Source organism: Balaenoptera acutorostrata, chromosome 7 (assembly GCF_949987535.1).
Source record: "Balaenoptera acutorostrata chromosome 7, mBalAcu1.1, whole genome shotgun sequence".
Taxonomy (NCBI): Eukaryota; Metazoa; Chordata; class Mammalia; order Artiodactyla; family Balaenopteridae; genus Balaenoptera; species Balaenoptera acutorostrata.
Genome location: NC_080070.1, coordinates 27,804,425 through 27,948,603, shown reverse-complemented (window position 1 = coordinate 27,948,603; position 144,179 = coordinate 27,804,425). Strand labels below are relative to the sequence as shown.

Genomic DNA, 144,179 nt, shown 5'->3' with positions numbered 1-144,179 from the left:
CTGTCCCCAGTCTTACTCCCATTACTGTTTCTCTGGCATGGATGGAGTGGGAGTGGGGGCGTATTCCACTCTGGCCCAAATGATATTAATATAAAATGCATTTGCTCCTTATATCATCATGGAATGACAGATGAGACCAGCCTGGGTATTTGGAACAGAATTTTCAGCTTTCTCAGATTGGGTTGAATTTGGAACCAGCTCTACCTGAACATGTCTGGAAAGTTAGGATATTCAGTCTATAGGAAGCCTAATTTGCATGAGGATCAAGGTTGCAGGTGATGACTAAATTAGGGTGTTCCAGGAATAGCTTTTTATTTTGGGATGAGTCACTCTTTAAGCAAAATGCATGTGCTACACACCGGTGAGGTGTTGCTAAATGATAGCTGAGGAGGTATGTGTAGCTTGAATGTTTCATATTTCAGCACTGCCTAATTTGTACTGGAGCTCTAGCCATACATACTATTTAGTTTTACTCTTTATACTACAGCCCTATATACTAATTACTTATCCTTTCTGCCTATACATAATTAATTCTTTGCTTATACTTTTTATCTATGCTTTTTACCTATAATATTCCAACTTTCCCACCTCATTCACCTCCCCCTAATATTTCCACTGCTCATCCTTCAAGAAACAGGTCAAGTATCACCTCCCCCAGCAAACTTTTACAACCTCGTTAGTCTGGACAAGACTCTCTATAGCACTCTGCAAACCTCTTTCATGTTCTTTGCTAAGTTGTTTGATGATGGTTTCTATACGCCACTAACTCTGAACTCCTTGAGAGCAAGAACCACGTTTTTACATCTGTGTACTCAGTGTCTAATTCAGCTTTCTGAATAAATAAATGACTGAGTGCTACACCTAAAGAAAACTGGAAGGGCATCTTCAGAGTGGGCAAAGTTAGAGGTAATTCAACGTGTCTGTATTAAGTTCCTATTGCTGTTATAACAAGTTACCACAAATTTAGTGGCTTAAAACAACACAAATTTATTACCTTATAGTTCTGGAGGTTAGAAGTCCTAAAATCAAGTGTTGGCAAGGGTGCATTTCTTATAGAAGCTCAAGGAAAGAATCTTTTTCCTTGCCTCTTCCAGATTCTTAGAGGCTGCCTGCCTTCCTTGGCTTGTGGCCCCTTCTTCCATCTTCAAAGTCAGCAGTGTAGCATCGTCAAATCTCTCTGATTCTGAACTCCTTCTGCCACATATAAGGACCTTTGTGACTATATTGGAGCCACCTAGATAATCCAAGATAATCTTCCCATTTCAAAATCCTTAATCCCATCTGCAAACTCCCTTTTGTCATCTAAAGAAACATATCCACAGGTTTTGGGGATTAGCACATGGACATCTTTTGGGGGTTATTATTTTGCCTAGTGAAGTGTCTATTCGGGATGCCCATTAGCAAATGTGGTCTAGTGAAAAGTGCCCTGCTTAAGACTGGAAGGGGGAGGCTCAAGACCTGACAAGACAAAGGTGCATCTTGCACCTCTACCTTTAGATGTTTGCCTTCTTCGTTTTATATGGGGGAAAACATAGTAATTTATAGATATATTGGAAGAATTTATAACATAATGATCCCTGCCCTCACATTGAGGAAGCTTTCTTCTAATGTACTAAGTATGATTTTCTAGCCAAATGATAAGAGTAACAACAATATACATTGTTACTTCTCTCCTTGAAAGTAAGAATCATTGCTTCACCAATAATCTTATATATCCGAGAACAGTGGCTCTCAACTGCACATGTGTATCACCAGGTATGCTTTCTAAAAATACCAGTACCTTGGGTTACTCCCCCCTCCAAAGATTCTGATTTAACTGGTCTGGAGTGGAGTCCTGATATTACTCTTTTAAAATCTTTCCAGGTGATTTTAATATTCCAGCCGATTTCATTGGCATGCACAAATCATAAATGATGCATTATAAGTTATTAAGCTGGTAGTTATTCTGGTGTCAATTGAAAGGACTAAGAACTGTACAAACTGTGCAAATTCAGCAGGACAAAACCATATTAAATTCTTCTAGACATTTTTCTCATATTTCAAAAAGTAGCCATAGTTAGAAATTTGAGATGATATGCATTTACCTGTAAATTAATAATCTCATTTCACTTGTGATATAGACACCAGAGATATATTTCAGGAGGAATGATTTAAATGTACTGAGGATATGGTGGGGCCTGAGGCACATAAAGCAGGAAGAAATTTGCACTGATCTTAGTTTGTTCTGAAAATGGATAAGAGGGGGGAAAAGCATCATTAATTGCTTCACAATGATTTTGTTCAAAAAGCAATGTAAGGGGGCTTCCCTGGTGGCGCAGTGGTTGAGAATCTGCCTGCTAATGCAGGGGACACGGGTTCGAGCCCTGGTCTGGGAAGATCCCTCATGCCGTGGAGCAACTAGGCCCGTGAGCCACAACTACTGAGCGTCTGGAGCCTGTGCTCCGCAACAAGAGAGGCCACGATAGTGAGAGGCCCGCGCACCGCGATGAAGAGTGGCCCCCGCTTGCCGCAACTAGAGAAAGCCCTAGCACAGAAACGAAGACCCAACATAGCAATCAATCAATCAATCAATCAATCTTTAAAAAAAAAAAAAAGCAATGTAAGTATACTTATATCCCCATATCCCCTCCCTCTTGCATCTCCCTTCCACCCTCCCTATCCCACCCCTCTAGGTGGTCACAAAGCACTGAGCTGATCTCCCTGTGCGATGCAGCTGCTTCCCACTAGCTATCTGTTTTACATTTGGTAGTGTATATATGCCCATGCCACTCTCTCACTTTGTCCCAGCTTACCCTTTCCCTTCCCCGTGTCCTTAAGTCTATTCTCTATGTCTGCATATAGCTGATTCATTTTGTTATACAGCAGAAACTAACACAACAATGTAATTATGCTCCAATAAAGATGTTAAAAAAATAAATAAATAAAAAGGTAATTTAAAAAAAAAGATGTAGCACATATATACAACGGAATATTACTCAGCCGTAAAAAGAAACAAAATTGAGTTATTTGTAGTGAGGTGGATGGACCTAGAGTCTGTCATACAAAGTGAAGTAAGTCAGAAAGAGAAAAACAAATACCGTATGCTAACACATATATATGGAATCTAAAAAAAATGGTTCTGATGAACCTAGGGGCAGGACAAGAATAAAGACACAGATGTAGAGAATGGACTTGAGAACACGGGGAGGAGGAAGGGTAAGCTGGGACAAAGTGAGAGAGTAGCACTGACACATATACACCACCAAAGGTAAAACAGATAGCTAGTGGGAAGCTGCTGCATCGCACAGGGAGATCAGCTCGGTGCTTTGTGACCACCTAGAGGGGTGGGATAGGGAGGATGGGAGGGAGACACAAGAGGGAGGGGATATGGGGATATATGTATATGTATAGCTGACTCACTTTGTTATATAGCAGAAACTAACACAACATTGTAAAGCAATTATACTCCAATAAAGGTGTTAAAATCACTATTTGCCAAAAATGACACATTTACCTCCACATTTCAAATGGCATTACTCTCCTTTTTTCTCCTCTGTATAATTGCATTAGCTATTATCTCTAGTGCAGTAATAAGAGTAAACACTGAAAAAAAAAAAAAGCAATGTAAGGCAACAAGGACTGTTGGGCTTTGGATGCATTTGAGCAAACCAACATGATTATAAATAAGAAGAAAGGCTCAGACTGTTGTATGTAAGGAAAATGACAAGCTTTCCCAATGCATCACTGCTTTGGCAACGTGGATATAGTTATACTGTTCTTTAAAAGTGCACTACCAGCCGCATTGCCTGTCAGAATGGTGGCCACTTCTTAAATCACAATCTCTGGCAATCTTATTATGCAGGGAGATACCATCTTCTAAACTAGTAGTCATAAGATCAATATATAAGTTGCAAGATATGTTTTATCCTCATCCTATGCACCTAAATCACTAGATTCTAAATAGAACACCTACAGATTTGATTATACATCAGCATGACTTAACTTTTTAATTTTGGTGATGATGTTTTACATTCTTAATCCATGATTAGACAGACATCAGAGAGAGAAATCAAGAAATATTCTAGCTCTTAGTACTGACATTCCTGCTGAATGTGACTGTTTTATGAGCTTGGATTTCTTTTTTGTCTGGGCGTTAACAATTCAGGTAGTAACTCTTGGGACCCTTTTAAAAAATGGCAGGGAACTTCCCAGAAACTCATAGTACTGTGACATAGTCATTTTTTGCATGCTGTAATTTTTAATACACTTCAACCTATCCCTCTGAACTTTTCACTTAGGTGCCTGCTACAGGGCCCACGGCTCAAGAATAGAAGAAGACCCACAGCTATAATTTGAGACAACAGAACCTTAACAGATACTGTGTCCTTGATTCATTAGAAATGGCATGTTCTATGTGCTAGAAGAACCATCTTTTTGAAGTTCAACACTTTAAAGAAAAAACATCTGATCAGGTTCTTGCCTGTTTGGGTAAGTCCCTTGGCTTAAGGGCCATACAAGCATCTTTGCTAACATGGATTTTGACATTTAATATAAACAGTACCTCTGTGGGTTTTTCTATAAATGAATGAACTGATATCAGACAAGTGCTATTTTCCACGTTTAGTTCTGCATTGACATTCAACAACTTTTTTTTTTCTTAAGAATCTGATGTATTTCAAATGATTCTCCACTTGATGTATTTCAAATGATTCTCCACTTGTTTTTCACTCTCTCTGTATTCAAAAACATTTTTTTTTCTCGCATTTCTCTCCAGGCAACAAAGCAGAAGTAGAGCATAATTATTACCCTACATGTAGTTAAGTGAAAAATATAACTTGTGTCAGACACGAAAGCCCCACGCTACAGATGAGGTCTGTCATGTACATTCTCCCTCTTTTTCCAGTTCATCAGACTTTGGTCTACAGTAAAATGGAAGAAATGCTTTTATTTTCCCGCGATATCCACAATAGAGCTGAAAACAAAAAAGGAATTTGTCTTGAAGCTGCTTTTATCCCCTTGCTTAATTTTAAGCCATAGAAAAGGTGAAAGCACATGTCGGGGCGGGGGCATGGGGTGGCGAGGGACCCTTTCCATTTCTCTAATGCACTACAATTTCGAGACGCTAACATTTGCCACTGCAGTCTCAGTGGTTTTATTGGGAAGACGAGAAAAAGCGCTCTAATGGTGTCTCCTGGGCTTGACAGTAAAGCTGGTTGAAAAGACAATGCCCTGTCTTCCAAATGAGGAATGAGCCTTTTTATTCTGTTTATGAAGGGTATTTATGCTTCGTTATGAATACATGGTTATTTATGTGTGCCCTTTTACTGTAAAAGGTTTAAAGCTTTTCCACCAATAGCAAACGCAATTAAAGGCAAAAGGACACCACCTTGAACAAAAACAGGCAGGCGAACAGAAAAATAGGACTTCCCTAAATTGAGGGAAAAATGAAATGGGTGGAGGCAATTTCTGGAGCACTCCCCACCCACCATATCACTGTAGGATTTACATCGTCTTCAATCTTAAGAATTTCTTACGGTTTTAAATTTTCTGCCTTAATTTTTTCCCCTGGGATCCTTGTCACATATTCTGGTGTTGGAAATTTAATGAATGAGGGTATTCTTCTTAAACGGAGCTGCTATACTTCTGTGTCTACTGAGACAAATCCAACTATGTACTTAAATACTAAGTTCTGATGCTTATGTGTTTACAGAACAGTGTTATTTTAGAATTGCAACAGACTTTTTGGAGATTGTTTTAGTCCATTGTTTTATACCTAAAAAATAAAAAATGGAGACCCTCTAGTGAGAATTTTTTAGTTATGCTTTTAACTTCTGAGTGTGTTTTTGGCAACATAAACTGAGCTAGGTGATGGCCTTAAGTGGCTCCCAGGGATTCTTTTGGCAGGACAGGCCTACTCTATAAGCAGAAGTGCACGTGTGTACTAAAAAAGCCTTGGTCTAAAGCACAATGCTCGGAACATGCATTTGTTGATTGAATTAATAAAATAAAATGTGACGCCTGATGGACTGCCTGAAACAGCTACCAAAGGAGAGATTCTATTGTGAGTTAAGACTTTATATTTCCAAGCACTCCTCTGTAAGAGGTTAACACATAAAATTAACAGATAATGTGGGAGAGCATTATTCTGAGCTTGCTACTATCTGAATCCACATGGCTTAGAGTGGTGCTTCCCTAAAACTATCTAAAGAGTGGTGTCAATTCACATCAGAGTTTTTTTATCAGTCCAGGGATAAATGAAGATTTAGTAAAATAGAAATAAATGATTTTAAAATATTTTAAATTCTCTCAGTTTAAAATATAGTCCTTTTTTTCTGAGATGAATTCCTTTCTCTTTTCCTTATATTAAAATATCTAATTTTAGGAAATAATCATGCTACCGTATGGTAGGTTTTTTTCCTTCTGTCATCTTTATTTGGAAAAAAAAATTGACAACACTGTATTTAATTGGTCCCACAAAGCCAAAAATTTGCTAATTCTTGACTTCTGTACACTGGGTGTCTTTTGACATGTTAAGGGCAGGAGCTGGTGGTAATTAGGAAGAGCCCTGTAGTCTGGCTGCTGGGGCTGAGAACGAGGTGCTTTCACTGCAGGGAAAAATAGTTGACCACTGTGAACTGCCACCCATCAGCTGTCCAGAGCACACACAATTCCCAGATAGTTCCTCTTCTGCTGTATCTTATGAAACATCCTTTATCTTGCATTCTTTTGGTTCCGTTCTGGTGGTGTAGGTAAATGTCCAAGGGGTGACCCAATAGGTGATTTTATGCTGCTTGCCTGACTGAGATATCCTATGTCTGAATTTCTAATTTCAACTTCACTACTCAGTACCAGTTGTGAAATTGAATATAACTTCCTTAGCTTCTTTAAATCCCTGTTGCCTCTAATGTAAGTAGAAATAATATTAATAATCACTTTATAGGATTATGGAGATGATTGAATAACATTATGTATGTGTTAATGCCTGGCACATAGTAACCCCTTAACAAATGGTAACTTTCTCTCTATATAAATGTATATATATGACACTATATATGTGGTATATATATCATATATATAATGTCATGTACATATATATAAAAGACACCATAAATAAGTGTCATATATATGAGTATATATGTCATATATATAAAAGTCATATATACACACTATATACATACTATATATACTACTTACTATGTATAATACATATGATGTGTATATATGTACACATACTACATGTATATATATATATCTCCTCTATGTGTATATATATATGTATGTATATATACATACACATAAGTGCATATGTGTGTATATGTAGTGTGTATACACATATATGACATATTAAATGATTATACAATAAAATTAAATGGTAAGTTTTACAAGTTTAAAGAAAGGAGAGCTAATGGCCACACAAGTATATAGGTTTTTAGAAAAAGCTTCATGAAAAGGTTCTTGCTAAGCCTTGAAGGGTGGAAATCGGGAGAGAGGAGTGAAGCAGATATTCAGAGACAGATGGGATATTGTAGAATGACGATGGGATCTGAAGTTGGAGGGCTTAATAAAATAAATGGTTGGCATTTTTTCTTATTCTGAAAAATTGGCCCAACCTGAATAATGAAGCACCTTTTCAAAACTAAGCTCTTCTCAATTATATTAGTAAAAAGTTTAAAAGGATAAACTGCCTTTATGCCATAGAGATTTTTTTCTGTCCCAAACATTAAAGTCCATAGACATTAGAATGAATCCAAAAGGCATGCTTTAAGCCTGTTTGATTAAAAGAACGAAAGTCGTATTCTTTGAAGACTCGTGGTAGTTAGTAATATACAAATGCATCTGTTTTGCATTTCATTAACGGCATCAAAGGCACTTTTTCAGGATTTTCTGATTTTTGCCTTCAGCTTTTGAGATATGAAAAAGCATTTGGAAATGAGCCTTTATTTTTAGAATGCTTTAGGCTGGTAAAGTGGTAGGATATATTTAAGGTGAAGAATTGGAGATGGATTAGATTTTGCTTGGGTGTTGCTTAGTCAAGCCCTTTTGTAGAGTCATTAAACTTGATTTTAACTCCATTGTACAGTGGGATCTTCTTAAATGTTTTCTTACTAACTGCATTTCCATGAGTTGTGTGGGTTATATTTCTAAAGAGATAAAAATTAGGAAAGGCATTCCTACCCAACCCTGGACACTCATGTGTCTGCTTTAAATACTTGTCACTTTTAGAGTATATTTCTTTGCACAGGACTACCAACTAATGGTAGTTTGAGGACAGGAACCAACCACGGGGTTAGTTTACAGAAGTTGATGTTTTAATTGTTTTATTTCAAAATAAACAGCAGCTGTCTTAGCTCTCATTCACTTATATGGAGTTAGTTATAGCTTCTCACCCATCCACTCAAAGTTCCTAAATGTGAATCTCCAGATATGACATAGTATGTCAACCCTCAATTGTATTTCTTACTACTGTCTTCTGGGCTTCTCTACTCATTATTCTATAATTATTCCAATGTTCATTTGTCTAAAATTGAATTTTTACATTCCCCTACAAACAACATCAACAGCAACCAAAAAACCCAACTCTGACTCTTCATCTTAATTATTCACTTTGTCAATAGAAACATCTTTTTCACAGGCTAGAAGACTCGAATTCCTCTTTGCTATCCAAGTCAAACCGTCCTACTCCCTTCCTCTGTACATGCCATCCTCAGCTTTCTCTCAGTGTACTGATTCACACTGCTGACAGTCTGGAAATAGCCTCTTTTCCCCTTCTGCTATACAAACATCATGACTGTGTTTGAGGCCAGTTCAAATATCTCGTCAGTTCGTTGTCTTTGATGCAACTTCCGCAACTGCTGAAGTTCATCTCGATTTCTTCCTCCTTTAAAACTGGTTTGCAAGTAAAGACAGAAACTCACAAACTATTACTTAGTCATTCTCTGATCGTTTCATGTATATTGAGTTCTGAGACCTATTTCCTAACAGGGAAAAATAAGTACTTGTTTTTGCATACAGTAAGTACTGATTTTGGGGGGCAACTGATGGAGTGTGGTTCTCTTTCAGGACTTAAATATCGTTTTTAGGTTCTTGGAAACCATAGTCTCACTCACTCTAAAATAATTTGTATAAAAAATGGTTCTTTAAAAAAATTTTAAGACTAAGTCAATCCTTTGAGAAAAAGAGGTGGCTTTCAGCCTGGGTCTAAAAATCATCACATTCTTTAGAAAGTTATCCATGAGAAATTCTGAAGAGAGTGCTTTAAAGCATATATAATAAAAATCTACATTTATGCTTTCATCTTTATCCAAACACATCAGTGCTGAAGAGACAAGACCTTAAATAGAAAAAGGCGTTGAAGGCAGCAATGTGAGCAAAGAGCAAAGTGAAAACAATGTAAGAAAGGGATTGTGGACCACATGCCAATCATTTGAATCATCTTTTCAGTTACAGGAGAGCAATTCATGCCACAAATACTTAACGAACACTTATATGAAGAGAACTCAGTGTCCAGGTACTATGAATTGCAGAAAATAAAGGATTAAGATAGAATGCATCAATAGAGACCCGTGTGTGTGTGTGTGTGTGTGTGTGTACAGTACTTGCAATCAGACTCAATTTATTGAAATTATTCAATCAATTAATACAATAGTTACTATTTCCTAGGGACCCGCTATGTACCATGCGCTGTGCTAGGTGCTTTAATATACCATATCATTTAATGGTCACAGAAATCCTAAGAAGTAGATACATTTTTCCTATTTAAGAGACGGTAAGAAAATTTCATTTTCTTACCCCAAATTACACAATGGTGAAAATCTGATTGAAGTCAAGTCCTGACTGACTTCAAACACCATCATATGTTGCCTCCTGAAGTAGCAGTGAAGAAGCAGTTGCTGACTCTGGGAAACAAGGAAGCCTTGTCAGGGAAGGGGGGCCTTACCATGTGTTTAGAAGGAACGGTGGCCTTTTGGCTGGTGGAAGCAGGTGTAGGGGAAGCATTGGAGCAGTTTTAGGCATGGGTATCCACATGAGAGATAAGGCAAAAAGGCAGGAATCAATAGAATATGTTAGGGTAACTGTGGATTGTTCAAGTCAGCAGGTAGATTTGAGAAGCAAGGATGTAGGTTGGTGGAAGCCATACCACAAAACAACATTGCCCAGAGTGTGGACTTTATCCTGTAGATAACAGTGCCTCACTGCAGGTGCTAAGCAGGGAAACATAATCAGATTTACATTTCAGGAAGGCCACTGCATTGGCAGTCTGGAGGATGGTTATGAGGAGACCAATTAGAAGGATGTCGATCTATTAATAATGAGAGATAATGGGATCCTGAACTGAAGTTGCACAAGGGCACATGGAGAGGATGTGACAAACCCGGGAAATATTTTTTGTGGTAGGATTTAGAGGGCAGACTATTCAGTCTGATATGGTGAGAGTTAGAAAAGGTAGAGCCAAAGATGCCCTAAGATGGTACCCCCCTTAGACCCAAGCAGTGGGGATTCCTGCTCTAACCTTGAGCTTTACAAAGCCCTGCTCTGACCCTCGTCTGTCCTCCCAACCCCCAGAGGTGGAATCTGCAGCGCTAAAGGCATATTCATATGGAGCTCACCCTTCTAAACTATGCTGAGTACCTGGGATCACAGATTCCTTGCCCAGACTACTCCAGTGCTACTGCCTGAGCAGGCTCTTGCCAGGATCCATTCTCACAAGGGTGTATCAGACCACTGTATATCCCCAGGTCTGAGACATGGACAAGGGTCTGCTGTTGTGAGGGTGGGTGAACAGAGACAGAACGTGAGGGGTGGGGCATTGAGGCACGTGTGCACAAGACCCATTATAATTAGGGGGAAGGGAGTGGGAAGAGTGAGGAGTAAGCCTCAGGCCTGGAGCTTCCTTTCGTAATTTTATCCTGGGCCCCACAAACATCAGGAGTGAGTCTTCTCTCCGGTTACTGGTTTAGGCAATGGGTACACCATTAAATCACACTGTGAATAGAGAAGGAGAAGCCCGTCTAAGGGAAAAGAACAGAATAACTTGGTTTGACATATCTGTGATCTATCCAGTGAATGAGACCTCTTAGGCAGCTGGAAAAAAGACATCATGTTGCTGCTTTTGTCTATTTTTGTTTGTATGTGCAATAAAGAATCTGGCTCCATTTTGGATGTTTGACTGCTGATGGCTTTTAAGCCCCACCACTCCCCATTCCCCTTCTGCCCCCACAACTGGGCAAGTTGATAAGAAAGCCTGGTGGTCCCTCCTTTGACACCAAAAGGAAATTCAAACCTCCCAAACCCCTAGCCCAGTCTCCCCTCCAAGCATGATAAAACTTCAAGACAGTTGCCCCTCCCTGCTCTCTCTCAAATCTTTTTATGTTTGCTTTGGATACTGCACTGGTATCCCAACACAGCTTCATTATGTGAATCAGAAACCTTTTCATGCCCTTCTGGTGCCTAAGTGATGTCATTAAACCAAATTTTGGGAGGAAAGTCCATGCTGGCTCCACTGTAATTAAAGTGTTCTTGAAGTATGGTAGAAAAGTATTCTACCATTTCAATAATTGAGGTTCCACTGATCTCCTAGAAAAATCCCTACCTTTCTAAGAGTGCGTTTATGCTCAGTGCATTTTTCTGTCTTCAGTATATTTTCTGTTGGTAGGGAAGACCATTTCGGAAAGATTGCAACCATAAGTTACTCTAAGGGCCTTTGATGTTCTGCACAACTGTTCTCCTGAATGTTGTGCCCAATTAAGATTTGAAGACTGAAATTAAGATCTTGAAAATCAATTTCAGATAAAGTGGTGATGAAACAAGTTGATATCACCAAAGTTAGTTTCCTAAATGCACAAGAGTTAAAAAATATATCTTGGTATTTGACATTTGATAAATTGCTCCACACCTCCCTGTGAAATATTTAGTTGAAGTATCATCTCAATTCCTTCCCTGAACGTAGTCTTCTGATGAGCGTTCTTTCACAAGTATCCTTGTCCCTGGTTTTGTTTTTTCCCTGATGTGGCGGCAATCTCTTGCATTAAAGGCCTTTAATATGACTTTTAATCTGATGTTAATCTCTTGGTGTGAGCTTTGTCAATGCAGAAGTATTGGAATTTAGTTCCTGCTTTCAAGAACCAGTAAACTGAGTAAGAAATGAGGGGGGGGGGGGAAATGGGGAGGTGTTGGTGAAAGGGTACAAATTTTCAGTTATCAGGACAAATAAGTTCTAGAGACCTAATATACAGCATGATGATTATAGTCAACAATACTGTATTGTGTACTTGAAATTTGCTAAGAGGGTAGGTCTTAAATGTTTTCACCATTAAAAAAGAAAGAAAATGGTAGCTGTATGAGTTGATGGATATGTTAATTAGCTTGATTTTGGTGATCATTTCGAGTGTTTTCCAATAATATGATGTGTCTTCCCATTTGTTCAGATCTTCTTTTTGTGTTCTTATGTAGCATTTTAAAGTTTTATTCATATTGGTCTTATACATTTTTACTATGTTTAGTCCTAGGTAATTCATCTTTTTTGGTGCTATTGTAATGGCATCTTTTCTTCTAATATATTTCTAATTTTTTGTTGTTTCCACATATGAAGGGTATTGATTTTTGCATATTAATTTTTAACCTAGCCACCCCACTGAATTCTCTCATCATTTCTAATAGCTTTTCAGTTGACTCCTTTGAGTTTTCCAGGAGGACAATTTTACTTTCTTCTTTTCAATTTCTATATCTCTAAATCCTTTATCTTATCTAATTGTGCTATTACTTCCAAGAAAACACTAAATAACAGTGGAGATAATGATCATGGTTTCCGTTTTCTGTTTTTTAGTAGGTTTGTTTCAAGTGTTTGACCATTAAGCATGATACCAGCTTTGAAGTAGAGTTAGACTTATTTTTATTATAATAAAAATATTTCTCATTTCTAGTGCCTGCTGGCTGCTAAAGTGCGTGGTTTGTGGGTGGGAAAGAGAAGAGTCATCTGGGACATTGCATAGCTTCTTCTCAGAACACACACATGAGAACAGTTATTTCTTTTGTGGGGTAGATAACTTTTTCTGCAGTTTTTGGCATTCAAGAGTTGTAGCTTACACCACAACTCTTTATAGTCACCATATCTCCTGTCACTTCTTCACTGTGCTTCTTACTCAACAGGCCCTTCATCTGGGGACTGGGTTATAGACAATAGGAATAACATGTGGACATGAGTTTTGCTTCAGTCTCACCTTCCGTGATGTTCTGTGCTATCACACTGGACTCTTCAGTGACATTTCTTGCTACACTTATGCTGGTTCATGGCTCTCCATCCCAGCATTGTACTTAATGGAGAGCTAGGGGTTCATATTCTGAACTTTCTTAAAGTCTAAGTTGCACACGTTGGTTTTCAGATTTTGGGTTTACCTTCTTAGCTAGATATGCTTTTTTGCATGAGTTTTGGGGGTAGTAGCAAATGACATATGAACCTTATCTGTAGTATTTTTTCTTCATTTTCTTATACTCTGTGAGTTTTCCCTGGGTATAGGTTGAGAAGAATAGATTAGTCTACGTTTATTCTCTTCTTCTTTTTTTTTTATTCTCTTCTTTTGATTTAGAAATCTCCTGGGTTAATTTTCTTTCCTTCTTTCTTTTTAATATTCATTTATTTATTTATTTAGGTTGCACTGGGTCTTAGTTGTGGCAGGCATGCTCCTTTGTTGCGGCTCGCTGCCTCCTTAGTTGCAGCACGTGGGCTCCTTAGTTGTGGCATGCAAACTCTTAGTTGCAGCATGCATGTGGGATCTAGTTCCCTGACCAGGGATTGAACCCGGGCCCCCTGCATTAGGAGCACGGAGTCTTAACCACTGCGCCACCAGAGAAGTTCCTTGGGTTAATTTTCAAATGAGCAATGTACATATTGCTTTTAAAAATCGATACTTTGAGAAAATATGCTAATACTAATAACGTTGATATTTTGCAAAGGCTTTTAGAAAAAATCTCTCCTTGGAAGCAAGTTCAAGATTAACTTTTGTGATGTATAAAATTCACCTAATTACTTCCTAAGTCACATTGCATTTTTAAATGTAAAATGATCCCACTTAAACACCCACCTCACTCTTCAGTCACTGAATAATTCTGGATCATATTTGAAAATTAAATTAATCACCAAACACTGAAAACTTAACACTATTAAAGATTTCCAAATAAATGTCCCAAGTAGATTCCTTCTTTGCTTTTCTCATACACAGATTTAAAGTTATATATTTTTTAAATTGTCCCAAAGGGTACAGCTGTTTCCCTCAGAATTAACATTAGGCATAATTATCCATTCCATTTTTATGAGCTCTTCCACTTTATGAATATTTTATGAATTAGAAAGTTGTCACTCACCTTTAAAAATCTTTTAATATTTTCAGTTTTTCAGAAGTGTATTTTAGCTGATACATGAAAAAGGGCCCTAATGGTAAATAACTTTGTGAACTATGGATAAACAAAGTTAAACACATTTCTTTGTTTCAGTACTTCTGAGAGTCTTTTATATGCTAATGTGCGAATGCATAGCATTTCCTACATTGGGCTAGCTATGTAGATTCTCTCCTTCCTTTTTTTTTTTATCATTTATATTCCGTCCTTCACAAAGTGTGTAAAATTCCAGTAACGGCATTAATATATAATGTAGTAAAGATATCTTTTGTCTCTCTTCTTTATTCTTTTCCTTCTCTTGTATTAAATCATCATCTGGTATATCAGTGCAAGTCAGTGCAGAGATGGAGAGACACAGATACTAAAGCACACTGAAAATTCACATTGGTCTCACTGATTTTTTTGAAAATCATTGCTTTATAATGCAAATTTGCTCCTATTTCTCTTCTGCTTAAAACTCCTCAGTAGCAATTCATTGCTAAAGAAAAACAAATTCTATGTCTACCTCTTACCTTTTTGGACTCATCTACCACAATAACTTTCATGTCCTGAATGCTTCAGCAGCGCCAGACAGCTGGCAAATCACCTAATAGGCCGAACATGCAAGGCTGTGCTGGGAAGACAGTGTAAGGAGCTTTGTAGACTTGCTGCCCTATGAAACTAGTACAAATTTTTAAAAAATAAACCATTTTAAAGCTTCTAAAAATGATCCTAAGGGCAAACAGCAAATGAAGAAACATTTATTCATGAAATTTCAGTAAGAAAAGCATGAATCTGTGGAATTTGAGCCAAGATGGCTCCCTTCTCCCTCCTTCCGCTCAGTGAGGCAGACACTCCATTCTAGACTTATGCAGCCAAGAACAAAGGGCTGTCTTTCACTCCATCCCCCAGAAAAGGGATTTCTTCTTGAGAGGAACAGGACATCATCGTTTCTCATCCTGCTTCCAGCTATCTATTGCTGAGATTAAGTTTCAGGTGAATCTGGTTGTGAGGTGGGGCTTCCCTTCTGCCAAACCACTACTCATGGATTGAAGGCTCTACTTAGGGCAGAGAACTGCTGACAGTACTGGGGTCTTTACCACTCCTTCCTGGCTCATGAGGATGGCAAGCTGAGAAGTCCTCAAGCTACTTCTCCCCTCCACCAAGTGCTCAGCTCCTAAAGTTGGGATGTCATTCAGAGAGAGAGAAAGGGGTAGAAAAATTATTCTAAGAAAAAATGGCTGATAACTCCACCAATTTTTTTGAAAAACACTAAGTTAGCATCCAAGAAGCTCAACAAACTCCAAGTAGGATAAATAAACTCCAGGTAGGATCTATAAAAAGACACATTACAGTAAAAATACTGAAAGTCAAGGACAGAGAAAATCTTGAAAGCAGCAAAAGAAAAATGACTCATCACTTACAAGGGAAGCCAATAAGATTAACAGCAAATTTTCCAGCATAAATAATGGATGTCTGAAGGCAGTGGAATAACCTATTCAAAGTAATCCAAAAAACCCCACCCAAACTGTTAACCAAGAGTTCTATATCCAGCAAGGCTATCTTTTAAAAATGAAAGCTAAACAAAGACATTCTCAGATAAACAAAACAGAATTTTTTGCTGGCAGACCTGCCTTATAAGGAATACCAAAGGAAGTCCTTTAGGATAAAAGTAGGTGACTTCAGATGGTAATTTGAATCCACTGACAAAAACCCAAAGAATAGAGTAAAGGTAACTATAATTATAAAAGACAGTATAAATGGATATTTTTTTCCTTTCTTCTCTCAACTGATTTTAAAAGCAATTATATAAAATAATATGTATATAATATATTGTTGAGTCTATACCATATAGAAATGTAATATATTTGCCAATAATAGCACAAGGAGGTGAGTAGGAGCAAAGCTGCAATTGCCTAGGAAAATGACTACAGATGATAAAGTAATACAGTGGACTCTTGGAAAAACGGGTTTGAACTGTGCAGATCCACTTATATGCAGTTTTTCTTTTTTTTTTTTTTTTTTTTTACTAAATATGTACTACAGTACTACACTATCCAAGTTCAGTTGAATTCACAGATGCGGAACCATGGATATGAAGGGCCAACTGTGAAGTTTTATGTGAATTTTTGACTGCACAGATGGTCAGTTCAAGGGTCAACTGTAATTAGAACAATGTATTACTGGGCTTATAACATTAATTGATGTAATATGTATAACAATAATACCACAAAAAAGGGGAAAAGGGAATAGAAATATATAGGAAAAATGTTTCTCTGTGTCACTGCAATTACACTAGTATAAATCTGAAGCTTAGTGTAAGTTAAGATGTACGTGGCAAACCCTATAGCAATCACTTAAAAAAAAAAACAGGAAAAAAATAGAAATTAAAACTTCAAAAATACATAGTAAAAATATCATTTAAAAATTTAAATAATACATTAGAAAATATTTACTTAATGTGAAGAAGGTGATAAATGAAGAATAGTGGCACACCAAAAAGTGAGACACATGGAAAACAAAAAGTAAAATGACAGATATAAATCCAAGTATATCAATAATAATGTTAAATGCAAATGAATTAAATAACCCATTAAAAGGCAGAAATTGTAAGACTAGACAAATATGCTAGCCTGTTTCACACCTCTATGTATATAAAACTCTCTCTCAAATGTCTTTCCCAGCTTGTTCACCTCCCTCACACCATTCAAAATATAATAATAACAGGAAAGCCTAACCTTAGCATTTGTAGGGCCCAGGGAAAAGTTGAAATGGAGGCCTAAATGTCATATCAAATAGTTATTAAATATTTTTTATATTTTTAAAAGATAAATAATGTTAAATATTTAAAAGTTAGAAAACAAGTTGACAAACTGTCAAATAAAATATGGTTTGTCTTCCAAACTTCCTAACAACCTAGGTTTGAATCTTAAATTTTGGATTCTTTATAGATTTCCATTCCAGAATGGTAGTTCCCTGGTCCTTGGTTCCTAGATTCTCAGTCCATGGCTCAGCCTACCTTCTCTTTCCATCCCTGGCTCCATCCACATTACAAGGGGCCTTGCAAGCATGCACATAACCAAAGCCCAATGATCAAGTCCCATTTACCTCCCTCCTGCAAACAGTTGGCTCTCCTTGGGCCATACGTTAGTCACAATCACTCTCTGGAAGGTGGGACCATAGAAGATAATCACCCAGGCTCTGGAACTGGGTGTAATGACATTTGTGGACAGGTGTTACAGGGTTCAGTGTACTTGGAGCTTGGGAATTATGGCTTTGTGTGGCCCATTATCTTAGCCCTACAGCCTTCTTGCCCTATGAGGTTGGATGTGGCCAGAAGAAGCAAGAGTAGGGACATCTTAATGCACAGGACTAAGGAAAGAGGTAACACTTACCCTGGTGTAAAGATACTGATAATATGTTACTTGAATCAGTCTTGGGATCCTACACGTTTCAGCCTAGGTGATATGAAAGAATATATAGTGCACCTGATGAAAGCAATTTATAATTCTTATCTTTTGATCTTCTTTGGTGCTTCTTTCAGAACATTATAGAAGGTCCAATTGATAACACACATCTCTTAACATCCCTTTCATTGTTCCAACTGCTAATCAAGTCTCTTACGTACCGCAGCTGTGCGCAGACCTTTCTCTTGTCATTCCTCACTTTCAACTCCCAATCAAAAACTCCTTCTTTTATTTCCACTCTCACTCTTTCCTCATGCTTCTGTTTTCCTCTCTCCTCAGTGACATTCTCCCTTTTTTGGTTCTCTCTCTAAAGAGTACTGAAATGAACACAACAAGGTCTAAGAGATATGAAGGAGAGGGAAAAATCTGAGCAAGCATTCTAGAAATTTCCTTGGGATGCAGATTGAAGATGCAGTAACCTGGTTATTAAAACTGATTTAGGAATCATCTTTGGCCTTCATTTCCTCTTTCCTTCAATATCCAGTGAAGTACAGCATCTTGATGATTTGGCATTCTAACTGTTGAAACATATATTAGAGAGTCTCAGGAAGAAATACTGTCATATAAAACACAGTTAACCTTAGCAAGAGCAATTTCAGTGGAGTGGTATAACTGGCAGACATAGTGCAGGGTATTGAGTAGTGTATGGAAGGGTGAGAAAGTGAAGAAGAGTAGGTGAATGTAGACAACATTTTTGAAAAGTTGTGTAAGCAGTGGAGAAGAACTAATGAAAGTATAAATGAATGAATGAATGTACTAACTGTGGTGCCCCTTCTTACAGTTATAGAATGTTTTACTTCCAAAGGCAGTGGTTTTACCAATTACATTAAGCTTATCTAATTCTTATTGAGGATGTATGTACTAAAATTGTGGATTTCCAGGGATGATATCCTCAGTCCAAGTTGTGAACTTATTTTTTAAGCCTCCAGTTTGGTATCACACTTTTTCAAGAACAGACTAGCAATGTGATAAAGAGCTTATAGAGAGGTTAAGGCATCAGGTGTATATTTTAAGTAATGATAACCTTTATGATCTTTTCCAATTCTGAGATTGTATTATTTTAAGGCTTAAACAGTCATTCAGGCATAGAATCAATTTTGTTCCCTAAATTTATTGTCGTTCTAATCACATTCCCAAGCTGTAAAGTGGTAGTATTGTTGCCTGATTTATAGACTGTCTAGTTTTATTTTACCTGATTGAGTATATTTTATAAAGTGGAACTCAAAAGTTCTAGGTTAGAAACTTTAGATTTGGATACTTGAAAGAAAATTCCAGGCTGTCTAAAAGTATTTAATTGTTCCTGGTCTTTAAAAAGCTTATATTAAGTTCAGTGATGGTAAGACATAATACATGAAATATTTGTCAGTAATTTTAAAACTTTAAAAGATATTACCCTCCCCCCCCAATTAAACATTATATCATATCCTAATATATTTAGAAGGAAAAGAGGAACTGTTCTGGCTAAGGCAGGGGAAATGGGCCCAGAGTCCTGCCCACTTAGCTTCATCATTTAAACTTTCCTCCTAAACACACAACCACATTACATACACAAACACACACATATATACACGCCCTTATACACACACACCCTTTAGGGCTCTGCAGAACACCATTTGAAAGTGGCCAATTAACACTAAGTATACAATGCAAAATAATTTGTGATGAAGTTCCAAAATGATGGTATCATTCAGCAATGAAGGAGATTAATATCCACTAGGAACATTTTATGGAGTGTATATAAATTACCTATTGCTGTGTAACAAATTACCCCAAGACTTAGAGGCTTAAAACAACACTTATTGTCTTACAGTTTCTGTGGGTCAGGAATCTAAGCATAATTTAGTTGGGTCCTTCAACTCAAGGTCAAGGTCTCTTACAAAGCTCCAAGGTATAGGCTAGGACCACAGTCATCTCAAGGTTCTACTGGTGCAGGATCTGCTTACAAATTCTCCCAGTGGTTTTTGATAGAATTCAGTTCACTGCAGGCTCTTTGACTGAGAAGTTTACTTCTTCCCTGGCTGTGGGCTGGAAGACACAGTCTCAATGAATATAAAAAGATCTATACATTTATACTCAATATAATTTAAGCCCTTAAACTTGAGAAATATTTTGCTAGTTATACTAAATCAGATGTTTTATGCTCTGTACAATTTTTTTGGAACTTTTCTTAATCTTACTTTTCCTCCAGAAACTTAATGAGCATTAGCATTTATTTTTCAAATGTTGCATTCTCTATATCTAAGTTTTATGGAATGTTTCATGACCTCAAGTGTGTGTTTTGGGGAGGAGACACAGGGAGTTAATTGGTGATGTGAGATGTCTCCAGACAAAACTTAACATCTTGATGTGTTGCCAAAGAATCACGTTTCTCAGTTTGAGGTGGAGTTGCATGATGCCTTTACTCCTGCCACAATATTGAGCCCCACGATCACAGGCTGATGAAGAGCCAGGACTTCTGTCAGAGGTACTTGTCACTTCAGAACAAATTATCCTTAAAGAGCAAAACCAGAAAGCAAGTTGCTACACAAGTTGCTACGCATTCCATGTTGATATGGCATTTAGATAATGTGGAATGAACAGCTGTGGGTAATAGCATAACTCATACCAAGTGAGAATCATTACAAACAAGGCACATTTTTGAAAAGTGAGCTTTCTCCTGCATACCTCTTACTGAATTCCACCCAAAGGAATTCCACATGCAAGACGATCAAGTTCTTCCAGCAGCACTTCAGTAATCGTGCCTCATTTTCTCAAGGAGAGACAGAGAGCAACAAAGACAGAAAGCTGTTTTTTCCTAAAATTAAGAAAAGAAAGCCGTGGGTAAATGAAGGATTTGCTGCTTCTTATCTAATACTGCTCTAGAAACATCTGGAATCACAAAGCTGGAAAGTAGTGCCAGGCTTTAACAAGGGCTCTTTGCATGTTGTATGGGACCAGTCTGTACATTTACCAACATTCTCCCACTCCTACTTTTGTCTGAGTTTACAGCATGTTTTCCTCAGTTTGGGTTCTTACAATTCCGTCAATCACCCCAGATCCCTACTGGCTGCTACTGATTCTGCAATAATGCTGCTGCTACCTTAATGGATGGAGCTCCATGCTCCCTCTAGCTGGAGACCACATTATTGCTTCTCCTTTCTTACACCTCACCCAGTGGCCTCCTACCACCCACATCTTGTCAAGGGCTCTCATTGGTTTTCTGCTGCATTCTCAAGAGACCATTGCCTCTCCTCATATCTGTTCCATGATGCAAATTGTTTGCCCAGCAATAAGAAGTATTGCCCTGTCAGCCTGCTCTGGCAAGGACTTAATGAAGCCCCTTAAAAACTCTTCTCCATTTTTACCCACCTTTGGGCAACTGACACCAAACTGTCATACTCACCCTACTAATTTTGACAGTGATGTTTTCTCCCAGCTCTCTAAAATCTCCTTGCTTCAGAAGGCAAAGCCTTTTAATGTTACAGCTGTTTTGTCCTTCCCTCTTTGTACAAGATTTAAGACCCTGTTTAGGGGTGGGCCTGGGAAATGATTTTAACTTTGTGTGCCATCACATGCTGAGACACTGTGCTCCAGTTGTTGGGATAAGGGACATACCAGTACCCCCATCAGTGTCGGGATTCCTCATACCTTACGCTATAATTATCTAAGTTTGCTAGGAGAGAAATCTAGGTTTGAGTTTCTATAATCATGCTTCCTACTGTTCTCGTAGCCCAGCAGTGACACCACTTGTATGATTAATTCCTAGAGGATTAAGTCACTCAGGCATACTCTCTAAGCCTCCTTAATGCCTCTCTTTCATCTTAAAGAATAAACCTATAAGGTTAAACACTATATTGAGTGGTTCAGATGGAAGACAATGGGGGATAAAGTGCTAATGTGGAAAAGAAGTGTAAGAAGGGAGAGTTCAGCTATAGCCAATAGGAAAATGTCATGGTTAAGGTGAGGCTTGAGATGTGCTTCAAAGGAAGAGAAGTTGAATGAAAATAGCATAAGAACAGGCAGGAGGGATGAATAGCCATATATATCCAGGTGATTTGGGTACCAATAGTAGCTAAAAATACTGATCCCCTTTGTAATAAAAAGATAATTTGGCATTGTTACTGTCCTTAGAAAATTAACAGCTGTACAGTTATTCAGTTTGTTTAGACCGAGTTGAACACTTCATAGTAAGAGAAGATGAACGAGTTAATTCATGAGTTAAGATACTAATTTAAAGGGGAATTCCATCTCTTTGTATAGGGCTTATTCTTGTGGCTTTTGAAAATCCCATCCAAAGAATTAAAAAGAAAAAAACGTTTAGAAAGGAAAACACTTGATGTTTTTACGCGTTCTTTTCACTTGTAGGTACAAATAATTTATGACATCCTACTACTCAGGGTTTTCCAGAAAAGCAGAACCAATAGAAGATATCTATATATAGATATCGATATACAGATATAGGTATATCTAAGAGAGAGGGAAAGAGAAAGAGACAGAGAGAGAGAGAGAGGGAGAAAGATTGATTCATTTTAAGGAATTAGCTCATGACTATAGAGAATGACAAGTCGAAAATCTGCAAGATGCACCAGCAGGCTGTAGACCCAGGGATGGGCTGATGTTGCAGTTCAAGTCCAAAGGCACAACTCTTGCAGAATTCTCTCTTCCTTGGGGAGGTCAGTTATTTTGTTCTACTCAAGCCTTCAGCTGACTGGATGAGGTCCATTCACACTATGGAGGGCAATCTATTTTATGTTTTACTCATGGTTCACTAGTTTAAATGCTAATCTCATCTAAATACACCCTTACAGGAACATTCAAAAGAATGTTTGACCACATATCCGGGTAAGGTGGCTCAGCCAAGTTGACATATAAAATTAATCATCTCTGGTACTCAGGGTTTTTTCCTTGTAATCCTCATGACAGTGAATAAGTCACTCACTCATTCTTTCCAGCCTTCAGTATTTCTTTCGTAAAATGAGGAGAGATGATTTCTAAATTCCCTCTATTTCAACCTCAGAATATCCCTTTCCCTAATGTAGTGTCTTTCTCATTTTTCTAGCCTTCTTTCCCACAAATATACTTTTATAGATGTATAGAAGCAGAAGCAATTGATGATTAATTTATCCAATTATAAGAGGCTGTGACACCAAAAAGTGCCTATTTTTTTTCCTACATGAATATAGTATTCCCGTACATTATTAGAAGAAAGGACTGAGTTGCTTTTTTACTCTAGTGCATATAGGTTTGAGCTCTGTCATCTTCATTTTCTCATCTGGTTTACCTTGAGGCTAAAGGTACACATGGTAAGAAAACTCACTATTATTTCAGTGTAGACTGTGCCTTTAGGACAAAGGTAACTGGCTTCCGGGGGATTTAATGACCTTATTTGCATTAGAAATGTGTTCTCTAATTAACTGAACCAACTAGGCTAATGATCTGAGGGTTTTGTGTACATAGCTAACACACTAGGATTCATGAGAAAATGTCTTGTTAGTTAAAATACCAAACTCAAATAGCAAAGTGATGTTAAACAAACTGTATGGAGAGTTCTAATTTAAGGCATGATTACTATGAGCAAAGTCTCTGGAAGTGCTTGGCTTACCTAAATTAAGATTGGAAAAGTAGGGTGTTAAGAAGTATAGGCTTATTAAAAGTTCACCTTTATGATACATAGTTCTACCTTTCTAATGTGTACAAGTAAGTTTTCACAGTCACAGAAATGGTCATAATCAGAATTTTAAGAAATAGTATGAAACCTTCTTCCCAGAGTGCAATGGCATTCCAGAAGGCTTAGCCAGTGCTGCACAAGCTCTTGGCTCTGGAGATTTCCCTAAGACTCAGCCCTATGTGAACATCCTTGGACTGACTGTCTTCAGAAATAGCTTAATTGCCCCAGACAAGGTGTATATAACGTAACTGGAATGAGATCATTTCTAAAAACAGATTATCAAGAGAGGCCAATAAACCAGATATTATAGAGAAGACTGATATGGCCACACCCACAATATTTCCTTAAAAACATTGTGATATGGGCAGTGTCCAATAGAAAACAAATTTTAAATAGATATGTGTTAATTTCATCAATAAGGAAATCTAGGTTTCAGTAATTGTAGAATTATTTTAACTAACTTTAACCAAGTGGTCAAAATGATATTTTTGAAAGACTCTGAAGAGTCTTTCTTATGTTGAGGCCATTTATTTATCACAGTGCATTAGAACATTCCAAAAGTGTACCTATAATGGACTTATCAAGACTCAGGAGGCTTAACTAAAATTGATTCCTAAAGAATAAATGGATGTGTTAACACTACATGTGCTTTCTGCCCTTAGGGAATAAACCTTCACAACGTAACTGTGGTCTTTGAAATGTACTCATTTCTGTTCAAATTTTACAAATTATACATATATATATATACACACACACACATACATACATGTTGTATATAAAGTGTGTGCCCCAAACACACTCTTTAATAAAAGCAGCAATATCAAATATATTCAAAGCAAGAATTGTGTTTGAGCTATCAAAACTCCCCCTATTTAGCCTCATATTGTTGCTTTTGAGTCTGAAAATTTTCTTAATATGTCATATTGGTAATAGGCATTTTTCAGTATTCAGGCAAACTGAGTATTCTGTTAGCTGGTGTGTAATATGTGTCAGTTATAAAACTGATCTCGTTAAATAAATACTGAAATATACGTGTATCTAAATTTTGATTTGTTTCCCTGGAAAGTTATGTCTCTAAGATCACAAAATATTGTCTTTAAATCCAATCCAATTGAGCATATTTCAATTGTTTTCTCCATTAACAATAAACAAATAAGTGCATAAATTGACTACAGCACTATTGACTGCTCTCTTTAGGATATCACTGTTGTCTTGAATTTCCGCCTCCACATTGGGGTCCAGTGACACCCTCGTTTCTGCGATTGCGTTTGTACCTCTCTCCTTCCTGGTTTCTTCTTTCTGCCATGAACAGCAGGAGGTGTCTTTTCCCCTAGGTTAGGTGGCCTCTGCATTCCCTCCCTTGGGAACCTCATCTCCTACGTGGATTTGGTCATACAGAAACGACTCCTGTATCTAGACCTATCACCTTGAAGAGCTGCAGTCTCTCTTGTGCCATATATTTTGCACATATATGACTTTGTGATTATATGCTCTGCTATGATTGAAAAAGCCATGTTGACAATATGTAATAAGAGTCCAATGAAAGAAAACCCAAACTTATAATCAAGAATTGGTTAATACTTCTTATAAATTCTTTTTTTTTTTTTTTAATTATTTATTTATTTATTTATGGCTGTGTTGGGTCTTCGTTTCTGTGCGAGGGCTTTCTCCAGTTGCGGCGAGCGGGGGCCACTCTTCATCGCGGTGCGCGGGCCTCTCACTATCGCGGCCTCTCTTGTTGCGGAGCACAGGCTCCAGACGCGCAGGCTCAGTAGTTGTGGCTCACGGGCCCAGCCGCTCCGCGGCATGTGGGATCTTCCTAGACCAGGGCTCGAACCCGCATCCCCTGCACTGGCAGGCAGATTCTCAACCACTGCGCCACCAGGGAAGCCCCAATACTTCTTATATTTCAAAAATCTGCTACAGGATCCTTTAACTATGGAATTTCCATGGCAACTTAAGTTTTCATTTCTATTGTTTCATAGATAAATTGCCTGACACCTTAATTAGGAAGTTACTTATCACCAACTTTCTATATAGAATCATAGATATAAGGTTCTAAGAACTTGTAAAAATTAAAGATAAGTAATAATAATTCAATAATTTGCTAATTAAGAAGTACTCTCCTCCATCACAATAACACTCAATTTTCTCTGTGCAATGCACAAAATGAGGATAATAAACAAGGTGAAGTTGGCTTTTTTTTTTTTTTTTTTTTTAAAGGATTTTCTTATTTATTTATTTATTTATTTATTTATTTTTGGCTGTGTTGGGTCTTCGGTTCGTGCGAGGGCTTTCTCCAGTTGCGGCAAGCGGGGGCCACTCTTCATCGCGGTGCGGGGACCGCTCTTCATCGCGGTGCGCGGGCCTTTCTCTATCGCGGCCCCTCCCGTCGCGGGGCACAGGCTCCAGACGCGCAGGCTCAGCAATTGTGGCTCACGGGCCCAGCTGCTCCGTGGCATGTGGGATCTTCCCAGACCAGGGCTCGAACCCGTGTCCCCTGCATTAGCAGGCAGATTCTCAACCACTGCGCCACCAGGGAAGCCCGGCTTTTTTTTTTTTTAATAAATTTATTTATTTATTTTTGGCTGTGTTGTCTCTTCGTTTCTGTGTGAGGGCTTTCTCTAGTTGTGGCAAGCGGGGGCCACTCTTCATCGCGGTGCGCGGGTCTCTCACTGTCGCGGCCTCTCTTGTTGCGGAGCACAGGCTCCTGACACGCAGGCTCAGTAGTTGTGGCTCACGGGCCTAGTTGCTCCGGGGCATGTGGGATCTTCCCAGACCAGGGCTCGAACCCGTGTCCCCTGCATTGGCAGGCAGATTCTCAACCGCTGCGCCACCAGGGAAGCCCGAAGTTGGTTTTTTTAATGTAAGACGGTAACTCATGTCTTACAGTTAGTATAGGGAATTGATAGAAAGGGCTTATGATAAAGGCTGATTCATCATAGTGAAGGCTGAGAAATCATGGGCTGATTCCTGTGAATGTAATAAAAGATCATTTAATGGAAAGGGAAGAGCAGTATTTTATCTCCCCTACTTCATCTTGTGCCACTCTTGCTCTTAATCCCTCTGCCCCAGCAGCCCCTTCTCACGGTTCCGCAGGTGGTCCAAGCTCTTTCTTGTCTCAGGGTGTTTGCACATTCTATTCCTTCTGACTGAAACACCCTTCCTCCCACTCTTTGCCTGGATAAGTCTTACTCACACTTCAGAAAGTCCTTTACTCACCATTCCAATCTAAGTGAAGTCCTTCTTATTATTCTCTTTAATTGCATGTTTTCTTTTCCACTTTAACTTCTTAAAAAATTTATCATATATTTCCTCGTGTGTTTATCTTCCTCTAAACTGCAGATTCCATGAAGCCAGGGAAAATGTCTCACCCTTATAACTGTAGTGCCTAATACACTATAATTGCTCATAAGTATTTATTGAATAACTGAAAAAGTTAATTATCATGGAAATTTCAACTCTCTAGTTCTTGTTAAGTGGTTAAGGTGGATCACAGGATAAAATTGGGACTCATTTTCCTGACACCTTCATTCCTTAAGGAGTAGATGAAACAGCGTAGATATCTGCCTTCCTTAATTTAGGTGTGATGAGTAAGTACTTTTTACTGATAAGGACCTTGGAGAATACAGTAGTAGAAAAAGAAGAGATTATCAAACATTGGTATGAAAGTGTGATCACAGACTCCTTTGCAGAATGGGAACAAGACCTGTCCTGCTTATGTTCTGGAGTTTTGTTGAAGGGCAAATAAGCTAAAGATATATCAGAAAACTTGGGAAATTGTAAAGCCTTATACAACTACAAGATAGTAGTAGTAGTGTGCCAGTTTGGGGAGAGGATATTTCACATATTAAAATAAGTAGTAGATAGAAACCAAATAAGGAAAAGGGCTTCTAAAAAAATATAAATGAACCAAGTTGAAGCACTTTATTCTAGTTCTGAAATAATAAATGTTAATTATAGAAAATGTATACAATTAAGATTAAAAAAGAAGATGAAATTCCCCTTAATTTTATCCCTTGTAAATAATAATTTTTAACATTTTGTAGATATTTTGACATTTAATTCTTCTTTTATTAACAAAAATGGTGTAACTTTCTAAAGCTGCTTTGTAATCTTTTCACTTAATAATAGACTTCTTAGCGGATGAATAGCATTTCCCTGTGTTGAGCTACTCATTCATTCTTACATCTGTTCACTGATTCAGTAATTATCTTTTGAGTACCTGTTCTATGCAAAGTACCATATTTGGTGCTGGGAAGACCGTGGGGGTCAAGACAGAAAATAACACAAAATTATTCCATTACACATTTGGTTGTAATACTGATAAATGCTAGGAGGAGAGGTACATGCTACATTTAATGGGGTGTTTGACCTAGTTGGGGACTGGGAAGTCAGGGAAGGCATATTTTGTGGCGGGTTTTGAAAGATGAGGAGAAATTAACTAAGCAAGCCACCAAAAAGCTGACATATTGCAGAGACCTTACTGTAGGAAGGTACATGCAAATGTGATTTTTGTATGGGAACAGAGATTGGAGCATCATTAAAAAGTGAAATTCTGATCATATTCTTGAAACAATTCCAGTAAAGAAAAACAAAAAACAAGAGAGGCATTTAAAGAAACTAAAGAACAGGAAGGTTTTTCACACTCATATTTTAGAAGAATATCTAAAAATTATGAAAGAAGGGGCATAGAATTAAAAAGTCTTATTATTCAAGGATCAATTCAAATGTCCCACAATTTGGAGCACCTTCTCTGATTTCCTTAAATAATTGAGTTGGGATATCAAATTAAGCTTGATATAGCATAGTCATTCCCTACCTGTTAGAAGTAGACCCTGATGGAGTAATTGTATAGACCCTGTGAACCCCAAAACATGTACTACACAGTGTCCTCATGGATGTGTCTCTCTGAATTATTTTTCACATGTAGGTAGATGGATGTCACGCTTAATAATATACAAGTAGGGAGTTCCCTGGTGTCCTAGTGGTTAGGATGGGCGCTTTCATTGCGGAGGCCCGGGTTTGATCCCTGGTCAGGAAACCATGCTGCATGCTGCGTGGCGCAGCCAAAATGCAAAAATAATAATAATAATAATGGTAATAATAATAATATACAAGTACTTTTAGAAGCTTTACTTCTCCCTAACAACTATACCACCCACTGCTCTGAGTTATGTCACAGATCTCTTGTGATCTTTCTCTTGCACCTCATTCCAGGTTCACTGGCATGCTTTCCAATTTTTTTTTAAATTAATTAATTAATTAATTAATTAATTAATTTTTGGCTGTGTTGTGTCTTCGTTTCTGTGCGAGGGCTTTCTGTAGTTGCGGCGAGCGGGGGCCACTCTTCATCGCGGTGCGCGGGCCTCTCACTATCGCAGCCTCTCTTGTTGTGGAGCACAGGCTCCAGACGCGCAGGCTCAGTAATTGTGGCTCACGGGCCCAGTTGCTCCGCGGCATGTGGGATCTTCCCAGGCTAGGGCTCAAACCCGTGTCCCCTGCATTGGCAGGCGGATTCTCAACCACTGCACCACCAGGGAAGCCGTCCAATTTTATCTGTCATAATTCTTAATGAAATTCAATGTCGACTTAGAGAGTCCTTTAACATCCTGACCTCTTGGTTGCTTGACCTACTTTTCCCCAGTGATCATATCCTTCATCCTAACACTGCTGTTCATTCTTTATCTTTACCAATAACCAAATCTCAATAATTTCAACCTCTCAGATCCTTCCATGTTGGAAAGATGTCCATATTCTCTTTTGGAATATTTCTAAGAATTAAGAAATATGTATGATTAAATTTACATAGTGATTTGTGACTTACAAAGCATCCTCTCCTGCATTACCCCTTAGATCTGTCACTAGACATTGCATCTAGTCCCTTTTGCAATCCTGATAATTGATGAAGTTGAGGTTTTAGTTCATATTCCTGGATTATAGTGATATTAGATGGACTATGAAATCATTAGTACCTTACTCATATATCAAAATTTAAGAAAGATTTTCTATGTATTCTATTTGAGCCACAAAAACCAACTTTTTGCAAGAAAATCATGCAGAAATTAGACTTCTGCATATTTAAGCATTGAGGTGAACCAAAGGAAATACAGGAGAGAAGAGGGGTTTCAAAAGGTGAGAAGACTGTTGATATTTTGTTGCTAAACTTGTTACGCTATTTTGTAAGCATTAAGACATCACTGAAAGCACTCAACTTCCGTTCTTCATCCTCACGGGCTTAGAGCCAGAAAACCTTTAATTCACAGAGTTAAGCATTTAATAGAGTCTCCATAAGTGTTGATTAGTTGGCTGATCTTTTCAGGATCCAACTTTTTCAATAGTGACTGTTGGAATAGGACACTACATAAATTAGTTCCTGAATAAGGAATAAAGTTTAATTTCTAATGGCAGAGAGATGTCCTGAAACTCAAGAAAACATTGAAGTGAGTGTGTGTGTGTAAGTTTTCTTATTAAGGCACAGATTGATTTTTTTTAAGTGTCATTCTGTTAGCAATTCACTCACTCACTCACTCATTCATGTACCCAATATTTATTGGAACCCCCCTTTTTGCCAGGCAGTGAGCTAAGTTTGTAGGATATAAAGATGGAAGGAGACTTTCTTGGCTTTCAGTCTAGGGCGGGTAGGAGGCAGACAGTTCAAACAGGAATGGCAGCACAGAGCTCTTACTATTATATTAGAAGCATTAGAAGAGAAAAAGCAGGAACAACAGCTAGTCTAATATAAAGAAATTCAAGGAGAAACTTCATCGAGAAAAGGTATATAACCTGAGATCCAAAGGATGGGCATCCGATAGTAAATCCAAGATGGGCCTTGGGAGTGGGGTGAGGAGAGTGGGTAAAGCATAGCTTAAGGTGGTGTCAGCCTGGAGAACAAGGTACATTTGACCACAAAGCTAACTTGACTCCAGCACAATGTTTATGGAACAGCAAGAGGTGAGATAGGAGAGGCAGAAGGATATTGGAGAGTCTTACAAGGTATTAAGGAGGGCTCACGGGAGATAGTCATGGGGTTTCAAGCAGAAATTTGGCAAGATCATCAAGACTTGAAAACGTCTTCCTGGCTTAATTGTTTTTCTTATATGTTTATCTGTCACTATATTGATCATCAGGCCTGGTTCAGCTAGTCTTACTAACTCCAGATACCTCCCTCCTACTCTGTGCTGCATAGTGCATTTATCATAGGTTTTTAAAAGTACTTTGTAGGTATTTCTTAATGAATTCTCTTAGGAATTTTGTATTTATAATTTAAATATTAATGCCGGAGCAAGACAATAAACTTCAAAGTAAAATGACGCCAGGGGAGGAGGCCAAGGAAGAAAGGTACCAGCTAATTTTGCCTAATTATATTGGCCCAAGGAGGCTGATTAGTGTAATATGTGAAACCACCTAGGCAAGAAAACACGATGATTCCCTAAGGCCTCAGAAATTTCAATCAAGCATGTTTTAGAATTTATATAATACAGACTTTGAGTAAAAGTCTGTTAACTGATTTTTAAAACGATAATACAAACTCAGGAGATTTGCTTCTGTGTTCTGTGGTGGAACTTGGGGTTTCTTGTCCCAGGAGACTCTTAATTTTGCAATACACCACAGAGTCTGGTTTCAGAACAGTACAGGACCCTTAACTCAGGTCATACAAGAAACAGCCGTTCCGATACAGTACAACACACACCCAAGTGAGCACTGCATCCTGGAGAGTGCCTTGTTTTCCTTCAAGAAAAATTCCACTTCTCAATCGGTTCAATCATAGGAAGAGTAAGTTTCCTGGGATGTTCTGTGCCTTCTTCTAAAATAGAGGATTTCCCATCATGCTATCTTGCTCCCAAATTTCTGTCTCTATCAATGGTATATTCTTTTTTTTTTCTCACTCACAACTGAAGCTTGGTTTGCTCTGAGGTTGTCTTTAACCTCCTTCACCTCCACATCCAAGAAGGAAACACAAATTGTTCATTCTTTATGACGGCTCATGTCCATTGTACTGGGAGTCATCCCAGTGCACAGCTTTGTTAACTCACCCCTGAACTATGGCAGCGGCGTCCAGCCTGAGGGAAATCATAATAGTGATATTTAAATATCTGCGGAGCTGTGGTGTAGGAGCAGATGTCGCTTCAGATGGCAGTGAGAGGACTGAGTGTGCACGCTACTCAGTAGAGCACTGAGTTCAAAATCAGACAGTCTTCCGAAAGAGTGAGTCCCTGTTTCCTCCTTCCAAGCAGAGTCCAGATGATTTTGTCGGGGAAATGGTAGAAGAGATTTCTGCACTGAAAGTGTAGTTGGATTTGAATATGATATTCTATGATTATCTGACTAAAGAGTTAAAGACATATCTATTGCTACCATTTATCAAATTTCTCAACAGATTGGTAGGAAATTCAAAGTAGAATTAAATATATAAAGGGAAAATATGTAAACATGTTCAATGATATTCTAAGGTAACATTTTGGCTCTAAGCATCTTATGAGGTACTAGCTTTAGAACAATTAAAATTAAGCACATATGTTCATCCATCTGCTTTATAATAGTCTGGTAATAATACTCGGTGTTTATATCAATTTTGTTTTAGTTAATCCCCATGTTCCCATTTTACAGAGGAAAGCAGAACGATGGCATAAGAACGATGACACTTATTCTATAACATTTTGCAGACACATTTTTGTTGAGACTTCACAAAAATCAGTAGAAGCCTTGACTATCAAGATTATCTAAGAATTCTTACATTATGCGGAATCGATCTGCAGCTGTAAATGTCAGGTGAGATGTTACGGACGGGGATGCCAAGGTAGATGAAGAAGACGGTCGCAGTTAGTAATTTAATATTACTCTGCATAGGGGTTGTATAAAAGGAACAAAAATAAACAGACTAGAGTTTCTGACTCCCTCTTTACCAAAGAATAACTCTTACCACCTTTTAGAGTTTTAAATTGTTTAAATTATATAGATGCAGTGCATGTATCTTTGTTGTTGGGGAACTTCATGTTCCAGTTTACTTATTTGACTAAAAAGTACTTATAGAATGCCTACCATATACCAGGATATACAAAGCAGATGTGGAATTTATTATTTTTTATGTGAATTCTTGCAAAAACCTTCTGGACTCTTTCCCTGCCGCCAGCAAATGCTCCTTCCGGTCCGCCCTCCACACCTCTGCCAGAGTTATTCTTCCAGAACACAAGTCACATTGCATCACCGCCCTAGCTAAACTTTTCCATGACTCCCATTGGCAACTGAATGAAACCTAAGCACCTTTTCCATCATCTGCTCGCTTTTCCAGGCTGTGTCCTGACACCGTTTTGTGTTCTGTTCCAGCCGTCATGAATTACCTCTTAGAGATTTCAGCACAATTATTCTTCCATGCCTTCACACGTGCTATTTCCTTGATCCTGAAAGCACTTTCCTCCTTTTTCTTCTTTGCTCTAGGCAGCAGGATACGTAGCAAAGACAATTCCCATTGATTTAATTTTTATGTCTCCTAGAAGTATCTTTTTTAAGAATAAATAATTTGCTCTGTAGTATCTTGGTTTTGATAACCCAGTTTATGTTCATGCTACCAATACCCTTCACTATTTATGGATGCTCTGATGAGGGTAGATGAGGTAAAAAGAGGTGATCAATGGGTATGAGAAGTAGAAGGGAGTCTTTATGAAGACGATTCAACCAAGGAGGCTGACAGAACATCTGGGAAGCCCTAAAGGAGGCTTCCGACTCTCACTGCCAATACTGACTGATTCCACCACTCAAGAGGTTAGACAGATCACTCCCCTTTAGGTTGAGACCTTATACACATTTCTACCTCTTTTAATCTTCTTCAGCATCTTTCTACCATAGGGAGACATGAATAATTGTCATCTAGTATTATAATCAGTGTCTTATGTTTCTGTCTTCCCCACCAGCCTGGTGTTTCTTGAGAATAACTAGCTTATGGCAGGCTTTTGACAGGCTTCATAGAATGAATAGCAGACATTGCTTCCCCCAAAACTGATGAAAGAAAATAGTAATGGCTTCCTCTGTGCCAGACATTGCAATAGAATTGGGCTGTAAAGGAAAACAAGGCAGTTAATATCCTCTCCCTCATGGAGCTTAGAGTCAAGTGTATGTGTGTTGGAGGTCTGGCAGACAATTTTAAAAATAGAGGACCATAGACAAGTTTTACTTTTAATTAAAGTATAATACGATGACTGCAGTTATGACGTTATATACAATTGCTATGCGTATGATTATCCTTTGGGAGTAACTAGGTGTATAAAAAGAGATGAAGGCAATATAATTTATGGGAAAATATATATAAAGGCATGGAGATGAAAATGTACATATGTCTTCAGACCACGATACAAATTCACTGTGTCTACAGTGAGGTCAGCATGGGAGACATGGTATTTATTTAATGATGTTTCTGATCCAGCATCATGGTGTTAGGTATAGATATCCCCAGACACAGTAGACTTTGCAAACCTGATGAAGAACTGCGAGACTGTAAGCTCCGTGACAGCAGGGACTGTGTCATTGACTTTGGTGCCCACATGTCTCACGGCACGCTTAGGCACCCTGTACTTGACTTACATTTCCGTTCTCTCTTACCAGGCCTGTGGAGAGCCCTTCTGTGATGAGCAAGGACACTCCACAGGTACTGTTCTGTAATTAACCATGTCCTGTGTGTCTGAGAACACTCTTAATGTGTATTTACTATTGGGAGATTTGGAGGGAGGATGGACATTTTGTCTTTTTCCTTCATCTGGCATTGATTACTCTAGACATTATGAATAAAATGAGTCAAAGATGGATTCTCAAATATTAGAAATGCTTGTTTTCCAGGAAGCTGGATGTTGGATAATGCCAAGAGTTCAGTGCTAGGGAGATCATTTTTCCTACAACATATATAAATTTCAAACAACAGACTTTTTTGTGTGTGGCAGAGAAAAATGCCTTATTTAAGTAAAGCAACTTGATCTGTTCAAGAAATTGAAAGTATCTCTTTTTTATTGTCTTTGATTTTGCAATATAATACTTGGAAAGTACTTCCCGGTATAAATATAGGCTGTACTCAAGTCAACTTGAGTACCTATATTCAGTTTTAATACTGGTTTAAACAGAGTCACAAATGTACTTTTTAGAATTCTGGCATTTTGCAAACAAGCATTATGATTTTCTTCTCCCAGATACTCATGTTAGTTAAGAGAAAATATTTCTTTAAAAGTATAATAGAACATCAAGCCATCATGCAAACAATTGATATGAAAATAGTAATGAAAAATTAGTAATGAAAAAATCATAAAACCTAAAGTATTTGAGGGAAACAACTACAGTCGTGGGGTACCAGGTTCTTATTTATCTTTTTATCAGCCCTGTTACCAGCCTGTGCTCTTAGGTCCTCAAGACTTAAATAATCTTTGTTTTTCTCCTAAAGTATGAGACAATTTGTATTTCAAGTTGTCATTAATTCCCTATAGAAAAACATTTTTCCATTCAATCCATATGTTTTGAGCCTGGATTGCTGTATGCACCTTATTTAGAGCCAAGGTAAATGCTGAATATCCTGAGGGAGGCTTTATGAAACTTCTTAGACATTACGTGCTCACTCCAAAGACAAGGGTACCTTCCTAGGGTTAAAACAACTTTTCAATACAAATGGGCATGACTGGGACAAGTGATCAGTGTCTTGTTAACATTAAAAGGACATGGCATTGCCCTTCCAAAATGAGCCCTACTAAAGTCATTTTTTAAAACAAGGCCCACTTATAATGAGCTGAAAAGAAGTGAGCAAGTTTTTATGCGGGTTTTGTTGCACAGATTTGGGCATAATCAGAAATTCTAATCATAAAAGACCGGGAGAGCATTATAATCACAGAAGAGGAAGAGCCACCAAATGTCGACCACTCAGGAAGGAAATGGAGATTTATCGCTTCAGTGGTGAGGCAGGTGAAAGACAGGCAGGGTGGTTTAGTGTCACTCTAGGGAATTTAGTGAGGAAGTGAATGAAGGACAGCCCTCGGGGGGTGTTTCAAGAAAGAGCTGGGATTTATGAACTGAAATATGTGTTATAACAGAATGGATTTCAGGATCTTTACTCTTGCTTCCGTCACAGCCGCAGCATTATGGATGAGTCCCAGACAGTATTTTAGTGAAACCTTTCAGACCAACTCTATGTGCATTATCACGAGGGACCTCCACAGAGAGAGCGTCTGTGGGCATCCCAAATCTCAGCCTGTGCGTTCCAGGAAGGTGAAGATCTAATTACACATTAAGCTTTTCTTTCTGCCTAATAGAGATATTTGCTAAATAACAGGTTAACAAAGTTAAACGTGTTGTCTTCTTCCTCCTGAGCTCCTGTACCTCTATTTATACTTAATTATGCGCTATGAATGTTTAGAGGCAGTCTAAGTGCCTCTAACAGGGGGAGAGAAAAAAAGCCCCAAGGGCAAGGCTGACAAAAAGGAGCCTCTTGGTTTTGCTGTCTCCTTTCCTCATCCTGGGTGTTTTAAAACCACAGGTTTGTAAGGTGAGCAGATTGCATTAGCAACAGATGAACTTCAGGATCTTTCTTGCTCCAGTATTCCGTGAAATAGGTGGGGAACTGTGACTCTGTTTCATGCTGAAACTAGACTGACTCCAGGTATCTTTAGTGAAAAATAAAACCAAATATGTAAAATAACAGCCTAATACCACATCATGAAACCATCAAAAACATTAGCATGTAATATATACAAAATAACAAGTAATTTACAGATTTTTGTTATATGTATGTGTCATTATGCAAATATATATTTTGAGATAAAAATCACACTCTCTACCTACATGAAAAATGTTTGATTATTCACCCAATAGGATGCTTAGCATCAATAAAGTAGAAAATAACAAATGTTGGTGAGGGTGTTGAAGAAACTGGAACCCTTGTGTACTGTTGGTGGGAATGTAAAATGGTGCAGCCATTGTAGAAAATGCTATGGCTATTCCTCAAAAAGTGAAACATAGGATTACCATATGATCTAGCAATTCCATGTTTGAATATACACGCCCCCCCCCCGCAAATGTAAGCTGGGATTAAACAGGTATTTGTATACCCATGTTCATAACAGCATTATTCACAATAACCAAAAGGTGGGCAAAACTCAAGGGTCCATTGACAGATGAACAAAATGTGGTGCATGCATACAGTGGAATACTATTCAACCTTAAAAAGGAAGGGAATTTAACACATGCTACAACATGGATGAAACTTGAAAACATTATGCTAAATGAAATAAGCCAGTCACAAAAAGACAAATATTGTATGATTCCACTTATATGAGATAGCCCAGAGTAATCAAATTTGTAGCGACAGAAAGCAGAATGGTGGTTCCTGGCGGGTGGGGGGGGGGGGGAATGGGGAGTTACTGATTTAACAGGAACAGAGTTTCAGTTGGGGAAGATGAAAAAAGTCTGGAGATGATTGGTAGTAACGGTTGCAAAACAATGTGAATGCACTTAATGCCACAAAACTGTACACTTAAAAATGGTTAAAATACATTTTAAGTTACATATATTTTACCACAAATAAAAATATTCTATTAACATAAAAGTAACTAATATAGAGGCTCTGATTCTTCTTTGGAAACTGAGTTTTAAGCCAGTTTTAATTGGCTTCCTGTTCTGACCAGACTTTAGGGTAATTTAAATTTACGTTTTAATTTTTTCATTATAAGGGAAGCTATTACTAGAAAATGAGGGAAATAGATGCCGAGTAGGCAAATGTAGCAAATGCTGTCTGTACCATGACTCCAAAGCAAGATGCAGGGAAAGGCTAAAAAGACAAGTCAGGAAGTAAGTGTTCAGTCAACCATAGGCAGAGGCGCCGTGGAGTTTAGAGGAGGATCAGGAGGGTATTTGTAAATAATGAGTTTTAGTTTTGGAATCTTTCTCCAACCATAAAATGGCTGACTCTCAGACATTTCTCACTTGTGAATCAATTTCTGTCATCATTCCTTTTCCTTTGATTAATTAGTTTCACACATTTTTGCTTCTCCCACTGGATTGTTAGATCCATAAGAATACAATTGATGCTATAATTATTCCTGATGTCCTCATAATACGTAATAGATACTTTGTTAGTAATGAATGAATGAATGAAGGTGAGCTAAGTAACATATAGTGCCCGTCCTGTCAGAATTTATAGTGCAATAGAATATTGATTTATTAACCAAACAATAGGAACATAGCTTAATTGATTAATTGAACCACCACTCAATTCAGGAAAACATGTCCAAAAGATTTTGTTGTTATGCTGGCTACACACAGGGTGAGACACAGTGAGGCCTGGCAGAGATCACCTGCCTGCAGCAGGGTTGAGAGGTAAATATTGATGTCAGAGGTCATGCATGTCAGAGAGATATGAGTTCCAAGCCAGCTGGGGTGTAGAGACCACACCAGGCATGTTGTACTTTCAATTAAAATCCCAGAAACGCTACTCTCTGAGTAAGGGCCAAGCTCTGGAATAAGGGACATGCCATAGGACTAAGTCCAAAATAGACTTGCCCTAACAAAGAATAAAACTGAGCCTAACAAAATGAAAATGATCCACCAGCTATTCAACTCTCTGCTTGGACAAAACTCACAATGCTCTTAGAGGAAGATGACACAATTGAGATTGCCTACAATAAGCAGCATACAATCAGATTTTTTGACATATGAGAAAATAGGAAAAAAAATTTTTAAAGATTTTGTTCATCTGCAAGTGCAGAATAAAATATAAGTTCTGGTAAACTGCAGCTGCCACAAAATAACAGAATGCATAGAGAATGATAAGATAATAAAAATAATAAGTTAACATTTATTGAGGTTTTACTAAATTCCAGACGCTATATTAAACACTTTTCGTGGATTCTCTTATATAATCTTTGCAAAAAAATTGGAGGTATTTATTTTTATTTTACAGATAGAATAATCCAAAGGTATAAGGTGAAATAAGTTGTCCAAGACTACACACACACCCAAAAGCATTAGATTAATTTTTTAAACCCAGAGAATCGAATACACATTCTACAGGGTTTTAAGACAATTGTGTTTCCTGCCTGGTGATGTGATGAACAGCAGACCGGGGGCACTTAGCACAAGATCAGGCCACCTAGCATGTATGACTCCCTAACTCAAAGTTTTCTGCCACCTATACAGTGACAACTGGGGAGATCCTGAGATTCTTATTAGTGTCACAGATCATTACAGAGCTTTTTTTCTTTTTTTAAAGGAATGAACAATTTTAGTTGTTTTCGGTAGTGAAATAATTTTAGCTTTGTTAGGGAGCATCTGCAAGCCTGAGGCTTTTCGTGAAGTGTAATGTGAACAGATACCTATTTAAAATAAAAGTGACAGGCCTATTCGTGTAAAAGAGGAGCTAAAATATTTTTTTAAGGGAAAGATCAGGTTTTTAAAAGAGAGTTAAAAGTAACTCTTTTCTAATAAAACAAAAATGGTTTAACTATTTAAAATGTATTATTTAGTTATTAATGCCAAAGAATGAAGTATGCATGAGTTCCCAGTTTGAGTGCTCATTTGAAAATATCTCTTCTTGTAAAGCCTCTCTCTATGGTGTGTGTCTGTGAAGTAAGTCCAGCATTATACGTGGCTTTTTAATGTGCTAGACATATATACATGATGTGTGTAATACTGCTGATTGGATGTACACTCACTGGTAATTATTAGCCAGTCTGTTTTATTCTTTGGTCTTAGTGTACCATTAAGACCTAGCCTATAGTTTCATTTCTCCAAAGGCCACTTAGTTCTACACAAAGAATATATAGGTGCATACAGCCATTATCTGCACCTTTAACCCTATCTAACTCTCGTCCAAATGTGTCATGTTATGTTGGGCAAGAGAGTTTCTATTGTGGAAACAAAAGAAAACTAAATAGAATAAAAGTGACCACCACCCCACTCTCACCAGGCAACTCAAAATACATCCCCTGATTTATCAGTAATATTTTTATTTTTGCATCTGGATAAAACTATCAATTTAATCATTATATTCCATTTTAAAAATTGTTTTAATGAAGAATAACAAATATGTAGAAAAAAGAATATACACTGATTATATATCTCAATAACTTATTATGAAAGGAACATTCCCATTTAATCACTCCCAAGGTGAGCATGATCCTAATTTCTAAGTCCATAGTCTGATTTTTTTCCCCAGTGCTTGGCTGTTATGAATACATGTATACTTACATTTTTGTTGGTATAAAGAAAGGAATAGAAATTGCTGCATCAAAGGGTAGGCTTATGTTTAAGTTTAAAACATAACACCAAATCATTTTGCAAAATTGATTGTTTTACTTTACACTCCTACTAGCAGTGTAGGAGAGTTCCCATTACCTACATCCTTGCCAGCCTTCTTATAAGCTACATGGAGTTGAGTTTTATTGCATTAGTCTGGGAAACGTTTTCTTCTCATTGGATTATCTCATACGTTTACATTGAATATAGTTACTGTATTTCATTATATAAATCTATAATCTCACTATTTGCCTAATATGTTTTCCACTCAGCTTTTCCTCTAGTTTATGACTGTCAAATGCTGATCTCTGCTTCCTTGCCTTTCAGTCTTCTTCTAGCTTCATCAGGCCCACTGGGGGAAAAAAAAGCAGCCCCAAGGATAATTTTTATAAGTATTTGACTATACATATTTATATATTTAGTGCCTTTTATGTGTTAGGCATTTTGTATACCTTATCTTATTTTCCCTTCATTTTCTCATATAAAAAATTTTATATGAGAGAGAGAGAAAGAGAGAAGAGGACAGGACGGGAGGGGAGGGGAAAGATGTTAAGTAACGTAGCCAAGGTCTGACCCACAGATTTAGGAGCTGGAGAGGGCATAGGTTCAGTTTTGTTTACTCCCAAAGTCTATACCATTTTCAGAGAATCACAGTGCCTTTTCTTGGTATCAGACTGCTGGCATCCACTTTTTAAATATAAAAGGTAATCATGTAGCTAATAGATTTTATACTTCTCCTTAACAAATAGCTATTTCTTTCTCTAAGAATATTTAACTATAATTTTACAAATTCTTTCAGTCAGGAAACCTGTGTGTCTGTACCCATAAGCACACACACATATGTGTGTATACCTACTATACATACATATATACATATAATTTGCAATGTATTCTTCCGTCTTTCATTATATATGTATACGTAATATACATATAAAATTTAGCATATATTTTCTTACACTTTCTTTTTAAAAAAATTATAATCAAACAAGTCATAAATACCTATCTTAAATTTGTCCTTAGATAAAATATTTCTAATATAAAACTAAGGATTTTTAATATAAAACTAAGATGATTTCAGGAAATCCAAAATATTTTTAATACATAATATTGGCCTTATTTCTTAAAATATTTGTTTCTTTCACCACGTTAACAAAAATTAAATGATTTACATGATTGGGGATGTATGGTGCTACTAAAGTCCAGTATCTGAAAATTGTCAACATTAACCAGAGTAATGTGAGTCGTTTTAAACTTCCAAATAGCCAGTTAATATTGCTACTTCCATTTTTATGTTAGCATTACACTTTTGCATATCCTCCATTTTCTTAGTGTTTAAAATAATCATAAAACAATCAATTCTAATATTACTATTTGCTTCCCATGTTGAAAACCTTAGTATTGCCCAAATTTAAAATTACGCTTGACAGTGAAATAGTTGACTATGACTATGAACTTGATGTGAAATATGTCAGATTTTTTTCTTGTTGAGTGTAGGCAACCATAGAGTATTAGAAGTCACCAGGATATTCTTAGAGAATCATATCTGTCTAAGGTCTAGGAAGGTAAATGCAGGACTAAGACATGTATCAACATCAGCATCAGAAAAGCATGGAGAAGTGTGTGTTGTCCCTCGGTCGCTTCAGAGCCGGAATTCTTGGAGGGCTGCACTGAGAGACTCTTTTTCCTTCCTTCCTCTTCCCCTGTGCACCTCCTGGCTGTGCTCTCAAATTCCTGCCCTCAGGTTCTTTCCCTCAGGTTCCTTTTGCCAGAATTGTTACTGGTGTTTGTGATAAACATCCAGAAGAGTTGGGCTGTGCTTCACCGCTTTAAAGGATTTTCAGGTCAATGCCTTTCCTGTGATTTTTTTAAAAAATGCAATTTTAATTTTACTCTGGTGTTTAATGAACCTGTAATAAATATTTAAATAATTCTATGTTTGAACTTAAGATAGGACCTGGATTATCATATTAAAGGATGACTGAGACGTTAATTCAGCCTTTCCATGGAAAGGAAGTTATGTACAGTTGAAAACACGTAAAAGAAGGAAAAATAGTTATTGTGTGCCTATTACATGCTAGCTACTATACATACATTACCCTATTTAACACTTACAAAAACTCTCAAAGTACTTACTCTCACCTCTGTGTTACAGACGAGTAAGTGGGTATTAAAGAAAGCAAGTATTGGGGCTTCCCAGGTGGCGCAGTGGTTGAGAATCTGCCTGCTAATGCAGGGGACACGGGTTCGAGCCCTGGCCTGGGAGGATCCCACATGCCGCGGAGCGGCTGGGCCCGTGAGCCACAACTGCTGAGCCTGCGCGTCTGGAGCCTGTGCTCCGCAACGAGAGAGGCCGCGACGGTGAGAGGCCCGCGCATCGCGATGAAGAGTGGCCCCCGCTTGCCACAACTGGAGAAAGCCCTCGCACAGAAATGAAGACCTAACACAGCCAAAATCAATCAATCAATCAAACATACGCATCTGATTCAAGATCCTCATTAAAAAAAAAAAAAAAAAAAAAAAAAAGAAAGCAAGTATCATGACTTACAGCAAATGGCTAGAGCTGAGGATTCAGGATCAAACCCAGGTGAGCCTGCTTCCAAAGCCCCTGTCCTTTTCACAAAAACAGTCGCCTTGCCAGACTTGTAACTAATGTTGATGTCTATTAATATTCAGATGAAAAAAGAATAAATCTATGTAAGCAATTTTTTTCTAACCTGTTTGTCTCCATGCACGGGAAACAGGATGGCATAATGGTGGGTAAGAGCACAATTTTTGTCGTCAAGTGAGCATAGATTCCAATCTTGACTCTAATACCTATTAATTACTTTACCTCAATACCTATTACAGAATTCAACTAAATTAGCCTCTGCGAGACACTGTTTTCTCATGCGTAAAATGGGAGTAACAGCAGCAGCTTAAGGTTGTTTCAGTTATAAATGAGATAATAAAAATTAAGTGCTTGACATAGCTTATAGTAAGAGAGCAAAAACATTAGCTATAATTATTAGTGTCTATTGAGAACTTTAACACATTAAAAAACTGGCTAAAACAATCTGCCTATTAGTAGGGGAAAAAAGTAAGCCAGGATTTACCACCATGCTGTATCTAAAAAGCATAATTTTGATGTGCTGACAATCACTAAGAAAGGCATTTATCACCACTTAAAAAATAAGTGATCCTTAATTTGGGAATAAAAGTGTCAATACAAGCTTAATTGCATTTGCTTATCATTAATGAACTTTGACAAAGAAACTAAAGAGTTAAAATGTCCATTTGCTTAAATCTCTGCTTTAACATTCCTCTGCATCTAATAAGGGTTACAAACCATGAACGTCAATTGTGAACTCATCCTTAATGAAATCCAGGCGCTTACATAAGACTTTGAACCACTTATGATCATTTGGCCTGGAGTCTTCCGCAAACCAGTGATGTAGGAGTACCCCTACAACATAACAGCTACAGCAATGAATTATCAGTAAGTAACTGTAGATCTGAGGAACAAAGGGACTCATCAAGTTTAGCACTTTATTTCAGCTCAGCTGCTATACAATTTCAAACTGGTGTCACTGACTAAGATCGAATTTATCGGTTGTCATCACCACAATTCCAAGCACTCAGAGTTGTTTTCAGCCCACTTGTGCTAACACAGCAGGGGTAACTTTCTTATCGTTAATTTCAGTTTCTTTCTCTCTCTTTCTTTCTCTCTGGCCTACTTTGCATAGGGATCTACAGAATGTGTCACCTTCTCAACCTTATCTAGGTCATAAACTAGAACAGGGAGAGACAGCACATTATGTTTAGTCTGTAGAAAAGTGAGATTTCCAAATCTTTGGAAGGGATGGGAAGCCTGGTAGATCCAATGTGGTTCCACAATAAAAATCTGTCATTTTACCTTCGAGATTGACCATTTAAGGAAAATACACGTGAATGCTTACTCCCCTACCTCCACCATGTGAATACAAGTCTTCTGGAAATATTTTTTTTCCAGTGTAACCAAGTATTTTGGATTTTATCAGAGATGTGTTACATAATGATTTTATGCCTAGTTTACACTTGTCATTTATCCACAAGTGAACCCTGTGACTTAGGGAAGCTATTACCATGTCCTACGTTGTTCCCATGAAGGATAATGCTTTACAAATGAGTGGACCTGTGTTCCAATAAAAATTTATTTATGGGCACTGAAATTTGCATATCATATAATTTTCACAGGTCGTGAAATATTCTTTTATTTTTTTTCCAGCATTTAAAACTGAAAAAAATTCTTAATTCATCTATCACAACAAACAGTGGAGGGCTGGGTTTAGCTCCTGGGTTGTCTGTAACGTGCTGACTTCTGCACCAGATGATCAAATTGAAAGAATAGACACACTGTGCTTTGATTTATAGAAACAAAGTGCACATCTGTGAATATTTCTCTTACTTGTGCAAAGATATCCTGGTCATTCCTTGAAAAGAGCATTCCCAAACTCCACTAAAACTAATAGTGTGATATGATAACACCTGCTTGAAAAAGTAATTCCTTGACAAAATATAGTTAAACCTTTTTGTTTTAAGTTACATAGATGTAATCTGATTAGGAGGTATCTATAGTTATGGTCTATATACTCTATAAAGTTACTAATGAATAATTTATTTTGATTTACAAAGACAAATTCATATTGTCATTAATAATATCGAGTAATTCATTTACTAGTCTAAATCATCCTAGTATGCCCATTTATCAAATAACTATAAGAATAGATTTGCCTAACAGCAGAAAATTAATATGTTGCAGGATGTTTGTATGTTTGTTAAAGGAAGTAAATACCTCTTTTAGGTGTCAAGGAAGCTTACTTTTGAGAATAACCAGGTGACAATGTTTTATAAAGTCAATAATAGTGGCAATAAAGTACGATGAGAACCCTAACTTCATTTCTTAATCTCTTTGAGCCTCAGTATCTTCAATAATTAAAAAACAAAAATGCCTTTTCATGGCTTTATGCAAGTTCTTTGTAAAAGGTGACTTGCTAGAAACATATAAAGAATTATTACTTAAATAGGGTACCTATTTCAAAGTTCAAAAATTGTGAGTGCATGTATATATGTATTTATATATGTACACTTCTAAAGTGAAACATACATAGGTGGTTATTAAATTTATTAAAAATTTGAAATTAGGTATTGGAAATAGGAATTTCTTTGAATGTGTGTGTGTTTGAGTATATGACATTAGATAGGCGTATATATTTGGTAAAAGTTTATTTACACTTTGAATGTATAATTTCAATGAATTTGCCTAAAAGTTTTAAAATCTAACTCCTTTCATAGGAAAGGATATATAAACTTGTGCTGGGGAATATGACCCAGTTTTTCAAATTAGCATTCATGAAGTTTGGTGGTTGAGTCTTAGCAGAACATATTGAAAATGTAGCTCTAATTGTTTACAACGCTTTCTACTCCTATGTTTTGTAATATCAGCTTTTAGAAAACCCCTAAGGATGCATTTATCTGAATTAAGAGGACCTACCATCACAAGGTTAGGTGACTGCCTTTTCTTTGCTCTGAATATTTATAGTCACAAAAACAAGTTTATATTTTGTTGCTGATTTAAATTATAAAATTAATGCATGTTCATTTTTTAAAAAGTAGTAACACTGAAAGATATAAAGAAGACAAAAATTCACACATTGTCCCATTCATCTAAATAAAATCACAGTTAACATTTTGGTGAATTTTGGATCCATTTACATCAAAATGGCTGAAATTTACATAAATTTTGCATACTGTTGCTTTTAATTTAATGTTATGCCATAATCCTTTTTTCAGTATTATCATACAGGATGTAAAACATCATTGTAGCAGAGCTTGATCAGAGGATAAAATAGGAAGGCATTTATTATAAGGTTATGATCTTATGCAATTGAGAAAAGTTAAACAGCCTATGTGAAGTTATTCTGTCTGGTGCAAGAACCTGAGAACACCTGGGCAAGCAACCTAGAAGGAAGGATAGCGATGAAGTAAAGGAGGAGCAAAGTAAGCTATGAGGATGAGCTGAAACTGACAGGGCTGGACTGGAATAATGTTGCAATGAACGTGGGAGCGCAGATATCTCTTTGAGAAACTGATTTTATTTCCTTTGGGTGAATACCTAGAAGTGGGATTACAGGAGATCTAATTTAGGGCATGGTAGCTATAGTTAATAATACTGTATTGTATACTTGGAATTTGTTAAGAGAGTGGATCTTAAGTGTTCTCACCACACACACACACACACACACACACACACATGACCATAACTATGTGAAATGATGGATATGGTAATTAGCTTGATTGTGGTAATCATTTCACAATGTATATGGACATCAAAACATCACGCCATATACCTTAAATATATACAATATTTATTTGTTAAGTATACTTCAATAAAGCTGGAAAAGTTAAAAAGTGTTATCATTAGGCTTTAATTATAATTTTTCTTTCATTAACAAGCAAACAGAGGTGAATCTCAAAGAAAGTTAGAGTACTCAAATAGTACTGGTAAAATTTTGATACATCAATTAAAAACAAATGCATAAAAATGATTAATCACTTCCCTTTCTCATTGGATAATTTTATATTTGGTGGGCTCTAAGGTTTAAGATAAATAGCTACGATTCCAAGTGTTCTTTTCTTTTAGATTTGCTTCTGCAGTTGAACTTCACTGTGTTCTCCATCTATGATGGTTAGATTCCAAGATCACTTATCTCTGTTAAATCTACTACCTGGAGACGGCAGCTGGGAGATAGTTCGCACCAGAGATGGCAAGGTGAGCCACAGCGGAGAGTATAGGTTGTGCCTGGATTCACCTACCTGGAGGCATTAGAGCTCACTCTTCCTCAGATTTTGGATCTTTGTTTCTAAGGAACAATTCTCAGTGAATGTGTTGGCCATTAACCTTGAATAAACAGCTCAGTTTACCCCACTATTGAATAATACACTGAGATTTTTATTTTTGTTTTTTAATTAATTTTTATTGGAGTATAGTTGATTTATTTATTTTTTATTTTTTTATTTTTTTAAATTTATTTTTGGCTGTGTTGGGTCTTCGTTTCTGTGCGAGAGCTTTCTCTAGTTGTGGCAAGCGGGGGCCACTCTTCATCGCGGTGCGCGGGCCTCTCACTATCGTGGCCTCTCGTTGCGGAGCACAGGCTCCAGACGCGCAGGCTCAGTAATTGTGGCTCACGGGCCCAGTTGCTCCGCGGCATGTGGGATCTTCCCAGACCAGGGCTCGAACCCGTGTCCCCTGCATTGGCAGGCAGACTCTCAACCACTGCGCCACCAGGGAAGCCCCAGTATAGTTGATTTATAATGTTGGGTTAGTTTCTGCTGTATAGTATTCATACATACTGTATTGTTTTGCTGATTGGAATTAAGTGAAAAGTAATGTATGAGAAATATTGCCACTTGCATTATAGAGCTTTGGAATATTATCTTTGTCACTTTTCTATTCTGCAACATATTTGTGCAAGATGGCAGAATAGGAAGATGTGCTTAAGTTTATTTAGAAGGGTTTTTCCTTTAGGAGAAGAAAGATTGTAATTCAATAGACTAGACTAATTTCATTCTTCCTGTGTGGTTTCACAGTTCTTTCTCTTAGACGGAGGGGGAACTCCACACTTAGATTCGTTTCATTTTGTCATATGGAACACCTTTCAGTTGTCTGATACATCAGAGGAGTAACATTCAGTTCTCAAAAGCTAAAGACTGATTTGCAGTGGGCAAAAGGCCAGGAGGAATGAGTCATGACAGCTGATGATTGTTGCTGTTTCAGAGTCAAGCACTTTCATCTCCAGATCCGTATCTTATTTCTTTTTTTATCCCCAACATATAGAGCAATGCCAAGAACATAGAAGACAATCAGTAACTTTGCAAACAAAAGAAAGGGCAATAGAGCCTGGTGGAAAAATAGGCATTACATTAGAAAGAAGCCTACCACTGATATTTCTGGGAATATGGGTAGTTCGGTATCTTATTCTTGAATGTTGTTGCTTTATATGGGTTGGGAGACAGGAGATAGAGCAAGATGCCATGGACCACACACGCTGCATCACCCCACCTGCCAGGCAAAAGTTGGAAACAGCAGGTTGCTATGAACTCCTTGGTCCTTCCTGATGTGTGTAAATGGTGCTACAGCTCTTCTTCTTCCCCTTACAGGGAGCATAGCTACATTCCCTTAAAGTTCCATCAAGCCTCCTTCAACTTCAGGGGTCTGGCTTAGAGTTAATGGTGCAAGAACAGAGCCCCATACCACTTTTCCTTTAAAATGCTGATTATCTGTACACTATAAACTGGAAGCAAGGAGATACCATGGTCCACTTGTGGAGACAGAAAGGAAATGGAGAACTGGACGTGAATCCACACATGTAATAGAACCACTAGGCCCTGGCTCTTCTTCTCTGTTAGTTCACAGGAGAGCAGGGGATAATGATGGGGGCTCCCATCTATACATCTGATAAATTAAAACTAATGCAAATGATATTATTCTTAATCGCAAAACCTCTTTCCAAAGACACATTGGATATAGTGCTTTGTTTAGATTCTGAATCATTCCAAAAAGGAGTTTGATTTGGATTGCATATGTAAGTGTAATACAACCAGTTATACATAATGAGTGGTAAACTAAGAGAAAATTGGCAATAAAATTTGAAAAATAAGGTGTAAGAGTAAGGATAGTCTACAAGCAAATGATAGGGCCTCACAATGAGATTTTCTATGGAATTGTTAGAATTGGTCAATAAATTAATCTCTTGTCTTTCTAGTGGTCAGGACCTACAGCTCCATAAAATGAATGCGTATGGATTACCAAGGAGGCAGACATATTACTGTTTCTGGTATTGAAACTTGTAAGACATTTTCCCTATGGCTTCTTATAAAGAGAGACAGTGTAATGCATGTAACATTTCCATGATAAGTGTAATAGTGAATTTCAAATAACTGTTCCTCAGTGATGGCTAGTGTCACAATACCAAAGCATAGTTTAGTGAAGGCAGTTCCATGAGAAGCCAAAGAAAATTGGCCCCCAAACACCATTTTCCATATCTAGATTGATCCAAGAATAAATTTAGTCTATAATACAATGGCTCTTAACACTTAGTATCATATTCCATAAGGGTAGACAAATAGCAATGGAATAATTAAAGAGTTCAAAAATAGGCTTACACTTATATAGACCATTGATTTCTAACAAAAGCGCTAATGAGGAATAAAAGTTTTTTCAGCAAGTAGATAGCCACATGGGAAAAAATGGACCTTAACCGCTACCTCAGCACCACATACAAAAATTAATTTGTGATGGTCATAGACCTAAACTTAAAAGCTAAAAGAGTAAGGCTTCTAGAAGAAAGTCTGGGAAACTATCTTCACAATCTGGGAATAAATCTGGGTTTTTTTTAGTCATTTAAAGTAATTACTGCTAGAGAAGGACTTACTATTGCTATTTTGATAATTGTTTTCTGTCTGTCTTATGGCTTTTTTGTCCCTCTCTGCCTTTGTGATTCATTGATTTTTTTTTGGTACTGACATGCTTTGATTTTATTCACATTTTCTTTTTTGTATCTTCTATAGGTGTTTTCTTTGCATTTACCATGGGGCTATGTAAAACATCTTATAATAAACTGTTAACAACCTTAAATGCGCATAAAAACTCTACACTTTTCCTCTTCCCACACTAACTTATTGACGTCACATATTACATCTTTTTGTATTGTGTATCCATTAACATATTGTTATTGCTATATTTTTCAAGGACTGAATTTTTCTAGAGCAGTTTTAGGTTCACAGCAAAATTGAGGAGAAGTTACAGAGAGTTCCCATGTACTCCCCTATCCCATACATGCACTGTACTCCCCTATCCCATACATGCTTTGCCTCTCTCACTATCAACATCCCCCACAAGAGTGGTTCATTTGTTACCACAACTGATGAACCCACGTTGACACATCATAATCACCCAAAGACCATAGTTTCCATTAGGGTCCACTCCAGGTCTTACACATTCTATGGGTTTGGACAAATGTATAATGACATGTTCCCATCATTATAGGATCATACAGATATTTTCACTGCCTGAAAAATTCTCTGTGCTCCACCTATGCGCGGCTTCATCTACTCCCTGCAGCCCCCAGTTCCTGGAAATCACTGATCTTTTCACTGTCTCTATAGTTTTGCCTTTTTAAGAATGTCATAGAGTTGGAATCGTACAGTATGCAGCCTTTTCAGATGGGTTTCATTCACTTACTGTTATGCCTTTAAGCTTCCTCCATGTCTTTTTGAGGCTTGGTAGCCCGTTTCTCTTTAGTGGTGAATAATATTCCATTTTCTAAATGTACTATAATATATTTATCCATTCACCTACTGAAGGGCACCTTGGTTGCTTCCAAGTTTTGGCAGTTATGATTACAGCTGCTATAAACATACTTGTCTAGGTTTTTGTGTAGACATAAAATTTCAGTTCCTTTGGATAAGTACCAAGGAGCATGATTGCTGGATCATATGATAAGAGTATGTTTAGCTTTATAAGAAACCACCAAACTCTCTTCAAAGTGACTGCACCATTTTACGCTCTCATTGGCAATGAATGAGAGTTCTTACTGCTTCACATCCTCATCAGCATTGGGTGTTGTCAATTCCATATTTTGGCCCTTATGATAGGTGTGTAGTGGTATCTCATTGCTGTTTTAATTTTCATTTCCCTGAGATTCTAAGGGCTTCTCAAACCTTTTCTGTGGATGTATCATCTCTGAACTAATTGCGTCCGAATTCAAAATTAGAGGTATTTGCTGGTTTCTTTTTTCAAGAGATTTTTAACCTCTTGTTCCCTCTGGTGTCTCTCTGCAATACTGCAGGTTCTCTGGAGCTGCTGCAAGCCATCCAGCTCTCTTTTATTTTCAGTGCCCCCAGGTTTCTAGAGTAAGTTGGGCTCCTCAGTGGTCTGAGTTGGGTGAGACAGAAACCAGTCCTTAGAGTGTGCCCTGAAAAGTCTGAACCTTGGCTGTATAGTCAAGACTTCTCTTTCCCTCCCCAGGGAGAAGCTGGGAGCTGGAAGTTTTCTACTGGTGGTGTGCTGCTGAGCTGGGGCAAGAGACTAACGTGAGTGAATGCTATGCTAATTTTCCTATTGGCTTTGGTAAGGCTGGTGTCATGTTCACCTGGGTTTCTGGATTTCTCACAAAGAGCATTGGCCCATGTACCACTGTTGAGTCAGTGTCTCTGTGAGGGAAAGGATGATCCTCTTCTTGTTGGAAGAATTGCGTGCTCCCTGGGCACCCAACATTGTAGCCCTGTGGAAGAGGATGGGCTGGCTTTCTGGCTATTATCACTGTGAAAAATTCGTAGATCCAGTTCCATCACTATGTACTCATTTTATCCAGATCCTTACTCACATCTGTGAATGAGATTAGAGAACCTGGAAAAGCTAAAAGTATTGATTAACCGTTATGGCTTCATCTCAAAGTAGAGGGATAGGTTTTGGAAGGGAGGACCAGTATATCTCTTTTGGGAAATCAACTCCTATTTTTTGTACTCACTAGATGTGATTAGTCCCTAATGAGGCCAAAGTGAATAGCTTTCCTTTGTACTTTCTTTATTCTACTTTTTATAGTACCTTAAGAGGTCATGTAAGGTTGTATGTTTTTGTAAGAAAATAATGGATCTATATAGGCTAAATTAAAGGGACAATATGTACTCTAAACTCTAACCTTTAAAAAGTAAAACTTGTTAATAAATGTCTGCTTCTCTCTTTTCAGTCCTTAGATCTATTAAATCTCAATGAGTTAAATGATTTTGTGACAAGCAAATATTGGGGAAATACCATTTCCAGTGAGACCCTGAAGGACACAGCAGATTGGCAAATGAATATACAGGTCAGAGTAATATTTGCTTGTTTTCTGGAAAAATTTATATTTAATATATCTGCATTAGTAACATGCAAGTTTCAGCAAGATTTGCAACACATCAGGGAAAAAAATTAGAAAGCCAAAAATAATTTGAAAGTCTTTAGTCATTTAAGAAAAACATATCTACACATTTGAAAGTTAAGCTCAGAAAAATGCTTTGCCAATTTGCTAAAAAAAAAAAAAAGGAATTTATTTAGAATTCACCTACTAACTTACTTACAAACATTTCTCCAATACTGTGTTTTTATACAACTTCTTTTGAGATTGTGAAAGCAATTTGATGAATAAGTCTATGATTCATATACAAATAACTATAATAAAATTCCTTATGGAATTAGTACCATGGCAAAGATATATTACAGAAATTCAGAGGATGGAGTAACCATTCCCCTGGAGTGAACAGGCTGTTAGCTCCTGTGGGAAGGAACCATGTTTATGTTACATTGTATCACTAGTGCATATCAGAGGAGTCCAGGAATAGCTGAATGCATGAAGAAGGTACTTCTTCCATAAAGTAGTTCAATTTAAGATGTGTCATGACTTTCAGAGAAAAAAAGGGGAGGCACTTTAGGCAGAGTCAGTCGTACACTGTGAGCCACATTAGAGGAAACCATATAACACATTCTGAAAACAATTAATTCAGTTTAAGTGCAAATTATATGTGATTAGGCTGGTAAGGTAGATGAGAGCCATTTTGTAGAGGTTCTTTACCTATTGCTCACTAGGAAATTGGGAACCAGGGAAATTTTTTAACAGGACTAAATATCCTTTGGAAAAATTAATCTGATAGAAATTTATAGGATAGACTGGAGGTAAGAGAAAGTCGTTAGATAATTGCACTGGTTGCCGTAAGAGTTAAACAGGACCTAAACTTAAGTGGTGGTAATGAGAAGGGAAATGAAGATATATATGAAAATATGTAATGGCGGTGGAATTGTTAAGACTTAGTAACCAACAGGATGTAGAATAGTGAGGTAAAAGAGGAGAGAATTTAATTTTTCAGACATGATTAAGGGAGGGCATTTTGCCCTTATCAGAAAGACTGAAGTCAGAAAGATGGACTAGTTTGAAGGAAGAAGGAAAGATGTCACAGTGACAATGCCAACAGGACATTAAAGTGAAGAAGTACCCAATGTAGTTGGAAGAACAAATATAATAAGAGTAGGAAGGTGTTAGCGACATGGATTTGTCAAGAAGTGATAGTCAAATCTTCAGAAGTTAATGAAATATTGAGAGGCGATCTGGAGAAAAGGGAGCAAATAAATACTTCGGAAAATGTTTTTGTTTAGGGAGCTCGAGGAGAAAATACAGCCAGCTCTACACAGAGGGGTCAGATTCAGAGATGAGACAGGGCTTAGATTGTTTGCGTCACAAAACCCGGTGAGAAGATGGTTTTAAGATGATTGTTAAAGACAGAATCTACATTGTAAAGGGCAAAAGTGTGACTTGATGGTGAATGGAGAGAGTGAGAAAATTATCAGTGAAAGGAATGAGAACCTAAATATGTAATAGTACTACAAAAGTTTACAAGGGGAATATTTTAAGACAGAGTAGACATATCATATCATTGTGTCAATAAAAATTAGTAGAGAAAGAGGCACTGAATATTCCAAAAAAAAGTAAAATGCTATATCGAGATCTAAAAAGAGGATATAGGAATAAAAAGGAGGGAAGGGGTCAAGGTATTATCCCTGAAAGAAGGAGTTACTTCTGATACAAGATGAAAAAGGATGATGAGTGAAGATATAAAACAATAGATGGTGAAGAGAGAAGTGGATTGAGTTCAATGTGCAGGCTCTGATTTTCACAGTAAAGAGAAAGCTGCATGGCATACAGTGATCTTCAAAGGCTGAGGCAATGGAAAGGGTGCTGTGTAGCCACTCCAGGACTGTCATGAGAGCTCCAGGTGATCTGAGTGAAATAAGTGATACAGGGAAGTTGCATGGTAAGGAGAGTAGACCAGATCCATATAATGTCACAGGAGTATTTGACGCACTTGACTGACAAAGAGACAAATTCCATTAACTTTAAATTAAGCAAATTATGCAGGAAAATAGTGAATCCACCTTGACTAAAGAATGTGATAACTTCAATTATTAAACAGCTCAGTGGTTTGCAATGACCGTACACTTTGTTTTTGTTCTTTGCTCTATATATTTCTTTTGAAGAGTTCATTATAAACTATTACCTTGCTAAAGAATGAGGGAAATTAATAACATTAACTCTAAGAAGTCTTTATAGTAAACAAGGCTGTGCAACATTGCTCAATCCAATGTTTTTCAGATTTTTTTTTACCCACACAGAGAGACATTGTCTTGGGCTGTAGCACTTGAGTGCTAACATATGATTAGAAATCTACGGATTTTTTTTTAAAGTGTATTTGTATTGGGGTTCATAAATATAATGCATTTTTAATGTAGATAACAGTATGTATGTAAATTCATTTAACTGATTTTTTTTGTTAGATCATTTTTGTCTTTTTTAAATTGAAGTACAGTTGACTTGCAACATTATATTGGGTTGGCTAAAAATTTCGTTCGGGTGTTTCCACAAGATGGTACGGAAAAACCTGAATGAACTTTTTGGCCAACCCAATATTAGTTTCAGGTGTACAACATAGTGATTCAATATTTTTGTAGATTATGTACCATACAAAATTATTATAGTATAATAATACTATAATGTTCCCTGTGCTGTACATTACACCCTGTGACTTATTTAGATCATTTTTGTTTTCTGGTCAGAACATTGAACATGAGCTCTACCCTCACCAAATTTTCAAGTGTACAATACATTATTGTTGACTGGAGGTGCAATGTTGTACAGCATTTCTCTAGAGTTTATTCATCTTGCTCTACTGAAACTTTATGCCCTTTGATTAGTAACTCCCCATTTTCCCTTCCCCCCAGACCCTGGAAAACACCATTCAAACTCTTTGATTCTATTAATTTAACTATTTTAGATACCTCATATAAGTGAAATCACGCCATATTTGTCTTTCTGTGACTGGCTTATTTCATCTAGTATAACTGGCTTATTTTGTTTAGCATAATGTCCTTAAGGTTCATATATGTTGTCACATATTGTGTTATTTCTATCTTTTTGTAAGGCTGAGTAGTATTCCATTTTATGTATATACCACATTTTCTTTATCCATTCATCTGTCAACGGACATTTAGGTTTTACAGAAATTTAAAAAAAAATTCTAAAATTCTTATGGAACCACAAAAGACCATGCATAGCCAAATCAATCCTGAGCAAGAAGAACAAACCTGGAGGCATTACACTTCCTGATTGCAAAAAATATTACAAAGCTACAGTAATCAAACCATATGGTCCTGGCATGAAGACAGATAGATATCCAATGGAACAGAATGGGGAATGCAGAAGAAAATTCACACATATACAGTTAGTTGACTGATCTTCGACAGTAGTTCCAACAAATGCACAGTGTGGAAAGGATAGTCTCTTCAAGAAACAGCACTGGGAAAACTGGATATCAACATGCAAAAGAATGAAATTGGATCCTTATCTTACACCATACAGAAAAACCAACTCAGAATGGATTAAGGACTAAAATGTAAGACCAGAAACTTTAAAACTCCTTGAGGAAAACATAGGGAAAAGCTTCATGACATAGGTCTTGGCAATGATTTCATGGATGTGACACCAAAAGCACATGCAACAAAAAACAAAAACAGGCAAGTGGGACTACATCAAACTAAAAAGTTTCTGCACAGCCAAGGAAACAATCAACAGAGCGAAAAGACAATTATGGAGTGGGAGAAAATATTTGCAAACCACATATCTGATAGGGGTTAATATTCATAATATATAAAGAACTCCTACAACTCAATACTAAAAAAAATACTAATAACAATTAAAAATGGGTTAAGGACTTGAACAGACATTTCTCCAAAGAAGACATACAAATAGCCAATGTTAGTAGTCATCAGGGAAATGCAAATCGAAACTACAATGTTATCACCTCATACCTGTCAAGGTAACTATTATTAAAAAAAAACAAAAGACAAGTATTAGAGAGGTGGGAATGCAAAATGGTGCAGCTGTTATGGAAGATGGAGTTTCCTCAAAAAATCAATAATAGAACCACCATATGATCCAGCAATTCCCCTTCTAGGTAGTTATCCAAAAAATTCAGGATCTTGAAGAGATATTAGCACTCCTATGTTCATTGCAGCACTATTCACATTAACTGACTGTTTTTAAAAGGATCCTTCCATTCTTCCATATTCACATACCTCAGAATTTTTTTTATTGTTGTGGAATTGGCTTTTCATTCATATATGTCTCCCAAGTTTACTGAGCAATAACAAAGTTTTTCTTTCATCTGATACTTCTGTCATGAAATCTAAGGCAAAAGTTAAAGTTAGGTAAATGTCTTCATCCATTTAGGCTGCTATAAAAAAAATACTGTAGAGTGGGTGGCTGACAAACAAGAGAAATCTCTTTCTCACAGTTCTGGAGACTGGAAATCTGAGATCAGGGTGCCAACATTATCTAGTTCTGGTGAGGATCTTCTAGCTGTGGACTGCTGCCCTCTCACTGTGTCTATATATGGCAGAAGGGGTCTCTGGGGAAGATCTGTCTGGGGTCTCCTTTGTAAGGGCATTAATCCCATTCATGAGGTCCCCGCCTTCATGACCTAATCCCCCACCAAAGGCCCCACCACTTGATACCAGCACATTGGGGGTCAGGCTTTCAACATATGAATTTTGGGGGTACACAAACATTCAGTCTGTGGCAGTTAAGGAAGTTTTACCGTCTTTGTAAACATGGCAGAATTATGGGAACTTGTTTTCTCCCTTAATAAAACTGTGACTGGGTCCCCAAAATCTCCAAGAAAAAGCCCATCCTCTCAGGACACTGAGAGGATGAGCTAATTTCCAGCAATAAAGTAGCTGAGTGTTTTGTTTTGTTTTTTTAAAATTTATTTATTTATTTTTGGCTGCATTGGGTCTTCGTTGCTGTGTGCGGGCTTTCTCTAGTTGCAGGAGCAGGGGCTTCTCATTTTGGTGGCTTCTATTGTTGTGGAGCGTGGGCTCTAGGAGTGCGGGCTTCAGTAGTTGTGGCACGTGGGCTTAGTTGCTCCGCAGCATGTGGGATCTTCCTGGACCAGGGCTCGAACCCGTGTCCCCTGCATCGACAGGCGGATTCTTAACCACTGCGCCACCAGGGAAGCCCCATCAAGGATGTTTCATGTTGAAAAGGTTCTTACTTATTAGTGGTGAGTCACTACATTCGAATTTTCATTAGATTGTAAAGCATCATGTATATCTTTACATATATATATATTTCTAAATACTGTGAAGTATTAAAAAACAATTTCTGTGGCATTTGCTTTTTGCCTCAGTTATTAACTCACAAAATATTTACTCACAATGTGATAACAATTTACAAACAAAATATTAACTCACAATGTAATTTGATAATTTGATATCATCCAAAAGTTTATCTACAGTTATATGTATATGAATAGTTCTGTCTTAATAGTTTTTAATCTAATAAAACAATAGTATTGTGTGTTTAATAACAGTATCCTAAACATATTCCCATTTGTTATGATTAGTTCATCAAAAAGGGGATATTAGAATTACTTTTTAATTTAAAATTCACATACCTGATTATTTATAGTAAGTATTTTAAGGACAGATACAGCAACATCCAGATACAAATAATGAAGAGGGTGTGAAATAGGCAGAGGATACTCAAAAACACTAGCCTGAAAAAGCCTTTGTAATTGAAACCAAAACTTTCCTTTCAATTTTGTATTAGTCTGAAGAGAAGTGATATTGAGTTGCAATAATCTCATTAGATAATAAATGAAAGCATGACAATTCTCCAAGAGGGCTAATTCTGATGTCCAAGAGAGATGTCACCATCTTCATATAAATTACCTTTAATCATAAATTTACAGACGATATAAAGGCTATTCATATGACCATTTGCATATAGCCATTCCTAATACTGACCCTTAATGAAAATCAAGAAAAAAAGGTTAAATTACAATTGTGCCAAGGCAGTTTCATCTTCAGTAAAGCAACCATCCTAGGTATATAGCTGTCTAGTATTTTGCCCTTATGTTGGGGTAAGACTCAGAGAACTCCATTCTGAAGAAAGTGTCTTAATACTTTCTTAGTCTATTCTTAGTTTATTCTTTTATACTAGATTGTTTCAGCCTATTTTCCCTCATCCCGTTTTTCAAAGTAAGTATTTTTTTTTCTAACTGCAAAGTAACCATGGCCAGATTTATGACTACTAGAGCATTAACACACATAAAAAAATCTTGCATATAGTATATTGGCCATATTTATCCACTAATATAAGGGGATGGCTATAAAACGTAACAAAAGAAGTTCCAGTTGGGTTGAGACAAACTTCTTTGTTGTAGGAGTTAGCAAATAATGCAACAAGCAAGTAAATGGGGAGGAGAAATATGCAATTTTTAAAACGTGAAAAAGAAAAATGTTCAGTTAAATGTGTTTTGGTGTGGACTTGTGTGTCTGTGGCATAAGCAAGTCTTCTCCCTGGGAAGACATTATGATTTGTTTATGTCTTAGGGTCTATGTGCAAGGGTAAGTAAGCATAAGACTTATCACCCAAACTGAGACTTTGGGGAGTGATAAGGAGCCTTTATTAATTATGGTGCCAGGGAAATAAAACATAAACTAGGATTGTCCTGGGCACATTGGAGTCATGCTATGATCCAGAAAAAAATGGTTCACTTTCAATTAATTAGCTATTTAAATAAAGCTTTTTGATGTCTATTGCTTCTCTCTGAGGTGTTTAATTTACAGATAATTTAATTAGAGCTCTGTAGCAAAACTTTGGGCAGAAAAGAATATTCATACTTTCGGCTCCCTATGCCTAGAATGCTCTTTCTGCATTGTTTTCATCCTTCAGTTCACAGTGAAATTATCATCTTCTTACATCAATCTTTCCTGCTCACTTTAAAGTAGCCCCACAGTTGGACCTCCAAAGTAAATACTAAGAGGAACACTCTTCATTTCAGTAGAATGTAAACACATACATGTAGAGGGAATGATATAGTTCTAAAATCACCACTCTGAAACCATCATGTAATAATTGACTCAGGCAACAATCATCAATGGATGCTAAAACAATTTGATGAGGTTTGGTTAGGGAACAAGATATTTACATAGTCTCAAAGATTCTCCCCACAGGATGTTTAGTAATGACAAAGGGAAAAAAATCACTAAGGTTGAAATAATCTGGGCAAAATTCCTTTAACCATATGATCAAAGTTAAGGTCAAAAATGGAAAAAACTATTACTAGGTGCCTTCTGATGTGATGCAGTGAGAAAGACACAGTATCACTTATGTAATATTTCTTAAAAATATATAATCCAAAACTAATCATGATGGACCAATTAGATTCACACAAATTGAGGGATATCTCTTAAAAAATGTCAATGTCATAAAAGAGAAAGAATAGCTAAGGAATTCCACATTAAAGGAGACTAAAAACACAATGCAATAAAATGCAATGCATGATCCTGGATTAAAAAAAGAAATTTCTATAAAGGATATTATTGAGACAGATGGTAAAATTTTCATATGGACTGTATGTTAGATTGTCATGTATCAATGGTAAATTTCTTGAATTTTGAAATTATAGTGTGACTAAGAGAATATCCTTTTTTCCTAGGAGATACAGGCTGAAGTACTTAGCAATGAAGGGTTATGACCTCTGGAACTTACTCTCACTGGTTCATAAGAAATTGAACTAACACTAGTAAGAAAAATGTGTTAATCTGCTCAGGCTACCATAACAAAATACTTTAGACTGAGGGGCTTGAACAACAGAAATTAATTTGCTCACGGTTCTGGAGAGTGAAAGTCTGAGAGCGGGGTGTCACTATGATCCGAGTCTGGTGAGGACCTGGCTTACAGATGGCTGTCTTCTCGCTGTGTCCTCACGTGGCAGAGAGAGCTCTGGTGTCTCTTCCTCTTCTTATAATCCCATCATGATGGCCCAACCCTCGTGACCTCATCTAAGCCTAATTCTCTTCCAAAGACCCCATCTCCAAATATCGTCCTGTTGGGAGTTAAGGCTTTAACGTAGAATTTTGGGGAGACTCAATTCAATCTATAGCAAGTAACTATAATAATGTTTAAGTCTGTATATGTTTAAATATATCTAGAAATATATACAGAATATATATGTGTGTGTGTGGGGGTGTGTAGTGAGAGCGAGAGAGAAGGAGGAGAGAAGAAGGAGGAGGAGGAAGAGGAGGAGAAGGGGAAGGGAAAGAAGGGGGAGAGGAAGAAGAACAAAGGAGAGGAGGGCAGAGGAGAGGAGAGGAGAGAATAATGTGTAACATATTAACAATGAGAGAATAACGGTGGAAGGGGATATGGGTGTTTATTGTAAGGGTTTTGCAACTTTCCTGAACAGCTGAAGCTGTTTTTGTTTTTTTCAATAAAAAGTTTAATAAAAAGTTAAGTATGTGCCTCTCATCTCATTATTTTCCCTCACAGCGCCCTGTTCTCTTCCTGAGGCACTTACTACACTTGGCAGTTTATTTACTTGTTTGTTTGTTTGTTTATCATCCATGGGCCATGTTTGGTTGTAGTTTTATGGCTATTTGATGACTTTTTTGTGTTGCTTCTTTTGTACTAGTTAAATATAAAGCCAGAAAAATTGCATTTAGGAGTAGTATTTGCTAATCATAGAGGAAAGATTTGGATCCATAATCCTATAATGGGAATGACAAGGAGAGTCATATGACTTACTTGACGTGACAAATTGACAAAAAGAAATTGAACTTTTTCCAAGCAGGAACGTCTCCATTAATTTATTTTTCTATGTTGGGGTGCGAACTGCAGTTATGCTATTATTATCTTTCTGTCCTGTTTGGGTAATTTCCTATGTTAACAGTGTATCTTAGAAATATGTTTCTCGCTTTAGCTCTTTAATAAACTCTATGTTGAGATATGAAGTGAGGTCACCACCAGTGTTGGAAAGACCTCTGAGTCTATGGATTCTTGCATTGCCTCATGCTGTCTGAGGCAGCTTTAAGTTTTCAGGATTAAAATTGATATTAAAGATTATGTATGTGTGTGGTGTGTGTGTGTGTGTGTGTGTGTGTGTGTGTGTGTGTGTGTGTGTGTGTGTGTTCTGCCCTGTATCTTATGGGTCATTTACTTCTGTGGTTTCTAACCAGAGACCTCTGAACCATAGTGAACTACGGAATTAGTACAGGCTTTCCAAAAATACATCTGTGTTTGGCACATTGCCTAAGCATCAAATTAATGTGTTTTCCATATAGTTTTATAATGGTATTGAGATGCTATTAGGATTGCTAAAATCCATTTTTGAAAATGTTACATAATTCATGACACCAATTTACCATGTATTTTTTAATTGTTTTTTAAACATCTTTATTGGAGTATAATTGCTTTACAATGGTGTGTTAGTTTCTGCTGTATAACAAAGTGAATCAACTATATATATACATATATCCCCATATCCCCTCCCTCCTGCATCTCCCTCCCACCCTCCCTATCCCACCCCTCTAGGTGGTACAAAGCACTGAGCTGATCTCCCTGTGCTATACCATGTATTTCTTAATAAATATTTAATTTCCAACTATGATCCTGTAGGAGTCTAAAAAATATTTGAAATTTTAAAAGAAGTCCTTTCAGTTTTGCCTTTGAGGAGGGACAAAATGAAGTGGTTTTGGAGTGGGGAAATATTATGTTTTACTATGAAGGAAATACAACGAACTGTTGATATTTGTTACAATGTTGTATGGAGTGCTAAATGATGAAACATGTTTTCAAATGCTTTAATAATCTTTAAAACTATGTCCTTATACTTGAAAACACGAGCACATGTATTTTTCTACCCCAGAAGTTCTCAAAGTGTGGTCCAGGGATGCTTGGGATACCTGAGAAACTTTAATGGTGTCTACAAGGTCAAAACTCTTCTCATAGTAATACAAAACTGTATTTCAGAGTAATACAAGACTGTATTTCATAGTAATGCAAGACCTTATTTGCCTTTCATTCTCTTCTCTCATGAGTTTTCAGAGATTACATGGTATGTGGTATTATAGCAAATGAAATGCAAAAGCAGATGTAAGGATCCAGCTATCTTCTATAAAATCAGAAATTAAAGAGATTTGTGAAAATATAAAACAATGCTACTACTCCACTATTTTTTATAAAGCTCTTTGGGCTTCTTAGTACTTTTTTAAAAGTGTGAGGGAGACCTGAGACCAAAAATCTCTAGGACCACTGGTTTGGTTTATACAAATATACTCTCTATCACACTTCTAGAAGGAGGTTGACTCTAGTGCTTATTTGGTAATTCCAACTCCAAGAACTTAATTTTCAATGTTTCAAAAATAAAGAACTCTATAGTGTTCTTGATTTTTGCATCTCAAAGTCCTGTACAATAATGTATTTGGTAACATGAGAAAGTAGAAGCTCAATAAGCTGTGTTCTCCTTCTTTTTATTTCCAAAGTAACTCAGTAAGCAATCAAAATTGGATTCTTTGCTAACAATTCAACGTTCCTGTTGTTCCACCAAAGATACTTGTCTATAAGAAGGGAGTATTATATGGCTAGTGATTTCCTTCATCCCGATTTTATAGACTTGAACATAGCTAACTGGCTAATAATAGCTTAATACTAAATTTCATGGTCATACGACTTATTACTGATTAGATGTCCTTTTGACATCAATTTCCATTTACTCTGATGTTTATTGATGTCACATATGACTCCAGTTCAACCTTATGGCTAAGAGTAGACTGGATCAAATGGGTTAGGTTTGCCATTAGTATGTGTGAGATGATGCTCAATATTCAAAATGACTGTTACTTTGAGCAGGAGAATAAACGTGCTGCTTCCCAGGAAGATGCAAGGGAAATGAGTTCCACTTTTCAGGAATGTCTCTGTTGTTGGTCTGCTGAGCAAAGAAATGATGCATCTTTGCTTAATAGTCCCTTTCTCCTTGTGTTACATCTTAGTGCCACTCACTCCAGGGCATGAACAGGAAACTGAAGAAGATGTGCAGATCTGATACATTTTAGGTCCAAGTAAGAAAGCTGGTGAGGATACCCAGGTGGTAATTACTCCTGTGGGAAAAGAGCTCTGTCAAAAAGCATGTTAAAGCCATTATAGTAACTCAGCTTACTAATAGAGACACTGCAGAGAATCAAAGGAGGTCAAGTCATAAATCACAGCAAGATCCTTTTTGACCCACCTCCTAGAGAAATGGAAATAAAAACAAAAATAAACAAATAGGACCTAATGGAACTTAAAAGCTTTTGCACAGCAAAGGAAACCATAAACAAGACGAAAAGACAACCCTCAGAATGGGAGAAAATATTTGCAAATGAAGCAACTGACAAAGGATTAATCTCCAAAATTTACAAACAGCTCATGCAGTTCAATATCAGAAAAACAAACAACCCAATCCAAAAATGGGCAGAAGACCTAAATAGACATTTCTCCAAAGAAGATATACAGATTGCCAACAAACACATGAAAGGATGCTCAACATCACTAATCATTAGAGAAATGCAAATCAAAACCACAATGAGATATCACCTCACACCAGTCAGAATGGCCATCATCAAAAAATCTACAAACAATAAATGCTGGAGAGGGTGTGGAGAAAAGGGAACCCTCTTGCACTGTTGGTGGGAATGTAAATTGATACAGCCACTATGGAGAACAGTATGGAGGTTCCTTAAAAAACTAAAAATAGAACTACCATATGACCCAGCAATCCTACTACTGGGCATATACCCTGAGAAAGCCATAATTCAAAAAAAGTCATGTACCACAATGTTCATTGCAGCACTATTTACAATAGCCAGGACATGGAAGCAACCTAAGTGTCCATCGATGGATGAATGGATAAAGAAGATGTGGCACATATATACAATGGAATATTACTCAGCCATAAAAAGAAACAAAATTGAGTTATTTGTAGTGAGGTGGTTGGACCTAGAGACTGTCATACAGAGTGAAGTAAGTCAGAAAGAGAAAAACAAATACCGTATGCTAACACGTATATATGGAATCTAAAAAAAAGAAAAAAGAAAAATGGTTCTGAAGAACCTAGGGGCAGGACAGGAATAAAGACGCAGACATAGAGAATGGACTTGAGGACATGGGGAGGGGTAAGCTGGGACGAGGTGAGAGAGTGGCATGGACATATATATACACTACCAAATGTAAAATAGATAGCTAGTGGGAAGCAGCCGCATAGCACAGGGAGATCAGCCAGGTGCTTTGTGACCACCTAGAGGGATGGGATAGGGAGGATGGGAGGGAGATGCAAGAGGGAGGAGATATGGGGATGTATGTATATGTATAGCTGATTTGTTATAAAGCAGAAACTAACACACCATTGTAAAGCAATTATACTCCAATAAAGATGTTTTAAAAAGAAAAAGCAAATATTGCAATTAAAAAAAAAAAAGGAGGTCAAGGAAGACTTCACACAACACTTTAAGGAGTCACAAGTGGAGGGAGAATTGTATTTTTACCACATGATTGTGAATTCCTTTTGGGCAGGGGCTTACACAATTTCTGGCATAACTTGAATGTAAAAATGAATGAATGATCTAAACCATTAGATAAATGCAAAACAATGAAAATATAGATTACATGGCAATTAAGGGAATAGTTTGAAAAGCTAAGGGTAAGAGGTGGGTAAGAGTAATCAACACTATTCATTGCTCCTGAGAAGTGGTGCAGAATGAGCACTGCTAAAAATATTTTTGGATGTGCTTCTAAAGAGTTTATTTGTGGATGGAGTGAGCAGTATTCAACAGAATGGTGTGGAGTTTGAAGAGAACCAAAAGAGGGGTAAGGAACAAATGATTGTAAGGAACGTGTGCATGAGTCTATGGTGAATATAGATTGTTCTTTCAAGAATTTTGGTGGAACAGTGTAGAGAGAGGTCATAGCAATTTGCATGTGTAGTGGGTACAAGGTAATTTATTGCAAAATGCTTTTGAATTTTTACAGTGAAAGATATAACAACTTTTTCTGTTACAGTTTAAAAATTAGGAATTTTGAAGAAATAGAATGGAATGGGATAATGTACATCAAAGTATTTTAAACCTTTGTAATCATAACAATATGAAACTGCTTATCTAGAATGAGAGTTCGGGCAAGTGTGCTTAGGGGAGAAAAACTGGATGAAGAGGAGTTTGGAAACTGCCTCATTAGAAACTGCATACAGTAGAGGAGGCAGAGGGAGTCATGGTAGTTGTTTTCTAATAAATATAATATGGAAATATTAGAAATCTAGATAACAGCTTTAACTTTAGACATCCAAGTGGAAACATGAGAGGCTTCCACTCTTTGTCTTCTAATTTTATGAAGAGGGTTTGGAAGAATATCAAAGAACCATGTCAACCATGGTTGACATTTAGCAATTTTTTTGGAGGAAAAATCCAAAGAATAATAAAATGAAAACTCCATTTAGGGAAGTTTGGGAATTCTCTCCAGGCTGAAAGATGGTCCCAGATTTCAGACCTCAATCTGTAGATCAGTTATTTCCTGTGTGATCAGATCACTTACTCTTCTCTGAGTCACTGGTGTTCAAAAAGTAAAAACTATAAAGTGGTTTTTTTCAGACTACGTATGGATTCTTTGGAGTATTGAGAGCTGCTGTGTTGTTACTCCGATAAAATTGCACAGTAGGTTGGCATTTGGAATAATTAGGTTTAAGTTGTCCTTGTAGTCCTGAAAATCTTGGGCTTCTCAAACTAAAATATGTCAAATTATGAAACTATGGTCACCCAAGAGCCTCAATCAGAATTTTATGCTGTGACATATTCATTATGATAATTTTTAGATTTACAATTTGACGTCTTAATTACTGTAAATACCGACATAGTTTCTCATCTTTGATGGCTGCAAAGACCCTTAACTGAGCCAAAGGGACCTTTCTCCCCCCTGATAGATGGCTCCACTGCTGTGCATAGGAAAACAGGTGCAATAAATTATTGTGGCCAAAGAAAAGGTATTGAAATCTTAATTCCAACGTGATCTGACCACCTTCCATATTTTGCAAGACCATATGTAACTGTCATTGCTGTTGTTGTTACCCCCTTCTTGTACATAATATAAATGATTATTATTTAACTGTTAAAAAATTAATAGTGCATCCAAATATTAGGAGTATTTCAGACTTTTTTCCGTTGGTGTTTTAATTCAAATAAAATAATCATGCTGTCTTACAGATAGAAGTAGGCTTATTAATCTGTACGTAACTAATCATTGTACAGATAAGTAAACTGAGACCTAAATTTAAAAAGTTATTAAGTAACTTTATTATTACTATTTTTTTTAAGTAAAAGTTAAAAAACTAATAATAAAAGAACTTAAATTTTTATTCCTGAATTTTTTACTGATGGTCTTTCCACTACTACACACGGATTACCTTTTTTAAAATGGAGATATTTAGCAGCCTCAAGTTCCCCATTATTACTAACTTAGGAACAAAGGCTTAGTTTAATAATTAAAGTCTATGAAATTTTAGCAAAACATTTTAACAGTACTTCAGTTTTACTACCTAAAAATACAATCTATTATTTTGAAGATGGTAAAACACAGCCATTATAAATGATCCCTTATGTTTGTGGCTATACCAGCAATTCCTTAAAAAATATATATATATGTATGTATGTATGCATGTGTTTATCTTTCAGGAATGTAATCCTTGCATAAAAATAGAATTCTAAAATTAATATACTTTAAAAGTATCAGGAATGGTACTCATTAAAAGAAATCCTGTACTTGGAGTGTTGAATATTTAAGTAGTAGGTTGATGAAACAGCTGGAAAAACTGAGAAGGAGATATGTTCCGTTTTGCTTTCTTCTAAGGGCAGGACGGAAAGTGAGGTGTGAAGTTCAGAGCTACATTCCTTGGTTCCGTATCGAAAGATCTTGGAATCACAAGTTGATGTAATTTGAATAGTGTGTGTCATTCCCACCATTTAGAGTATTTTCAGGAGGTGTTTTCTCTTGTCTGAGTCTGTTAACACGTTCACGCAGCCTGCCATTGGAGAAGGAATTTTCCCTGGTGGCCATGACCTAATTTCAAGGTTCTGGCAGACAAACTCAGGCAACTGACAGCCCAGGTTTTCCTATTTAGCGTATTGATCGCCCACATTTTTAGCATGTAGCCATGATAAAAGGAAGCCTGTGAAGAGTTTTCCAGCCTTTCAGAAATCAGGCTAATTGCACCGCTGTAGACCTCAGATTTTCTGTGCATAATTTCTTTTTTGGAAACATCTCTGAGCTTCCAAAGTTTCTATCTGGTGTTTGACTTGAACATATGCTATGTATAAAGGAAAGTGATTGGATTCTAGAAGATGCCAGAAATTACTAGCATGTTGCCTATGCAGCACTCTGTTGCTGATCTTTTCTTTAATTTCCTTTCATACTTATTCCTGTAATCCAAGGAAAGGCATTTCTTTCCTCTAAGAACAGAAGTAAATGCTTATGCAGAGTCAGATGAACCACTGCATTATTCTATTTTCTGATCATAAGCATTCTTAGTAACAGAATAAAAGAAATCTTATTGAATTAGCATTCAAAAGCATATTACTTGGGACTTCTCTGGTGGTCCAGTGGCTAAGGCTCCATGCTCCCAATGCAGGGGGCCCGGGTTCGATCCCTGGTCAGGGAACTAAATCCCACATGCTGCAACTAAGAGTTCGCATGCCACAACTAAAGGTCCCACGTGCCACAACTAAGACCCAGCACAGCCAAATAAATAAATAATTTTTTTTTTAAAAAGCATATTACTTATGTTGGGGAAAAAGTCAATGTTTGAAAATGTTATAGAACCTATTGTATGGGAAAACCTTTGGGCTTTTCTGGAATATTTTCCTATTTTGTTTCTTGGTACATATTGTTAAATGTTTACTTTTTTGCATTTACAGACTATAGGAAATGAAGAGACTGTTCTTTGGACAAGGAAATATTGTTCTTGGGCTCATTTTATTGACTTTTGACTTGCTTTGTTTGTTTTGATGGCGTGATCTTTGGCCAAAACATCATTTTTTTTTCTCTCTTTCAAGTAGTCTTAGGCTACTAGTGCTCTCCAAAAGGAAGTTTAATAATAAACATGTTGGCATTTTTAACTATCAAGTTGAAGATTTTATTTCTCTTTGAGAGTTTAGCTAAAGTTCAGTGATAAAACTGATTAAAAAAGCAAAGCACAGTTCTGAGAAGTTGTGTTCATTTTTGGCTTTGCATTTATTTTCCTAGAGGCACTTACAGAGGGAAATAAAGAAAAAGACTCACCCAACAGGGCTGATTTGAAGAGAGAGGCAGTTGATTAGAAAGAAGGCAGAAGAATTATCTGCTGGTAGTCCAGACACTGAAAGTTATCTAAACATAAGAAGAAGATAAAAGATTGGGTACATGCAAGAATAGATTTCTTAAAGACCACCAGCTAAAGTTTGTGATTTTTCTTTCTCCTATCCCCTAGGACAGCCATATTTTACCATTTTATGCATAAATAAAAATGACTTCCAGGCTTATTTGATTACAGACTGAATTACTCTGTCACAGGATGACAAGCAATGACAAATAGGTTCCCTGTAATGAAATGTCTGGCCGACCCTGGATTCTCAGTAAGACATGGTAAGAGGAAACCAAGCAGATTTTCCTTTCATTCATACTATTTTACATGTGGGCCAGAGTACTGTCAATATCTATTATATCATTAGGTCACCTGGAAGGTCTTACGTTTGGCAGGGCAATGTTAAGTCTCAGGGTAATTTTTCTGACTAGCAACCCAAGGCTAATGTGGCAAAATTTGAAAGATCAATTAAATTACAGGAAAAGCTTGTAACATAAATGGAACATAAATGTGTTTTGCCCGCTTGTCAACATGGGTAGAGACATTCTTATTCTAATAAGAGCATTGACAGAATTCCATTTTGAGACTCTAGACTTTTTAACAAAGGCAGTAAAAGTCATCAAGAAATAATGGGTTTTGCTTCTTTATTAGTTTTTATAAAGGCAGTCTTTCTGTACCTTGCAAATACGCTAATACCACTGATTCTGTGCATTAGCTAAATTGCCTGGGCACTTTCTAAACACAGTTTACTCCTGGAAGTAAAGAAGACAATGTGAAGATTGCAAGGCTATGGGATGTAGTTCTTGGATATAAAGGACTGTCTTATTCATTTTTGTGGTCTCCTGTTTGCCACGTAAAAGTGAATTAGTGAATATAGAGAGCTGTGAATTCATAAAGACATTTCTCTAGAGAGGAAGATGAGAGAGCCAGATTCTTCTTGTGCACTTCAAGTGACAGTCACCATTAAGTAGTTGAACTTGAATAGCTTGAAAGTGGGGGGATTGAGGATGAAGAAACAGTATTTTTACTGTACTTAAATAGGAGATGCCATTATGTAATATTTTCAGTTTAGACACAAAAAAGAAAATGACTTTTTTCTGCAAAAAAAGGAAAATGTAAATCTGTTTCCTTCTTTACCATATGCACACACACACAAAAAAAACACAGATGTCATAGAGAACACAGGCTTGAGGGAGCGAACTAGCTAGTTATAAGGACCAGAGTTCTTCCCAGCTACAACTCAAAAATAAATCAAAATTCAACATTTAATAAGCACATAAGAGAGGAGGAAAGCTTTTGTAAGATATGTTTAAAGTAAACTTTACATATAAGACATGCATCTCCAGACCTTAGATCTGCCCTTACCCCCCTGGACTTTAAACACATTATTTCATTTGTCTGGAAGTTCTGTTCTCCATCCTTCTACTGTTCTAATTTGTTCTTTAGGACTCATGTCAGGCATCACCTCCTGAATCCTTCCCTGTCTTCCTAGAGCTCATTTCCCACATCATGTAGCAGCTTATTACATATACCTTTCTTTCTTCTTTCATATTCTTTTACTCCATCTTTCATATGCTTTTACTTCAACTAAAATTGGAGCATTCTTGAGGCATAGGTTATGTCTTATTTGCAGTAGCTCCTCCAGCTTCTAGCACACCACTTGACACATCTAGATAATAAACAAATGTTTATTAAGTAGCTGTATTTATGAGAGCAAAATCTGAAACTCAGTAACAAGAACACATAAGCAAAGAAATGAAGATCCTAATGCGGGCAAAGAGGACAGAGCAATCACTAGATATGTGACAAGTCTAGGAAAAGAAACCAGAACAGAAAAAAATTTTTTTTGATTCAATTAAAAAATTTTTTGATTCAACTTTAAAATTTCCCTATTTCCATCTGTGATTTATTTTTTCATTTGTGGGTGTTTAGATGTGTATTTTAAATTCTAAACTATTGGCTACTTTCTAGATATGTTGTATTGGTTTTGAGCTTAATTCTATCATGGTCAGAAAACATGCCATTTTGATTTCATTCTTGGAAATTTATTGATACTTGCTCTTTTCTTAACAAGTGGTCAGTTTTCTTCTACAGTTTCTTTTATCTATTTATTTATTTTTATTGGGGTATAGTTGTTTTACAGTGTTGCATTAGTTTCTACTGTATAGTGGAGTTCCCTGTGCTATACAGCAGGTTCTCATTAGTTATCTATTTTATACATATTAGTGTTAGTGTCAATTCCAATCTCCCAATTCATCCCACCACCCGCTTCCTCCCTTGGTGTCCATACGTTTGTTCTCTACATCCGTGTCTCTATTTCTGCCTTGCAAACCGGTTCATCTGTACCATTTTGAAGACTTTGTAGTGTGTAGTCTTTGGGCATAAGATTCAATATAGTCAATTAGGTCAAAATTTTGATTACAGTATAAATCTATATTCTTATTGACTTTTTTGGTCTGCTTATTCTCTCAGTTAATGAGACAAGTGTGTTATCATTTTCCTTTTTGTCTATTTCTCTTGTTAATGCTTTCAAATTTTAATAGAGTTGGAACTATGTTTTAATTTTCTGGTGGACTGATGACTTCATCATTATGAAACATTTAAATTTGTTTGTAATAATGCTTCTTGCTTTGAAGTCTCTATGATGTTAGTATAGCTAAGACAGCATTTTTTGTTTTTGTTTTGTGGTTAGCATTTGCATGGTATATCATTTTTGATCTTTCTATGTCCTTATTTTAAGGTGTTGCTCTTGTAAGGAGCATTTAGTCATTGTTTTATCTTTGCTTTCATTATGGACTAAATTGCGTCCCGTCCTCACCCTCAAATTTATATGTTACCCCAGTACCTCAGAATGTGACTATTTGGGGATAGAGTCTTTAAAAGAGGTAATTAAGTTAAAATGAGGTCATTGGGGTGGGCCCTAGTCCAATATGTCTGGTATCCTTGTAAGAAGAGAAAATTTGGGCAAAGATAAGTACAGAGAGAAGACCATATGAAGACACAGGGAAGAGGTGACTAACGACAAGCCAAGGAGAAAGACGTCAGAAGATACCAACCTTGCCAACACCTTGATCTTGGACACCTAGACTCCAGAACTGTGAGGAATAAATTTCTGTTGTTTAAACCACCCAGTCTGTGGTACTTTGCTACAGCACCCCAGCAGACTAATACAGTCTTCTATGGATTAGTTAGTTTACATTTAGAATGTGTAGATTTAAAATAATTACTAATTTATTTGGGTCTAAATTTGCCATTTTGTTTTCTATTGTTTCATATATTTGTCTCTCTTTTTCTTTCAAACTGATTATTTTTATTTTATTTTTCCCCTCTATTCTTTTTTTTTTTTTTTAATTTATGGCTGTGTTGCGTCTTCGTTTCTGTGCGAAGGCTTTCTCTAGTTGCGGCAAGCGGGGGCCACTCTTCATCGCGGTGCACGGGCCTCTCACTGTCACGGCCTCTCTTGTTGCAGAGCAGAGGCTCCAGATAAGCAGGCTCAGCAATTGTGGCTCACGGGCCTAGTCACTCCGGGGCATGTGGGATCCTTCCAGACTCGAACCCGTGTCCCCTGCATTGGCAGGCAGACTCTCAACCACTGCGCCACCAGGGAAGCCCTATCACTTTTTTTTAATACCACATGGCTACAAATGAAAAATGAGAAATTGCCATCGGTTAGTCTGATTATGTTTGACATAGAAAGAAGGGAAATAAAGACGGTAATGAAGCAGTTTTCTTAGAGAACATACAGAGATTTGACTGAGCTTTCCCAATCTTACTATCGAGTAGCCCTCCCTTTGTTTGATATGAATTTTAGAGCAGAGAAAGAAATAACTGATTCATTTTTGCTTTAGAAGGAGCATGAAAGGCAAGATGGAAATATTCTGTTTAGATAACTTTGTAACTGCTTTCTTTATCCAATTTTATTTCTGAAGTAAAAATCAGAACACTTTTTCTTTGCCACATTGATGAATAATAGTTTGTTGATTTTGTGTTTAACCTGGAGAATTTCTCAGTAGGGTGTACTATTTTATGTAATATCTTCATGGCTCATTTAAGAGAATTTGGGAGGGTAATCTTAAAAATGAAACTCATATGCTTTTCAACATATCTACTTTTACATCAACATTAATGACCTTTCTGATCATGATACATTTTGTGGGATTTAAGAAAAAAAAATTTTTGTCCTTATTATCAAGTAATATTTCTTACAAAAAAATTTTTAAAACACATGTGAACAAAAATTAGAAAATACGATGCCAATATTCCTTCACATTAGAGAAAATAACTTTTAACATTTTGATGAATAATTATGTATACAGTTATGAAAATGGAATTCACCTGTGCACACTGCTTTTTGATTTTCTTTTTTACCTACAATGTATTTTTAACTCTTCCTAGGTAATTACATATTTTTCTAAAATGTTGTTTTTTTGCTAAATTTGCATCTATCAATATTTTTCTTCTATGGTATTACTCTGTCTTGCCATCTGAGGTAATTACTATGCTGGATTTTGTATGTTCTGCTCTTTCTGCTTTATTTAGATTGCATGGTAACACATTCAGAAAAATGCATAATATATAATGAAAAGCTTAATGTGTTCTCTAAAAGTAATCTTACATGTAAACACCATATGTAAATACCACCCTGATGCATCTCTTGTGCATTTAACCTCTAGTAATCTGCTGAACACAAATTAAAGCCACTTATTTAAGGTAAATGTACACAGCAGCATAGAAGCGGTGTTAATTTTCAAATTCCTTAACTAGAGACTCGAGTTAAGGAATTTGAAAATTAATAGTCAGAAGGGTAGGAAGAGAAGTTACAGGAGAGAATAGTGTTACGCTAGATGACAAAAAGAGTTAAAAACCTGGGAGACAGTAGCACAAAGCCTTGAAATCCTCAAAGAAGTCTAGAAAGATGAAAGCTGAGACTTTTCCACTGGATTAGGAAATTAGCAGGACACTGATGACATTTTTGCCAGGTAGCTTTGGTGGAGTAAATGAAGGGAGGCCATCAGATGGAAATGGAGTGAAAAGAAGGCATAGAGTTTTCTTTTAAGAAGCTTAGGAAGAAAAAAAAAAAGAAACAAGAAGGCAATGTTTAGGCAGGGTGATTTAATCACAGAAGTTTATGTTAGTTTTGTTTGCTTGTCTGTTTTTATGAGAAAAGAGATTTAAATATTTCTATAGTCTGAGGGGAAAAGCCAACAAGTAGTAATGTTGCGGGTGGAAACCAGAGCACAGTACAGGAGGGAACAAGAACCAGTCAGGGCAGGAGTTGTGAATGGAGGGACCTCCACTGATCTCCTGAGAGTGAAAGCAAAAAAAGAACACAGGATATGTATGATCAACGTCCATTTGAAGCTGAGGGCATTTTCTACTGGTTCCTGTTTGCTCGGTGAAATAATTTCCTAATGTTGATAAGGGCAGCCTCAATGATTTGGAATATTTTAGGAGAACAGGAGATGGTATAATAGAAATAATGTAAAAGAATGAAAGACAGATGAAAGACCAAACAAAGTTGGAAAACATGCACTGGTATTTGTACCAATCTGAAGACTGTATGACTTCTTCTCCTGCAGCACTTAAGCCAACTAGGGAAGGGGAATGGGGATTTTTTTCCCTCATGTTGGGGGTAGGTAGGCTAAGTGGGTAAGGGAAACAGGGAGTCTTATTTGACACAGTCAATCATGGAGTCTAGATGGTAGGGAAGGATGTAAGGCCAGAATTACATTGACTAGGGGAAGGATCAAGAGATTTGAGGTCTGTGTAGTCAAAAATCAAAGCTTCCTGAGTGAAGTGGTGGAAGAGCTGGAAGCAGATAAGCAAGCCTGGTGGTCAGAGTTTAGAATACATGCATTTAAGTTTTCACATATTTTAAGGTAAGGTTAGTGCTGTGATCACATAAAGAAAAAAATATTGACAGTCTTCCTCAAATATTGTTTTAAAACGTTTTAAGAGAAAATAGGCTAAACTTGTATTTAAATCTGATGAGGCACTTGATTGATACCTATAGGTTAATAATGCATTTATTTCAACAGTATTAAGTTCCTGAGCTCTCAGAAACTTGCTACTATAAGGTTGGCCAATAATAATGCCATAAACAAAGAATTCTTGGCTTTACAATACTAAAGGAATAAAAAGCTTAAGGAAATAAATAAAAAAGAAGATCAGTTGAGATCAGTCTTATTAACCTTAGGATGCACTTTCTAGGCTGATTTTCTAAAAATCTCTGGAGTTGTCTCCTGGGAAGCTATGTGTTGCTACTATATATGTGTAGCATGCGTAGGATAGAAGGAAATGCAGTTTTTGAAATTGCTAATTCAAGTTGAGCATAAAAATATCCATTGACCTGGCACCGTTCTGTCAATTTTCCTCTCACTTCCTGTGACGCTAGAGATGTATGCACCTAAAAGGATGCGTGGAAGCTATTAGTACTCTGTCATGAAAAGAAATTGATCTTTTTTTTTTTTTTTTGAAATTTTAAAAATGCATCTCACCCAAGAGCTCTTTGGTACTTTACAAAGATGGAATAGCTCAATAATTTATTTACAGTGAGTTCAGAGCTAGGTAAGGTCAATCAAAGAAATTTCTGGCATGGTCCCAGGATGATTTAAAAAGAGGAAACTAAGAGAATGTTAGAAATAGTTACTCTTGCAAATATTCTTGTTCACTTAATATAACTATGTGTTTTAACTGACTTCACAGTGGTTGATTATCCAGATATTTGATTCTCTCACTTTCGAAAAATGCCAAACATAACAAGTGTAAAGTGTCACTACAAATATTTATCATTATGAATTACATAGTAGTAGATTCTGTATCTAAGATCAAGTGCATATTATTAAGTAATGCCCTTTTGAGATTTTGTATGTGCCAGCATTTTGACTGTATAATCTAGTAAGAGTGATTTTGTTTTAGTCTTAGTAACATAATTTCTTAAATACAATCTTGACATTTTAATTTTTGAACTTGAGGCCACATTGAAAGTATATTGACTGTGCTTCCTGCTTGCTTGTCTGCTCTCTTTCTTTCATTTCCCCCCCTTCTTCCTTTTTCCTTTCTGAATAATTTAGTTTAAAAACCAGAGGATGAGACCATGGTTTCCAGGCAGAGTGGTAGGTGGTCCTCCTGTCAGAGTTTAGACCCTGAGCAAAGGAAGGCGGCCAGAGGTTGAAGCCCAAAAAGTAGTCATTTGGGACAGTGGCCTCGTGGGGTCGAGCGATTGGTTACATAGGGAATATCAATTAAATGGGTAAATATATTCAGAACAGTGGGAGCTAGGTTTCTCACTGCCAGAGAAGAAGTTATAAATATGGAAAGATGGAAAGTAGAATAGGTGTGTTGAAGTGTACTGGAATTGAAGGTGTTGGGGAAATATATGATTTTCAATATGTACAGGTAAATACAGAAAAAAATAGATATGTGTGTATTTGTTTTTCCAAATTTGGCCCACTGATAGGGCCTCAAAGCAATGACACCCTGTAAGGGCAGAAAGTTTTTCCTTCTTCCCTTCTAGGTTCTTTGGCTGGTCTCATAATTAAATAATGTAAGACAGATTAGCAGGAGAAAAACAAATTTAATTTTCTACGTACAGGATCCCCAAGGATATGAAACTCAAGAGCAAGTAGGGCAATTGCGACTTCTATGCCATCCTGAGTTGAGGAATGGGATAGGGGCCTAGAGTTTCAAAGGGGAGGAGGGCAATTTATAGGAAGATAAGAAGAGCAGGTGTTCGTTCTCTCATACAGGTAAATCTTTCAGATAAAAAATTTGTCTCTGGTAATAGCTCTCTTTCTGGGCCAGGTACCCCCAGTGGCTATACCCTTGGGTTATAGATCATCCAAGTAAATAATCATCTGTGAGAAGATCTTAAACTCCATTAATTAAAGCCAATTAACATTAAGCCAACCCTATAGGTCAAGTAATAGTTGTGATTGATATTTGATTTTTGTTTATTTAATATGCACATGTGTGTAACTTTTACTCTGTTCCACAGTTCTAGTATTAATTTGTTTAATCTACCTAACAAACCTATGAGTTAGATATGGTTATTTTCCTCATTCTACAGATGAGGAATTGCAGCATGGAGAGGTTAAGATAGGTTAAGTCACTTCCCCAAGGTCACACAGCTGATATGAGGCAGAGCCAGGATTCACATGTAGGCAGTCTAGTTTACGTTGCCAAGTATATCATTCCATTGCTATGCATTTCTTAACATAAATTGCTAAATAACAGAAACATTGCAGACTCCATACAACAAAACAATTCTTCCTAAGGCTTCCTTTCCTCTGCCAGGAGCAATAGACTTCAAGAACAATACATTTAGTCCTTTCGCTGTTCAACTTTTTGAATGAGTTCAACTGTAGATTGAGCCTTTCTGTGCTGTGAGTTTTTTCTGTTTCTAAAAAAGCCTCTCGAGCATCCCTTCTCTGTCCACTTCTATCTCATTAGCCCCCTCCTTCAAAGACAGATTTCTTGCAAGTCCATTTAACAGTCATGACCTCGCTTTTCATCCTCTCAATTCACTGCATTACAGGATTCCACGTCGATGACTCCTCTTACACTGATCTCTAAAACATTACTGAAAATTTAAAAGGTCAGACCTCTTGGGCTCATCCAGTTTAACCTCTCTTCAGCTTTTGACTTTGTTGAAAATATGTTCTTTTCAAAGTTCCCTTTTCTACTTATTCTTGCTTCTTTTCCCAAATGCTTCTTGATGAGTTACGGATTTGTGTATCCCAGACTTCTGTCCTTAGTGCCATAGTTTCAACTGTCACATATATAATAAGACTTCTAACTCTGTAACTCCAATGTCAGCATCTCTTCTGGTTCTGGTGCAGTCCTACAGATCGAACTGCCTAATAAATATCTGTTCCTGCTGTCTCATAGGCCTCGAAGTTTGCATGTGAAAATCTAAATTTTACCTCCTATCTTCAATGAGGAAATGTGTGCAGCTCTGGCCCATACTCAGGCCCTCATGATCTCTGGCATGTTATACTACAATATCCTCTTCTCTTTGCCTCCAAAAGTACATCTTTCCTACAAAAACATAGAAAATGCAAATTCACTACACTGAAAATTAAGAATGACATTGAAGTTATTGTCCGAACTTGGTAGGATTTTTTTTTTTTAACTAGTTACAGTTTGATTGAATAGGAATGAAAATCCACGCACTCTTCCATCCATACTTTATATCCAGAACAGAGAAAACTTGGCCATGTAAATGCACTCTTCAACATCCCTTTGCCACTGTCTGGCTCTTAAATAAGAAAAGGAACTGTTCTAAACAGGAAACTTGGCAGCCTTTCTTCTACTGCCCGATGGAGGTTTCTGTGGGCAGTTAGAGGGCTGGTCATCATTCGTACATCACTCTTTCTCTTTCCAGAAAACAGCTGGGCCGGAAGCATGTGGTAATTGAAGTGGCACACTGCCGCCCAAGAGGCTGCTCTGTAAGTGGTACATACTGAGGATGAGATTTTCATGTATTGTGCTGTCATGGTATCATGGCACTGGGACACTTGTATAGCGAATGGTCTCAAGTAGTAAATGAGAGCTTTGTAGACACTGGGAATTGATATAGAAACTGCTTACATCTATGCATTTGTTTACCTAAGACAGGAATCCAAACAGCACTACATTGAATCCAGTGGAGGTGAGGAAAATGAAAAGACACAATAGAGAAATAAGAAGGGCAAAGGAAAATGCCCCCAAACAGGGAAGTGAAAACAAAATTAAACATTAGAGAAAGATCAATTCCCAGGAAATAATTATTCCAAAATTCAAAATAACATTTAGAAAATGTGTTGATTCTCATCAATTAAGAACCAAGGAACTTTTTATTAAACAAGAGTAGAAATTCCCAAAGGGAAGGCTGAGCTAAATGGATACGAAAATGTGTTATAAAGAAGAAGGACAAGGTAAATAAACCCACAATAGCAGAATTTTAAAGCCTATATCAGAGGCCTATAGGTTAGAATTGACAAAGTACAGTAAAAGAATAAGATCTAAAGGGCTCTCCTAGAATGCAGAGGGAAAAGATAAAATTAATGAGAGAAAACATAATAGATGAGAAAAACAGAAAATGAAAGTGCAACTTCAGCATTATTGGTATGTGTAAAGAAGACATTTTGAGCAATAGGAAAGGAATAGGAAAATATAACTCAAACACATTTTTCTGATGTTAAAAAAATTGAATATCAAAAAGGCCAAGCACATTCTAGACAATTTCACCAAAAAGCATCCTGGCACATCTGATCAAAAATGTTTAAGGTAGGGACTTCCCTGATGGTGCAGTGGTTAAGAATCCGCCTACCAATGCAGGGGACACAGGTTCGATCCCTGGTGCAGGATGATCCCACATGACGTGGAGCAACTGAGCCTGTGCACCACAACTACTGAGCCTACGCTCTAGAGCCCGTGTGCCACAACTACTGAGCCCAAGAGCTGCAACTACTGAAGCCCGCATGCCTAGAGCCCATGCTCCACAACAAGAGAAGCCACTGCAGTGATAAGCCCATGCACTGCAACGAAAAGTAGCCCCTGCTTGCTGCAACTAGAGAAAGCCTGTGTGCAGCAGTGAAGACCCGATGCAGCCAAAAATTTAAAAATAAATAAAATAAATAAATAAATTTTAAAAAAAGATTTAGAAAAAATGTTTAAGGTAAAAAAAATTTAGAATCAATCACTAACTGAGACAACACCCATACTCTTCTCTTTTCCCATAATACATTTCTTAAGTCAATGGAGATGCATCTATATACATCTTCAAGGTTTGTATCTTAATTTATTTGTACCCAAGTTGTCTTTCATAAGTAAAAGAAACAGATAATCTTTGATATGAGAGCTGTGATAATGTGATACATTTAGCTCTGATACAATTAGCTGTGATAATTGCAGAGGAAGGAACACTCCCAAACTCATTCTATGAGACCACCATTACCCTGATACCAAAACCAGGCAAAGATACTACAAAAAAAGAAAATTACAAACCAATATCACTGATGAATATAGATGCAAAAATCCTCAACAAAATACTAGCAAACAGAATCCAACAACACGTTAAAAGGATCATACACCATGATCAAGTGGGATTTATCCCAGGGATGCAAGGATTCTTCAATATATGCAAATCAATCAATGTGATACACCGTATTAAAAAATTGAAGAATAAAAACCATATGATCATCTAAATAGATGCAGAAAAAGCTTTTGACAAAATTCAACACCATTTGTGATAAAAAATCTCCAGAAAATGGGCATAGAGGGAACTTACCTCAACATAATAAAAGCCATATACAACAAACCCACAGCAACCATCATTCTCCATGGTGAAAAACTGAAAGCCTTTCCTCTAAGATTAGGAACAAGACAAGGATGTCCACTCTCACCACTATCATTCAGCAGTTTTGGAAGTCCTAGCCACAGCAATCAGAGAAGAAAAAGAAATAAAAGGAATACAAATTGGAAAAGAAGAAGTAAAACTGTCACTGTTTGCAGATAACATGATACTGTACATAGAGAATCCTAAAGATGCCACCAGAAAACTACTAGAGCTAATCAATGAATTTGGTGAAGTTGCAGGATACAAAATTAATGCACAGAAATCTCTTGCATTCCTATATACTAATGGCGAAAAATCTGAAAGAGAAATTAAGGAAACACTCCCATTTACCATTGCAACAAAAAGAATAAAATACCTCGGAATAAACCTACCTCGGGAGACGAAAGATCTGTATGCTGAAAACTATGACACTGATGAAAGAAATTAAAGATGATACTAACATATGGAGAGAAATACCATGTTCTTGGTTTGGAAGAATCAATATTGTGAAAATGACTATACTACCCAAAGCAATCTACAGATTCAGTGCAATCCCTATCAAAGTACCAATGGCATTTTTTACAGAACTAGAACGAAAAAATCTTAAAATCTGTATGGAGACACAAAAGACTCCGAATATCCAAAGCAATCTTGAGGGGAAAAAAAGGAACTGGAGGAATCAGACTCCCTGACTTCAGACTATACTACAAAGCTACAGTAATCAAGACAATATGGTAATGGCACAAAAACAGAAATATAGATCAATGGAACAGGATAGAAAGCCCAGAGATAAACCCACGCACCTGTGGTCAACTAACCTATGACAAAGGAGGCAAGGATATACAATGGAGAAAAGACAGTCTCTTCAATAAGTGGCGCTGGGAAAACTGGACAGCTACATGTAAAAGAATGAAATTAGAACACTCCCCAACACCATACACAAAAATAAACTCAAAATGGATTAAAGACCTAAATGTAAGGCCAGACACTATAAAACTCTTAGAGGAAAACATAGGCAGAACACTATATGTCATAAATCACAGCAAGATTCTTTTTGACCCACCTCCTAGAGAAATGGAAATAAAAACAAAAATAAACAAATGGGACCTAATGAAACTTCAAAGCTTTTGCAAAGCAAAGGAAACTACACACAAGACAAAAAGACAGCCCTCAGAATGGGAGAAAATATTTGCAAACGGATCAACGGACAAAGGATTAATCTCCAAAATATATAAACAGCTCATGCAGCGCAATATTAAAAAAGCAAACAACCCAATCCAAAAATGGGCAGAAGACCTAAATAGACATTTCTCCAAAGAAGACATACAGTTGGCCATGATGCACGTGAAAAGCTGCTCAACATCACTAATTATTAGAGAAATGCAAATGAAAACTACAATGAGGTATCCCCTTACACCAGTTAGAATGGGCATTATCAGAAAATCTACAAAGAACAAATGCTGGAGAGGGTGTGGAAAAAAGGGAACCCTCTTGCACTGTTGGTGGGAATGTCAATTGACACAGCCACTATGGAGAACAGTATGGAGGTACCTTAAAAAACTGAAAATAGAATTACCATATGATCCAGCAACCCCACTGCTGGGCATATACCCAGAGAAAACCATAATTCAAAAAGACACATGCACCCCAGTGTTCATTGCAGCACTATTTACGATAGCCAGGTCATGGAAGCAACCTAAATGCCCATTGACAGACGAATGGATAAAGAAGTTGTGGTACATATATACAATGGAATATTACTCAGCCATAAAAAGGAATGAAATTGGGTCATTTGCAGATATGTGGATGGATCTAGAGACTGTCATACAGAGCGAAGTAAGTCAGAAAGAGAAAAACAAATATCATATATTAACGCATATATGTGGAACCTAGAAAAATGGTACAGATGAACCAGTTTGCGGGGCAGAAATAGAGACACAGATGTAGAGCACAAATGTATGGACACTAAGGGGGAAAGTGGCATGGGCAGGGGTGGTGGTGTGATGAATTGGGAGATTGAGAGTGACATATATATACTAATATATATAAAATGGATAACTAATAAAAACCTGCTGTATAAAAAAGTAAAATTCAAAAATTCAAAAACACCAGTCTTGACCATATCAACTAGACATTTTTAGCAATGTGACTGCTTAACTGAAGGCATTGATCCCATTTTTGACTTTTACACCCTAGTTTCCTATTTCACAGCAGCATTTGCAATATATCTATTCCTCTAGGGATTTTTTGAGAAATAGCAGAGATTATCTGATTACTGAAGCACAATTCAGGGCACTATTCTAGACCACAGTAAAGCTGTGTTTATTTCCAGAAACATCAATGATTCAATTTTGGAGCCTCAGACAAATAACAAACACTTAAACAGTTACTAAAATTCTGATGCTGGGCTTTGCATAGCCAAAATTTGTGTTTCTGCTAATTTACATTTTTTATGTCCAATTTTTCACTCTCTATATTTACTTAAGTTCTCAAGTAAAGTAAATGTTTGGCTATAATACATATATGTATATATGTGTGTATGTATGTATATATATACATATCTATATGTGTATATACATTTGTATGGTACACACATCTATACACATACTATATATATGTGTATGCACATATAGTGAATATGAGTTAAATTTAGTACAAAAGATAATTATACCTATACATTGGGTTAATAAGGCGTCTGCTTCTTAAATTGTAAACTTTCTTTTAAAATACTTCAATTGATTGCTTGTGTGGAATAGTGTAAATCAAAGAAATACAAAGGAAGGGGCTACTTTATCAAAATACTATTAATGCTCCCACTTCAAATCAATTATATCAACTCATAGAAAAGCTTTCTAAAATTATAAGCAAAATAAAAAAGGGTGGCAAAATGTCAAATTTAAAACAACCTTGTCAATTCAAGGACAAAATGAATTATCTAAATTATCCCAGCAGGTTTGGTGGTCTTCTCTTTGTATGGACCACCTGCTTTCCCCATCCTTGTCATCCTGGCTTCCCATACTCATACCCATAACCCTGTCATTGACCGTGTTATTGGTTAAGAGCATTGTGATTTCTAAAAGGATGTGTGTGGGGTCATGTTTAAACCATTGTCAGTTGCTATTATACTTACAGTGATTGTTATCTAGTGAAAGCTTTTTTGGCAGATTTCCACCAGAAGGCTAAAACTTGCATCCAAGTTTATTTTCATCAAGCTATTGGGGTTTGTCATTCCATTTAAAGAGATTTAAATCCAGTTCAAAAAAAATAATGTTAGCATTATTGAATTCCAACACTATCAAAAAGGGCTTCCGAATTCATTTAAAAGTCAATTAACTGATTGTCTTAAAACTATCACAAAACAGGACATTAAACCATATATGGTGCATGTTTGTGATGTTGGTAAATAAAATAGGTATATACATAAAAATATAGTATTTTTTTCTGAACTAAACTTTTTATGAAAGAAGAAATTTATAAAACTATGAGCGATTAGTTTTTTTTAAAAATCACGTTGTACCTTGTGATCAGTAAGTATTATGCCTATGGTTATGCCTCTGTGCATAGGTAGTTCCAAAAGAATAGGAGAATAATTCCTTTGAGAAATTTTACTTTTGTTTACTATTAGTTACATATAAGGAAAAGTTAATGGATTTATAAGACAGGCATTTAGTAATTAAAATGTTAAAGGGTATGCTATATTTAATGAGAAATTATCACAAATGGTCTAGTATCTAAGAATTTGGTTAGTCCATTTTATTCTGTACATGCCTATGTACACTGAAAGGAGAGAGAGAGGAGATAAAAACAATACGACCATCCTGAAAATTAAAGTCCTGCTCACACTTATTCTTCATAGGTTACAAGATCATTCATTAAATAAACTCTTTCATCGGAATTATCTTCTAAGTAAAACCTCAGCACAAAACCTCTTTCAGATATAAATGCACAAAAGTAAACACAAATGAAAACCCAGACTGAAGGCTACCCCGTGGCAAGATAACACTTAGAAATTAAAAATGCAAAATTCTTCTTTTCGTATTTCTAGAGTTCATATATACTTCCAAAATTGCTTGTTTGTGTGACTTTCAACCTTTCAACTTTAAAGTACCGCCATCCCTTGGTATCTGCTGGGGATTGGTTCCAGGACCCCTGAGGATACCAAAGTCTGCCGATGCTCAAGTCCCTGATATAAAAGGGGGTAGTACAGTCCGCTCTCTGTGTCTGCAGATTCTGTATCCATGGAGTAAACCAACCAAGTATCGAAATGCAGAACGCACAGATATGGAGGGCTGATTGTAGTAAAAATATTTTATATTCGCTAGCACTAAGCATATTCACAAACATTTCCATTCAAACAAAAGATAATCTTTACATCATTCAATTCTAAAAAATTTGAGTGTGAAGGTTCTCAGAATGTAATCTAATTTAAATTCAACCTAATAGCATCAACTGCAAAAAAAGAGAAATATTTGTCTGTTTTTCCTTCATATCTTTTCTTTATTGAACAAGAACCATCTCTTTACCACCAAGCAAATATTACAGATTCACTGAAGTAGGAAAGCCTAAACATGAAGGTGTTAATAATGTATAAATGGGCCTGTTAATACCAGTTCATAGATTTGTTAAAAGATGAAGTGAGGCATAATAAAAGTTTTAAGAATTTATTTGAGCAAAAATACATTCCAAAAGGGGAGTGCCAAACAGGAAATTGTTAGGGGCACACTTTGCCCACAGGACCATATGGTCCTCCTTCGGTATCTGAGGGGGGTTGGTTCCAGGATCCCCATGGATATCAAAACCCAAGGATACTCAAGTCCCTTATATGAGATGGCCATCAGTATCTGCGGTTTCGGCATCCACCGATATGAAGAGACGACTGTATATTGGTTTTCATTAAGTCACGATCTTAAGAAAAAGATCCTTCAAAATGCATTTTTGTGAAGAATTTTAATTGTCCTTTAAATTATCCTTTCTAAAAATATTTATTGGCAACTTCATAATTTTAAAAAAAGTTTTTAAGTGTGATTTTCTTTCATGAAAAAATACTGCTTGGAATATTCTAAAACACAGATCCCTTATTGCTTCACTTATTTTTTAAAATGTGGGTTTCTTCCCACTTTCTTTTCCCAGAGTCAGACAGTTTGGCCTAATTTACACGTCTTTTGCAGTTAAAAAGAGTGTTTGATATGTATTTGATAAACTAGTTAAATGCCAAATGGTTTTGACATGATTCTCATCTCATTCTAGAATCTTTATGCTTTAAATGTACACTGATAAATAGATTGACAAATAGAAGAAAAACACTGGAAGAATCACAAGTTAATTCTCAGCTTGTAATAATGTAAGCAAAGATGAAAGAAAGAAAAATGCTCATCCTACAGTTCAAAGAAGCAGAGAGAGAATGGGAGAGAGAGGAGGAAAATCTGCTGTGTCTCAGTATGTCATTGTTTCTTAAACAAAGAACAATGGAACACTGACCACAAATAGCTTAATTAATCTCCAGTCACAGCCTCTACTATCGCCCTGAGTTCAAGCTGACATTTGATGACAATGTAAGACATTTGTCTCCTGGGAATATATCGTTTGGATTGGACTTAAATTTGTTGTCATAGTTACAAACCACAAGGAATGCAGGATTTCAGAGAATCACAAATTGGAGCAAGAGTGGAACTATATGTTCTAGATCACAGGCCATTTCTATATATATGTATTCCTAATATAATGCTAATAATCCTCATATAATTTCTTTATATGTAGGAAAGACAAGTCTAATTTCAGATTGAGACGATCATACCAATCAATAGTAAATATCAAGAGAAAAACACCAATAGTTTTTTTTTTAATAAATTTATTTTATTTTTAAATTTATTTTTGGCTGTGTTGGGTCTTTTGTTGCTGTGCGCGGGCTTTCTCTAGTTGTGGCGAGCAGGGGCTACTCTTCACTGCAGTGTACAGGCTTCTCATTGTGGTGGCTTCTCTTGTTGCAGAGGACGGGCTCTAGGCGCGCAGGCTTCAGTAGTTGTGGCACGTGGGCTCAGTAGCTGTGGCTCGCAGGCTCTAGAGTGCAGGCTCATTAGTTGTGGAACACGGGCTTAGTTGCTCTGCGGTATGTGGGATCTTCCTGGACCAGGGCTCGAACCCGTGTCCCCTGCGTTGGCAGGCTGATTCTTAACCACTGCGCCACCAGGGAAGTCCCAACAATTTTCCTTTTTAACTATAAATCATGTCATTGAATACAAGCTATGCCAGCTACATTGTGGACAAAGGATATTAAAAGATATTTCTATTCATATAGTCAGCACCTGTTGGTACCTAGAATATGACAGACATATGGTAAATACTCAAAATTGTTTGCTGATGGAGGGATATGAATTTATAAGGAAACTGCATAGTAAATAATCTGATATTTGAAAAAGTATCTTTTCACTAGAGATATTCTTATACAATTTTAGGAGACAATTGTATAATGTAGAATGTTAAGAGATAATAATAAAATTGTAAGTGCAGATTTGTAAGGGGATCAGAATAAACATTTGCCTTTTCCTTAATCATCCTTTTTTAATGTACATACAGAGAGAGTAATTCATAGAGAGTGAGTGTGTAGGAATTGTGAGGTTAGGTTAGGAGGGCCTAATGGTGCCCATGTCACCCTAGGAGGTGTAGTTTTAACAAAAAATGCTGAAGACAAAAGAATGATGCATTTCCAGGTGAAGGATGGAGAGCTGAACTGGGAACCGTGCACATCAATTCCTGAGAAGAGAATGTGATCAAGACGTAATGAAAAGAGATGCAGACCACAGGCAAGCCCACAATTTTGTTTATTGAAAAATATTCCTCTGTCAACATGAGGTGTAAGGAAAAGCATACTGTTGAACAAAGAAAAGAAAATGACCTCTCAAAGAATCAGTGGTTTCACATTGGAAACTGCAACAATGATAAGAGAGAATGAGTGTCAGACACCGGGGTGGGGGGCTTCCCCAGCAGTCCGGTGAAAGTATCTAGACAACCGTAACTTCTTGGGTGAATAGCAGCTTCTCTGACAAGAGGGTGGTTGTCTCAAGAGAAGGACACACCTCCCCAGTGGTGGCCAGACCTTCATCTGTAATCTTGAGTTGTTGGTCTTTCTGAGGAAATAAAAGTAGCACAAATCTGAACTGTTTCTTAAAGAGGCATTTAAGGATTTTCTTATAGGCAGCAAATGGAAAAAAAAGAAATGAAAAAGCTCATTCTAGGGTTTCATTAGTATTATGGACTGGACTGTGTACTCTCAAAATTCACATGTTGAAAGTCTAACCTCCAGTACCTCGGAACGTGACTGTTTGGGAGTCACCTTTCAGGGGTGATTAAGTTAAAATGAGGCCCTAAGAGTGGGCACTAATTCAAGCTAACTGGAGTCCTTTATAAGAAAAGGAAATTTGGACTCAGAGGGACACCAGGGGCGCTTATGCACAAAGAAAGACCATGTAAGGACACAGAACGTGTCATCTGCAAACCAAGGAGAGCGATCTCAGGAGACAACAAACCTGCTAACAGCTTGATCTTGGATTTCCAGCCTCCAGAACTGTGAGAAAATAGATTTTTGTTGTTTAAGCCAACCAGTATGTGGTATTTTGTTATGGAAGCCTGAGCAAACTAACATAGTTAGTAAGCAAATGCATAAAAAAAGTCTGTAAATGTAAAAGGTTGCTTTAAAAAAAAAAAACTCTTTATTTTGAACCACTAGTCTGTTCACGTGTACAACAGTAGTATTTCAAGAATGTCATATAAATAGAATCAAATATTACGTAAACTTTTCAGATTGGCTCTTTTCACTCAGGATAACTCTCTTGAAATCCATCCAAGTTCTTACGTTCAACAGTAGTCCATTCTTTTTTTATTGTTGAGTGATATGCCATGCTAGAGATGCACCACACTGTGTTTAACCATTCACTGCTGAAGGACACTTGAGCTACTGCCAGTTTGGGACTATTATGAATAAAGCTGCTACTAACATTCATGTACAGGTTTCCATGCAGATATGTAAGTTTTCACTTCTCTGGGAAGAATGCCCAAGGGTGTGATTGCTGAATCATATGGTAAGTATTTTTACTTTCATAAGTGCTATACTGTTTTCCAGAGTGGCTGTACCACTTTACTTTCTCACCAGCAATCTGTGAGAAGTCCAGTTTGTCTACATTAGGAAACAGATAATACATGTGCCATGTAAAAGTTTCCAGAACACCAAAATATGCTAATTTCCTTTTATGTTATGAGGTTAGCATACCTTGTGCACCCAAACCCAGTAGAGTTCTGGTAAGCTAGCTCTCTGGAAATTAAGAGAAAAAAAAGCTGCAACTTATAGCAATTTCCTCTCTGCAAGGTGGTAGCTATTCCTGCCATGGTTGCTTTCAAACTACCACATGACTTCACTGAGAGCAAAGTTGGGAAGACATGCATATAAGTGGTCCTCACAAGCTGGCACAAGCCAGTTCTAGCACACTGCTGCACACATATACACACACACACACACACACACACACACACCAGATTTATCTCCTTCATGAATATTGATAACCAAAATGGTGGCATCAATTTAATAACATGATGACATAATCAAATGCAGAGACAGATATAAAATTAAAAGTATGTTATAGTACAATTTTTGAAAAAAGTGTATATTAATATATAAATATAATTATAGAATAAAAGGAATTGAAAACTCCAAAATGCTAATAGTTTTATTTCTAGGTAGTTGGATAATGAACGATTTTCATTTTCATGATTGTGTCTTTCTCTGTATTTCAAATTCTTTTCAATGAACATGTTTTTTCTTTTAATCAGAAATAAATAATATATTTTATTATATTTTGAGATCTAAAATCTGAGAGCTCAAAATTATCAACAAACATAGAACAAAGCAAAACATTGATAAGTGACAAGGTTATGTAATAGAGTACAGTACAGTACAAATTCAGCTCAGAATGATTTTAAATAGAAACTAAACCAGATCATGTGGAGTCAATCAGAGATGTTTCCAGGAGAAAATAAACTTGAGCATGACTTTCCCCTCCTCCCTATCCGAGGAAAATTCTCGAAGAGACGCCACATGAACCTATATTTGTATGTATGTTGGAGAAGGGAAGAGATACAAGTTCTGGGAGGTAGTTTGTTGTGAAAGGAAAATGAAGTAAGTCAGATGATCCTGAGTTTGAAGACTCTTTACCATCCATGATATTTGGGGCAAGTCACCCTCTTGACGCCTCAGTTTCTTCCTCTAGCATGGGGTTAATATTCCTGCTTCATTAAAAGGTTGAATGAAGAAGTATATATTTTACAAAGAAGACTTTCCTTCTGTTCTGTCTCATTTTATTGGAAATTATAAGCCTTCAAAATCCCAGTGGAAGTTTTTATAATTATGACATTAAAAATTACTGGGATAGGAAATGCTTCACTTTATGAGATAGATGGGATTTTAATTTTATGGTTTACAGTGTGGAAAGACAAATTATATAATGTTTAAAAGATTGTATTATGTTTTAAAAATCAGTTACAGAAAGTAAATTTTTCCTTTCTATGTAATCTGCTCATTTGTGCATTCATTCATCAGATATTTATAAAGTACAAACTCAGTGGAAATCAGCCATTGGTTTAGGAGAATGTTACCAGAAAATACAAGATCAATGACACCTGGGGACAAGAAGTTTTCAATAACTTCAATAGATGGTATCATGCACATTTCAGAGCAGTGCAGCTGCAAGGCTGGTACTGTTGTCTCTGTGTCTGTTCTTTCTGTGGTAATGTTATACCTATAGGCCCATGCCAGCTAGTGCCTGAGGTTAAGACAAACACTTATTCAGCCTCATAATAAAACAGAATGTGTAAAGTGTACAATGAACAACCATATTTATACTCATCTATTCCAGAACTACTCAATCTTTGAGTTAATAGGATATAAGGGCAATGCTCAAATCATGTCGTCCTGCCTGACACTCTTTCCTCTAAAAGAGACAAGTTGTACTATGGTTTCACAGCAACACTTTCCCCACTAGTTATTCATAACCACTGTATTAGTCAGCTGAGGCTGCTATAACAAAATACCATAGACCAAGTGCCTTAAACCAGACATTTACTTTGCATTGTTCTGGAACCGTAGAAGTCCAAGAGCTGAAATCTCCAAGGAATGAAGGCGAATTGTCCACTGGCATCTAAACAGCTGCAGTGAGGAGGGTAAGGATAATAGAGTAGGAAGCATAAACTTCAAATATGCTGGGATTTCCAGAAGACGGAGTAACTGTCTAGAGGTGGAAGTGAAAAGCAAGAAAGCCCTGCAGAATGTGTGAGAGAGACAGAGAGACAGCCCCCATTTGAAAAGGCTCCAGAGGAATGCACATCGTTAGGGGAGGGCCAGATTTCAATTCAGGAAAAAAGATGAAAGGAACCTTGCGAAGAATTGATAGAAGTTATAAAGAAATTTGCTGATGACTGACTGAGTTCCAGAGGTTCGCCGCCAGAATGGATTTCAAGGGTTGGAATGGGGTGAGCGACGGGTCCAGAATAAGGACTATACTGAGCTGTATGGGCATGGATTTCTAGGTGTTAGAGACAAGTCAAGGACTCTCAGCCTTCTCTCTTAGGCTTGTCAAGGTAACAAAAGTAAACAAGAATAAGTGGCATGATGAGTTCTTTATGGTCAGGGACACAGGGATATAGAGGCTGCTAATGTGGGGGAAGGATAAGGATCTTGCCATGAGTGTGTAGAGCCATCAAAGATGATGAGTAGATCAGAAGTGGGGCAAAGTTACCAGGAACGTGTAGAATTTAGAGGAAATGTATTTCAGCTGGAAATTATTTGTATTGGCTTAAAAATGTGATCTGTAAAGGGACAGTTCTACTGTAACCTTTTAAAAATGGCTATATGATACCAACACTAATACTGTTAAAAATAAATGTAATTATAAATGTAAGTGTAATATAACGACTCCTAAATTAATAAATGTTTAATAGAAAATACATAACTATAATTTCCTAACTGGAAAGTATATAGAGAAATACGATAAACTTTACATATACTACCACTGAAATTAATAAATGTTAGCAATTTACAGCACTTGCTTCAGATCATTTTTAAGAAAGAAAACTCAACAGTACGTCTATGTACATTTTGCCAGATCCATTCCTCTTCCTTCTTGTCTAAGGCAAACACCATCATGAAGTTTATTTATTCTTTATACTTATTCTCTGTATACATTTTAACATAGATATATACAGCCATGAAAGCATGTAATATTTTGTGTTTTAAAAGTTTACATAGGGGCTTCCCTGGTGGCGCAGTGGTTGAGAATCTGCCTGCTAATGCAGGGGACACGGGTTCGAGCCCTGGTCTGGGAAGATCCCACATGCCGCGGAGCAGCTGGGCCCGTGAGCCACAATTGCTGAGCCTGCGCGTCTGGAGCCTGTGCCCCGCGACGGGAGGGGCCGCGATAGAGAAAGGCCCGCGCACCGCGATGAAGAGCGGTCCCCGCACCGCGATGAAGAGTGGCCCCCGCTTGCCGCAACTGGAGAAAGCCCTCGCACGAACCGAAGACCCAACACAGCCAAAAATAAATAAAAAAATAAATAAATAAATAAATAAGAAAATCCTAAAAAAAAAAAAAAAGTTTACATAAATTTTATCATATAATTACCAAATCATATTATCTTTACCTGCCAATATGGAACTAGCTTCCTTTCATTTAGTATTATGCTTCATTTAGTATTATACTGTTCATTTAGTATTATAACAGAAATCTATTCCATCACATAAATATACCATGATTTATTTATCTTTTGATAACATTTTGGTTGCTTTAGTTTTTAAAATTTTAGCAATGTTACAATGAATATTTGTGACTACGTCTCCTTGAACACACGTGCAAAAATTTCTCAAGGGTATATACCTAGATTGTTACAATATTGCTTCTGTTTTATGTTTTTTGGTTTTTTGACCCCAAGGCATGTGGGATCTTAGCTCCCTGACCAGGGATTGAACCCACATCCCCTGCATTAGAAGGCAAAGTCTTAACCACTGGACCACCAGGGAGGTCCTGAGTTATGGGTATTTTCAACCTTACTAGCTATTGCAAAATTACTCTTCAAAAAGGTTATATTTTGAATTTCTACTCCAGCCAGGAAAGCTGGAGGATACCCATTTACCTATACATTTGCCTACATTTGGAGTTGTCAGACTAACACATCTGCCAATTTGATAGGTGAGATATTATATGTCACTCTTTTAATTTGCATTTCCCTGATTATCCATGAAGTTGAACATCCTATCATTTGTTTTTTGACCATTCTTGTGTCATCCTTTGTGAATTTCTAGTTCACATCCTTTTTCCCAATATATATAAACAATGTAAATAAATAAATATATATATTTGCTTGCTTTACATGTTTCAAGTTTTTTAGTGCCTAGTTTTATCTTTTATGGTATAATTTGGAAGATTTTCAATGTGACATAATTGAATTGATGAAAGTTTTCCGCTTAAAATCTTTGCTTTTGTGTCTGATTTGCTTAAGGTCATTAGTAAAATATTTTAATATCATCCATGGAAATAGCTCACACTATTATTTCATGAATAGAGCTAGCTCAGCAATGAATACAGAGTGATCAAAGTTGTATGACCAGACTTAGTATGATCATTTTCCAGATAGAGTACTATCAATCACATGAGAAATATGTTACTGATTACAAAATACTGCTAAGTAGGCAGGACTATAAATGCTGAAAATAATAATATTTCCTATTTGCTTTCCCTTGTACATGTTTTATGTATAGGATAAATTTGATTGATGAACTTTAAAGTTATTACAGGAAATGTTTGGAGCAGATACAGACAACAGAATCAATAGTGTCTAAATAGACTGGGTTCATATGAGCAGATTTATTTTCTTGACCTTTCACTCCAAATGCCCTGTTTTATTTTGTCATAATAAAAATTAAACATACTTATATATAAAGCAACAGAGAACAGATAACTCTGATGCGGCAACGTCATTAAAATCTCAGGGCTTGTATATAATTTGTGATCCCAGTACTATTTTTGGCTTCTTTAAAAACATTTCTGTTCCCAGATTAAGGTCATTTCATTATTTCTTCTGCCCCATTGCCTTGAGGACAGTACAAACAAATTCTGCTCTAAACAAATTCTGCTCTATTTTTACAGTATCAACGGAATTATTTTTAGTTCTAAAAAAATTCAGGAGCAGGTTAAGTGAAATTTGGGTTTCTTAGAGTTAGTTGAGCTTGTCTGAGGACTATGTATGGAGGGATTTGTTAAAAGGCAGAGCAACATTATAGAGTTCTCCAACGCATATGATTTGTTTTCAGTGAACACAGGTAACTCTGTTTATGTATGTACTTACACACATTCTGTTTCTTTTCTATTTGTCTTTACTCTTTTGGTGATTTCATCAGCTTTATGACTTAAAAGTATCTATTTGGTGTGACTGACTCAAAATTATTCCTCTAGAATTAATGTCTCTACTAAACACCAACTATGTTCAATGGCCTACCAACATCGCCACTTGGGTGTTGAATAGGCTTCTCAAAGTGACTATTTCTAAAACTGAGTCCTGACTCCTCCTACCCCACCCTCACACCTGCAGCTCCCAGAATCTTTCCTGCTGCACAAGTAGTAACTTCATTCTCTTAGTTTTCCAGGCCAAATGTGGCATCATTCTCTACCTCGCTCTTTCTTATGCCACTCTATTTATAAGAAAAATTCTGTCGGGTCCGCCATTCAATGTTTAGAACCAAACATTTTTCACCACCTTTGCTGGTACCGTCTCAGCCCAAGCAATCACCAGATAACCAATATATGACTTATCGCCATCATTTCTTAACTATACTTGGAGTTTAGCAAGATTTTTGGAGGTGAGGACTTAGACTAATGCTGAACAGGGTTGTTAAAGTATTTGGATGTCATGTCTGTTTCACGTTAAGAAGAGTACATTGGTCAAGGAAGCAACATAAATGTGATGCTTAATTTTGTGTCAACTTGATGGAGGTTTTTGGTTAAAACTATTCTGGATGTGTTTATAAGAGTTCTTCAATGAGATTAACATTTGAATTGGTAGACTGAGTAAAGCAGATTACCCTCTCTAATGTGGGTGGCCCTCATCCAATCAGTTGAAGGCCTGAATAGAAGAAAAGGCTGAATGAGGGAGAATTTGCTTTCTCTGCCTGACTGGAACTTTGGTTTTCTCCTGCCTTTGGACTTGGATTCAAAGTAGAACTTATACCACTGACTCTCCTGGTTCCCAGGCCTTTAGACTTGGACTGGATACCATTGGCTCTCCTACATCTCCAGCTTGCTGACTGTAGATCTTGGGATTTCTCAGCCTCCATAACTAAGTGATACAATTCTTTATAATAAATCTCTCTCTCTCCATATATACATATATATATGTATATATATGACATATTTCCATTCAATGATTCAAAGTAAGAAAAAGATTCCTTGGAATATTTCCAAAAAGTGGGGCTATTTAATGCGGTCATGAGCAACTTGTAACTAAAAGTTTTCAAGTTAAAGCAGGCTTCCCCTCTGCTTTAGAGGGATATGGTAAATGGGAGCATATATATGTCTAATGGGTAGATGAAGAAATGGAAATATTAAATTATATCCTTCCTCTCTTCAGAGAGTATACTGAAAATAAAACTCCCAAATGAGCAAACAAAAAGAGATGGCATAGTGTTATGCATATAGCAGATGGCCAATAAATCTATGTAGAATTAATTAACAATTGTAATATGTTGTAATGTGCAAAGGATCATGGAGACATCATTTTCTCCATCATCTATAAAGAATTTAGTTGTTAGGCTTACATGATTCTCTATTTGGAGGTTATAAATTCTGCCCATATGCTTTTTTGTTTGTTTGTTTGTTTGCCCATATGCTTTGGGAGCTAAAGTATTTTAACTTTTGCTACATACTTCATGCAAATAATAGCCTGATAAGTCCCCAAACTCTAGCACTGTATTCACCATGCAGTTGTGTGTTCTATAAAATAGACATTAGTATACTTACACAAAATACACTAGAATACCGATGGCTTTACGCTCAAGAAAATACCCTGTGGAATTCACTACTTGGTTTTTTACATTTTGTAGGGAAAAGAATTTCACATAATAGCTGGTGAAATCCAATAAGCTAGATACGTTAGGGATTTTCCATAGTTCCTTGAAAATAGGTGTAGTGTAAATAACCATTTTGTTTTTTTATACTTCTGTCTACATAGTGTTTTAAAGTCTTAAACTAATGAAAGTTGAATCTTATTTTCTAACACTTTTTACTAAAATGGCTAAAAAAAAAATCCCTTGAGACTAGATACTACCTAATATTAATATTACCTAATATTAAGCTTGTTGCTTGTATAATTTGCTCTTGAAAATTATTTATTAAATAATCAAACTTGGTTTCTTTTTTGTGTTGGTATTTGTAAGTAGGTTTAATGACTGGAATACAAAGATTGGTTTAACCTATTTGCTACAAACTACATCTGTGGTTTCACAACCAAATGTTTGATCGTTTCCAAGCCCTGCTTAACTTAATGCCATAGATACTGTACAACATTCACTTTACAAGAAGTACTGCTGATGCCTTTCTATGACTGTTCTCTTGTAATGAACAAGTGATATGCGTCTCTTTTGAATTGCAGCTACTTATCTTTATTTGATTTGATCTTTTTCTTCATCCATCTTCTAGCTTTACCTCTTTTCACATCTTTAGTTTCCATAAGCTTCAGAATACCATATAGCCTTTCAGTTAAAACAAAATCACCTTACTGGAAAAATTTTACAGTTGTTGAAAGAATTGTAGGATTATGGGGTATTGTAAAATGGGGTTAATAATTAGCAGTGATTCCTATCAGCTGGCAATTTTGTGTAACAGATAGCACTCTCACATCCATCCATCCTTTACAGGTTTATCCAGTTCAACTCAACAAGCCCCTTGAACGAATTTGTTACTGAGTTTCTCCCAAGAGAATATACATGACTGAGAGTATTAGAAACTTCATTGGACATTAGAAGATTATAAAGGACCATCTTCACTTCTAGACTTTGACAATCTTAGTAAACTCTAAAGAAACACATTGAAGACACACACTGTTTTAGGGCTAGCTCATCTCACCTGGAATTTTATTGATAAAGAAATTAAGGACAGTCTTAAGTCATTCCAGATATCATTAATCTTTTTCAGAGAAGCATCCCGGTCAGTAACTGAGCTCTCAAGAATTAAAAAAAAATCTTCCGGCTACCTTTTCCTTTGCTATCCTGTACTGTTTTTCTAGGGAAATAAGAAAAAAATTCAAAAATTAGTGAAGTGGAACAGACACAGTAATGTCATGTCAACGTTTATTTATGGCCTGCCAGTTAAGATGGACAAAATAAAAAGTCTAGAGGATTTTAAAAGCAGTACTTGCAAAGAATTCCATGGCGGGATGGTACATCTCACTTGTCACACTGGAAATGGAGACAGTACAATCTATATCTGTAATTATTTGCTTGGGTTCACCGTCCATTTTCCCAGATCCTACATTAATCATTTTATTTCTACTCGCCTGACATGACATTCCAACTTCAGTATAGAAAACACTCTATTAATCTTTTGTATTTCATGATTTCCATAGACTTTATGAGTTTTAATAGATGCTATGTATTTTAAATATAACAAGCTCTACCTTATGACTGGCATGTGCTGTAAAGGTCTGTTGTATTATTCAGCTATTTGGAATTTGGAATGAATCTACCCACAGGGCAGTGCTATGAATGCACATTAAATTTTTATGGCTAACGCTGAAATTGCATCTACTTCATTATGCACCAAAACCGTAGTTCTAGAGTTAACATTTCTTTGTGCTAATCATCATTTATAATTTTGCTCCCATAGATAGAGGACTTTCCCAGGCATCTATCCAACCATCTATTCAATGATTCATTTAAAGAATATTGTACAGTGTATGATAGGTGCCAGGTGTTGGGGATTTAATAGTGCTGGAAACACTATTTCTGTTCCTCAAAAGCACAGGTGGCACAGAGTACTAGGCAAAACATTACAGTGTTATAACACCCCCCCTCACTGCAGCTTGATGACATGGGTCAAGGACAAGGCAGGAGGCAGAAAGATCAGTGCAGGGGATGTTCCAATAATTCAGGAGAAATATGGTGTTGACAGAGGAGATGAAAACCAATGAAAATGGTTTCAAGAGATACTAAGGATAGGAAGGAGTCCAAGATGAAACCCAAGATGTTGCAACTATTGGACAGTGAATTGGAGAGAGTGTATAGTCCAGTTACATTTTCACAAGAGAAATTATCCTTTTAAAAGAGTAAGTAACTGAGCCCAAGACAAGCAATTCTCTGGTCAGGGTGACCATTTAAAGTGAACTTTTCCTCAATGCTACCAAGTTTTTACTAAAGATTTACTAATCCTTTAATTACTAGTTCTGTTAATTTACGTAGCCAAATAATAAAATGATGATGAGATTTATCCCTGGTGGAACTCAGAGTTATTATCAGGTTGAGATCACTGCATTAGTTATAATGTATTATCTTTTCTCTAACGTAAGGCAAACTATACTCTTCATCTGCCCAAGATGTTTAAAATTGTCCATAGTTATTAACTGCTCAAGCAATGGGGTAGCTTAGCTCAGCCAATGAAGCTATACGCAGCTTTCCCCGCGCCCCCAGAATACCAAATATATCAGTATTTTGTGCAATGAAATAGCTTGATACTTAGAAAAATCTCACTGTCATGTGTTTTTATGCATTGTTTCCTCCTAATAATTTATTGCAAGATGCTAAACTGAACATGTGATATTTCATGCTAAATTATAATAGCCTGTTTACTTAATAAGTTTTCAAATAAATGGTTCACGACTGTCTTTGGGTACAAACTTCCATTTATCTTTTCAGAATTTTTGGCAGACTAGGGTATCTTGGGAAATAAATACTTATCCATTTTATTATATTCATATTTACATAGGTTCAATAGCAAACTTTCATATAAGATTGGGCTTTACTTTTTAAACCATTGCTTTACTTTCATGTAAGATTGGGCACGTGCTAAATGTTGGACATTATCCAGCATCCTTTCCAGTAAAGCTGACTTTCAATGCAAATTCCATAGCTTTATGTAATGGAATGGAATTTTTATTTAATATTCCAAATACCTCAGTCAGTTTCACTTTGAGCATTATTCTTTTGGCAATATGTTTCTATCTTTATCTTTCAGAGTCTGAATGACTTTCAGTCCCCTGCATATTTGACACATGACTTAATCAAACACAATTCCTTTACATGCTAGTACACTTTGTCTCTCCAGCTGTCACTCCAATCTTAGTAGCTCTTTGGAATATTTTGTTGTTGTTCATTTTCACACTTTTCCTTTGGTTAAGTGCTTTGTCAGTCAGAAAATGATTCACTGAATTTGTTTATCCAATGCAGTGTAATTTGGCACAGTATTGTATGTTTCTAACACTTATCCTTTTATTAATATTGTTTCCTGTTACTTTATCATTCACACTTCCTTGACAGTTCTCTAAAATAAAACCACTTTTCCTGCATTAGTATTACTTTTTTCAACCATTGTCAATTTTAATTAGTGCACAAGATTCTGAGGGAGAAACTTATCTTTTGTTAATAATAATTAAAACCTAATGAACTGATTTTCTTGAATTCTAAGAACAAAATAATAGCAGTTTAGAAGAAATAACTATTCATCCTCTCTTTTAAAGAAAAGATTTAATTTGAATAATGAAACTTTTTATGTAGGGAGTCCATTAAATGCACTTACTGTTTTTCAGCAGCAATACAACAACAATAACAACAACAAACATGTTTTTAATTGTCTTAGATTGCTGAGTTTAGAAGGAGGGATGATTTAAATCTGGTTAGGAACTTATATGACAGTTGGGAAATGAGCCATCAATGTTAACAGAAGTTTTACCCTGATCCCCAGTGCTGGTTACTGCCCAGGTTTAAATAAGCATGCCTGTCTATTTTGATCTCATAATACAGAGAAAAAAACACCAAGTCTACTTAAGGATTTAATCTATGTATGGTTACGTTTGTCAGTCCATGTTTACTATATCTCAGATCGAAGATATTATCTTGCTATTACTAAAAGTAACTTGATCAGGGAGTCCATCATGGTCATTAGGTCAGGGAGCACAATTCTTTATGAACTATATACCTTACATGACTAGTCTCACTACCTAAAACCACTAAGAAGCCAATTTTATACTAAAGGTTGCTTTCCTCTTTATAAAGGAAAGCAAGTAACAATATAATTACAGAGATCAATCAATAATATCTTTTTCTGCATCTAGGATGGTATGAAACTATAACGATGACATGAAGATAGCACTAAAACTAGAATAAGAGGTTTTGAATTTTAATCTCTGGTTCACCATGTACTAACTGTACAACTTGAGACAGTATAACTAACTTTTGGGACTCGTTATTTTTCATCAGTCAAGAAGAATTAATAGTCCTTTCTACTACAAAGAATTTTTAAAAAATATTATATAAGATAATGTACATGAAAAGCCTATAAACTTCTACAATAGTATTAAATTTATTCTAACAACCTCCTGCAAGATAATCTCCCACGCAGGTTTTTCCTAGTATGTTTACTTAATCCAATTCAAGCGCTAGTCTTGATTTCCCTGGTCTCTTTGAAACTGGAGAATCATTATTCACCCATATTAATAAAGTAGAACAATCAGAGAATTACCTTGATATCATCTATGTACTTACAAACTGTATGTATTTACTGAGAATTCATAAGCAATTGCTATTCCAACCACCCCATTCCCACCTTGTCCACATGTAGACCAAATACTTCAGACTGACAATGTACTGGAATTCTAGAACTGGGTTTAGAGATGGATATTCCTTTTCAATGACATAAACATTATGTCCACAATATTTTTTTTAAAGAGCAGCTATCTCTGAAGTGCTCAATCCTTGTGATGAATCAGTCTATACTAGCTGGGGAAAATGGTCTGTTACAGGAATAGAGAACTTGACTTTGACCAGATAAGATTTCCCTCAAGGAACTGATGCGAGCTCTAATCTGTGGTCTAGTTTTTAACTTTTCTCTCTACTTCGTATTCTTCTTCTTACTTTTTCTTATTGCCCATTTCATCAGCATATCTACAAGTAGGGAAAAATTTATGAAATTTAGTTATTATATGTTCCGTAGCAGCAATGATTGTATTAATTTATTTACAATTGCTTTAGCATGAGCACCATCCAAATAGGACACTGACAACAAGTTCATGTACTTGGAAGTATTACAATTGAATGTCAGCAATGATTACCAGTAACTTTAATAAAAGTTTGTGAGTGGAAGAAGTTATAAGAAATACATACAGGGCTTCCCTGGTGGCGCAGTGGTTAGGAATCCGCCTGCCAATGCAGGGGACACGGGTTCGAGCCCTGGTCCGGGAAGATCCCACATGCTGCGGAGCAACTAAGCCCGTGTGCCACAACTACTGAGCCTGTGCTCTAGAGCCCAAGAGCCATAACTATTGAAGCCTGCGCGCCACAACTACTGAAGCCCACGCGCCTAGAGCCTGTGCTCCACAACAAGAGAAGCCACCACAATGAGAAGCACATGCACCACAACGAAGAGCAGCCCACGCTCACCACAACTAGAGAAAGCCTGCGTGCAGCAATGAAGACCCAACGCAGCCAAAAATAAAGGAAATAAAATAAATAATTTTTTTTAAAAAAGAAAAAGAAATACATACAATTTGAAAAACAGTTATAGCATTTACTTATTCATTATAGGCATAAGCCACTTAAAAACTGTTACTGGCCTTACCTGAATTTATGTGAAAAGGAATTCTCAGAGATGTATGTTTTAAACTAGGTTTTCATATATTTTTCAAACAAGATTTTAAATTATGTAAAACAGATAAAAGCGCAGCTGCTCTGGTTAAAGCAGAAGTAGGAACCTCTGGTACCTTCTCTATCAGGCCCTGAGATTCCTCCAGGACCTGACAAGACCATATAACAGTTTGAAAGTCCCAAAAAAGCAGGGGACACTTCCAACTCCTAAAATCCCAAATCTATATTAATTTCTTTCAGTAGGAAAAATAACAACATTTGTGAAATATGTTTTTTGATACTTTAAGCAGAAATTTTAACATATAAGTATGTTGACTGAAGTGGCCTTTCTGGTAAAATTCTTTAAATTCCAAGAATCATGAAATTTTAATATACTACAATTTGCTAAATATATATTGGACACAATTAAGTAAAGCGTACTATTTGGGTCTCCGGAAGACCCAAAGTTAAAGAAATATAAGTGCTGCACTCAAGGAACTTAATTATTCTAGTAGGTTAAAGGAAATCAGTAATAGTAATCAAAGGCATGTTATCTTTCTTGATTTCTTAATTAGAATCTCCCTATTATTGTTGCACTCTGCCAATATTAATATGCATTTTGTTTTTCCTTGAGTTTTTATGCCAAGGAAAATGCTACAAAAGCCTCTATAACTTTAGGGAAAAAAAAGTCTTTCTGAAGGTGCCCATCCGTGCTTGAGCCTACCTTATGGCTGGTACCACCTGAGCTGTCTGTGCCTGTGCTTTTATCACGTATTCCATACAAAGAAGAAGCCCACTCATGAGCAAGGCAGAGAGAATAAGAGATCCTAGTATATCATCCACAGATGTTAGCTCTTAAGAACCTTCCTGAAACTTTTCTGCTTTACATTAAATTTATACTTGTACTAAAACACAAAGTTTCTGTCAGTTTTTGTTGGCAAGATAGAATAGTTCTTAAAAAGCTATTTTATGACTTTTTTTGTTGTTAAATTCCAGCTTACAGATGCTTGTCTTTAGAGAGACTGTAGCAGTCAGTGTATGAAATCTTTTTTTTTTTTTCTTTCTCTTTGCCTCACAGGCATTTGACAGGTCACATTTTCCATACGATTTAACCATAGGCTTTTATTATTTATTTTCTCAGCATATTAATATGGGCTTGCTGTCAGATCATTTAATAAATAGATTTTTTGCATCTGTCCATAGGTAATGGAGTGAGGTGGGCCTACACTTGGCAAAGACTAAAATAGGACAGAATGATAAATCTCTCTGCAGCTGGCCCATCTTTTACAGCAAGGTGTTACAGTTCAGTCTACCCTCTAATTCCCCTGTGCTATGGGCAATTTGCATGTATTAAATGGTCCTGATCATTTCCTGTAATTAAGGTGTTGCCACACAATTGAGATATTTTTTGAAGTAACATATGGCTAATTAATGTCTTATTGCTAAGTTCCACTCAGATAATAAAGAACTGAAAGATTTGAATTGTGTGCCTTTGGCTGAATTTACCCCATGAAAAATAATTGGTAACATGTCAGTATAAATGCTGGAGAAAATAAATCACACCTTAATATGATAAATGTGCACAAGATTCCATTTTTTCCAAACAGATACCATGAGTTTTCCTAAAAGTCTTCCTGAGTATTAATGAAGTAGACTGCGGACATGGGCTATAGACATTGCCCAGTGAGTGGAATATGGTCTCTAGGTCACCACTGATGGTAACACACAGCAGAACTCCAACCCATGGTACCATCATGGAAAGAGGAAAACAAATTATTTCTGAGTGTGCTTTGCAGAAGACTCTTGGGAATGCTTTTGTGTGACCCCCACTACATGCAGATACAGCAATGTTCATCAAGGCCAAATATTTTATAATGTCAGCAGGCCACACTATAGTCAATTCCTATGTATGTAGGTATAAATAAATATTCAAATAGTATATCTCTATGTATATACACTTATATCTAATATGCTTATAATTATTCAAATAGATGCCTCTATCTATAAAATACAATAAAGATGACAGATGCAAAAACTGTTCAGTCCCTCACTAAGAGCCAATTCAACCAACAAAGCCAAACCTCTTTAAAAGAATAATTTATCTTATCACAGCACACAAAATTCATCTTAAAGACTTACAGTTTTTTCTAAAAGTTGTTTTTGAATAGTATAACTTCTATCTCCATAGAAAGTACAGTTTATTCATTCAATGACAATACTTACTGTGCAGAGAGCATTTTCACATACAATATGGGATCATAGTAGCCTTTATAAAGAACACAGAGAAACAAGGCTTTAAAAATAATGCCCCTATAGCTTTGATAAATATGCTTTTCACAACAAACAACCTTGCTGTAATATAAAAGAAAAAAATGTTAAAGGTAATGTATATTTTTTAGTAGCAAGACTTGGCTTAAAGTCTTGCTTGCTTTCATTTTTACATAAAAAGTCTAAAAGGGAGTAAAGCACGGGGCCCTGGGACCGTGCAGGCTTTCCCGTGAAAGGCCTAGTGCAGCAGCCTTGACCTCAGCCCTGCGAGGGACTTCCTCCTTTCCTCCCTTCCTGCTTCCTAGGTTCAGTGATCTCACCAGCTGTCTTAGGCTCTTTCTGAAACCAGCCGTCTGTCCTCTGTCACTCTCCAGCAGCTGATATGCTACACATACCCAGCAGATATGCTACACAAAGGAAATCAAGGTCATCAGGAACAAGGGTTCCAAAATTAACAAAATCCAACCCGCGGGTGAACAACCCTTAGACATTACCTGAATTGTTTCCTTTATTGAACTTCTCCATCATTGACCTTCAATCCTATGTTTACAGGCAGGCAATTTTAATATAACTTTTTCAGGTCAACTTAGAATTCTACACGAGTCTTCCAATATGAGATTTCAAATATATGTATACACAATTCAAATACGCAATTCAGTTTAATCACTTGTTTTCTCTCTTTCATCCTAAGACTAAGGCTAAGCATTCATCAAACACACACCCTTGGGACGTTGCTGATGCTGATTCATGTTCCTCTGTGTTCATCCTATACTATTTTTCAGCAGTCTTAGCAACCAAAATTGTTTAGAAATTGTAAAGGCAGAATTCTAATCTTTTTATTCTAGGCACTTAGACAACTTATACGCTACTCTATCACACAAAAAAAGCACTTCTTGCCTATATTTTCTTTTTCTGGATTCACTCCTTTTTCTTTTCAGCATTCTCAGGATTCCTAGGTCTGAGGAAGCTGTAACTCAGTGCTCCTTGTTCCTCTCACTATTTGGATCGTCTTTATTTTTATTTTTATTTTTAAATTTCTATTGGATCCTCTTAAGTACGAACTTCCATCTGCTTTTCAGTTAACCCACAGCCCTCATAACCCCCCAGCAGCTTCTCCTGCCTTATATGCTCTAGGCTGTTGGACACTACTCAGCTAAATTATTGTCTATTCTCACTTGTTTTAATTTGATTAATCCCTTTTTATTAGGCCACTTTTCAGAACTGGGAAGGACTCAGGACTAAAGTAGCTGCCAGAGTTGGGTATAGGGTTGGGGAGTGACTAGGGGCAAGGATGACTCCCTTCTGCATACTCCAGGTGTTGAATTAGAGAGACTAAAGTAGCTCCTGATTAAAATTAGGCTCACCTCCACATCTGGGAACAGGTCTCATCTTCCCATGGATTTCAAATGGCCCTACCTGGGGATAAAAAAGAGGGAAAGGGTCAGGAAATGGAGGAGAGCTTGACCTATGTAATACTAAGTATGTCAAGGGTTTGGGTAAATATGACTTATTATATTATCGAGTGTGAATATGCAAACAAAATCTTGATTGCATTGAATCAAACAAATATTCTTAAACAAAAACTACCTGAAAACTGTTTCATGAATGTCAAAACCATTGTGGTTAGCAAAAGAAGCTAACACAAAAGCCTACATCGCATATAAATTTATTTAGAAAAGACAAAACTAATCTATAGTGACAGAAAGCTGACTTGTGGTTGCCTGGGACTGGGGGTGGGAGATTAAAAGGGCATAAGGGAATTTTCTGGGCAGTTGGAAATATTCTGTATCTTAATTCTGAGGGTGGTTATATGAGATAACAGTGTCCTCAAAATATCATTGAAGTGTAACTTAAAATGGATGCATTTAATTGTTTGCAAATTTACTCTCAATTAAGGTGTAAAAATAGACAAATTTCCTAGATTCAAATCATGCCACCTTCAGTTATGGCAACCTTAAATCAGTTACCCGTTGCTGACACTCATACTGGTCCCTCAAGTTTTCTACCCCATACAGATAAGAGCCATTGCTATTTGGTGAGAGCTAGTGGTCAGAGGTTTTGTCCTGTCTCTTGGATAGAGCAAGCTGACCCTGGGCACCTTCCTTCTGCTGAGTCCCCTTGGCCATCTCCAACTTCAATGATCATAAACCTACCATTAGCAAAAAAAAGAGTGATACAGTAGAAAGGAGCAGGAAGTACAGATATCGTGTAGCACAGGATTTAGGTATCGTGGTCCTTTCCTCTCAGTATGTAACCCATCCAAGTCATGTTAACCTATGCTAACTCCTTCCGCTTGCTTCTCTCTCTGTTGATTCAATAAACCATGTAATCTGAGAATCTTAAAAAAACATAAAAAATAAAAAACTGTTTCAAAATAAACTGTGTCATTTCTCCCTCTGCTTCCAAAAGGGAAAGGAGAAAACAGTAGTGGCCTCATTCAGAAGAATGAATCTTATCCTCCATAATGATGGAGGACACAGAGGGGACAATTTGCTTTGAAATCACTGTTTTAGAGTGTGGATTTTTATGATTATTTATGTTTGGTGATGCAAACAGATCAGGATACAATTGCCATTGGAAAGATAGTTTGTTATATTCACAGATCCCAAGAGACGGGGGTATTGACCTGAAGCAAATAGACTGCCAGGTATTTCTCCAGAAAAAAATGGGTTTATTTGGGATCAGCAGAGAATTGCAATTCAGGGTCTGAAACTATGGCAAGCCATGTGCAAGTCCCCGCACAGCAAAGAATGGAGAATTCTTTATAGGGAGGAAAAGGAAGTTTGGAGGACTCTAGTAAACAAAGATGGCTTTTCAATGGCTGAGTCCTTGCCAGGAGAGAAGAGGAGTCTTTGCTCTCGTTGGGCTCTGCTATCTCTGCACGGCATGAGAGCTCCGTCTTCTGGTCTCCCAACTCTACTTAATTGAGTTTTCTGTCTGTTAAGTTTTCACAGGGGCGTGGCACGCCATGGAGGTCAGGGTGCCGGGCACTTGAGGAAACGCCAGGCTTAGTCAGGAGGCAGAGGAAGTGAGCGGAAAATGTGGGTAAGAGCCTTTATTGTGGTTTTTGTGGGAAGGAATGGGCAAGACAGGGTAATCAAGTGTAGCATTGGCTAATTTGAATAATTTCATTGGGTTTGGGGGCATAGAGGTGTCCCTAGTTGTCTGGTACCTGGCCCCAGAGTCAATAGGGAAAGGGGATAGTGGTCTGAAGTATAAGAGGTAGACAGGCACTGGACTGATTGGTTTGCATCTGGAGGGCACACTTGCAGGCATGTCCTTTACTATCTCCAGGCATAGCTAGTCCTGGGAGGGGCAGCCTCTCCAGAGTCAGCAAGGCCCCAAGATGACAAAGCATCAAAAATACAGAATAAAGAGACATGATGAATACAATCACCCACGGATCCCGCTGGTCTTTATTTTCCCGAAGTCACTTCTGAGCCTAGAGCTTGCTCTGTCTACACCATCCTGGGTAGAGCTTAGGATCTGCTCCTGTTTCTTCTTCTTTTGATTAAAGTTTCTTCAAACTGGACCTCTCTCCTGTGATATTGAGGAGTGGGACCCAATTTACCATTTCTTGCATCCCACTCCTTCCTCTAAGTGGGTAAACAGACAGATTTTCTGAAACATGTTGTTTCTTTCTGATTAGTGGGAAGAGAAGGAAACAAAATAATAAATAAGGGCAAATTACAAGTTCACCAGAAACCTTAAAAACATTTTTCTAATCACTATTGCTGGACTTCAGTGGGTTAAGACTAGAAATAGACTTGACCTTTCTCAGCACCTTTTCCTGAGAAACATTTCTTAGTGTTTCTTCTATGTATCAGCCCTGTTTTATTCCTCTAACTTCCATTTTATCCCAGGGTGACTACTCCAGATTTTCTCCTCCACATTCCTGAGTTGGGTCTATTGAAGCCTCTTTAGGAAGTGAGATAAAGAGAAACTGTCACTATTGGGGGATACAGTGACCTTCCTAAACAACTCACAGATATGTATTTGTAGTCCAGAATTATCAGTAAATCCATCTTCCACCTCAATATCTTACATGCTATAGGAAAATTCTTAGGACTCAGGAACCCATGCCTTGTCTTTCGACGTAGATGAATCTGACTTATTTCCAAATCAGGGAAACTCTCTGTGAACCATTTCTGGCAAGAGCTCTGCCTCCACTGAAAGCTTCAAAAGGACCAACAGAGCTCCTGGAATGATTCCATGAGCTGTAGGTAGGGGTTGGAGATGCCCCTGAGGGCAATGCGAGACCATGTCCCCCCTGGTGGAGAAGCAGAAAAGCATTCTTGGGGCTGTGAACACACGTATTAGAGTTTGGGGGTGTTTCTGGGATGTAATGGAAGTTAACCAGCTGTTTGATGGGTTGGGAGTTCTAAGCCTTGAGGAATGGTCAAAAGGACATTGTCTGAGAGCCTAAGTTCAAGAAGCCATTAATTAAGCAGACCTTAATTAAATATCTCCTATTCATCTTTATATCCCCCGTATTCAGATGATGGCTGATGCATCCTGACATGGTTGAATTAACATGCACAGGAATCCCAGAGGAGAGTGCTGAGCAAGCTGAGGTAATTCAAAAACGTTCCATCTGACTCCTAGCCGGGTTCCTCTTTATATATCTTGCTTGTGACTTTTTCTGGCTGTACCTATGTGATGCTCCAAAATCTTAGTGACATGACAAAAACAGAAGGGTCATGATTAGGGATCTGTGACTGAAGTTAGGTATTGAATGACCTGAAAAAATGATTTGACAGAATATTTCTCTTGAAGAGGGCAAGGCCATTGCTAGGGACAGGACTGCAGTCCCCACAGAATACCTTTTTCTGAAGTTTTCTTGACTGGACATTTCAAAATATACCACTTGCATAATTAACAGATGCCCAAGAATCAATACAGGAGTCATCAGGTTGTTGACTATTTCAGGCAAACCATCATTCTCCTGTGTTAGAAAGGCATGCATATTTTTCCATTCCACTGTGTCATTTGCTATGTAGATGTTTGCAAAGGGAGGAGTGAGAGTGCTGTGAAAGTGCTGGGATGGAGTTTAGAGACAACTAACATAGAACAATAATAACCCTTCAAGCCTCAGCTCAAACCCTATAGTCTCTAGGAAACCTTTTATTTCTTTAATTCTTAGAACACTGTGAAAAGTGCTGGGATGTGAAAGTGCTGGGATGGAGTTTAGAAACAACTAATATAGAACAATAATAACGCTTCAAGCCTCAGCTCAAACCCTCTAGTTTCTAGGAAACCTTTTATTTCTTTAATTCTTAGAACACTCTCTATGCTCTGAAATACAAGAGAATATGTTCTACTTGTAAAACCTTGTTCATCTCTTAATTATTTATTTGGGTCCATGACAGAGTTCTGTTCTGTTTGGCACAAGGCTCTCTTCCCCTCCGACCGCAAACACGTGAAGGATCCCGCCACCACAAAACATACAGGTGCACTGCTATCATCTGCATTCCTTCCCCGCGCTCAACACACACGTCTCACATTCCTTACACAGCTCTCTGAATTGTAGGCAGTCACCTAGTGGAGAAGCCAATGCTGATTGATTGCTAGGGTTGCCTAGAGTTTCTGTGAAACATGCAATTTTACTGCCACATTTTGTGGCAAAATTAATCATCAGCTAACTTGAATGTTCATTTTTTTTTTTTTATAAACAACATTGAGTAGTCATATCCTACAGGGTCCTGCTGCAATCAACTCTATCTCATTCTTATTCTGTATTTTCTTGGAGAAAAAGAAAAGAAAAAATTGTGCTGTCTTTACGTAGAAATAGCTTCTTTTAAGATTATATCATCAAGTAGGCCTTGGTTTTTATTTTTAAGGTTAAAACTCAAATTGCTAACACTAATTGGGGCAAGACAGAAATAATCCCCTCACTTTTACTGAAGAATGAAAAAACTTAAAACACAGCAATCTATTCAAGTCTACAAGACTGTAAGTTTCAGAGGCAGCAAGGTAACTCCATGTACAAAGCAAAAACCAAGGTGGGATTCCACAGTAAGGTGACCTGAGGCAGTCAGGGGCCAACATGTGTGAGCATGTATGTAGGAGAGCGAGAGTGGAGTCAGTGTGTGTGTGTGTGTTTGTGTGTGTGTGTGTGTTGGGGGAAGCAGAGGCTAAGTAAGAGAATAACCTACTGGTTAGGCGTATGGACTCTGGAACCAACCTGACAGGGTTTAAATAGCAGTTTGGTCATTTACTGTGTGACTTGGGGCTAAGCAAAGACAAAATGGCAACTGCCTCCTAAGGCCGGTTTAGGATTAAATGAGTTAGTATCTGGAAAGCACTTAGAACAGTGCCTGGCAAATGGCAAGCACTCAATAAATGTTAGTCACTGTCACAAGTACACACATCAGAGGAATACTGTGCATTGAACTCAAATTTCATCTTTTTCAAAGGTAAAAGCTGATATTCACCTGCAGTTTGGAGTGTGAATGATAAAGAATGAAGAAACTGATATTAAAACTAAGCATTACTAAAATGAGAGTTTCTCTAAACTATTGGAAAGGGCTGGCAGTGGACGGTCAGGTTTTTCAGATGGGCTAGGCAAATTGCTCAGCTTCACCCACACCTCCACCTATTTGAGTTTGCACATCACTAGATGGCAGTGTAAAATGCCCAATAATCTCTAAATAAATTAATTCCATCAGGCATCCAAATACTTCACACAGAAAAAATATTCAAAGAATCACATGAAAAATGCTTAAAACCTTTTTATCATTAATGTCTCTGATTAATGATAAATCCATTTAGAGAGGAAGAAGTATTGCCTATTTAAAGGCAAAGTATATTTACAAATTTAAAATATATATATCTACATATATATGCACATTAGAAATGGTAAATGTGTTTACAAAAAATGATTTTCATTTAGTTTTTAAATTCAGTCTATGGTTTACTATATTTAGACAATAAAATTCTATCAGTGTTATACATGACTTATGAATTCAAAAATAACTTTTTAGTAGCAGCCTTTGAAATGTGTGAGTGGGGCAATGCTGATGAATGGACCCTATGAGAATGCTAAGGACAAGCCTCACACTCTTTTCATAAGGAATATCGCAAATGAATCATATAAAGTAGGCTCGCAAACATAACTATCCAGGAGGAGGAGGAATAAAGGCTTACTCCCAACAATGTACAGTATTAAAATAGAAATAGAAAACATTCAGACTTGGGAGAGCATATACTTTGTAATCAAATTCATATTGATAAAATATTGAGGAAAAATGACTTCTGAGGTTTTACTAAGATATTTCCACACTCAAATATAGCCATATCACTAGGGTAATTTTGCATCACATGCTCAGCTGTAGGGTTCCAGACTTAGATGGAAATGATCGTTTCTATAATGATAAACTTCCTTTGGGAGTGTGGATCTATTTTGCTTGCTGATGGTCAGCTCTCCTGTCACTTTACCCTAAACTGGACGATATGGTTAGAGCAGGAGCTGTAAACTATTATTGCCTGTCTCCACCACCACCAGATAACGTTTATAACAGGAGAACCCAACATCATGTCAGATGACATGGCATGCATTCTTCAGCCTTTAATTACCAAAGTGAAACAAGAGTAGAGAAAAGGATTGCCTCCATGGGTTTTAGAATTACTTTCTTCTCTGAGTTTCTAGGTGCCGATGGGAAAAAATAGAGCTGTGAAATTATAACCGATCATTACAATTAGTCTTTTATCTGATGGATCTGCCAGCACTGTTTTTCTCCTTTTGTTCTCATGGCAACTGGAAAAGGGTCTATAGTAGAATGTCCTTCTTTTGGGATTTGTCTGATGTTTTCTCTTAATTAGGCTGGGTCATTGGTTTGAGGAGGAAAACCACAAAAATAAACTGTCTTAACCATTATATCATATCAGATGCACAAACTACCAACATAATTTATCATTGTTGATGTTGACCTTGATTACCCGGCTGAGGTTATGTTTGTCAGATTTCTCCACTATAAAGTTACTCTTTTCCCCCTCTTTTCTGTATGGTAATTTTTGGAAGGAAGTCACCATGTGTAACCTGTACTTAAAATGTGGGGAGTTGGGACTTCCCAGGTGGTTAAGAATCCGCCTTCCAATGTAGGGGGTGTGGGTTCAATCCCTGGTCAGGGAACTAAGATCCCACATGCCATGGGGCAACTAAGCCTGCGTGCTGTAACTGCTGAGTCCATGCACTCTAGAGCCCGCATGCCACAACTAGAGAGAAGCCCGCGTGCCACAACGAAAGATCCTGCATGCTGCAGCAAAGATCCCAAGTGCCACAGCTAATATCTGACACAGCCAAATAAATAAATATATATATTTTTAGAAAGGTGGGGAGTTATGCTCTACCTCCTTGAGGGTAGACTAGCTATATAAATTAGTTGGGACTCTTCTTCCTCATTTATTATTAATTAATTAACTTATTCATTCATTCATTCATTCATTCAACCAATAAATCATTCATGTACATCACCATGGATACTTATTTTATACTTTGGGTTATAATCCAGTATTCATTTATTTTGTAGCCCAAACTGTTCCAGCTTTGGTCATTTGGGGGTTCTTTCAGTTGGCTGCCCATGACCCCTCAAAAAGTCAGAGTCATCAAAAACCAGGAAAGTCTGAGAAACTATCACCCCCAAGAGAAACCTAAGGAGACATGACTAAATATAACGTGGTATCTTGGATGGAATCTTGGACCAGAAAAAGAGACATTTAGGTACCCTAACTAAGGGAAAAAAAAACTAAAGAAATCTGGATAAAGTGTAGACTTTAGTTAATAATAATGAATCAGTAATGTTTCATTAATTGTGATAAATGTACCATACTAATGTAAGATATTAATAATAGGAGAATAGATGGTGCTGGGAAAACTGGGTAGCCACATGCAAAAGAATGAAAGTATACCCCATACACAAAAATTAACTCAAAATGGATTAAAGATTTGAACATAAGATGTGAGGCCATAAAAATCCTAGAAGAAAATATAGGGGGTAAGCTCCTTGACACTGGTCTTGGCAATGATATTTTGGATCTGACCCCAAAAAACAAAGGCAACAAAAGGAACAATAAGCAAGTGGGACTAAATCAAACAAGAAACAATCAATAAAATAAAATGGCAACCCATGAAATGGGAGAAAATATTTGCAAAGCATGTATTTGATAAGGCATTAATGTCAAAAATGTACGAGGAACTCATACAACTCAATTGCAAAAAACCCCAAATAACCCACTCAAAAAATGGGCACAGGACTTGAGTAGACATTTTTTTCCAAAGAAGACCTACTAATGGCCAACACATATATGAAAAGGTGCTCAACATCACTAATCATCAAGGAAATGCTAACCAAAACCACAAGGAGATATCACCTCATACCTCTTAGAAGTCTGTTATCAAAAATACGAGAGATAACAAATACAGGCAAGGATGTAGAGAAAAGGGAACCCTTGTACCCTGTTGGTAGGAATGTAAGCTGGTACAGCTACTATGGAAAACAGTATGGAGGTTCCTCAAGAACTAAAAATAGAACTACCATATGATCCAGCAATCCCACTTCTGGGTATATATCCAAAAGAAACAAAATCACTATCTTGAAGAGATATCTGTACTCCCACATTCACTACATTATTCACAATAGCTAAAGTAGGGAAACAACCTAATTGTTCATCACTTGATGGATGGATAAAGAAAATGTATTAAATATATTCAGTGAAATGTTATTCAGCCTTTAAAAAGAAGGAAATCCTGTCATTTGTGACAAGAATGAAACTGGAGGGCAATATGCTAGACAGAGAAATAAGCCAGACAGAGAAAAACAAATACTACATGGTATCACTTATATGGAATCTAAAACAAGCAAACAAAAAACCCCATCAGACTCAGAAACAGAGAGTAGAATGATGGTTGCCAGGTACTGCAGGGTGGGGAAAATAGGGAAACGTTAGTATAAGGGTACAAACTTTCACCTATAAGATGAATAAGGTCTGAAGATCTAATGTATAACATGGTGACTACAGTTAATAATACCATATTGTATCATTAAAATTTGCTAAAATTATTGTCACAAAAAGTAATAATATCTGAGGTGATGGATGTGTTAATTAACTTCATTTGGGAATTCTTTTACAATTTATATAAAATTATGACATTTACACTGTAAATATATTACAATTTTATTTGTCAATTATACCACATTATAGCAAGGAAGGAAGGAAGGAAGGGAAAAATAACTTATCCCAAAAGGGCCTGACCTAATCAGGTGAGCCTTTGAAAGGAACTGAGCTGTTCATGAAGAAAGATTCAAAGCATGAGAGAAATTCTGCTGTCCTTTGAAGTAAGTTGCTATGATGTAAGAGGGCCAATGAAGGGTGCCAGGCAGTAAGAACCGGAGAGCAGTGTTCAGGAACTGAAGTGATTAGGGTTATGATTTGCCATGCCTCCTGTATCATATATCTAGGTTCCATATATGCTTGAGTCTGTCTCTGGGCTCTTAATTTTGTTCAATTGCTCTATTTCCTTCTCCTTGCACAAATACCACACTTTCTAAATTGTTATAGATTTAAAGCAAGTCTCTGTATCTGTTAGGACAAGTCTATTATTCTTGAATTTTTGCTCTTTTACATGGATTTTAGAATTTGTGTAAACAAATTCGCTTTCCACAGTAACTGAGTTTTAGGGAAATTATGTTGGCTATACTGCTGAAAATTTTCACCATAGCCATTCTTTTCAATACTTGTAATAAGTGCTTTGTTTTGAAATAATGAAAATCTTACCAGTTTTGTACAATACATAATACGTCCCTGCATATGTATCAAGTGCAAAAGCAGCTCATTGATTTTTCTACGGATTGCAGATCAGGGTGGCAGACGCACCAAAAACAGACAAAACCCTTTTTGTCAAGGGTGAGAAAAAATGTAAAATTTTATTTCAAGCGCACCTCCAAAAGGTATGCTTTAGAAACTGTCAGAGATGAAATGAAATGATTTTGCTGATTTTGTCCTTTACCTATGAAAAGTTTTTCCAGTTTTGTAATCTTTGGCCCCTGAGACTCATGACTCTTCCAAATTTTATGGAAATCACTCATACAAAGGCGATATCAGATCTGACTCCACACCATTTATTCTTGTCTCACAAGATAACTGCCAAGGGGATCAGGAGGGTGAGAAAAGATGATAATCTGTGTCCGGAAAACCGCCAAGGGAAGCAGCTCTGAAAACCCATGACCTTGTTTCTTCATCAACTGTTCACTCCCAAAGGGATTTAAATATTTCTGGCTCTGAAAATACCACAGTACAAATGTGCACTCTCTTCCCCTCAATGAGGAAATGCTGAGAGACATAATCAGAGTCCTTACAACTAATTTAAAAATTGCCATATCTAAGTAAGTTTTTCAACAAACATGTAGCTTTTACAGACTTGTTTTATAAGGCAGAAAAGAAAAAACACATTCCACTCTAGTGCACAGGAAGCTTTGACTGTATACTTGCAAGACTTGATGGGAATGTTGGGATATTCTAATTCCAAGGTCAGATGTGCTCTGACAGTGCCCTAGGAAAGCTTGCTGATGCCACACAAGGTAGGTTAGAGTGGAGGAAAAGCTTTGGAGTCTTCTGCAGTAATTCCCCCTGTATATAGTGTCACTACCTGAGCTAACTTGTAGCTCATAAACATATATGTAAACACACACACACACACACACACACACACACACGCTGTGTATGTCTGTATTACAAATCAGAAAATAATGCAAGCTGAGATACTGAGCCAGAGTTTACTGGGTAACATTCATCTGACAAGCCCAGGGCTAATCTAAAACCCGAAAACCAACTTGTTCAATTGGTTATTCATAATTATGCTCTTAATTTGAATTTTGAAAAAATATAATTGGCACCTAGGAAGCACTTTCACAGATAACACCCCTAGAATGTTAAGACTTTTTTTTTTTATAACTATATTTTTTCTTCCCTCTCTTTGTTTTGCCAAGTGCTATTTAAATTTATTTATTTATTTTTATTTATGGCTGTGTTGGGTCTTCGTTTCTGTGCGACGGCTTTCTCTAGTTGCAGCGAGCGGGGGCCACTCTTCATCGCGGTGCGTGGACCTCTCACTATCACGGCCTCTCTTGTTGCAGAGCACAGGCTCCAGACGCGCAGGCTCAGTAGTTGTGGCTCACGGGCCTAGTTGCTCCGTGGCATGTGGGATCTTCCCAGATCAGGGCTCGAACCTGTGTCCCCTGCATTGGCAGGCAGATTCTCAACCACTGCGCCACCAGGGAAGCCCCTAGAATGTTAAGACTTTTAAGTAACTATTTCAGATCTCAAATTTTATACTTGGAGAGAAGATATCCCCCAGCCTCCTAGTCCGGCAAACAATGCATAGCTCTAATTCATCAACTAATGCTCATCTCTCCACTTTCTTGGGCCTAATCAGATACAGTGCTATGTGTCTATGGGCTAGTACTGTTTTTCAAATTATTTTTGTAACTTTGGTGTCAGAACTTATGGGCTATACAGGTGCTTTTCAACAAGGCTCTTTCCCAGGTCTGGTTGTTTACAGTATCTGACTCTAGTTGATGCAGCAAACATTCCACCTGTCTGTGTTATTTGAGAAAGGGGATCAGATCTTATTCATCTTTGAATGTTCCACAATAGTAGATCAGTTCTTTGCAGATAATAGGTTATTTAGTGACTGTTTATTAAACTGAATTAAATAAAATTGAATAGATCATTTTTAAAAAGCATGGAAACATTGCTTTTTGTGCAGTTCTATCTGTTGCCTTAAGCTCCAAATGAGCATAGGATGCAACAATTCTGGTCTCTGCCAACATAAGAGAGACCAAAATATTCAACCGAATTAGGATTTTTTTAAAGACTCTTTAACTATTAGCCATTCCTTACACCTTGCTTCCTACCTTCTTCGGATCACTGGTTCTCAAAATTGGTTGAATATTAGAATTATTTGGGGGAACTTTGAGAGGTTTTAATGCCCAGGTCACACCCAGATTAATTAAATAAGAATTTGGAGGATGGTACTCAATCATCAGTAATTTTTAAAACTCTTTAAGTGATTCTGATTTTCAGTCGATGTTAAGATCACTGCTTTAGATGAAGATGAATAGTAACTTGACAGTCATTCTTCCCCCATTTTTCTTCCTTACATCTTGAAGCAAGCATCAACCCTCCCATAACCTGAGAGGGTTAGAATAGTATTTGTTTTAAAGTGACACTGAACATAAACCGCTAAGCTTCCTAAAATTAAAATGTGGTCCAGGCCACTGGTGGCAGTTTTCCAAATACAGAGAACACTTAGTACTATAACTTTAAACAAAAACTTTAAAATTTTTTCAGCAGATTGTGTTTCAAATTAATTAAACCTTTGTCAGCATATGGAAGTTACAAGTTACAGATTCCTTTTCCTTCCGACTCCTTTTCTTATTCATTCTGTTCACACATATTCTTGATGTGAGAGGTGTTAATTTACAATGGTCTTCATAAATTATCTTTCAGTTATCATTATTTTGGGCCTTGATTACATCATTTAAATGTTTATTTGATTTTAACAATGTAATACAAAATAGTTCTTTCAAACAGGTTAAAGGGAGTTGCTAGAAATGAGAACTGGTATCTCCTCTAGGTCAAATGAATTCCCTTGCTGCTGATACATGTTTAAAACAATAAATCAGTATGCATCAGAGATACAAATTATTCATCCTGTGGTTCTTCTTATTCTGTTTTCATCTTTCATCTAAACCAGCACATTTATGAGATTCTTCTTCACTGGAAATCTCGACATTAGTCAAAATGTTTCAAATAATTTTTAAATAAATAAATAAATTTATTTATTTATTTATTTATTTATTTATTTATTTATGGCTACATTGGGTCTTCGTTGCTGCGCGCGGACTTTCTCTAGTTGCGGCGAGCGGGGGATACTCTTCGTTGCAGTGCACGGGCTACTCTTTTTTGTAGTGTGAGGGTTTCTCATTGCGGTGGCTTCCCTTGTTGCGGAGCACGGGCTCTAGGTGTATGAGCTTCAGTAGTTGTGGCTCACGGGCTCTAGAGCGCAGGCTCAGTAGTTGTGACACATGGGCTTAGTTGCTCCACAGCATGTGCGATCTTCCAGGACCAGGGCTCAAACCCTTGTCCCCTGCATTGGCAGGCGGATTCTTAACCATTGCGCCACCAGGGAAGTCCCTCAAATCATTTTTTTTTAAAAGAAGCTAAAATGCTTCTGACTCGTGACAAAGCAATTTTTTTAAAAAATTGGAAGCTAACTTGTAGTACATTTTTTTTTTTTTTAGACAGTGAAATAGAGAGAAAGTCTTTTTTATTTATTTATTTATTTATTTTTGGCTGTGTTGGGTCTTCGTTTCTGTGCGAGGGCTTTCTCTAGTTGTGGCAAGTGGGGGCCACTCTTCATTGCGGTGCGCGGGCCTCTCACCATCACGGCCTCTCTTGTTGTGGAGCACAGGCTCCAGACGCGCAGGCTCAGTAATTGTGGCTCACGGGCCTAGTTGCTCCGCGGCATGTGGGATCTTCCCAGACCAGGGCTCGAACTCGTGTCCCCTGCATTGGCAGGCAGATTCTCAACCACTGCGCCACCAGGGAAGCCCTTGTAGTACATTTTAATGCTACCCCTCTCCCCTCAACTTATCTTGGGCATTATTTTTGTATCTCTTCAAAATAAGAACTGATTATAGACTTAAGAAAGAATGATTTTGCTTTGCTGTGATCTGGTTAAGGAAGTAAGTTTGGTGTAACCTAGTATAGTATTACCTGAAAATACAACTAAGAAGAATAGTTGTTCTTAATTTCAGGAGAAAGACCCTTAGAGACATTCCTCTAATAGAGGTATTGCTTATAATTTGGAATAGGTCATTAGTTTTTAGAGCAATTGTGCTAAATACAGCCAAATAGTATACCTAGATATGTATTCACTTATTTATTTCATAAGTATTTGCTGACTATCTACAATATTCCAGGCACTTCTTCCTGAAGTTACAAGTTTGAATATTATAGAGTCTCTGCCCTAAATTTATGAAACAGTACAGGATACTGTGTCCTGGTGAGAGCTCACCAAACTGATATGGGGGAAAGTGTTCTTTTGTAAAATTATCTGTATATCATCATTTTTGTTACTTTGTTTTTATGCATACAAAAATGATTGAAAACAGAGTGCAAGTTCCATATATCATTGTGTTTTACATGTATAGGGAAATGTTATCAGGTTGTTTTGAATATGGTAAAGATATTGCCTTTTTTTTTTTAACCACAAAAACTCTAAGCTTTTTGCATGGTTCTGGATGATAAAGTCTTCATATAATCCCTTTCTGGAATTTCATCAATGTCAACAACATTGTTCTAATACAAGACAAGTTTGGGGTTTTTCTGTGCAGCACATCAGTGGGTATAGGATAAAAAATAGAATATTACTCTCTAAAGTGGTCTGGGAATATAAATGTTTTAAAGCAATGATTCAGAAGAAACTTTAAAGCAGTTAATGTAGACACACTTCATGGGAGTAACAAAGACTCTTAACACTGATGTAGATGCTTTATAGAGAAAGTTATGCTTGTTATCATAGAGAAGAAATGAAGGTCTGGAGGGGATTGGGGCAGAGTCAATAAACATTTACTGATAATACAGTTTTTACTTGATTCTCTGTAGCTCAGGGAAGCTCATCTTCCAAAGCAGAAGCCAAATTAGGATGTTACTCACTTGAAAGAGTTAAGTCATTTGGTCTCTGTGTCCGCTCCCCTGCAGGAACAATGAGACCTGTCATTTTCCTATGATCAAAGGAGCCCCTGCAGGCTTTAGTGACACCTTGTACATCATAAAATGTTGGCCCACTATGTCCAGATGCAAAATCAACAAGGGGTCTTCAGATGAGCCAAGACCATGTACATGCCATTGGTCGCCAAAGAATCCATGTGTCAAGGTGTCAAACTTTTCTGGGTTAGAATCTGGTAGGGCATCATTCTGTGAATGATTTGAAGATGCAAGATGACCATAAGCAGCTTTGAACTTCTGATCCACTCCTAACAATTTAGCGAGGTGATGGACTAGGGGAACAAAAACAACCATAACTAACACAATGAAAACATATGCCAGGCACTGCTCTAAGAGCTTTCTATATCTTAACTGATTTAATCTTTAACACAATCCTGTGAGGTTGGTACTATTATTATATCCATTTTTTAAAATTTATTTATTTTTTTATTCTTGGCTGTGTTGGGTCTTCGTTTCTGTGCAAGGGCCTTCTCCAGTTGCGGCAAGCGGGGGCCACTCTTCATCGCGGTACGCGGGCCTCTCACTATCACAGCCTCTCTTGTTGCGGAGCACAGGCTCCAGACATGCAGGCTCAGTAATTGTGGCTCACGGGCCCAGCTGCTCCGCGGCATGTGGGATCTTCCCAGACCAGGGCTCGAACCCATGTCCCCTGCATTAGCAGGCAGAATCTCAACCACTGCGCCACCAGGGAAGCCCTATTATATCCATTTTATAGATGAGGACACTGAGGCAAAGAAAGGCCTAACTTATGCAAGACTTGCCTATGTTACCCAGCTAATAAGTGGGGAAACAGGGAAGCAAACTTAGACAGCCTGCCTCCAGAGTGTGTGTGGTTAACCACTATACAATGCTGCCTGTCACACAAAATACCGCTAACATCAATCTGCTTCAAATCTAAAAGTAAACTGTTTACAATTATGGTTTCAGGGAGTAAGGAACAAAAATAGCGGTTGAACAAAAGTATTAGGAAGAGGTAAGGAAGAGAGAGAAAAAGACAGAGAATGAATGAACAAATATATTCTAAAGCCAGTATGGGGGGGGGGAGGATACTTTAAACTGTAGAATAATTTTGTTTAATCCTAGAATCCTAGCAAAAAGATGACACATAATGTTTTAAAAAAGGTCATTGAGGCAGGACTTTGAGAAGATACAGTGTCACAAAAATCAGTGATATGGCATTATAGCTCCAAAAGTTCAGGAATTATTTATGTTTGGAAACTATATATTTATCTTCTCAATATTTCTTTAAAAGTTAGTACATCTTAAAGTGGATGAGGAAACAAGTTTGCGGCAGAGAGCTTGACTCTAGTGGAGCTTCACTCAGGATTTGTCTTCCCAGTATGCTTGTGAAATTTCCTGCTCTCTTTACTACTGTGTGAACTTTATAATCCAGAGGAAGAAATCAGACCCTCAAATTGTCTTTCTTCATTTGGTGACCTTTTGCTGTGGCCAAATAAAAGCATTTGACTTCTTTGTGATTCCGATTCTCCCTATGTTAAAATGAGGTCAAAGGATCATTTTGTACTTTCTTACCAAAACAACAACAACAACAACAAAAAACACCTGGTGCTTTGAAACATATATTTTGAGACTTTTAAAAGAAAGAGGATAAGAAACCCATGAAAATAATATGATTACTGAGAGATCTTAGAATGATTTAGAGTTGGGGAATTATTTAAATAATTTTAAGCTTTGAGTTTTATTTGATTATGCTATATTTTGACACTATTCAACGTATGACATAACAGAAACTGACATTACAAAATATGATGTTTTCCAACCCTTCTGCATGAATTAACTTTTGGGGACTGTTTTCACTCTTGGTGAGCTCTCTGGGATCTTCCTCTGCTTCTTCAGGGCATTTATACCCTATTAATGCAGTCAAGCCTTTCAAGAGAAACACAAGTCATTTCCTTCAAAGTGGACATATTTCAAATCCCTTGCTTATTCCAGATGTGCTACTGAGGACTTTTCAGAAAGCCATAATGTGACTTCCCATCCATCCTCCTATTCTCAAGAGTAAAACTCCTGACAAAACCCCTGCTATATATTGTACGTCAGGCTTGAGTGAAAGAAAAAGACCTACACACAACTCGCACACTTTCAGGTGATAAATGGAAGTGAAATGCATTGCTAGTGAGGAAGACAACCTTTCTCCCTAGATGAGGACCACAGTCCTGCAAGTCCTGTCTGTGAAATCAGGAGTCGTCTCCTTGAGTAAAGGGGCAGGGGACTGAGATCAGATTATTCTAGGATGGAAACTATTGACTTATGGGATGTTGAGAGGTATGGGGAGAATGGATTTATTCAGAACATTCAGGCTTTATCAAAGTCAGCAAGCAAAAGGCGAGTCTTCTAGGTAATTCCCTTGCGGTCCAGTGGTTAGGACTCTGCACTTTCACTGGAGGGGGCACGGGTTCGATATCTGGTCGGGGAACTAAGATCCTGCATGCTGCGGGGCGTGGCCAAAAAAAAAAAAAAAAGCAAAGAAAAAAAAACCCAGCGAGTCTTCTAGTGATTTTATTTATTCTGTACTCTTCTTCCTAAATCTTTCTGTTTAACCCCCTGCCCTGCCCAGTATATTTTCACTGAACCCACCCACCCCCAAATGCATCAGATACTACAAAGTCCCATGCAGGTTTGTTTTTTAATCTGCTATGATTCTGAGTTTATTTGTTTTTCCTGGAGCTTTCTGTTAACATTTATCTTCATCCTATACTATTTTGCTATTTATATGCAGTCATTTAACCAACTCATGAAGTTTATTCTTTTTCAGTAGATCTCTTCCTCTCCCTCCTTCCCTCCTTCCCTTCCCCTTTTCTCCTTCCTTCCTCCCTTTTCTTCCTTCCTTCCCCCTTTCTTTTCTTCCTTCCTTCCTCTCTCCCTTCCTCCTCCCTCTCCTCCTTTTCTTCCTCCTGTTCCTCCTTCCTTTTCTGTACCAAATGCCCTTTTGAACAAGTGAATTAAACTAAATATCCTTATCTGTCTGAATGCTTTTCTGAAGCTATTGTATCATATACATCACACAAGTTATAGCATTTTTTGGAATGTAAAAAACAGAGTGTTTCTAAGAGGTTAAGACTCAATACTTTTTTGTGGAATGAATAAACCGTGGAAACCACTATAATTTCATAGCCGTATCTAAATAACATTCTTTTTTTAATATATTTTTTATTTTTATCTCGTAAGCTTTCATTTGCATTTTTTAAATTAAATTAAATTTAATTAATTTATTTTTATGGCTGCATCAGGTCTTAGTTGCAGCACGCAGGATCGTCGTTGCGGCACACGGGATCTTTTGTTGCGGCGCGCAGGCTTCTCTCTAGTTGTGCTGCGCAGGCTCCAGAGCGTGTGGGCTCTGTAGTTTGTGGCATGCGGGCTCTCTAGTTGAGGCGCATGAGCTCAGTAGATGTGGTGCGCGGGCTTAGTTGCCCTGCAGCATGTGGGATCTTAGTTCCCTGATCAGGGATCAAACCTTCATCCTCTGCATTGGAAGGTGGATTCTTTACCACTGGACCACCAGGGAAATCCCCTAAATACCATTCTTGAAAAGGACATCTTTAATTATTTTTAACTTTGTGTATTCTTTAAAAACACTACCTGATTGGAGTTTGAGCAGACATGATCAGGGCTGAGATAGTGTAGTCTAGGGATTGAAAGCAGGGATTTTCAAGTCAGAAGCCCAAAGTGTGGATCCCTGCTTCTTCATGGATAGCTTGTGTGATCTTTGGTGGATTATTTAATTTATCTAATCCCCTGGTTCCTCATCTGTAAATTGAGGATAATAATTCCTGCTTGATAAGATTATTACGCTGGTTAAATAATGTGGGTAAATTTTTTTGCAGAGTGTCCAGCATGTTACTGTTTATTGTTATATTCTCTTTGTTTTTCTCTTTTTTAGTTACCGACAACAACAAAAAATTAAGCTAGTTCTTGTGTTCTCATATACTGGAATGGAGATGGTAGGAATAAATAAACTACAAAACCTATTGAAAGATTTAAAACTTGATGGTTTTCATGATGGTATTTAAACACTACAGATGAAGATAGAAGAGAGACGTTAAAGACACAAACCCTACAGGAGTTCAGAAATCATTAAATACTGTAAGATTAGGTCCATAAAGAAAAAGACCTGGGAGTAAAATCCACAATGGTTTTATAAGAAATATTATAAGCAAGGCAAATTAAAAACATAAAAGATTGAAAAAATATGACCTTGTAAGAGTGCGTACGCATGCATAAATGTAGGGAACAGAGGAAATGATATAAGTAGAGAGGGAGACGATTAAGGAAATGAAGCAATGGCTATTTAACAATGCTGTAGGAACTATTTGTTTTTCATTTATATGTACAGCCCAGGTAACCTTATACACTGAAAAAAAAGGGAAATTTTTTCATGTGATTCCCCTTTTTAAAAGTTTATCCCGTGCTACTTCCATTATAACTCTATATATGACAGTGTATCTCTTGGGAATTGTTTGAATTCTCATATCAATTTTTAGGAACATTGCTGTAACTCTGACAACAGAAATAAGGAAAGTTATACGTCAAAAAAAAAAAAAGTTTATCCCACCTTCATATCATCTGTTAGTTTATTTCTAAATGGTCTTGGTGTTGCAGGCTTCTCCCTGATATTCTCATCACTACAACTGACTAACTAGCCCTGCCACATGCCCTCTCTTTCGCTCTTCTGGCATCCTAGCCATTCTGTGAATCTATCATACTTGACAGAACATGTATTCCTTTGCTAAAGGTACTTTCACATAGAATTCCTTCCTTCCACCTAATATTCATATCTTAGTCAACTATGTCTTCTCTGGGATATCCTTTTTTAAAAACGTGTAATTGTACATTTCACTTGTTAGAATCTGTTGTGTATTTATGATTTCTACTTTTATGCTTATCAAATTCCTTTAATTGAATTTTAGGCTTTTTAAGGTAAAGAATCTTATCTGCTGCTTCATTTGTATCTTCTACAGTAAATAGAAGAGAAGTGGCTCAATAAATTGTTGATTGACCAGCATTTCCCAGTTGCTAATGTCTCCAATTTAGCACTAGTTTTTTAATGATTTACACATAATTATTTGTATTCATACAGCAATTTACCAACACAAAAATATAACCAATACTACTCATATGTACCATATTTTTATTTGCATTAAAAAATCTTTCTTCTAGAGAGCTTTTTTTTTTTTTTTTCAATTTTGGCATTCTTACTCATAGGTCTTCCATTAATGCAAAAGATAATATTTCCTTTTCAACCACAAAGACATCCTTTTGCTCATCTAATTAGGTCCTCTTGATTATCCTTTGAGACCTATCATCCATGTCAGGAGTTAAAGAATATTTTGTTCTCATTTATTCTACCAGGATCTCCTTCATTAGTTTAATTTTGGATGTATTCTTGCAGTGAAGCTCTTTGATCTTTGGTCATGATTCATTAAATAGCTCTTCTGAAATGCATCCCTCTTCATCTTATAAGATGAGGGCCATTCCAAATCTTACTTATTTTGCAAGATCCATTTCAAATGCTCCTTACTTCATGATACAATTCACAATTCGTTTCTCTCTCTCTTGAATTCTTCATCACTCTGATTTCACCTGTACCATTGGACATCACATTTTGCTTTTTATTCATTCAAATTCATTGAGCACCTTTCATTTCTTGGGCACTATATCCTGTCACAAAGACACAAAAATGAATAAGATAGGGTCTCTGGCCTCCAGGAGGTTGCAAACGAGTGGGGGAGATAAAAAATTTTATGGAAAGTTTGGTAATGGTACTACACACAAAATAGTAAAGGAAGTCAGCAGAGGGAAACTTTTTCAGTACTTGGGCCCCAGAAAAGTCTACCCAAGAAGCTGATGTCTAAGCCAAGTCTTTAAAGATGATTGTGGAGTTGGAGAAGGTGAGCAGAAGTATTTTGGATAGTGGGGAATGCTGAGTTGTAACGGGATGGAGCATATAGTGAAGATAATTACATACACTTTGAAGGGTTATTTTTTGTTTTCGTTTTTGTTATTTTGGGTTTTTTTTTTTTCCAATTATAGAGTGTGTGCTGAGAGTGGAAAGAAAAAGACTGAAATATACAGGACCAATTTTAGAGGGTTTTGTGTGCCAGCAAAGGGGTTGGGTACTATCTGTGGGTAGTGAGGGTTATTGAGTTGTTTTTTCAGCAGAGAAATGATATGGTTGGAATTGAATTATGAATCAATTATTATTGAAATTTTGCAAAGAGTGGTATGAGGACACAGTACTGTAGACAGAAAGACTGATTAGGAGGCAGTTGCAGGAGCCCTGTGATGGAGGAGTATTGCCCAGATTATGGTACTGGTAGCTGTAAGGGAGGGAATGAATTGAGAGAGATGGAGGATTTAGAATCTGAAGGACTTGTTGATTTATTGTACTGGAGGGTGAAAGTTAGGAGGAAATCAAGGATGACTCCCAGGTTTTGAGATTTATAGTAGGTCTTCAATTTGCTAGACCAACATAGAGGATGGTGGAGGGGGGCAAATGGAGGGAAAGAGAGAGAGACAAAGGATGAAATAGAGACTGTTAACCACAGAATGGTCAGGAGAGTGGATGACAGAAATGCAAAAGAAATAATGAAGAGGCCAGTTCACCAATGAGAGACTTTCTGTTCCCAGGCCTTGGAGAAGGGCCCTTTTGATGTGATATGGTCATATGTTCAGTATAATTTGCAAAGGTGAGATATTCTAACTGTAATGGATTTAAACTGTTGCTACTTTCAACTCTCACTTCCCTTTCATCGCGTGTCTCCTTTTGTTGAGTGGTGTTGGAGTAGTAGGCACAGAAATGTGAAGTTCATTTAGGAAAACATTTCATGTGAGTTTACTGGGATATATTTATATAGCTTACAGTTATTTCCATGTATAACTGAGTTATAGGCTCCCTGGTGCAGGGACGGGTTCCAGGAATACTCCCATCACACACAGTGGACCCATGTATCTTCCTGGCATGGTGACATTGACAGCAAATTACCTTGCTAAGTGTCTTCAGTTCAAAATATATTTCAGATGAGTCATTGTGCAAGAAGACTAACAGCCCATGCACAAAAGAAAATTGATAAAAGTTTTCCCAAAATGGAAAACAATCCTGCATTATGCATATGATATTAACAAAATGAATTATGAAGCTGAAAGGAACTCTCCTATGTTATCAGTATTAAAAAATATACAAACTCCCACCAAATTTGTCCGAGGAAAAACGAAATTATTCTATTTACAGAAAATGTTACAAAGTCACTGAGTTAGGAACAGGTAATCGGAATATGCAACTGTAAATGTAGAAAAAATAATTATAAAAAGTTTATTAAGCATTTAGTTAATAAAAATATAAACTTTATTTTATGATATAGTTTTAGATAGCTTTTTAAAATTGGTAATTTGTTGTGATTTCTCATCTAAAGAATACTAAATCTGGATCTGCTTTTAAGGTTATTGAAACCAGTCAAGGGACTCTGAAATGAAGGTGAGAGACTAGTCTCAACAGGAAACTGAAGAAACCCAAATGTTTGGTTAGACTTACGGTGAAGACGAAGTCTGAGATCCAAACTCCCAAATCTTAAATGGACATTGGCCATGAACAAGAGGTACTTTATAGAGATTCTGAGGAGACAGATTGGAGTTGCTGAAGGCCTGCGCCACAAAGAATTACACATCCTGTTTGCTTGTGTACGTTCTCATTGCTGGTCTGTGTATTTCCTAGCAAAGGGTATTACTCTTTTTTGTCTATTCACTGTGTTGTACCCAACACAGTGCATTACACATAGTAATACATGTTTTTGGCTTGACTTCAAAGACATTTTATTTTGTAGTTAGAACTTCATTGCCTCTAAGTAAACATTTCATTGTGCCATTTCTCTTTTATATCATTTAACAACTGAAGCATTTTCCTTTTGAGCACAGAATTCATTTTTGATCTTTCTTTTCTCCTTTTTTTACAGCTTTTAATTGCTATTTTACTATTTTATTTTTCATATTTGAATAGTTACTTTGTTTTCTAGAATTTGACCTCATACATATAACATGGCCTCACTATACACATGGAGTTTCTTATTTTAATTTTAATATTTTTGAGCCACAGCTGAGAACTTGGCACAGAATAAAATAGAGAGAAAGGTCTAGTTCCTGCCCTTGGGGCTTTGAACTTCATTACACTGTGTTCACTGCACTGAAGTGTAGTCTGGGCCTCCTGCCAGGGATGGTCACCTCTGCTGCTTAATACCAGGCCAGGGACGGCTTCTTTCTTCCCCAAGAGCGGATGGAGCTCTGTCTATCTTGCAACATCACTGCAAATAACACTGCCCTCTTTCTTTGTTTTTTTTTTCTCACTAACCCTTCTTTTTGGGGGTACATCTAGTTAAATAGGTAAAGGTCAGAAAAAAAATCATACTAAAGGAGATTAGAGAGAAACAGTTCTGAGTGATGACAGGCCTGAGATGTTGTCTGGAGTAAGTAGCTAATGTACAGAAACGGTGTGTTTGTATTTTGGTCTAAGAATGGTGAAGTTTGCTTACTCAGAATGGTAGCAAGGCTTAAGGTAGAAAAGGAGCCCACTATGGTGTAAAATTAGCTTGAAATTTAATTTTTTTTTAATGAAAAGCCCCTAAAATTGGGGGTAGGACTTGCATTCATTTTATAGTATAACATAATATGCTTAGAATCAGTGTATGGAATGAAGCTTAGGGAGCATTTAGTAATAATTTAGTAATAAATAGATTTCTGTTATTATGCTGTGTTTGCACATATTGTTTAATCGAATTGACTAATCAATATATTGGGATGGAGCCAATAAAAGGTTAAATTGCCCATTTCCCTCATTTTTTTAAACTGTTGGTAAGTATTTAATTGCATTAGATTCTTTGAAATAGTAAAATTTTGAGAAACACTCTCAGATACCCTGCTGTTTGTCTTATTGGTAGTTGTGTGCTTTCATAAATTGAGAGGAATAATTTCTTCCTCTTATTGCACTTGTCCGACTGTGAGGAACATATATCATCAAGTTTCTAATGAAAATAATTTATCTAAGGAAGCATAAATACTAAATTCTAAAAAGTAGAAAAGCATCAAACTGTATTTGAAAGCCCAAGTTCACTGCAAATAGCCATTGCTGGTTGCTTAATAAACTGCATTGTCTTCTTTGTATAAAAAATTCCGCCTCGGGCTTCCCTGGTGGCGCAGTGGTTGAGAATCTGCCTGCCAATGCAGGGGACACGGGTTCGAGCCCTGGTCTGGGAGGATCCCACATGCCGCGGAGCAACTGGGCCCGTGAGCCACAACTACTGAGCCTGAGCGTCTGGAGCCTGTGCTCCGCAACAAGAGAGGCCGCGATAGTGAGAGGCCCGCGCACCGCGATGAAGAGTGGCCCCCACTCGCCGCAACTGGAGAAAGCCCTCACACAGAAACGAAGACCCAACACAGCCAAAAAAATAAAATAAATAAATAAATAAATAATAAATTAAAAAAAAAATTCCGCCTCAAAAAACAAAAATTTTATAGTGACAAAAACTGTGTGAAATTTATATGATGTCAATTAAGTTCATGGGCTGAAATTTTAGTAGGATTATAAGATTTTATAAACTGCAATAAGTAAAACCTTAAAATAAAAATAGTCATTATTATCTGACTTATGTACCCAAATTTTGTAAATGACACTATTGCCTAACTAAACCTATGAGTCTAACCCATGGATCCATTCACCTATTTTAATTTGAACCATCAATGAACAAGTATACATTTTAAAATTCATTATTCTATGTGTCCTACTGAATCTTTTATAATCAAGTAAACTATGTATAAGAAAATTAACAAATATACCTCAATATAGGAATATTTTATGTTCTCTCTTCAGATTTCTACCTAGAGAAATATCAAAAAACTCTTAAATTCAAACCCGTTATATAGCTCAGTGGTTATGAGATCAACTTCCCTATTTTGTTTAATATATTGTGAATTGTTTGATAATATAACGAGTATCACACCTATGTCTGAATAAGTTTAAAAGGAATAAATATTATATTAGATGAAAACAAATCAAGGAGATGATATGTAAGATAACTATGGAGGCCTGTAGTCAGGGTTAAAAATATCACACTCAGATATTGCACTTAGGGAAGATCTACTCTGATAGAAGTTATTGTAAAGAAGACTTTAGTTGTCTATAAGCTCAGTGTGAGCAAAAAATTGTGATTGGATGCTAAAACAAGGTAGTAAACATCAATTTGCTCTTAAGTCTCAATGGTAGGAGGGCAGTATTTGGATCAAAGAAGGCAATAGTCCCGTTTTCCTGTCATTCACTGCCACTGTGAACTTACGGACTACTATGTTCAGATGGAGAAGTCTCATCTTGCATTTAAAAGATGGTAAAAAACCTAGAAATTATGAAACATGAGAAATGTTTGAGGTAATTTGGGATGTTCAACCTGGAAAAAATGATAAAAATTTTTAAAGAGGAATTCTTTGTACCACTTGTTATTTAGAGGCAAATAGAATCAAAGGACTGATGTCACAAAGACACACATTTCAGCTTCATGCGTAGGTTTACCCAAAGTTAGGGTAAGGAATGGGTCTTATAAAGAGTTCGGTTCTCAATCGCTAAAAAGCTTTTAAGAATCTAGATGAAGTTCTAGTAAGGATTTCCTTGTGATGAGATTGGACCAGATGACCAGTAACATTGCCGTCACTGTTCAGATCTGGGAACAGTGACTTCCATAAGCAAATAAGATGTATTCCTGATCTTCTAATGTAGATTTTCTGAGGTTGTACCCCTGGATTTGTCCTCACCTCAAAGGCAGTAAAATGTGACAGACTTTGTTATAAGAACATTAATTACATTGAACTCATTATATTTTAACTTTCCTGCTTAATTGCCTTAAAGAAGTCTAGGTAACTTGCCTTAAATCACATAGCTAGTAAGTAACACAGAGATGGTTTTCCATGCAAATGAGTAAAAGAATAAGCTTGTAAGTGATGTAACGTTACAACTGAAGGTTAGCATGGCTGGGGCTCATCATTGTTTGAAGACCCCAAAGACTTCCTCTTTCAGTACTCAGAGGTGGCCAGATCAGATTCACATTTCACTGAGGCCGACTCCAGAAAGCCAAATTATCGATAAACAATCAGGTGTATGACTGTATATACATTCTGAAAATATTCACATTAATACTCCCTACTCTTAAGCACTTTGGAAAAAGTTCATTGGTAGCCGTTTTATTTATTTACCAAGAAAAGTCACAATCATGAGATATGGAAATACAGGATAATCAATACATTGCCTCTTGCTACGTTGTTAGTTCTATATGGTGAATGAGTAAATAAAGAACTGAAGATTGACCAACATGGAAATCATGGAAGTGCTTGGAGATCATGGAATCTGAAGAAGGAGTTAGATAAGTCACGCTTTTAATGGTATTACTCTAAGATAGCTGTGCTTTCATTCTGATTGACAAACTGTCTTATATGTATTATCACACTGAAGTTACTTACCAGAAACTCTTGTGACCAAGTTTACGATCTTTTCCTTTTTAGTTGTTGACAACCTATGTTCTAACCCGTAGCGCTGATACATTTTAAAGCTCAGAGGACAAATGTATAACCCCAATTTTCTAGTTAGTGAATCTTCCAAGTACTTACCAGAGAATCAAAGTTTGTCTGGCTCCAAAGCCCAATGAAAGTCATGTAAGTCAGGAATAATGTCATCATAAACTATTTGTGATGATTTAAAGAGTATTTGCTTTGGGTACAACTATCAGTTCTCAAACTAACAATTTCAAGGGGAAAATAGAAACCTCTAAATTGCTAATGTGGCAATAAGAATAAACTTGGATGATCAGTCCAGGGAATTAAAAAAAAAAAAAAAAAAAGCAGGTCTTTTGGAAGCACCATGAATTATGCTGTTAAATTGTGGCTGGATTCTAATGCAAATCCAGGTTACCTAGGCATAAAAGGCAGCAGCAGTTGGCAAACACTGTGTTATTTATTTTCTGGATAAGCCATCTATCAGACTCTTCTCTCCTCACTGAAATGCACTCACACACCATGGAGAAAAAGAAATTGGTAGGGATGGAGTGTAACCGTGGGAACTTCTTTTCTGAACTTTAGTAGAATCAAGCAAAAATCAAAGTCCTGTGTAAATTAACAGTTTGCTTGTTTGTCTAAACCAAACAAGAGAGAGATATTCATCTGGTTGCTAAGCAGAGAAAGTGGTTACTGAAATGTTTCATGCCCTGTTTGATGAGCCTGTCAGGTGCCTTCTCTGAATCCACTGCCATAAAGCACACCGATTTAAACCTCAAAGTTACAGAAATGGAAACTCATCCTGAAAGTTGTCAGTTATTCCAAATCTCAAAAAGAAAATAAATGGATGGAGAAACCATATTTTACAGGTACATGAGCCAATTAATCAATAGTAGGGATTTTTCCAAAGGCTGGAACAGAGGGATTTAGAAATATTATCATTTCAAGTCAGAGAACTTCTGCTTTGCATGCTATTCCAAAAAAGAAGAGGGTATTTCTTCATCATGGTTTTATTTGTTTAGTAATTAACAGAAGACTTAGGAGGAGTAGTGAGTATAAATCGTAATCCACACTCTTGAAGATGCAAGAACTACCCTATTATTTTCTGTAAATCAAATTAAATTGGATACAAACCTCTATCCAGCCATTTGATGGGAATTTAAGTGAATTTGGGATTATTCCCCTCTCCTTTCCCCACTTATAACATAGGGATCCAGAATTATCTGGTACCAGGAGAATAGGCAAATGCCCTTCACATGAGTCTATGACCCAAGTCCACAGGTCACCAGGAGGTTATAACTGTTCAAGGTCCTTATCACACTGCTAAGCCTGGAATCCAGAATCTTGGTTGGAGCTAAGAATTCCAGTGTCCAGCATTCACCCTTGAGGAAAGGGTGCACAGTCACTCCTCATAAAGGATGCAGATACTGAAGAAAAACACTACCTGATATATCAAAAAAACAGCAAAAACCAAACACAAATAAATGTATCAGTACATTATTCTTACAACAGAAGTCTTGCCTAAAATGTTTGCTTGAGGCCGGAATTTTTTAAACTGTTTTTTAACTTTCATTTTGAAATAATTTTAGGTATCAGAGAAGTTGCTGCTATATATAAAATAGAAAACTAATAGCGTACAGTATAACACAGGGAACTCTATTCAATACTCTGTAATGGCCTATATGGGAAAAGAATCTAAAAAAGAGTGGATATATGTATAACTAATTCACATTGCTATCACCTGAAACTAACACAACATTGTAAATCAACTATATTCCAATAAAAATTTTTTTAAAAGTTGTAAAATAGTAATTTTCATATATCCTTCACCCAGCGCCCCCTAATGTTAACATCTTACATAACCACAGTAAAAAGATCAAAACCAGGAAATTAACATTGGTATACTACTATTAACTACAATACAGACCTTATTAAATATCACCAAGTTTCCACTAATGACCTTTTTTCCCCCATATTCCACATTGCATTTAGTTGTCTTCCTCTCTCCTTAGTCTCTTCCAATCTACGACCATTCTTCAGTCTTTCTTTGTCTTTCAAGACCTTGCAATTTGGAAGAGTATCAGTCAGTTAATTTCTAGAATATCTCTCATTTGTTTTTTTCTGATATTTCATGGGGTTATACATGTTCAGAAAGATCACAGAAGTGATTTTGTGCCCTTCAGAGGGTAATAATGTCAATGTCTTACTACTAGTGACAGGACTAGTGATTTCTTGGCTAAGGTCCTATCTGTGGGTCTTGAATTTCTTCCCTGTAAGTTACTGTTTCTTGGGGAAAATATTTGAGGCTACTCAAATATTCAGTTCCCCCTCAAAACTTTATGTACTAATTTAGCATCCATTGGTGGATCATGCCTGCAACAATTATTATTATTTTGCTGTTTGCCTAATGGTAATTTTGTTTTTCTCTTATTCTTTCAACATTTATTAATTGGAATTCTTCAATAGGGAAAAAGATGTCCCTTCTCATTGATTTATTTATTCAATTTATATCAGTATGGACTCGTAGATATTTACATTATTCTATGGGTTATAATCCAATAACATCAGAGGTTCAGAATTTTAAACTGTAATAATACCCTATTTCTTTTTTCTTTGTTTCACAGATTCTCTTTCCTACCATGACTATAGTTGTCTCTAGTTCATTGTAACATGTCTGTTTATTCCATTCTTCTTTTATTGTTTCCGTTGATTTTTCTTCAGTCTTAACCATGATTTCTCCTTTTAAAAATTCTGTCTCTAATATTGTGTCATCCTTTATTAAAAACTTGTTATATTTTCTCTCCTCCCCTCCCCCAGTGTTGTCATTTCCCCCAATCACCTTCCCTTATTTCTATTTACTTTATGTATAGGGGCTGATGGGCAGAGATATTTTGTCCAGTGTGAACAAAGATAAATTGCCTCTTCCCATCTTTTGAAAATAGTCCATTCGGTCTTTTGACTTTCAAGATGAATGTGAGCAAATTAAAGGAGTCATTCTCTATTTTGCCATCAATTTTCAGCAGGCACTGAGTAAGGTGTCTGCTACTGAAACAGTAATGGGTTCTAGTTCTTTTTGTTGTGTTATTGTGATTGACTTCAGAGAAGGAGTGACAATATTTTTTGAACAATTAGTGATTCCATCGGTCTTTGAACTAAAAATAATTTAGAACAACACATATTTTACTGCAAGAAAATTAAAGCAAAATTTTGTCTTTTGTATCTCTGTATGACAGTTGCTTAAATCGCCCTTATACTCTTATAGTTAGATCCACATCAAATATATATATTTTCCCTATTCTAACCAGAGGTTATAAATCTGACTTTCTTTTTCAGGTACATCAAAATATATGTCCATGACACATATTTTATTGTGGTTGTAGAAGAGAACTCTTTTTAGGAAAAGAACAGAACCATAAACTCTTTCTGTATTCCTTGGAAATTTCTAACAAAAGCTTATTCAGAACATTTTTTCTTGCTTTGAATTGCTAAAAATATCTTTACAAGGATAGACAACGGGAATTATACTTCAGTGAGACAGCAAGCAGCGAAACATACCTCATTGTATCTATATACTTTAGAGAATGGGCTTAGATCTTTGAAATTCTGAATGGTTCATTATAACCAACAATAACAAGTAGAAAGCAGAGACCTTTCAAACTAAAGATTTTGCAAATTCAGCAGTGGAAAACTTTAAAACTTTGAATGTCATTTAAAAGTACCTAAATTATTAAATAAAGATAAAACGTATACATGCATCTCAAAAGTATAAATTAATATTTACTTTATTAAACATTAATTAAAATTCCCTACATGTAAAAATCCTGAGGCCATCCATTTAAATACTAACAACCCAGAAAATAACTGTTCTGAGATTCTTTCCTATTCAAAAAAAAGAATCATTAATTAAAATTAAAAACAATTTTCATTCCCAAGAGCAGAAATAGGAATATCAAATAATAACCTAAGAAAGAAATGTGAAGGACTTATGGGAAGGAGGCAAGTTTTAGCTTATGAATATTAATGAAACTCTTTAATAAATAAACATGTGGATGTCATAATCCTGTATAGGAAAACAATATGGCAAAGTTGTGATAGCTACCTCAAGGTAATCTATGCATTTAAACCCATTCCAAGCCAAATCTTAAAAGATATTGCTTGAACTTGACAACTTTCAAATAGCCTACGTAGTATAGATGAGTGATGTTCATTTTTTTAAGTGTAGCTGGAATGCTTTTTCACATCACCCAAGTTTTTCAATGTATCTTGGTTAAAACTCAGAGGTAAAATTTCAACATAATTTATTTCAAATTTGGTACACCTTAGTAAGATATTTAGAATCATTTTGTAAAGTAGAAGGAGATATTTATACCAATAATGATGATCTTAATTTTATTTTATGTTATAAAATGTTTAATGTTTTCTGTCTCCTACTAACAAAAAATAAAACTACATGCCAGTTGCCAGACTGATTACATTTTAGCAGTATAGGATTTTCTCTTTCTCCTTTTTTCAGCATACAGGAAATGTTAGATCACGGTAGCTAATGAACTCAATTGAATTATGTCTGATATTTATATTTGATTCACTTTTAATTATTTCCAAAAGCTGAAGTCCGAAGTTCATTACCCAGGCAGTGGTAGACTGAATTAGTCTGAATGGAATCCATTCTCCATTCCTTCCTGTATCCATGTCCTTAACCATGCAACTATACCATGTGCTCTCCCTGTGACCCAGCACGATTTCCCACTCCTTGGTTTGGCCTTGCGACCTACTTTGGCCAATAAAATAAGAAAATAGTATGCCAACTTCTAGCCTAGGCCACAAGAGGCTTACGTGTTTGGAAACACTTGCTCTTTTTGATTCTGCCATCGCCTTGTGAAGGACATGCTCAGGTTAGCCTGCTCAACTTAGAAAAACAAGAGACATGTGCAGAAAAGCTGAGCCACACCCCTCTGAGCCCAGCCTAGATCAGCTGACTCCCAAAAAATCAAGGAACCTAGTTAAGAAGAGAAGACAAACCCAGTCCAGGCTAGCCTAGATCAGCTGATACTAGAAACAAATGCGAGAAATAAATGTTTATTGTCCTAGGACACTGATGTTGCATGCTTGGTTGCTTTGCTACGGTACTGTATCCTTAGCTAACTGATAAACCCACACAGGTACTGCAGGATTGCCAAGATTTATCCCTTCTGCTTTATAAAGAACTTATAGTTTATAACTAAATATTTCACTAAACTATGACAAATTAAGTAATAAGAAACAGCTTACTGATTTATTATTTTCAGAACACATTAATTATTCGTGATTGACATCATTTTAATCCTAATGACTGCTTTTGGCAATCTCCTTATATATAATTAATTTCCTCAAGTCTTTTTATAATAACACTTGAAAAGTGTATTAATACGTTTGTTTGAATTGAAACACGAAGGCAGAATTTTTCTGACAGAATGTAAGTCTGATTAGCTTGGGGATGCTTGGCTGATTAGGTTGTAGGGCAGACATTCTCCATAAATTTAATAGGTTAATTCTGCAATACCAAAGTATTGATAAAAATATATTTAAAGCATATAATAAGATAAAGAATTTAATACAAAAATATTGTATTAAAAAGAGTGTAATGAAACAACATTTTGATTTGTTCTAACCCTTTTGGGTATATTGGGTTAAGTAATTCACCACTAAATAAAAGAATAATAGGTATAATTTATAGTCATTTGGTATGTGTTTGTAAAGGTTTTTTTTGTTTGTTTGTTTTTTGGTTTACATCCCAGATATTGAGAAAGCATGGACAATAATGATTGGGCAATAAATCATTTTTCAAATCAGGTACTTTCTAGTTCTTTGCTATTGCCAATTCAAAATGCGGCTTAATTAAAAATTGCTAAAAATAATTTGTGGTGATATATCACTGGGATTTTGGACTTCAAATATGTGTCAACCAGACTATAATTAAAAATAATTTTTGGGCTTCCCTGGTGGCACAGTGGTTGAGAGTCTGCCTGCCAATGCAGGGGACACGGGTTCGAGCCCTGGTCTGGGAAGATCCCACATGCCGCGGAGCAACTAGGCCCGTGAGCCACAATTACTGAGCCTGCGCGTCTGGAGCCTGTGCTCCGCAACAAGAGAGGCCGCGATAGTGAGAGGCCCGCGCACAGCGATGAAGAGTGGCCCCCACTTGCCGCAACTGGAGAAAACCCTCGCACAGAAACGAAGACCCAACACAGCCAAAAATAAATAAATAAAATTAAAAAAAAAAAAAAGCCAGACCCTTAGCTCTAAAAAAAAAAAAATAATAATAATTTTTGATGATAGATCACTGTGATTTCTGTTATTTAAGGAATTGAGTGACACATCTATGAAAAAGAAATAAAACTTCCTCCCATTCCCCTCTACTGATTTTTTTGAAAATAATTTCTCTGTGTTCACATCTATAAAATCAAAACAAATCAAAATACAATTCGCGCAGGACTCTGTCCCACTCCTGCAATTTCTTACACATTCACAGAGATAGGAACTAATTGAAAAAAATACCACTAATCTCAATAAGAAATGTATTTCTAATAAAATTCTACTTTTGACATTCAGTAATTATATAGCAATATCAATACTATACTTATGATGCACAGTAATAATTGTAATGACTCAAGCCAGAAAAAAATTTAATATTTATAACCCTTTAAAGAATTTTCCACTTTTCATATGTATCTTTTCTTTGCAAAGAATAAAGGAAAGATTATCAAAAAAGTTTTTCAAGAACGAAAAATAAATTATATTAAGATAAAATTTTATGGTTAAACAATGGAATGGAAATACGAGTTCAAGGGGGAATAAAAGCCAAAGATGTAAAATTCCTAAATGTCAAAGAACAAATTGTTGATGTATTGTTTTGAATTGTGATATTTAAATTTCACTAGATATTTAGAAGAGTATTATAACCCTATTTTAAAATCAAATGCCATAAATTATATCTATTTCAACTCGTTAAGGAAAATCTTAGATGTCAAGTAAAAAATGTTCAAGAGGATACAAAAGTTATTTTAGGCTCTGGGAAGCTTTGCCACTCTGTAAGCAAGCATGAGTATGGATAACACATATGAGATGAACAGGCCAATACTTACAGATAAAACCCTGACACATTATATTTATGGATCGTGGCTAATTTTTTCTGGGCATTTATCATGTTGCAAGTGCTATTCTATCTACGTTCAACAACTCATTTAATCTTCACATTACATCATGAGGTAGACACAATTGTTAGCCCATTTTACAGATTAAAACTGGGACTCAGAAGAGCTAATTAATGCATCCACGGTTATATAGTGAGCGAGATTGGCATAAAAACACAGACGGTCTGATTTAATATCCCACTTAGTTTGGAAACTGCCCCAGTCTTTCCCCTTTTCGCTTTCCTGGTAACCCTTCCTCTTTTCCCGTGAAACTTTCATTAATGCCTTCTACCACTCACTCCACTCTGTACCCATAAATAAAAAACAGGAAAGATATATGCTAAAGATTAACACTGATGATGGGTTATCCAGTGATGTTTATTTTTTTCTTTCTTAATTACTGACATTTTCTAAATTATGAGAAAAAAAAATTGTCAGATTAGCTCATCGTTCAGGTTCAGCAAATAGTCATTTTCTTTCCCCCAACTCCATGGGGAAGCAAGCATCCCTATCCCATTAGAGCTGGGCTTGGCCAGGGAACTTGCTTAGGCCAGAGGAGTGTGGGAAGAACTGACTGAGTGCCAGTCCTAATCCAAGGCTTCAAGAGGCATCTCTCATGTGTACCCACTCACCTAGGGGCTTCTGACCTCTGCCAGGAGAAGATGTCTCAGGTAACTTTACCCTCCAGCGTGGGTCCACCCACAGAGCGTAGCCAGAAGCAGAGATACCCTGGTCTACCTGTAGAAATGTGAGAAAGAAAGACATGCCAGCTGTATTTTGGGGTTGGATTTTGCACCGCAAAACTGGCAAACAACGATAGTGAGAGGCCCGCGCACCGCGATGAAGAGTGGCCCCCACTTGCCGCAAGTAGAGAAAGCCCTCGCACAGAAACGAAGACCCAACACAGCCATAAATAAAATAAATAAATAAAAATAAAAAATAAACAGGAGCTGTTGTTTAAAAAAAATAAACAAAAACTGGCAAACAGAGTATATGCCTACTGCATTTTAAACTCTCTACTTTATCATGCATCATATACATTTCTTTTCCTCCAAAAATAACAAACTTATGAACTGCCCCTTTCAGTACTTCAGAGTTTTCAATCATTGACATTACTCATGAATCTCCACTGTTTTTGTTCTGTGAACATCGAATTCATTCGTAGGTGTTTATTTATCCACGTAAATTAGATGTTGATACAACAAAGAAGAACTAGAGCTAGAAGTCATTTCCTAAAGCACTTACATTCTGCACTCTTCCTCTACACAGCCTTGCCGTACCCCATATGGAGAAAGCTGGCTGTGCAACTCCATTCTGTCTGCACTTAAAACAGCCATGGGTTGCCAGGAGAAATCCTGCTGGCAGCAAACAGTGAGGTGCGATTTCAACTTTCTGGCAGTTACATGCACTCGGTTAATGACCTTGCACACTGTGGTTCTGTTTTTCAGTGTGCCTCTAGTAGGAGGGAAATCCAGGCTTTTTTTTTTTTTTTTTTTTTAATTTTGATTTGTGATTATAAAACTTTGGAGATTTATCACTTCTCCAACTAGTGTCAGGTGGTCATTTTCCTAAGTGAGACGCAATCCAGATCAGCCTGTCTTTTGTAAGAGTGAGGCATGGCTGTGTGTTGGGGAATGAGAATCAAACTGTAACTGAAGGTTTTTTTGTTGTTTGTTTGTTTACTCATTATCCTGGCCTGTTTATACAGGGAGTTTCAAAAAAAAAAAAAAGAACCGAGACACAATGCATCTGAATTAACCAAAGAAGCCACCCGCAATTCAGACACCAGCAGTCAATTGACTGAGATAGAGGGTGGGGATGACGCAAGGTTGCTAACAGATGGCTTCCTAACAGAGGACTGGCAGGCTGGGCTATGTTCAAGCTTAAGCTCTTATTCTGTTACTCTCATGACCTCCCAGTTTGCTTGACGAAACACCATTGGAGATCATCAATCACTGAGAGAGTCCAGGATAAAGCTTCTAGGAAGTTGCCTCCTGCTCTTCAAAGAGAAGACATTTACCAGGGACTGTTGATTAGAAGGCATTTCAATGGAAAATATTCCTTCTGCAAAGGGAGGCTGTGCCTTTAATTATCTCACTTGGTAGGCAGTCTCTACAGTTAAAAGGTGTATATATATATATATATATATATATATATATATATATATACACATATACATGATATATCTATATCATTAGTGGGGCAAAATTCTAAAGTAAGATTAAAAATAATGATTACAGAGTAAAGGAGTAGTTAATGATCATTTACGAGTTCTATAATTTATTATTTTTGACAGAAACAACTTCTTTGAAAGGAAATGACATTAATAAAGCCTTTCAGACTTGACCTTTTAATGGCAGTAAAATTGAGTTATATAAATTCTATTAATGGTAATGGATGATTTCCAGCTAAATCGCTCTCTGATATTATGGAAGACTGCTCATTTTCAGAATCATTTTCTGTAAAGGAATTGTTGAAAATGGTTTAGTTCAGTGAAGTCAGTTAACTGAGATTATCTGTTTTTAAGTACAACAAAAATAAGTAGAAAAATTGTGATACCGGTCCTGTATTTTATGATGTAAAAGAACTTCTGAGCAAGGTAATTAACTTCCAAAGGGAAAGGTGTTTTTCTGCAATTCATGTACGGCACAGTGCCTGACAAAAACATTTTCAACAATGTTTTCTTAAACTAAATCTACTAGACCTCTTTAATTTTTGTTTATTAGAGAAGTTATTAATTTGATATCTGATCTCATGCTGTTCTTTTTTCTATAATTTTTTCTTGAATTTCTAATTTAGAAGGGAAAGAGCATCAATTTTAAAAAAGGAAGGAATTTCTAATATTTAGTGAGGAGTAATCAAATATAAATATCAGGCATAATTCAACTGAGTTCAGAGGCTACCATGATCTAACATTCCCTGTATTCTGAAAATAGGAGAAAAGAGAAAATCATATACTGCTAAAATTTAATCAATGTGGCAACTGGCATGTAGTTTTATTTTTGGTTGGCAGAAGATAGAAAACTTTAAACATTTTATAACATGAAATAACATTAGGATCACCATTAATTGGTATAAATATCTCCTTTTACTTTTCAAAATGGTTCTGAATATCTTGTAGAATAAGGTGTACCAAATTTGAAATAAATTATGTTGAATTTTACCTCTGAGTTTTAACCAAGACACATTGAAAAAGTTGGGTGACATGAAAAAAAGGGAAGGAATTTCTATATTTAGTGGGGAGAGTTACTGTTGGATTAAGTAGACATTTGACTTGGAGGTGAGGAGATTTGCATGAAAGGGGCTGGAACATAGAATCACAACCAAAGCTGTTTTCCAAGATATGAACTCTTGCGGCTGTGAAGAGGGCATAGAGGTCAAAGACTCAGTCTCCAGACCTGCTCTGTTTTTATTAGATCTATGATGCTGGGCTTATTATTTAAACTTTTAGTTTCAGTTTCTCTGAGCTACCTAACTCACAGAGTTTTTGTGGCAATGAATTAAGTAATGTTTGTGAAGTGCTTAATGCCATGCTTAAAATAGAGTAATGTTACCCTCTACTGTTTCTAGGGAGGATTCAGAAGTTAACTTTAGATACCAATCTACTGGGCATTCCACCTGCAGAATTTAACCTAAGGCCACGAGGTTTGCTACGACTGTTCATCAGCTTGTTGCAACAGGTGTGTCACTGGTCAGACCCAGCAGAAGGAGAGTCTTGACTTGAAAGGGACATGAGGTACTGGGCTAAGGTGGGCATTTCCAGGTCTAAGAGACTTACTCAAAGGTGCTACGAGCTATAAAAATGGCATAGATGATAAATGGGCAACATATTTTGTCTAACTTTGGTTTTATCCTTGTACCTAACATGATGCATATATATATTCTTCTTAGGTGAAGAATCTTCCAATTACCTGTGCAAACACCTACCTGTCTGATGTCAAAGTTTTAAGTAGCTTCCCTCTACTCGAACCAAATTAGCTTAATCATTTGAAAAGCTTTGCCCTCTAGGGCAGGGAATTGGGGTGCAGACAGGTGTTATAGAACTGCTGTAGGGCTTTTTCAGATCCTGGGACCAAGGTTTCATATTGTGCATGTATTAGGTTTCTCAAAACACAGGGGGTTGAAATAGTTAAAAAATAATTTTATAGAAGCGAAAGTAGAGGTTAGAGATTTTAATCACCTCTCTTCGGTCACTCCCTAAGTGTCTGTCAGTCAGTCAACATTTACTGAGGACTTTCACATATGAGACTTTTCCTATGGTAGAAAGATAGTATAGATCAAGGGATCTAGAACTCAGAATCTGTTTCCGGCGGATATCAGATGTAAATATGATAATTACAGGAAGAAAACTACCTGGTTGTTAGGTTCTCCTGAAACGGAGAAGGACCCTGTGGTCCTCGCCACCCCCACCATGTCCTCCGCCTGCCTTTTGTCTGTGGAAAAACTTTAGCCGAAGAATAAGTTTAATCAGAGAAGTGAGAAAATGCAGAAACAAAGGAAAACAGTCAAAGGAGACCAAACAATAATAGTTTAATCATTAAGCACAGTCAAGGACCTTTAGCTCCTCCTTAAGGGCTGTAGATAATATCCTGACCCACCTCCTGTGAGCTGTTTTGCAGATACTGAAGCCCCCGCCAGCTGGAGGAGGATGACCGCATGATGACCAGACTGAAGCCATGACATAAGCTGCTCCACTTCACACAATTCCGAGAACTGGCCTCAAAGAAATGGGAACAAACCCCGGAACTAAAGGTTAACTGTACTTAAAACAACCGAGGTGACACTGATCAGACCACCACATGACTGGTTTCAAGATGACCTTCAGAACTGACTGTGCTGTTCCGCTCCCTCCGCCTACAACCCCGAAACTCTCCTTTAAAAGCCCCTGTCCCCTGAGGAGCCAGCGGGAGTTGGTTCTCAGACGGGAGTCCACCCTCTCCCCCAGTTGCCAGCCTCCGACATAAAGTCAGCTTTCCATTCCTACCAACACGTGTCTCTCGAGAATTGGCTCTCAAGCGGTGAGCAGCCGGACCTGGGTTCGGTAACACTCCCAGTTCTATCTTTCAATCCTGATAATCTTCATTTTTCTGTTAATTATTCTTCATCTGTATTGCTGTAGTGCTGTAGGATAACTACATTATCAGTCATTTATTTCTCTTCCTGCGAGCAATTTTTGATAGTAAAGACAATGGGAAGAGTCAGGAAACCTATGAGGTACCTCGGAGAGAGGAAAGAGGCTATCACCAAGAGAGGAGAAACAGGTAGGCAGTAACACAAGTCAGAGCAGTAGTGTGGCTTATGGAGGGAGGCCCAGCGGGTTCTAGTTAATTCCATCTCTGATATGGGACAAGGTGTTTTCTTTACAACTCCCACTGCTTGTGGGATGGCATAATGGTACAACCTTTGAAAAATATTTTGGCAGTTTTGCACAAAGTTAAATACACACTTTCCATATGGCCCAGCCATTCCACTCCTAGGTATTTATGTAAGGGAAACGAAAGCATCTGTCTACACAAAGACTTATACATGAATGTTCATAGCAGCTTTTTTTGTAGTAACTAAAAACTGAAATGTCCATTTACAGTGAATGGATAAACAAGCTGTGGTACATCCATACCTTGGAATACCACTCAACAATAAAAAGGAATAAAACATTGATAATGAACATCATGAATGAACTACAGAATAATTATGCAGCGTGAAAGAATTCAGACAAACAAAATATTCTATTTGATTTCATTTTGTATAATATTCTACAAAATGCAAACTACCTATAGTGGCAAAAATATATCAGTGTTTACCTTAAGACTGGGGAGGACTGGAGAAAGGGTGTACAAAGGGGCGTGAGGAAATGTTTGGATGTGACGGATGTGTTCAGTGTCTTGATTGTGACGATGATGATGATGATGTGTATGCGTATTAAAATTTATCAAATTTTGTGCATTAAATATATGTCGTTTATTATATCTATTCTACCTCAATGAGGCTGTTAAAATATGCTTTAAAACTCTTCAGTGGAACACTTTAATATGGCTGTCATGCCTGCCACCCCACATTTTGCCCTCTAAATTCCAGAAACTACACTGAAATTCTTTCAGCAACTCATACCGAGGCTCTCAAAACCCAGTGTTTTCTCTACCTGGAGTGTACCTGCTGCCCACAGCCTAGGTCATCCTACTTACCTTTTACTTCTCAGCAAGAGATCATTGCCTTCAGATACTCTTCCCTAGCGCCACAATAATGGATTTGGCCCTCCCTTCTTGGATTTCTCCTTTTATAGCATGTTACTACAATTCATTTTAAATACTGTTTCTTTTCTTATACACGCCACCAGAATGTAATCTCCATAGTCAGGTATCACATCTGTTTGATTTACCACCGTATCCCCAGCAATTAATCCTATGCCTGACACAGTAGAAACTTGAAAAATATTTGGTGAATGAAGGGACTGATGAATGAAGGGAACGATGTTTTTATAATGAGGACAAGTGTTCTAGGTCACTGGTGGTGGTGCAGGTGGGGACCCAAGACCCTGAGTCTCTGAGGTCTGCACACAGGAGCTTCACTGGGGAGTGTTCTTGGGAACAACACTTGTGAGGAAACAGGGAAACGGGACTGGGCAGAGGGAGAAGTTTAACGGGGACACATTTGTAGCAGTAACCTCCCTGGTCCCATGGGGCACCTCAGTTGGGGGATGGATCTTCCAGTTGCCCAAACAGAGGCAAGGGGGCTGGGCCTCTGTATCTCCCATGTCAGTACTCCATGGATTAAGTGAAACCTTCATGAGGCAACTTACTTCTGTCAGGGAAATTTCCAGAAAAGCCTCAGGTGTGAGCCCTCCGCCTCCAACACACCCATCCTCTGGGGGATGAGAGTCTTGAATCTGGAAGGGGAACTGGGCCACAGATAGATGCACCACAGAGGTGACAGGGCAACACATTTCAACAGGAGACAAAGGCTTAGACTTGGCTTTTGAGGGCAAACCTTGTGATGGCCTTAGAATCCAAGTGAGTAAAATGTCATGTTCTGAACACTTTTCCTTTTATGAAGTTGCTGCTCTCAGAACTGTTTCAAAATGCAGCATAGAAAGCATTAAATTAACCTTTTCAGCTAAAGAAGATAAACTAGAAGTGTCAAATGACTTGTGATTTAGAGTCTTCTGACAGAAATAAGCATTGGCTTCATAGAGAAGAAAATTCAAGAGATA

At 36.9% G+C, this 144,179-nt stretch overlaps 1 long non-coding RNA gene across 1 annotated transcript; it reads left to right on the top strand.

Moving 5' to 3' along the window:
• The first annotated feature begins 46,422 nt into the window (after positions 1–46,422).
• LOC103009408 (uncharacterized) lies at positions 46,423–142,862 on the top strand. The gene is made up of 6 exons (XR_450555.3): positions 46,423–46,510; positions 50,768–50,832; positions 51,489–51,605; positions 105,422–105,521; positions 106,975–107,050; positions 141,592–142,862. It is a non-coding gene; the product is annotated as an uncharacterized LOC103009408 (long non-coding RNA).
• The last annotated feature ends 1,317 nt before the right edge of the window (positions 142,863–144,179 follow it).